This window comes from Macrosteles quadrilineatus, unplaced genomic scaffold (genome assembly GCF_028750875.1).
Source record: "Macrosteles quadrilineatus isolate MER2022 unplaced genomic scaffold, UCM_ALF_1.0 Scaffold_8__2_contigs__length_117827958, whole genome shotgun sequence".
Classification (NCBI taxonomy): Eukaryota; Metazoa; Arthropoda; class Insecta; order Hemiptera; family Cicadellidae; genus Macrosteles; species Macrosteles quadrilineatus.
The window spans coordinates 18204793-18348971 of NW_026542601.1; the positions used below are offsets into that span (position 1 = coordinate 18204793).

The window sequence follows — 144179 nt, forward strand, 5'->3', positions numbered from 1 at the left end:
TCTGTAACACAGGCTAAAAGAATAATAAAAATATATCGTGTAAATACAAACTTTAAATACTTAGTAAATAAAATATTTCATTAATTTATATTATAACTACCATCTAAAGCTAACAACCCACCTCGAATGTTTATTGTATTTGTTCGAGAGTCTGATGATACTTATCAAAAGATAACAATATTTTCTTTCCTGGGCTTCTCAAGTTTGAAATACAATCATGAAAGGGTTTTTTTATATATATTTTACTGTTCACTATAACTATTTCAAAATATATCAGCATTAAAATAATTCTAAACAGTTTGTCCGATGGGAATATATAGAAAGGGTTAGTGCTATGTAAACAACGCTGAAATCCAGAGCACCAACTAGGGAACTGCATTGTTAAAAACAGCCGTTGTTAACAATGGACCACTTTCTAAGTGCATGTAGGCATTGCGACAATACTAACGTTATCCTTACACAGAGGGAATGGGGAATATAAACCTATTTAGATATATAGTACACTAGATGAATATGTGTTAAGTGTAAAGAGTAAGTGCATTATGAACATTTATTTTTAGTCATATTTTGTTTAAACCTTTTTTTTGCAGTAGCATATCCACTGAATCACTATGAGATATACAATAAATGGCTTACATTACCTTTTGTAAAGCCAAGTGGTTATTTTGAAATGGTTTAACTAAGATCTTTTCGAAATCTTAGAAGGTCTTATTTTCTAGTTTAAATAGACATTGACCATATATTTTTTTCTTTAATGTATGCTGTGAATTTTTGTCATGAATTTTTGTGAGGGGTAAGACATACAAAACTATATTCTCGTGTTTTAAAACATGTTTGACAACGAAAGTAGCAGTATTGATTTTTAATATTAAATTTATTCAGTTTCTTAGCTAGTGAATGAATATGTTTGGAAGTTTATTTAAATCCGTAAAGATATGTATTGCATTATTTATTTAGTTTACTGTGTTCTTCCGAATTGTTTTGATGTATTTGATATATCACCCATATAATGTATGTCTTAAATTGAACCAAGGATATTACATTACAAATTACAATCAACACACTTTCGATAAAAATCTGTCAAAAACCTCAAGATTGTTATTATTGTTATTAAGATCCTTTGATGTAGTTAAGTGCCCACCATTCTAGGATTAATAAGGGAGGGGTGAGAGGGTCCTGTGAGAGGCGGTCATCATGCTGACAGCTGCCTAAGAGCTTCCCATTGGATAGGTTGACCTATTTGAATGCCCTATTTAAGATACCCACATTCATGCTATAGTACGTTAAGCAAAATAAGCTATCGTAAAAAAAAGCTATACTTACCGAAATACTTACATCGAATTTAAAACATTTTGTAACTTTGATACCTTATTATGTTGATATAATAAAAGAGTGTAAGGTACAAAGAATGGTCAATATTGATATAACAAATATATCGATATCAATTATAACCATGTTATTTATTATTGTTTTGGATACCAGGTGTTTCAAAAATCTGTTTACCGAGTAAGTGTATTTGTTTGGAGAAAAAATAACTTAATTTTATTAATATTTAATTTGATTGAAACTGAGTTTACACTATACATAGGTTGTTAACTTAAAAGCACTGTTTAAAATGTTTTCCACTAACTTAAATGCATTTTTCATAGCATTTTGTTTTGTTTAAGGCTTTAAATTCTCTTGAATTGTCAATGATTGCAAAACATCTAGCAAAAATCAAAACGGCAAAATAAATATTTTTTTTGATCCTCCAAATTGAAAAGTCCAACCGTGTAAAATCGCAAGACCTTGGGGGCCAATCAATTCCCAATGGAATTTGATACACAAACAACTATAAACATCTATGCAAACGATTTTTACAAGATTAAAAAACTATGTAAAAAATTCATTTAAATTTATAGAAAGCGGGTTTATTTTAAGTTTAAAACTTATGTGTAGTGAAAATTCTGTTTCAATAAAACTATAATATAAATTAAATTAATTTATTATTTGCAAACAAATACATATACTCGGTAAACTTATTTTTGAAACACCCTGTATTCGTATACTACTATTTTCAAAAGTTTCTAAGCTTACGGAGTTGGCTGTGTCGTTCTCTGCTAAAAGCTTTGTCATTATTGTTAAGCCTGGGAAACCGAGCATTTTCAATTAACACCACTTACTGTAGGCAACGACGACCTGACAAAGTTCTTATCTCCTTTTACAACTTAAAGCTTCTGCAAATAAAGTAAATAAAAACAAATATTAAATGTATGGAAAAGTAAGTTTGGATAATGTGGTTTACAGTTGTTTTATGTGCAACTTTTAAGTATATAATTTTTTAAAGTAGAATCAATTTAAGTAATTCTACTTTTTTAAAACAATATTTGTTTAATTAATATATTAATACAATAACTAATAAACAACTATGAGTATTTCCATGCTGTAATTCAAGCGAAGATTACTGAATTACAATAGGGGGTTTTTATACATGTTAACCCTTTCTTTCCAATGATCTAAATTTGAATAATGATTTTAAGTGAGATTCCTGATTTAAAATTTAAATTTAAAAATATCATTTAAAATCTATTAATTTAAATTTAAAATATCATTTAATTTATTTTAAAATTAATTCATTTATTTTATTTTTAGTGTATGTATTTTATTCTGAAATAAAAACATTTTACAAGATTAGATGAATATTTTGGCATAATACCTTACGGTGTCATTCCGTTTCATAGTTTTCCAATGATCTAAGTTTGAATCATGTTTGTAATTTATTTATACAAACATAAAATGAGTCAAAACGTATTTTTCTTCTTATTTACACCAAATTAATATAAAAAAAACTGTGGAACTTTTTTTACGTGTACATATATTCATGGGAAAGAAATGGTTAAGGGACCACTTCGTACCTAAGAGGAGATATGCTGCAAAAGTATATTATTTAAATTTACCCATCAATATCTAGTAAACAGAAAAAATTAACGAAATTAAAAGCCTTTCTCATTTGGTTGTATGGATACCTATTACGTATGAGAATGGATACAAAATAGCAATATTTACTGAACTTAAGTTGTCTGTGATGGTTTTTTGCTGATAATACTATAATAATTTGAATATAAATTCTTCGCTGCCTTACTATACTATACTGCCTCATTAAAGTAAAAGTTAGCAACATATCCATTTCCATACGAAAAAAAGTGTTAGATATCATTATACTTAATGTAATTGCTATGAAGAATATTCCTATTCTAAACAGTGCCAAGTACAAAAGAAATTGAGACAATTTAATTACAAGGGAAAAGTATTTTACTACCCAGTTTCCTCTTTTACCGTTTAATCAAACGGAATAATTATTCAGGACACTCTGTAAACTTCCTTCACGACTTTTGAAATTAATCCTGATTTGTTTAACATCTTGTTTGCTTTACATCTTCCAATGTCATAGAACATGAGTTATTTGTTATGAACGTTTGCATTAAAAGATATTCTGCTATCGGCAAGGTAAATAAAGCCAAAATACGAAGGTTAAGCTAAATTAGAGTTGTTTTATTGAGTGTAATTAGGTTAATAAACCCAATAAAATCAATAAATTTACCATAGCTATGCGTTACATTGAGTAGCTAACCTAATAAGCATGTATAAGTGACCCCCATTTATGTACACAATACTCAATAAAACTAGGTGGTTTAACGAACTTAGATAACATACATGTACTTACTAAATATAGGTAAACAATAAAACTGCGGATTTTTTCTCTCTCTCTAAAGTTTTTCTCTCTGTAAAGTTTACATGAAAGACAGCATACCCTGTAAAAAATTTAATTTATTAATTTTTTTTTTCAATTTCTTTTACTAGTATAAGTTATTAAAATTATAAACATTTCTAAGGAGGTTATTTTATCGAATACCGTACCTAAAGCTTTTGAGATTAGCCTAGCTGATCCGTTTTTCACTTTTTTAAATCGTACTTTTATTAAACTATTACGTTTTAAGTATGATTTTGAAGTTTGTCTTATGTAATAGCACCAATAATGCTGCGACAATAACATTTTTACACCTACCACATCAAGCAAGAGGTGTGTAGGATATAACTTCCAAAGCCACTATTATTTACCCAACTAATAGCAAACAATTTAAAATGGAAACTAATGAAAATGAAAATGTCAAGGCAATAGCTGGTTCAGCGGTTGAAGCAATATTTTATTAGACACAAAAAATTGAGCCTCGTCCAAAAACTCATTGATCTTATCTAGGCTTCGACAATTTAAAACCTATTAATTAGCAGTACGTTTACTTTTTGAGTAAACGGGGAGCGAGCTGGCATAGTGGTTAGAGCGTGGGACTTCAGTCCCTGGGGTCCCGGATTCGATCCCCGCCAAGTCACCAATGGATTTGATCTTAGTGATAATGCCGCAACCCCTAGGTCTAGCCTGAAGTAATGTGAAAAACAATCCCAGGTTCGTTCCTAACGTTCTAGGACAAAAAAAACCTATTGAGTAAAAAAATCAGTCTGTACCAACAGCTAACAACATTTCCCTTTTTTGGAGGTTTCACTCAATTTATCCTGTTTATTTCTAAACAGTAGAGTCAGGTAGACAATTAAGCCTGGAACCTCTTTTTTTTAAATTTTCAAACCATAAAAAAATACAAAAGTTCACGCTTGCTTACTGGTGATAGTAACAAACACATCTGCCTAATTACGAATCGGATAACCCTTTTGGGTGACGATCCACAAGGAGCCAGACAAAATTCTTAAATAGCAGCATAGGTCGAGTTTGGTATCAAATTGTCCGTTGGTAAAATACAATCCCACAAATCCGAACTCAAACGGACAACCAAGTCAAAAGTGGCAGCTACTGAAATATTTCTTTAATCTGCCATTTAAAATTTCTGGACGGCTGCTCTTACCCAGCTAATATTTTGAGCTCAAATTTGCGACATTGTATTAAACTAATAAATACCTTTAATGTGATGTGCATATCGACCTATACCTACGTTTATGATTTTCATTCAACTTCTAGCGGACGCCTCACAAATAAGCATTACAAATTCAAGGAATATTTAAACAGCTGTCATTTCTTACTCCATTGTCCGTTTAATTTAGTGTTTGTGGCATTTTATTTTACTAAGGGAGACCCTTAATTTGGTACCAAATTTGACCTATGCTGCTATTTAAGAATTTTGTCTGACTCCTTGTGAACCGTCACCCAAAGGAGTTATCGGTTCGGCAATTGGAAAGATTCGTGCGTTACTATCACCAGTAAGCACGTGTGAACGTTGGTATTTTTTCTATCCTGTTTAAAAATTAAAAACAAGGTTTCAGACTTAATTGTCACTCTGGAAGATAACAACTTAAAGTTTAGGTATGATTCACTAATAACAGCATCCACTTGATCTATAACCCCACGATTTCAATACCCGCCTTTACTATATTCACATACAAAGGGGAAAAACAAAAAAACTAACCCACCTCAACTATGTAAGCTCAAATTCTTCCTATCATCCTAATTTATTGAAAAAATATATACTTTTATCATATACAGTGTGTAAAAAATGTCTCCCCCCCTATTTATTTTTTTTATTTTTTAAAATAATGAAATATCGTTTGGGGAGTGATAGTAACATAACGTGAAGTTTCTTTTGACATAGTTAAAATTTTTGAATTCCCCCCCTAAATGGGGGGTAAGGGGGGTAACTCAAAATTTTTTAATGTAAACCCCTAGCTTGTGACACCTCATTTGAAAGAGCATTAAAAAACTAGGTAAATGGTGAAAACTAGAAATTTCTATCTAATTTCTAACCGGAATTACAGCCAAAAACGCTCAAAATACGATATTTTTGGGAAACTCAAAAATGTAATTATTGCATACACCCTTTGAGTGATCCCTCATTTGAAAGATAAATAAAAATCAGGCCAATGATAAGGATTAATAATTTCTAACAGGTAATTAGATGGTTTTTTATGATTTTTACAAACAAACTAACCTTAAGTGCGAAATAACAGTAGCGATGTTGTGTTCACCAAATAAATTCACAGCAAATGTTCAAACTGAAGTCCTCCTACTTCCTGACAGTAAAATAAACGAGACGTGAACTCTTCCCTCACGTTATGGAATGTTTCCTCAGTGATTTTTCTGCAGGCTTCAACAATCCTGTGTCTCAAGTCTTCAATATTCTGTACGGGAGTTTTATAAATTGTCGATTTAATAAACCCCCATAGAAAAAAATCCAAAGGTGTTAGATCGGGGGACCGTGCTGGCCATTCTATCCGGCCACGCCTGCCAATCCACTGACCATTCAGTTGTGTATTTAGAAATGCTCGGACCTGTCGATGAAAATGAGGGGGAGCGCCATCCTGCTGGAAGTGAACAATATCTTCATCAAACTCATGTGGATGTTGTGCAATAACTTCCACTATGGCTGGAAAAACCGACTCTTGAAGCATTTGCAAATAATGTTCTCCATTGAGGTTGCCATCGATGAAAAATGGTCCTAGGATATGATTACCCAACATCCCAGCCCATACATTTAATTTTTCTGGGTACTGCGTTGAGGATTCTCGGTAAACATGGGGGTTTGCAGTATCCCAGTATCTGCAGTTATGTTTATTGACAGTTCCATTAACAAAAAAAGTGCATTCGTCTGAAAAAGCTACATTATACACGAAATGTGGATTAGCTTTGATTAGTTCTTCCATTTCTTCGCAAAATTGAAGTCGACGGTCTGGATCATCGTCGTTTAATGCATGGACAAGTTTAAATTTATAAGCGTGAAATTTATTTTTCTTTAAAATATTTCGAACTGTTTGATGGGATAAGTCACACAGTGTAGCAACTGATCGAGTCGACTGCTGAGGATCCTCTACAAATTCTGCCACAACTTCAAATTGTGTTTCTTCGTCTAAAGATGTTCGGCCTGATTTTGGAGCATTAGCTACGGATCCAGTTCGTCTGAACTTGCCAATTAGTTCCCTCAAATATTTTCGACACACTGGTCGATCAGGATGTGCTTCGTTGAATCTCCTTTCTGTCTCGTGGTAGTTTTCATTCGAGGCACCAAAAGTTAAAACCATTTCCACCTTATCGTCTTTGCTTCGAGCCATTATTAAAAATTTCTAATAAACTTTTAACAAAAAACTAACTATTGAATAAAGAAACTAAATTAAAAAACCTGACTAACTAAATAGCAACAAACTAACAATTAATTATTAACCTTAGAGAATTTTAATGAACAAAAAAGTCTTTACAGTTATCAAATAGTTACATAATTGTTATTATTAAATAGAAATTGAATTTATGCTGCAGTACTGACCTAGACCTGTCTGTAACAGCTCATTGACAGAATGAGTTGAGGAAACCCATGCCAGGGCAAACAGGGAAAACCGGCTGAGCAAAGGTCATCTAATGAAACAAACTCATGTTCACGAAAATTTCTTATTGTAATAACCTTAAATTTTTAGTTTGTACTTGCTCTGTTGTGGATAACCAATACATTTCATTTTCACTTTTTTTCAAAAGATGTTATTTTGCACTTTTGCAATAATAAAGAAATAAAAGATTTTATTAAAATAATAATTTATTAGCTGTAGAAATTTTTGGCTGTAGGAAGTAACAGTTTTTTAATTTAATAACATAAGCCTGATTTTTATTGCTCTTTCAAATGAGGGGTCACTCAAAGAGTGTATGCAATAATTACAATTTTGAGTTTCCCAAAAATATTGTAATTTTGAGCGTTTTTGGCTGTAATTCCGGTTAGAAATTAGATAGAAATTTCTAGTTTTCACCATTTACCTAGTTTTTTAATGTTCTTTCAAATGAGGTGTCACAAGCTAGGGGTTTACATTTAAAAATTTTGAGTTACCCCCCTTACCCCCCATTTAGGGGGGGAATTCAAAAATTTTAACTATGTCAAAAGAAACTTCACGTTATGTTACTATCACTCCCCAAACGATATTTCATTATTTTAAAAAATAAAAAAAATAAATAGGGGGGGGGAGACATTTTTTACACACTGTATTTGAAGCAATATAGCAGACATCAAGCAACAGTTAGTGTAGGTGTAGGTGTGGGGTGGGTGGGGGGCTTGCTGCGCCTGTACAGTACACTCACCACAGTGATGACGGCTCAGTGTCGTGCGTGGTGTGGTGTGACGCAGTGCTGTGGTGACGTATTAGTTATGTGATCGTGTCAGCCGTGACTCCATGGTGGACCCGCTCAAGGTCTTATGGGTGTTGACCAACAGCACGTATCTAGGTAAACTTTCATCTGATGATGTGAAGCTATTTTTACAGCATATCTTTGTAATATTAGAAAAGCCAGGAAATAGAACACTAGCAAAGCAACTCCTTTGTATTCCCCCAAAACATAAGGATTTATTACTTTGAAAGTATGAATAGTATTTACTAAATTACTTCGTACGTTAAGATAGTTTTAAAAGTTGTTTACAAAGTTTGGCCAGTTATACATTGACTTTTAACTGAAAAAATATTTTGAAACTCTCTAAAACAATTAAGGAGTAATGTTAAACTTTAAGCAGGTCAAGCAATTGAATTAATTCCTATATTGCATTTCATATGTGCATATTTTATTAGTTATAGCGTAACTAAGGGTTTACTGCTTCCTAGTAAGAAAACCAACAAAAACCTCGTAATTTATTTACCCTCATAAAATTTTTTTTTATTTTTTTTTTATGTAATAATTCAATTCCTTTATAGTTCATGCACTGATAATAAACGTATAGTATCTTAGTTTCAAAGTGGTTAATTAAATGCAACAAAATCTTTATAACAAAGGCCTCACATTCCTTATCACATATTAGACAATGTTTTTATTATCTATTTACACCATATTTCAAGTGTATTTTTACACCATTTATTATGACATCGTTTTAAAATGCATTCAATACATTTAACAACATTATATTTTACTTATATAATACATAGGCAGTAATGAGTAAAAATCGAACAGCGCTTTATATTGGAACACTGAATTGGGAATTCCTGTTGGGTCTGGTAATGAATGAACTTTATTATAAACTAATTTCTTAGTGACATCTTTCATATAAACTCAGATCAAAGCAACAAGATTGTCAATATTGCTTTTGGTAATCATTTGTAAGTATTTCATTAGTAGTCATTTTGGTAGTGGTTGAAGTAGCACTTGTAATATTTTTTGATACTCGAGTTTGAAATTCTGAATAGTATTACTTGTGTTTTCTTGGAGAGGAAACAAATTGATAATAAACAACTCAAGTGTATAACTACGTGTAAGTTTTTTTTACTTAGAAATTTAAATTTAAGAGCACTTAAGAAATAAGAAACGTTTCTGGCTCATATCCATTTGCTTTTAAGGGAATTGGATTGACTTGAAACCAAAGCATCTAATATACTCAAAGGTTTTGACATTTTCTATATCTGCTTTGATATGTTCGACTAAAGCAAAATTACTATGGAGATTAATCAACACTTGTACAACGGTTTAAAAGAATTTTTAAGAATATTTGTATAGAAATAAATTACAACTTTTTATTAATATAACCAAACGGGGTGTACTCTATTCTCTCGTGGTATAATATAGTTTAAAAACGTTGGGTTTTGAAGTTATCTTTGCAAAAATGCTCATAAAAATATAGCTGTTTTACGTAAAGGGGGTATTACAAATATAGCACTAACTTAATGAAAAATCAATTAATACTATCAATACATGCCAAAATAGTCAAATAATACACCCTATTTTTACAAGACACTAAATATATTTACACATTAACAAATCAAATTAATATTTTTTTTATTTATACAATGAAAAGAACGTAAAGAAATTTGTTTGAAAAATCTTTTACTAAGACTGGTATATTCAATATAAAACATGTCAATATTTTATCCTCTTGTCATTTGAAAAAAAGGCAAATTAAAAAACTGTGGTATATTTAAATAATATAGAACCATACAAATGCAATTGATTTAAAAGGTTACCTAGAGCACTATTAGTTTATACTACTTCTTGTTTATGCAGTTACATAAATACAATTATAGTATAGCACAGGATTATTTAAACAATATTATATAACGTGATGCATTAAATGATTTAATATGAATAACATTGTGGAAATAATTATATCCGTAATAGGTAATAGATTATTCCCTGAATTATGGAGTGAATAATGCAAAAAATGTGCTCAATATTGATTGTAGAGTCCTTTGTCCCTGTTAAGATCTGTTCTCAAGTAATAGTTGTTGTTCGGCTGTTGGATTGGTAACGTGTATTCATTTAAATCAGATTAACAAAATGCTAGGTAGATTTAATGAAGTTATCAAATAAAAATTTCATATAAATAATCTTTTTACTTATAATGAGGTAATTATCAGTTATTATTATAATTTATTGCAGCTTATTGTTTTGGTAAACATTTCTTGCATTTATCTGAAGACTTGATGTGATTGTCTTTGTTTAGTTAAGACCATAACAAAATATATATTGTAATAGTTAGAAATAGTTTAAAAAATATATTATTATCTTAGTCAAAAATGTCCCTTTACCTTTTAAAAAAAGATGTGTATAGGGTTTACTCATCCACATATGTAGAGTGGAAATGAAAACCGGGTTAAGTGCCAAAAACATCTTTTTGAGTTATTGCAAAAAATATCAATAAAACCATTACTGTTAATTTTTTTATACCAGATTATTTACAGTAGCTACAACAAAAGATGAGTAATCATAATTTTATGAAACAACTCTTTTTAAAAGTCAATAATAGAATTTATAAATTTTTAAAGTTACACATTTGAGACAAGGGGTATGTCCATAATCATAGTGGTGAAAAGCGAGCTAAGTACATATACTTCAAAACCATAAAACGGGGTATGTGCAGAGTTAGTAAACATAAAAGATTCTAAATATTTTAACATTTCAGACGGGTAAAATATAAATTAAACAAAATAATATTGAAATCAAGTTTTATTATCATAAAACATCATAAAACCCGTAAAAAACATGAAAGGGTAAACGACAAATGTGTTGGTTTTAGGTATAAAAATTTAACAGTTAACTCTCTGTAAAAGTGTTTACATATTCTTCCTTCAGAAATGGTATCATATTCTTAAGTTCATATTTCTTCTCTTTTTTTCATTTTGTTTATAGCATTCAAGGACTTGTGGTAGGTGTTTCAGAGCCTCTAGCTGCACATTTTCTTTAAAACTTTTATTTTTTACATGGCTCCAATGCACTGAATGTTTTTTTAGGACGTCTCTTCTTAGGATTAACTTCTACTAACTCTGTATCACCCATTTTAAGTATAAACTCACGTGAACACCTCTACCAAAACTGCCGGAACATTGCATAGCCTCAAAATGGGTTGTAAAGACGCTTGGCACATAGCCCGGTTTTCATTTCCTCAGCTGATGAAGTTGACCCATGCGCATTCTAGTGGCCACTGTTTAAACGTCTTGGAGCTATTGTTTTGCAGATAACCCGCTTTTTAACGTAGTGGGCTTGGCAGATAGCACACATTTTGACACTTAACTCATTTTTTTATTTTTTGGCACTTAGCCCGGTTTTAATTTCCACTCTACATATATTTATCTTTTCTCCAAACAAACATTGTTTTGTATAAGTTATTAATAATTAGGAGTCAAATTGATTCCGTTACTAATGATAATCCCTTTTTAACTCATGCAAACTCAAGATTTGATAATCAATTAGTAAATTTATCGTTTTTTTTACCACAAACGTATGTTTAAACTTGTATACGTTTTGATAATCTATACATTGACAAGACATTATTTGTTTGAAATTAGTATGTAGTGTTAGTAGTCTATTAAAACGTTTCTGAAAAAGTAGAGCTAAAATAAGAGTTTGTAATTTAAAGTTTGGATTCTAAACTACCTTAAAATAACTTTTTAATTAATCTTTATTCCAAATATTAAATGATATTGACTGACACATTCAACTTGGACAATACCCGCATAAACTACATTCATCGATTTAATAGTTAAAGTTTTTTTCAGAACGAACAGTGAAAAGAGTGATAGACCGTTTTATGGAGTAACTCATCATAATCTATAAACGGTGTCTAGAATTTAATTATTTAAAACTTTTACTTACATGCAAACAAAGTATTAAGTATTCATAATAACATTTTAAATGTATAGATTTTTTAAATATTGATTATTGCACAGGCTCTTTTCAAATTTTTTTTGTATGTATATGCAACCCTTAAGATTAAATTTTGAACCAATAACCTATGGGAATATCAAACATCGCTATATGAAAGGTTGCGATGTCGGCTACTTTATACTCGTCTGATCAAAACAAAGATGTTTCTGACGTGGTTTGGGCAGCAAAATATCTCTTTTGAGGTTTAATAAGGAAATGTCATGTTCTATGAAACAAGCGTGCTGTGTTGTAATATGAAAAGAATGGTATTGTGTAAAAAGGGAACAGTACTACACAAGGATAATCGAAGTTTGTATTCAACAGTGTTCTATAAATATAAGTTGTAAGCTCTCAAACATAACAAACCTATCAAAATAACAAAAATTTATGAGACTATTTGGGGGGGGGGAATTATCAGTAATAGTTTACTGTGTTGTTTTAGTAATTATTTACTATAGTCAGTTTATTTAATAAATTTGTTAGGGAACGGTCAATATTTAATTTTGAGGGGAATTCAATCCACAATAGAATGCATATGAGCTTTTGTAAAGTACATTAATTACATCTGTGATGCATAGTTCTTTAAAGAATAATAAATGAAAGAAATATTAGTTAAATACCACTAGCATTCTTTTACTAACCATATGACATAAACCGAGCCTGAAGAAAAAACTACTAAACAAATTCAAATCTTGTGCAAGAACCCTATTCTTGTAATCTTGACTAGCCTTATACATCATGTTTGTGATGGATTGGTTATTAGTTTCTGGACCAATCGAATTGACTAATAAACATTTTAACCTGGTTATTGTTAACACACACGTGTTATTTTAAAGTATATAGTGTATTTTTACGAATACAGCTGGCTTGTTCACATATTGAGCAAACCAGTTTAGAATGTCAGTTAAGGTCAGCTGAGTTAAAGATTTCTCATGGTGGAGTTCGTTACAAATGTTGAATAGTACGGAATACTTGAAACATTGACACGAAAACAAAAATATAAATAACTACTTCATGCGTAATACGGCGATGGTGGGGGGTTGCAACTGTCAAGTTGGGCGGGCCTTAATTTTACCAACTGACCTGAGTCAGGTATTCGGGAATTCCTGAATTGCGCCAACTACTCCAGGGAGCTACGCGATTCGTTCATTAATTGCACCAAGTGGCGGCCCTCTTTGACTGTATAATTGAGTAGGTCAGGTTAGGTTAGGTCAGGTAAGGTTAGGTTAGGTGAAGATATGTTAGCTTTAGTTAAGTAAAGTTAGGTTAGGATAGGTTAGGATGACACGTTAACAAGGAGATTCCTTCTGCCGTCAACTAACCCCTACTGGCTTGGGCTTGGAGCAACTAGGGAATATTTTTGGGGCCCTTAATTTTAGGGCTTGGAACTATTAAGGAACACTTTTTCGCAATTAATGCATGACCGTCAAGTGTCTGTAGCAATGTACCCAACTCCCACTCTCATAACCCTCATCCGGTCCTTTTCATGACCAGCTTATCATAGATATGATTGGCAGCATTCTAAATTATTATAAACTCAGATGATGATTTATCATTAAATATGTTTGCTACCTTGTAAATTTCGACAAACCAACAGTTTTTATTATATTAAAATTGCACTATTTTAAAATTATTGTGTATTTAAGTATCAGTGGGACGATAAGAGGGGGTAAGCGTAACTTGATTGGGAGTTTCTTTGCCATATGTTCTTTAAAACCAAGCGGAGAATCATCTAGCCTATGCACAAATCTGGACAGTTCCAACATTTTGCACTTTGTTTCAAGAGTAACTAGGTTATTGAAGCATTTTTAGATCCCTTCAATTTGAAATTAACAAATATTTTTACAAAAGTTCTTATATTTTTAAAGTTAAATTGTATTTAGTTTATTTCTGCGGACTACACTTGTTGGAAATAAATTATGATGCTTAGCAATAAGAATGTAAAATCCCTCTTTGTAACCGGTAATGTTCACCCAACAAAGGATAAACAATTCCCTTTTAATATATGCAAAACACAAGATGAAAGGTGAGGTTATTGGGTTTCAGTCGTTTGAGAGGAAATTGCTATAAACCAATTCTGAGCATGGGTGGAAAACCGTAATAACGCTTGGTTCATAAAATATTAGGTTTGTAGAATACTTTTTATACAAAATATAGTCTTATCATTTAGGTAAAAAAATTAATTTAAATTTTTACAAATAATAATGATTGCATTTAAATCCATTAAAGAAGGAGGGTGAAAGTAAATCCACTTTACAAAATAGTCATTTTGAATGTTTTTGCAGATTTAATGAAACATTTGTGTCCACGAGTTTTAAAAGTTGCAAACGTGTTCTCAGTCAGCAATTTCAGATCAGAGGGAACGCTGGTTGACCTCTGGGTTCTGCATTCCTACATTAATTAGGGACTCGAGAGATAAAGGTTAAAGTATGCTGCGTATATTTGATGTGTTTGATAAAAGTTGACGTTTGTATTTTTGTATTCCTTTGAAAAAGTCTACTCGTATATTTTACGTTACATTTAGTTAAAGCTTTACATTCCATGTCGGTTACGGTAAGTCTCTTGGTTTGATAATGTTTGTAAGCATAAAACAAAAACAAAAAATGTTTTCTAAACAGAGTCTAAAATAATAAATAAGTTTCCTGGTATTGAGATACAATTGCTATAAATTCCCTTTTTTTATAAATACTCACGAAGAATAAATTGTGTAATAGTTATTTGATGAAAACGTTTAATACTAGGCGGTATTTATGTTTCTCTTACATTTATTTAATGATAAAAATAAATCTTTTAATTGATGCAAAATATTAGTTTTAGCGGTTACCTATTAACAAAGCCCCTTTTAAAAGGTATCTGTCACATCATTTGTTAAAACGAATCAATGATCTTTCACTATTACCATACATAAAACGTTTTTGAGCGGAGCGAAGCGAAGCAAGCGAAGCTCTTATACTACACTCCTGCTTTTGTTTGCTGAAGTGATCTGCACCAAATTTAGCACCATAGTAACCATAGTACCAATCATAGTAACCTCCCATGGTCGGGAAGGTATAAATCTGAAATGGTACAAAGCGGACTTAAGGGCTTTTCCCTAAGTCAATTAACACTTTTAGAAATTTAACTTGAGCCTTATTGGTTGATTGGTCGTCGTGACATTATTTGTGAGATAATAAAAAGGTAAACAAGAGTCGTAACATAGTCTTAGTCAACGAATCATCAACAAATGCCATGCAGAGAAAAAGGGAAGAACAATCGCATTAATAACGTTGAGCGTAATTTACTACAAAATGAATAACCAATAAATTACAAGTGTCACCGGAATAAGGCTGATGCACCATCGACTTTAATCCAAATAGCCATTCCATTTACGTGAACCAAATATAGGCCTAAAATTGAGTTTGGAACCTGCAAGTAGACATTCCACTGACGTGAACCATACGTACGATTGGCTTTGGATATAGCAATTAGGCACTCCAATTATGTAAATCAAATGAACCATTGCTTTGGGTCCTGCAAAAAGACAATTATATTACGTAAACCAAATGTACCATTGAGTTTGGATACTAAAAATGGGCTTTTTATTTATGTCAAATGTATCATTGACTTTGAATACTGCAAAAAGACGTTCCATTGAAGTAAACCAGAAATAAGCCTACCATTGGCTTTGAAAACTGCAAACAGGTATCTTATTTATGTGAACCAAATGGAACATTGACTTTGGATACCGATACTGCAAGTAGATTTCTCATTGATGTGGAACAGGTGTACCGTTGATATAGGATACTGGAAGAAGACAATTTACGTCAACTAAATGTACTATTAGTTTAGATACTGCAAATACACAATTCGTTTAAGTGAATCAGGCGTATGATTGACTATTGATGCTGCAAATAGGCATTTTATTCATGCGAACCAAATGTATCTAAAATAATGTAATCTACTAAATGTATAACATTTGACACTACAAGTAGACACTTAATTTATGAGAACGAGATGAAGCATAGACTTTGTTTCCGGCAAGTAGACAATTCATTTACCTGAACCAGGCTTATAATTGACTTAGAATACTGAAATTAGTCATTACATTTATGTGAACCGAATATACCATTGACATTGGATACTCCAAGTATATAATCTCATTTAAATGGAACAGATCTACCATTGAATTTAGAAAAGTATTGGATTAATATGCTAGCCCAGCTCAATAATGCAAGCAGACAACTGCATTATGCACCTAGTTATTAGCAAAATGCCCATAGCTATGTCTAACAAAAGAAGTGTCGGAATCACTTAAAATCACTGGCAAATAATAAACTATGTAGATCTTATTTCGGCTGTTAAAATTAAAATATGTAAGTGTTTTATCTGATGTCTTTCTTTCCATCGATGAGAAAGTTTTCTACAACGATATGTAATTATTAACATTTAATCGATCTTCTAATACACAAGGATTAAAAAGGTTGAGTGGAATCAATGTGGTTAACTGTTTACTATTTATAGAAGTATTATACATTTTCAACAAACATTAAATAATAAACAACGAATATAGTGTCGTACAGGATTTATAATACGATTGTCTTAAAAAGGAAACACTTTTTGGACTAGGAGGGTGAGATATAAAGGCTACTCTGAAATATATCTTGTTCAAAGACAGTTTGAAAAGAATTTATAGCCAGTTTTTCTGTTTGTAAAAGATTTGTAGACGAAAAACACGGGTTATATAATACTTTTTGTTCTGGAAAATTTCACGAGGGCTTACATAACATAGATTAAAAAATATAATAGAATAAGTGGATTAAGTATTGTAAATGCAATTTTCTGTTCACAGTCAGCAAGTTCATACGTTTGGGGGCCACCGACAAGAATGAATATGCACCCTATTTCGAAAAAGGAGTCTTTGAGCTCTACATTGAGGAAAATGAGGAAATCAACCACCCCCTGCTTAGTGTCGCCTCCAAAGATCGTAAAGAAGGTAAGTGAGAAACACCAAATAGCTCTTGTTTTATTTTTGTTCGGATTTAAAGATATAAATTAAATGCATTATCTTAATTGATAATGACTACTGTCAACAGAAACATCCATTGTTAATTGTTTCATTTATAATTATCTAACAAAGTTTACTAAAATTGTAAATGTATATAATGAAAATTTGTTTAAGTTATAAGTACCCATTGAAACGCTGACCTTATGAAAGGTTGATAAATTTTCCTGCATGAGTGCTGCTATTCCAACGATAAACCCTGAAGCACAGACTCTGAGCTCTCTTAACTAGTGTTCATTTCACAATATTTGGATATTGCAGCCCATGTGTAATAAGGAATACTAACGAGTCAAATGTAGAATATTACGTATTGGAGCATTGTTAATTAAAAACATATAAATGTTATCAAAAAAAGTAGTAGTAATGGTTTAGAAACCTAGTCAACAAGGTTAGCATTATTAAATAAAGTTGTAATTTACTGGCCAGGCTCAAATCCCTGAACTTTTAGTCTTGGATCATAAATAACTGTTACTATCGGCACTCTAAATAAGCTGATAGCTTATCTGGTTATAATATTAACCACAGTCATATAGTTTTATTGTCACCATTATTTTTAGGCAATCACAATATCCTAACAACAATGCCTTAACACTTAAAGTAAATATATTATAATAACGATGTTCTGTTGTGAGTTAGGCCTACTTGTTTGAATAAGAGTTTTAATAATTAATTCACTGTATACATAATACTGTGATAGGAATATAGACAGTACCACGGGTAAACTATAATGCACGCTTTCTTTACAAGTACTTGACTACGTATTGAAACTTAATTGCTGTACTTGATAAAAGATACCCTTTCTCCTGGTGTGAAACGATGACCAAAGTTTATTACTAGATTTTAAATACAAATATACGTACTTACATTCTGTTATGGCCATTTTATCACATTTGACACTTGACCTTGGCAACACAGTGCCTAAAGATGTCTCTGTACTCAGCATTTTCTTCTTTAATTCCAAAAGATCTCACGTCTCTCTGGACCTAATCCCACCGTTGTGTTTAACAATTTAATATAAATTGTAGGTATTTCTCTGGGTCTTCTTCCCTCCTGTGGAATTCAGGATGATTTTCAGTTTTGATTCTTCTTCTATTTTTATTACGTTTCCAGCCCATCTAAGTTTACTCCCATTATGAGCTTCTTTATCCAACTCTCTTAGGGCCAGGCAAAAAGTTCTTATTAATATCTTTTTTTCTAATGCTTATAGTTCACTTTCTTCTCTTCTTTTCAGTATCCAGGTTTCTGAGCCACGAAGATATGCTGATTGAATTCTGGTTTTGTATAAACGCAGTTTACATGTGTGGGATTATTTACAAAATATATTTTTTATGTGAGATTTGCCATAGTAAATCCTATGTTTCTTTATAGCTACACGTGTTCGATACGAGATCACTGGAGGTAACATAGGGGGAGTGTTCGCTCTCGGTTCCAAAACAGGAGTTCTCCACCTCATTCGACCTCTCGACTATGAGGCCGTCCAAAGGGTGAGTGTCTGAGTTTTGTGTTTGTTTAACAGCTTAAAGTCAATAGTTTTAAAAACTACAAAGGTAATTTTTATTCCAAAAAGGTTTGCCAGTGTTTTTATATTCGACATTAGAAATTGACACAGAAATAGCAAAACCCACAAACACGTACTGCAGATAAATATGAAATTATTCTTCGATTTTGTGAGTAAATCAATTATTGTTGTGGGTAAATCACAGATGTTTGATGTTTTTTTCTTACTTCCTAAACCTGGTTTTATTTCTTTATCCAGCCACCGATATACAAGTACACATTGAAGTACACACATTCAATTGCACAAATTTAACTCAACATAGATAACTTCATTTTGTTTATAACGTGTACTAAATATTTAGTTCTGTAAATTTCATGTGATCCAAAAATAATAAAGTATAAGAAGGTTTGTTTTTACAGTTAAATATAAATTGTAAAAGAGCTATTGCTACGTATCTACACTATTGTAGACAAATGTACGTAAACCTCGACGCTATCCTAAGTAGATTAGTTTGTAGGCTCAAAATAGACTGCGAGATAATCCTTAAACTTGTTCATCCAAGTAGGTAGGCTTACCATCCAAACTGACTCTTAAATGGGCTCAAAACAGATGCAGATTTAGACAATAGACATCCGTCAAAAAATTTTAATTTACTACATCCTAGACATATTTTTTATGTTTTGGAACTAGCCTAGTTTTGATTAACATTGTTTCTACTGAAGTACGAGCTCCGACTCGCGGCGTCTGACAAGAACACTGCCAGTTTCGCCACGGTCATAGTCCATGTTAAGGACGTGAACGACAATCCACCACTCTTTGAAAGACCAACTTACAGGACCCAGATAACCGAGGAGGACGACAGAAACCTACCTAAGAAAGTCCTGCAGGTGATTACCAAGATTTTATGACTCACACTTGCATGCACCAATTACGTTTTCCATATCCAAACATAAATATTTTTTTTTTAAATACACATACAACACCGAATAAGCTTTTCGCAAATTTCTACTCGAATAAAACATGTAATACAATGATTTCAATCTTGAAAAGATAACGCAGAGGTAAACTTGCTAATTAGTTAACGAGGTAACAATGGGAATTGAATACAATTGCAGTGCTTTCCGAGATAAGAGCACTCATATTTAGTAATAGTTTTTTTTTTTTATTTTTTTTTTTTTTTTTTATATTCCTATAATGAAAATTCTCAGAACAAACTAGAAGCTTTTATTCAATTGCAAAATGTTTCATTGCTTGAATTGAATGATTGCTTCAGAGTAAGCCCATTCAACAAATTGTTGTTATTGGTTATAATTCGTAATGTTTCAGACTCTTCTAAAAGTCGAATATTAAATCGAACTTACTAATATAATACATCAACAACTTTTAAAGTCAACCATACAAGGTTTTTATTTATTTTAAAGAGATTAAATACTAGTGTCTGTATGCTAATTATGGATGATAATATATATATATATATTGTAAAAACCCTTAAATTCTGAAAATGTATTATTTAATTGTGAAAGATTTTTCTCGTCTGTGTAGGTGATAGCTTTAGATGCGGACAAAGCCAGACCTGGTGATGTGGTATATTCTTTGACCGGGCAAGGAGTGGACCCAGACAATCCAATCAACAACAAATTCGACATCGGCAAGACCTCTGGGGAGATCTTTGTCCTTAAGGTCAGTATTACTCACCCTTACGGTCAAAACGATCCGATTCACTGCTTCTTTTGTTCCTTGTTATTGGATCTCGTGATATATCTATAGAATAAAGGGAACCCGAGTTCAATTTCACCAGTAGTTTATTGTCTCTTTAAAATTGATATTCGTGCAATAGTTTTAACCAATTTCTTACTTTGCATGAGGTAAAATTGTTGACGATTCTTAGTAAACAATTGTACACAATTTCATAAAAATACACTTTATCGTGATACTATACCAAAGAATAAACTTGTAATTTAACGACATTGAGACGCAAATTGCTTTAACTTAGTACCTTCTCAAAGACCCTTTTTCAAAGAGGTAAATTATTGTTCTTGGTTCACAAACGAATACTTTCTTCTATTGAAGTTTAATTAGTTGAAAAAGCTTCTTATCGGTTTTTGACGTTGCCTTTTTAGTAAGAATTTCAAGAAATGTGTTTGAGTTGATTTTATTATTTTATTATTTTATGTTTACTTTATTTTACTCTTTAAAACACCTACCAATTTTTAAAGAGTTTTTACACCGAATTCAACCTCAAAAGCAATTTGCAGTCAAAGAAATTGCCAAATTAAGATTCTTTGTGAATTTAACATTTTCAAAACGGTACAAAATATTTTTACTTTTCAAAAACATTAGATTTTCCTTAATTTCGTATATCAAACGGAATACTCGTTTAGTTAAGTATAATTTGTGTGTGTATTCATGTTTTACACTCAGTTTTACAATATATTTTGCACTAAACCTCGAGTACTTCTTAAATTAGTTTATAAATAATAATATAATTCTATATTTTCATTACATTAGTTTACGTCCAAGGTTTATATTTACTTTTATATGAGTTTGTTTGAATAAAAATAAAAAAAAAATAAATCTTGGCCATAGGTAGGCTTAAAAATTTAACTATTTATAGTTGAAATAGAACAGTTTTTGTTACATAAATTATGTTTACATGAAATAAATGTACTGTTAGAATATGAATCAGACATGAACTTAAGACTTTCTGATGATCATTTTCCGTGAAGAAGAATTTTTATTCTTTGTATTATAAAATATAAATTAATGTATTTATTTATATCTGCAGCCGTTAGACCGAGACGAGCCCCAGGGTAAGCCTCAGTGGAGGTTTACAGTGTTCGCCCAAGATGAAGGAGGTGAAGGATTAGTGGGGTACGCTGATGTCCAAATAAACCTGAAGGATATAAATGACAACGCTCCAACATTCCTTCAGGGATTATACCATGCGAACGTGACAGAAAACTCCACTGCAGGTCTGTCGCTTATAAGTTTTATAAATTTAGTCATAAATATAGTCATAGGCCTAGTTTTATATATATTGTTTGATATTGCGTATACTCGAGTGGCATTGTATTATTTTTATTATGTTGGTTGAATATTAGTTCAAGGTCAACTGTGATCACTAATGTTTTGTTTTTATACAAGTTGGCCCCTCCTAGATATGATCAATGATCTGCCATTGTAACAACCAACCAAAATAGGAATCATTTGAGACTTGAAAAATATACAAATATTTCCTATCTTAATATTATTAAACGAATCTTACGATTATATATGATTATTGGTGACTATAAGTTGGTATAAATACCTGTAATTATGCGATCCAGTTTGTAGCTGAGTTGTTACCGGGTTTAACTGACATAGGAGTCATCATCTGGCAATTAAAGATGTATCTCGCTTCATTCGGAGGCTATAACTTGATGATAAATAAATAAACAAAACACGAACACGTACACAAACATCAACATGAACATTTAATATTTAAAATACTGAAACTGTAGGCCTATGGGACACGACGTGATCAGGTGGGAGATATCCCCCACTGAGGTATATCTAGGTGTTCGTGGTTTGTTTATTTATTTATTATTAATTGATGACCTTCGAATAAGGTAAGAAGAAATCTTTAATAGCCTAATGATGACTATGTGCGTTGAAACCGGTTGCAACTCAGCTACAAGCTGGATAGCATAATTGCACGTATTTACACCAATTTATGGTATTTAAATGCGATCAGGAGGCAAACATTCAATACAATGATGTTCTAGGTGAGTTAGTAATGACAATGAAAGCAGTGGATTACGATGACCCTGAAGAAGGAGGCAACGCCGACATATTGTACTCAATCGAGAAGAACGTTGTCGAAGAGGGAACTGGTTTGCCAATATTCGAGATCGACCCTCTAAGTGGAGAAGTACGCACTGCCGTGTGTTGTCTGGATCGAGAGAAGACTCCAGACTATGTAATACAGGTCGTAGCTGTAGACGGAGGTGGGCTTAAAGGTAGGTAAATTGTAAAAAAATAAATGTAAAATTTTTTTATATCATTATAATGTTCCCCAAATACTTGTTGCAGTAAAAAAAAGATATTTTAAAAACTCTCGAACCTCAAGTGTGATTTTCACTAATAATTTTATAAAAAAAGTTTTTTTAGATATATATCTCTAAATACAGTAATAACGTAGGCTATACAATAAAATAAGTCTTGTAGTAACTGCAAAATTGGTAATCCCTATTCCCTATACTTTAGTGACCCTTTCAAGATTAACTCCATAAAAGTTCGCAGATATTATATTAAAGTATATATTTTGCCATTCACTGAATTTCTAATACATTAGAGCTACGTCATATTCAGACCGACGACTGTTTGAAACTTGACACTTAAATAGATATTTTTTTAATTCATATTTTTTATTTAAAGTGTATTATATGTTATATTTATTTTTTTTTATTTCATATATTTGAACCCTCTCCTGAAATGTCACAGTTCAAATGTATTAGTGACTGCAGTATTCTGTAAACTATATAGTTTGTATGATTCGGTTTGTATGAAAGCTTAGTTTAAAAGAACAACTACTTTCCCATCGGCTAGTCCTGTAATTGTGTAAGGATATTATTTGATCTAAAGTAAATATAAAACCCGTGTTCCTATTTAATATTTCAAATGTGTATTGATACTCTACTTATAATTTCATCTATAACAACTAATTCATTAGTGCCTTTAAGTGTATTTATAATTGCAGACTACGACAGTGTAATATGGGTTTTGTATACATGTTTTGCTAGTTTATATGAAGTTAAGAAAGTTATAATAACATTATTTTTATGTATACATAATATATTTATTTATTTATTCTACCGGCGGAGCCACTAAAAAAGTAAGACACATACGTTACTACGAGAACTTACTTTGGTATGTTCACTAAAAGAGAGAGTAGCCAAGGTAATATATCAAGGTATTACACACACTGGGGATGAAGAGATATCTGCAGTAATATAGCCTATTACATCAGCCCAGCAATCGAAGATAGTCCGCCTGTTTTATTGGGGATTGGCCAAAAGTTAATCAAGGGTCAGTCTTTGACCTGATTGGGCAGAAATCTGGCAACGGAAATCTTTTAACGTCCGTCGGTCACTTAATTGCACCCTTTCACATACATCAACCTGCATTGCTCCTAAAACATACATTATTTTAATAATAGTTTTAAACCGTAGAATACCACATACATGATTATTTATAACGTAAAATTTACTCTGGGAAGTAACTATTTATTTCGTAAAAGTTGACACCAAAACATTTTACAAAAGGAAAAAAACCACTTGAAATTATTATATAACAACCCGATTTTGCACACTTTGTAGCTCCACTTAATAAGGTCTTCGTAAAAGGAAAAACAAACAAAAAACACCGCCACACTTACAATATACTATAAATATTAATTTAATGATATAACGTTTTTTTAACAGTAACCACATTTTCCCCCTACTCAACTGTAATGGAATAAGTTACCAGTTGCGACAATCATCAGGAATGAACCGAAGAGAGAAAATTATATTGTATTGAGCAATATACTCTAACTTAATAACTCTATAAACAGTTTATATATTTATAAAAAAGCTAACCCATTGTACACACGTGTTCCTGTAACAAATACCTGCATGGATACCAATATTTTCTTTTCTTTTGTTAATCCAGGCACTGGGACAGCTTCCATTAGAGTGGCTGATGTAAACGACATGCCGCCAAGGTTTGTGAAGGACGAGTGGACCACGGAAGTGGACGAGAGCGATGGTGAACATCTACCTGACCATCCTGTCCTGACCGTCACTGTACATGACGACGACGAGAACAACGACTTTTACTACAGGGTCAGCACTAGGGGCTTTTATAAACTTATTTAAGGACTAATTAGATATTAGTGTGTAAAAAGGGTATGGTCAAAGCAACCTCTCTCATGGGTGAATCGTGAATTTTTATTTTAAGAGTACTTAGTGACTGGATGTTCTAACTCATAAAAAAATTGAAATACTACAAAAACAATTTTTATCTCACTAGATATTTAAATAACAATAACTTTTGTATTTGAAAAAAATATTTTGAGAAGGTAAATAAATCATCCGCGAATATTTAAAATCAACAAAACTAGCATTGCTCTTATGGCGGACAAATCCAAGATGGCTGTCAGCTTTCATTGACTGTCACAAGAAAATTGCAAAACTACAAAGATAATTTCTAATTCCACAGTACCCAAGATATTTAAATTATAATCACTTTTGTATTAGAAAAAGTATTTTTGGATGATATTTAACTCTTCAATGGCTGTTATGCAAGATAGCCGGTATCATCCAAGGACTATTATTACATTAATGAAATGTCTTTTATTAGAGAACGTAGTCCTACGGACTAATTTATGTGTTGGCTCGAATAAAATGTAATGGCAATCAAAATGTTAAAGGGGTTTAACATGAAAAATAAAGTGGTTTAAAAAGTGCCTAATGTAAAAGTCAACAATGTAATTTGAACCAGCTCAATTTATAGTTAAGCTCATTAATCGGATGAATAATGAAATAAAAAAAAAAACTATAACTCTCTTATTGTTTACAGCACAATTTCTAAACCAATATCACTGTTTCAGGAGTGTAATACAGTTTATAAACTTACTAAACATCTCTAGGAAGGTGTTTTTTGCAGGTAGTAGACGGCAGTGGCCCTGGAGCAGATAAGTTTAATATGAGTCGCAACCCAGACGGCACGGGAGCCCTAAGGGTGGTGCGACCTCTGGACTACGAGGATCAAGGGAGACACGCTCCCCTCAGGTTCCGGATACAGGTCAAAGATACGGTATGTCTAAAAGAAAGTTATTATGATGCATATGATGACAATTAATTATGTATTGCTCTTTAGGATTATTTTACCACTTCCTCCTGCATTGCGCTTAAAAAAACCTATTCGTAAAAGCAAAATCAATTAGTGTGTAATATATTGTGTACACATATTCATGGGCCACATTCAGAAAGTAGTAAATATATTGGTGGGAGTATCGTAATGATGATACTAGGTACTATATACGATTTTTTAAATCAATATTGTTTGAATATAAGACAAATATCAATTGTGTATTTTGTTTATTTTTTTTAAAGCTGGAATGGTAAAGAATATAAAGAAATTACTATATTTCGCCCAAACCTAGATAACTATACCACGTTATATTTTCGCGATTTTTTTTATAAAATCCTTAGATGTTGCAATTTTCCTTTTCAACAACAAACTAACCATTATTAATCCTAATTATTTTTTGTAAGCAGGCTTATTTTACTGTATGTGTAGTAGCTAACTTAGGTTCTTGTTTGGCTAATGTTATTATATAACTCGTATATCCATGTATAATATATTTATTTTCATAAAAAAGTGTTGGATAAATAATCAACAAAAAACCAATATTTGGCTTTGGATACCGTTTTAATGCGACAAAATTACTTTGAATCAGTTGGTAAAAATTAAAAGCTGGAAAATAATTCTTCTCTAAAAACGCACCATAAGGCATTGCAAAGATTTAAGGCCAGTACAAGTTTAGTTTCCTGTCTACGATATTGATATTTGTCCTCCTAAACCACTACTTCTCTAATCCTATCAAAGTTTATGTAAACAATTCTTCTGTATGGTTTATATTTACATAGGGCCAAGATTCTCCGGATGACCCATATCACTCGGCGTTTGCGTGGATAAACGTTAAACTGCGAGATATCAACGACAACGCCCCTGTGATTGACCGGCTCAACGAAAAAGTGCAGGTATAAAACAGAGTAATACACGTCTTGTAATAGTCAATCACTCATACACCAAAATATTATTTAAATGATCAATTTACAAATAGTTATGAGGATAAAAAACGTGTAACTTGATAAAACGTGATAAAAAAGGTGTATATATTATTCAATTATACATCTATCTGTTTGGGTAATTTTACCATTGAAGTTTTACCATTCACTGTTTCTGTCATATTAAATTACACCTTACAAAAATGTTATACAGCTAAAGAAATCTTTACATCTACATTGACCTTTAGGTGGAGGAGGATGCGAGGGTAAGCACGATTCTAGAGACGTTTAGAGCACGTGATCTCGATCAGCGAGGAAAGAGCAAAGTTGTGTTCACTGTGGATCGATCCTCGGACCCCAGAAGACTGTTTGCTGTGTCTCATGATGGTGTTGTTACCATACAACGACCCCTAGACAGAGAAACCTCCTCCAAACATGTGGTAAGATTTTGAAATTGAAATCGTTAAAATAATGAGGGTGGTTTGGTAAATAATTATTTTCTGAAAAACTTATGATCATCTCATCCGGTTAATTGGAGCAAACTTGCTTGTCTTTTCAGTGTCTATACAGCTTATATTGCAAACAATATCTAGCCTATTGAAGGTAAAAAAGGTTATTTAATGGTTTATAAAGATTTTGTTAGCTGATATATTCCAAGGTTTAAATAATAAAGGTGCCTAGTTCAACTATAAATTAAGTCGATCTAAGGCCTGGACACCTCTCGTCATCGACATATTAAAAACATCTTTTGACAAAAAGTTCGAGACTAGGTATGGCTGGGTTTCTTTAAGAATGTTTTTTAAACAAAAGTTATAGGTACAGGTGTAAATAAAAATTAAATTAAATAAAAATAATTTTATGATGTCTTAAATACTTATACATTTATTTTATTACATATAAAAGTGCAAAAAAGCCATAACTTTGCTATACAATAAAATTATTGAATTTATTTTATTACATATAAAAGTGTAAAAAAACCCATATCTTTGCTATACAATAAAGTTAATTGAGAACTATTAAATCTATTGAACAAAACATAGTTGAACAAAGGTTTTCTGGCTGCTGGAACTGGTGTAGTTGTGTTAAGTGAATGAATTGCCATTCAACTGCTAATGGAAATAAATGGTGTTTACCCGCAGTGCATTGCTTTCCGTCTCATAAGTTTAAACTAGATAATTCTAAAAAAAACAACCACCATTTTCATTTTTGGAAATTTATCATTATTAAGGAATCGCAATGTGCATTTTCTTATTATTTGTATAAAATAACTTTATTTGTTTTGTAGGATTTACAAATCATGGTAATTTTTTTAGTTTTTTTTTGTAGATAAAATACTTATTTGAATATTTGTATTTGTATAACAATATAAAGTTTCAGTAAATGTTGGATAGAAGGTTTGAGTATTTACTTATATATGTGTTTTATAAATGCAATTACAGGTATGTTTAGACTACAGAACAAAATGTGTAATCTTTCTATAGCTTAGGCACTAAAAGACCAGTTATATCCAATTTATCAATGTTTGATATGAAATCCTATCCTATAACGAGTGTACGATTTGAAATATTAGAAATTCGCAGTTTCAAAATATATGACAACCCATTAACATTAATCTAAGGATATGCAAGTTTTTTTAATAATATTTCAAACAAATCTTAAAAAGTAATGTTTATTAGCAATGAATCAAAACTAATAACTATTCATTACAGATAAGATTGATAGCAGTAGACGACGGCGTTCCACCCCTAACATCAACAGCTACCCTAACAGTGATAGTCGTGGATGTCAATGATAACGCTCCTACCCTGGACCTCGACCCGGACTACGCCCCAGTGGTAATGGAGGGCGAAGCTCCAAGGGCTGTGGCTGTGGTTACTGCCGTAGACCGCGACAACTACACGGCAGGGCATGGACCACCCTTCTCCTTCCTGCTGGACCCAGCTGCTCCTGAAATTGTCAAGGCGTCCTTCAAAGTGGATCAGCAGCTTAGTAAGTAACTTACTTAATTAAACGTACAGGAAACTGAATTGTTGTATAAGTAAAGCATTAAGTTATCAGAATGGAATTCCACTTACTACTTCGGTATAGTAGAACTTTGCTCTTTACGAGATTAGAAGTTATTTTTAGACAGAGTGGGATGGAAATAACTAACTACGCATGTTTGTAGTAGTCATAGATGTCATCAACCTATGTTCTAGAAACTATACATCAAACTGTAAACTTAAAAATGTTGTTATATGATAGTGCACAGTGTGTATAACTATGTACATATTTTTTCAATACAAATAGTTAAATACTTATAAAAGCTAAACAATAAAAAATATATGAAATTGGGATTTTAAAATAAATTTTGTATACTGCAGTGTTGAATTGAGGACAGCTAATATAACCCTATTTTTTAAGTAAATTTACAATTTTTTATGCAATAACTTCTCCCAAAGTTTTTTCATCGTACGGATGTGATCGGAAGGAAGCGTTATGTGTATAGTCTACCATTATCATTCTTACAATTTTGATCATATTCAGTTTTGTAAAAAAAAACTAAGAAATATCTACTCTTAAACTTCAATGTATTGTTTGTATAAGGTGGCGTAAACTCATCTGCAATAATAACTTCTCTCCGCACTTTCGATCGTGAGGAGCAGAAGCAGTATCTAGTGCCTATACTTATACAAGACAGCGGTAGTCCACGCCAGACGGGGACATCTACCTTGACGGTCGTCATAGGAGATATCAACGACAACTTTATGTCACCTGGGGAAAAAGATATTCTAGTGTACAACTACATGGTTAGTGAAACATTAAAAACCCTATTTTATCTCTCAATTATGTTATAGAACTTATGAACTTACGTTGAAACGAAAAAAGTACAATAAATTTTTTTTTATGTACAGGATATCCCACGAAGGGGTTTAAACGTTTGATTTTATATTACTTCCCCATTTATGCTTCGAATATTTTGAAACTTTACAAAATTTATACGTACGTTTTAAAAAATATTCTGGGAAAATTTCAGCTCCCTACCACTTGTAAATACAAAATAGTGGCATAGTAAAAAATAATACTTTTAAGTTTTGTAAAATATTTTTATTAGCACATCCTAGGGAAATAAGCCTTTTTCATCAGGAAATTAGAACACAGCCTAATGAAAACCCTAAAAATAGAGTCCAAAACTAACTGTGATCCATCACCAGTTAATACAAAATAATTTATTAATTTATTTTATATAATTATTTAAAAAAAAAATACCATATGCCACCATTTTCTCTCTACAAGGAGCTGAAATTTTCCCAGAATATTTTTAAAACCTACTTTATAATTTGTGTAAAGTTTCAAAATATTCTGTCTATAAATTAGCAAGAAATATAAAATCAAACGATTAAACGTCTTCATGGGGCACCCTGTATATACTCTATATTTATTTATTTGTTTGGTAAAGAAGATATAATATTTTAATCACTATACATATACATTAAACACAAAAAGTTTATTCAAAGCAAATTTTGAAAGAAAAAGAAAATCATAAACTATTTACTAATTTTACACATGCAACAACAAATTATAATTTGTTGGTGCATGTATACTGTGTGTTTTTTACACGAAGGTTTTTACATAATGTTTAATACTTACCCTGATGAAATGTACCTTAAAACCATCATATATAGCCTCAAAAGCATAACTGTGTCAATGACTTATTTAATTTCCAGGGACAGATGCCTGACGCTGAAATCGGAACTGTGTGGGTCAGGGATCAGGACGATTGGGACGCAGCCGATAAGACCGTCTCTTGGGATGGTCCCGAGCACAGAAACTTTCGATTGAAGGAGGAAACAGGCATGCTAACTTTACGCCAAGGTACACCACCTGGGACCTACCTTCTCAAGTTCAAGGTTAGAGAAAAATAAAAGAAAGTTCCACTTTCGAATATCCATTTTTACATTCTGTTAATCATTTTCTAAATATTTTACCTAATATTTATAAATAAAAAGTGAAATGTAATGTATACTGTGTTAAATCTTTCCGTAATAGTTAGTCTTAATAACAATAATATGTTATAAATTTTTGAAGACAGTACAACACTTTTGTTTAATTAAATTTTGTATTTTTTACAAAACTTAAAAAAACATTATAAAACAAACACGTATGTTTTGTGATAAATTGTCTATATCACCTGTAGATTCCCATATACTGTATAATAACAGGTGTAGATTCTTATATTTATTAATAGGTGAATGAAATCATTGTTCCTAACTACTATTTTTAATTATAGCAGTATCGAAATAACAATTAGACTTTGTTTTAGGTTTTTGACCGTAGACACGTACAACGAGACGTGTCCGCCAATGTTACAGTGGAAGTCAGAGAAATCCCACATCAAGCAGTTTCTCAGGCTTCTTCCTTTAGATTATCAGGCATCACGGACCAAGATTTTATCAGAGTTTTCGATCACAATGTAAGCAGTATACATTAGTTTATTATACTTCATTTGGTTTATATTTGTAACATGGATTTACAAACACGGTTATGATCACAAATTTAAACCTTCTTTAAAACTGAACTAGTTGTTTATCCATGGGCTTCACCCTTTCTCTTCATAATTATTATTAAAACTATTGATTGGTTAAGTTAAGTTAAGCTGAAATCAACAAACCAGAATGCAGTAATACAAACAAATAATGACACGTCTAACAAACAAATATGTACAGCTGAGGTATTTTTAAGCATTATGTATATAGCAAGTTCCCTTTAGAAAGCAATCACGACCTTAAAGGGCAATTTATGAAATAGTGGATAGTTTTGCACAAGGTTTCTTGTAATGACCAACGAACTATACTACTGGAACGCGCGCTGGGCCTACAGATCCGAGCCGGAATCTGGGGTTGCGTCTGGGGTCTGCAGGCGCCAACTGGTGGCAAGAACACGGGCCGCGACACGGTATATGCACTACAATATTGCTCTCGCAGCACTTAAAATGCCATGTAGACTCTGAAATAGTCATATTTTATAATATATATTTTTTAAAAAATGTTAATAACGGTTTTAATTAATGGTTTTCCTTTGTCATTTGGTATTCAGAATATTTATACAAAATATATTAAAACTTATAGATGTAACGTAACTGGTAACTTTCATATTGAGTTTGTAATTAGGACTAAGAATGTCTAAATATGTACCAGGTAAAATAATACAACAATTTGTTTTTAATAATTGTATTTTATTTTAAGAATAGCTTTACAACATTGTACAAACATGACGTAGTTAATCTACATGTTAGAAAACAAAATTAATTTTGTCAACTTTTGTCTTATTCCTAACTTGGAATAATTAGTCATGTCCAAAGTTTTCTGTTTTGCTATGTGGTGAGATACAATTTTAAAAAATATTTGAGCCACAGATTTAATCAAAAATAGTTCGTGGCTTCCAGTAAATTCATCATTACTCAAGTGCCCTTTGAAAACAGTACATGTGAAGTTGTTACACACTCTCATGGTTAAATCACTAGTGGTAGCCTTTGTTTCTGTTAATTTGAGTAAATAAGCATATTTTACAATCTTAAATACATCGTCACTTGCCCTAATTAGTTTGCCTTTAGATTTAAAATCAGTAAACCTTGTGTGTGATTTAAGGTCGGAATCACCGGTATGGAGTAGAGAGCTACATTCGTTGCATTTTATGTTCTTTTCTATACGCCTTACAATGACGCCACAAATGTAGTATAAAATTTCATCCTTATAACTAGAATGATCATAACTTTCCATGGCGTACATTGCCTTATCAATTTCACTATCGTCCTCTATGGGCAAATCACACTTGTCATGACCCAACTGTAGAAGGCCGAGGTGTGAGCTTGGGTCAAACTCAACGCAGTTAGCGTTTTCAGAAGCCCTAACACTGTTGCGGAACATAAGTTGCCTAACCGCCCAAGTGAACTGTTTGGTGTTGGGATTGTCGTTATTCCCACCCCTACTTCTAACACAGGAAAAAAATAATTCCAAATGGTCTTGACTTAACTTATAGGCTAACAAATAGCTAAAGTCATCTAAAGCTAACAACCTCTCTCTTAAAATACGTATACTCTTAATGTTACTTAAAAATCCTAGAGCAAATGTCTTTCTAGCATGATCTAAAATTGGCTTATTCTCAATTTCAAGTTTTGACAAGTACTGCTCTGCTTTATTAAGCATTTCATCATCTTTCCCTTGATTTTCCAATTTTATGGGGCCTTTGAACCCTTTTCCGTAAGGATCCCTGCTGTTTAAAAAATCAAAGAGGTCATTTATCACTCTTATAAACTCTACTGTTGGTAAACAGTTTATAAAATCAGGATGTTGATTCACACACAAATATTCTAAAGCGTCCGCTACGCTGGAACTTAATGTTTGTCCTGCAACTTTAACATTCATTTTTCGGTTTCTATAGAAAACATGTTTGTCAGACAATTTGTTACACATTTTTAACCCCAATTTTTTCTGTAAGTTGTTCAGCTCTTCAATATACTTGAAACAAATACTACCCGACTCAGATGTTATAACTTTCATGTCTGCTAGAGCATTTCGGGCAAGTTTTAACATATGTGGAGGATCTAAAATAGCACATATATTATAGGTGATGGGATCAAGTTTAAAAAATGGTGTGTCAGGAAATTTACAGCCTAAATGTTTCAAAGCACTTACGTTTGTGCTTGTTCCGTCAAAGGTCACACTTTGGACATTCACACCAACTTCATTCAGTTTCAGTACTGCCACTTTAATCAGCTGAGACAGTAAAATTGAAGAAGTTTTATTTACAAAAAAATAACCAACAACACACTTAAAATTGCCTCTAAGTGAAACTATTTGGAAAACTAAAGCTTCTGTAGCAATTTCTTCCTCATTATCTATTTTAAACCCTCCAATATCTACATATCCCACGTTTTTCCCCAACTTCTCATCATAAATTATTTGTTTTCTAATGCTCATTGAGTCGAATACTAAACTTACGTTTTGCAAGTGTTTCTGGTCTTTTGCATTATTTTGTAAATAAATAAACACTTCTTCCAAAAACCCAGGTCTACAATTAAACTTTGAGATCCATTTTCTTAGTGAGGCAGGATTAGGTAATATTAAATTGGATGCCCTCAAATATCTGTAAGCCTTGGGCGAATAAAAGTACAGTGTTAGTGCAAACTCTTTTACTTTTTCTGAAAACGTATGTTTATTCTTACTGATATCTTTGTTTTTGAGATTACTTAATAATAATTCAAGAGGAAACCCTGTAAAATTGTTTTCTAAAATTTCAATCAATGTCTCTGGCGCTTTTAATTTATTTTGTAAAACTGAAATTAAACCTTTCATTGACCTTATTTTACATTCCCTTCTTTTTAATTTTTGCTGCAGAATTTTCACTTTTCGGCGTAAGTGCACTTTGGTGGGAGATGGTAATGCGGGTCGGATCAGTTTGTCCTAGAATCAAGGAAAATTCAGTCAATTTAATTATATATTTTGAGTTTTAAGTGCTATGTTCGTTGAAATACAAAACGTCTATGTATATTAACTTACCGGCGTTTGAGGCGATATCTTCTGAGCAGGCGCTTTCGGTGGCGTTGTATAGTTCGTTGGTGGTGTTGGTGGTAATAGGATTATTTCCTGATTGGCCGCATTCAGTGGTGATTGAGAAAGATCTTGTTCCACCGTCGGTGCAATCTGCAAAACAATAATGCATTGTAATTTTTACGGGGAATTATATGCATAAGACCAGGACTTTTTATCTATAAATCAATTAGGCATTAATAAAAATTATAACTGCCTTCAGGCCTTTCAAGACTAAACTCTATTAAATATATATCAACCAACGAACCATACTACTTACCTACTACCTAACAAACTGTAGTACAGTTCGTTGATATCAACAAATCAAACACCATTCAATACATTTAAACCAACGAACTATACTAGATACTGTATACTACTATACTATACAATACTGTATACTATAGTAATAGTATATAGTAACTAATTACTATACTGTAGTATAGTGCGTTGTTTTAAACGAAGGAGGCATTCCATCAATAACTATAGCCTACATTAATTTCAAGTTTCAAAAATGTCTTTCTGTGCTATAAAAATAGTTTGTTTACTTTAAAAACTTACCGATGAAATAGACGTGCCAGGTTTACATTGCAGATCATGGGGTAACTCAACGGGTAATTCCTGTCTGAGTAGTATTCTTCTCTGTTTTGGAGGTCGTTGTTGTAAATAAGATGGAAAATCAAAAACTGTAGGAATTGCTTCATTTTTGAGTCTTCTTAATTTAGTGTTTGGCAAAATTAAATGATAATCAACTTGTGTGAAATGTTTGCTGCATAAAAAGCTATAATTTGTGGGCTTGAAATTTTTCCTCTTTGTCGCAGTTATCCACTTTTTTAGAAGATTTTCATCATGCAATGGGAATCTAAAACAAAAATATACATCACATTAAATACAGGTAGCTTAAAATAACAAAGGTTCAAGCAGGACGTTCATTAGATTATGTTTGTTTAGTTCAGTACTGGTTTGAGTTAATAAAGGATATAAAAAATCATTAACTAGAAGACCAACATCAATAGTTTTGATCATTATGCACTACCTGGCCATGTTTTTATTTCACTCTAAAAATATTAGTTTAAAAAATATGAAATGCAGGCCTAATAATTTTATACCAAGCAAACATTACTTCGTGAAATATTGACTAAATTCGTTGACGTTAACCAAGTTAGCTTATTAACAGGCTGAAGAATTTACGTAGGCTACTTACAACTTTTAGATTATGAGGGCTATACAAATATGTAATAACATTGGTCAAAAGCATACTAATTAGATATTGCTTAATCTGTTAGGGATTCAGCATGCAATACAGTGAGGACTTACCTGTGAAAAGAAATGTCACTGTCTTTGGTCCATCTTGACGTACAATTGTACGCAGCGCAACTTTTAACCATTTTACAAAACAAAACAACATCACAAACAATAAATACTTCTTGTGTTGTATGGAGCAGACGTACAGAACTGAATACGAAGTACAGAGAATAACCTATAACTTTTCCCGCCAATTAGTGTTGCGACGTAAAAAGGCGGGAAGGCAAAAGGCGGGAAAGTAGTCTCGACGTATTCTTGCCACCAGTTAGCGCCTGCGCGGCCCTGGATGCAAACGCAACACACCGCTGCATGCGCTCGGAAACTACAACATGCGGCTTATGGGCAGCGCGCGTTCCAGTAGTATAGTTCGTTGGTAATGACAAACATTTTAAGGATATAGTTTATGGAAGTGTGACTTCAAGTTTTCTCTAAAGTTTTTTTGTGATCAGAACTTTGGGATTTTTAAAAGGATTAGTTTAGTTAAAATTAAATTAATTTATATTAAAATAATATGTAATACTATCGCATGTCTAGACTGAGACTAGAATACGCAGCAAGGCAGATCTTCTTCGTGAGAAACTTGCGGGACTGTTGGGCGTGTCGTCATCAGATGTGTACATCGTGAACGTTCGGCAACGCTCGTCAAGTCCACCAATCACAGACGTCTGGTACTCGGGGCACAACGGTCGCCAACACTACTTTACAGCCATCAGGTTACAAGCGACCGCATTGCTTCATTGGGCTGAGGTGTGTAACTGTTCCTAAACTATAGGTGATAGTTTTGCTGAAACCCCGGTCTGACACGGGAATTTTTACAAACACATGTTGGCAACACTGTTTACGTGGGGAATTCCATTCCCCCAATACCATTCCTCATTTTCCTTCCCTACTTTTCGATATATTGTTTGTTCATTTTGGGTGGGTGCCGTGACCTTGACAGGTTGTCTGGTCACCATGTCTGGTCACATGCCCGTCGTTAGTGTATTTTAAAGGGGGGTCTCACTGGCCCAAGGTTTCAGTTTGTGTGTTTCTATACGGGGTCACATAGACCGGGGGTTTCAGTTAATACAGCCTGGGTAGGGTTTAGGTATTAGTGTTAAAAAGGTCTACAATAATTTTATATAAACATAACTTTTGCTTCATCAATGTACTGTAAGTTCACTTTTAGTGTTTTTCATTCAATATTACGATGATAAAATAGAATAGTCAGTTACTTGATATTGGTTTTTGCGAAAATCTTTCTGAATTATTTATAAGTCCACTTTTCCAGATAGAATCGTACGTTGGTGTAAACATCAGTATGGTTGGAGTAAACGAGTGCATGGACGAAGATAGATGTGATGGTAGTTGTACAACAACGATAAAATACGGACCAGGAACCCACTTAGTGAATGCCAACTGTACTGCACTCTCCGGCGTTCAGGTACGAAAACTGTTAGTTATCTTAATATAGGTGGTTGATTCTACACCCAATATTTTAACCAAATTAAATATAACAATTTTTTAAAGTTTATTTAATTATTGTCTTATTTTATCAGAATCATAGTAAGACCTTTTTACCTTGAAAACGATCTTAAACCGAGGGAGTTTTCTTTGAATGTTTGCACTTCAATGGAATATAATGATATACCCTTTCTAAAATGAACAGATGTTAACATTTTTTTATTTCATAAACCTTTTAAAAACAAATCGATAGCTTAAAAAGGTCTCACAAGTAACAATAGGACGCTTAAAAGACAAAACTTTAACACAAAACTATTGATCATCACAGGTGGAAGTGAAGGCAGAATGTTCATGTGGCGCTAGAAACTTTTCCGTCCCAGTCACATGTGCAGATCGACCTTGCTTCAATGGAGGACACTGTCGTCAAAACAAGTATGGATATAGGTGAGGCAAAATTAATTTATGCTACGTTTATGTGGCTAGGTAAATAGTATACGCGATCATTCGCCAAGGAAAACTTTCTGTCTAAAGCTAGTTAATTGTTTTTTTTATAGTGATTTATTACCGATTAAAAATAGTTTTGTTGTATTTTAATTCAAAATTAATACTACAACATCAAAGAAAAAATAGGTGTCAATATACGAATAGTTTCTAACATAATTCTAAGCCTGTTTTTTATACATTTTATAAAATTATGATTTTTAAACTGACTTTATTTGTTAGGTTTTTAGCTAAATATTTAAAGTTTAATCAAAATTTTTTTTTCAAATCCGAATAGGAATATATAAATTATATAATCGTTTAATATATATTCTAACTGTTTTTTTTCGTAGGAGAAACCATGCTTGTATGAACAAAATATAATTAAACATCTACGTGAATCAGATTTATTTTTTTTTGTGTTAAAGTTTTACCGTATTATAATTTGTGAAATTTTGAGAATAATTTTGACTTAAGAGTCTTCATCAGTGGTAGCCATATTGGATTTTAGTCCCATAAGAACAATGTTAACTTTGTAACAGAATTTCTAAATAACCTGTTGTGATAAAAATAAATAATAATGAGGTGTTCAATCCAATATCCAAAAATCTTAAATCCAATACAGCTACCACTGATGAAGACTCTTAAGAACTGAAGCTGACTCATGATGGTGTTCCATTCCTTGATCAGGTGCAGCTGCAGTAGAGGCTACACAGGTGCCAGGTGTCAGCAGGTGGCTCGTAGCTTCAGGGGTGGAGGCTACGCATGGTTCCCTCCCCTACAAACATGTGATAGCTCCCACCTGAGCCTAGAGTTTGTCACTTTCAACACTGATGGTCAACTGTTGTACAACGGTCCTGTTGTGCCAACAAAACCCGGGGAGCAGCGAGTATCAGGTAGAACTTTTACAAATCATAAAACGTATAAAACAGTGAATTTACAATTTAACATTTCTGTTTGAATCTAAAAAAGATCTAGCTAACAGTTTTCTTTTTGTATTACTGTATGTTGGCTGCTATGAGTGCAAATTGGGTAAATTCGTGTAGGGGTAAGCTATTCCAATATTAAAATGATATATTTACATAAAGCATCTCAAAGTTATATTCAATTACTATTTCAATGATAAGTGGTAACTATATATTTTTTCCCTTAACTACTTTTATTTAATTGATACTACATGTGGTTTGCACGTGGTGGTATTTTTTCCTGATTAATATTATTTTGTTTGCTTTTGCACTAGTTTAGTGAACGTATGCATTTTGTTATTTATTTGTTTGAACAACACGATTTGTTCGATCAGTTTTTTGCTCAAGATAATTAATTTAAAATATATAACTCTAGGTGATGCAAAAGTCCCTGGTAAAAAAAAGCATTAAAACATATTTCAAATTGTAAAAATAGCATGCATCATTTTCCGGATTGGATCCATGATCCATCATTGTCCTGCACGTATACACAACTTAAGTACATAACTCAGGTTTTTAAGTTTTAAAATTAAAATGTTTTTTTATTATATACAGTTTTTAAAATATTATATGCAATTTATCCACATTTATCTAGCGTTGATAACATACTGGTTGGAGAGTTAAATACTAGATTTTATAATTTAGTGTATGATTGTTTTTCAGACTACATATCGCTAGAGCTTACCAAAGGAAATCCTCGTCTCCTTATCGACTTGGGTTCAGGGACCTTGGAGTTAAAAATAAAGACTAAAAAAGGGCTCAACGATGGTGACTGGCATAGACTGGACGTTTTATGGCATAAGCAGGTTAGTAAACCATATGTGTTACCTGAAAATTGTAAAATGTGCACTAAATTGTAAAATGTGTTAGCTTTATTTTAAATTCACCATTTTATATAAACATTTCGAAGACCATGTATATATGGGCTAAGTTTGTGTGAGGCTCAAAAGAGAGTAAAATTTAAAATAAATAACGGTCTTGTTAGAAATGTAAAGATACAAGGATTTTCTTTGACAAGATTCTGACATCAAAGCACCTGTTGATGCCAAACGTCATCTCACATTTACCTCGTCAAGCGTGTCAAGATTCTTTTCACTACTTTACAATTTAAATAAAACTATACTCCTTGTGTTTGGTCAGAGGTTGTTTGCAAACACCAAAGAAAACCCATTTCTAATCCACATTACGCTTTGAAATACCGTTGTAATTTGCAACTTTGAGATTTATGTATCTGGTCCAAGTATTTACCTTAGTGAAACCTAACGTTTAATAACGAATTGTTGTAATTGTTAACACTTTTAACATTTTGAAATGTTAAAGATATGTTTTGTATTTTGTAAATAGAATATTAACATAAATTAATACAGGATTTATAATGTTGCCTTTGATTTTTTTTTTCATACAACTTAAAACACAAGTATAGATAGGGTGCCACTAGTATTGTTTTGCTTGATGTTATATCTAAAAATCAATTACTTAGAACCTAGCAGCAACTTAATAAATGACTTCAATATAGGTACCGAACGAGTAAATTCTACTTTATTGTATATTTTTAAAATTTTCACGTCAAAATTATTTAAACAAGTGGCCAAACATAGTAACATAATTGTACGTACAATATAATATTGTACCTTGTTTCATTTCATAATTATAAAAAAAAATTGTTTCTTAGTTTATGTAAAGTCTCTGATTTTAAATAACAAATAGTATGTAATTATCAAAAGATCAGTTTATAAACTACTTTAGCTTTTACTATTTTCTCTAGGATGTGACCTTGATGGTAGACTTCTGTCGGTCAGCTGATGTGAACGAGACAGACGACGGAGTATCTTCGTCCTACGATGACTCAAGCTGCAGAGTCAGCGGAGTCACCCCTAACTTCAACGAGCGATTGAATCTCGCAACTCCCCTACAACTTGGGGGCCGACTGGTCAGGGAGCTTGACCCCACTCTCTTCCAGTGGAAAGCAGTGCCTTATGGGGTCGGCTTTGACGGCTGCATTAGAAATGTCTTCCATAATAGCATTGTACGTATTATAAAACATAAAACAATTTTTTTATGATTTAAAAGAAATATTTTGATATTTCCTGTAATTTTTTTTAGTTAACCAACATAAGAAAATTACTTTGTTGCAATAAAAAGTATATTTAAGTAATTTTGGTTAGTCAAATTTTTATTTACTTTAGTAATTAAAATACAATGTATCATGAATATTTATAAACTAGTGGCTTGTAGGGGCAATAGCCCCTATATGTATATTTTAGTAACTATTTTGTACAAATTACATGTGGGTTACCTTGAATTATCGTTTAACATTTGTGTATGTTAACACTGGTTTTTTTCTAATAAATGCCAACTTTTGTGAAGGTTTGGCCTTGCACTTTATTCATAATAATAGTGAAAGCTATTTCCAATGGGCATTGAATCCTTGTAAACTTAAACGGCATAATGAAGATCTGTAGATATTAGTTTAATTTTTGGCATGAAAAATATGTCCCCTTTGCCTACTCCAGTAATTACTTCTATCTTTACACTTATTTCAGACATACCTACACAACCAATCGTACTTCATTAACTCCAGACCCTTAAATTTGGGAAAAAGTTTATATCAGCTTTATAAATAGTATCCTACACATATTAAAGTAATGACATTACATACCATATGCTTTAAATAAAGTTAAACCACATGTTTAAAAGTAAACAAAGCAGACATGACCTAGATTCCCATGCTATTTCAATGTGAATTATTCTATTCCGTAGCAACTTTTTGGTGCAAGATTATGAAAAATGAATAATTTTCCCCAAAATTTCATGCCCAGACCTTTAAAATGAGACCTCTCCCAGCTTTCTACGGCCTCCCGTTAGCTCACAATTTCATTGTAAAATTTTGGGCTTACAGAATTAGATATATAGATTTTTATGAATATACATTATACTTTGAACAAAGTGGATTTTAAGGGAGGTTAAAATTAAACATTTTAACTTTATTAATAAGTTCACAATTCTGTCTTTAAGCTTCTATAATATAGTAATTCGTATTTCTCAGAAAACCCTTGAAGCGTGTATGTAATGTTTACACAAACAAATACGCAATTCATCCTGCCACACTTGAGAGGATTACACAACAATGAAAACTCTAAACATTCAAACCATTACTCTCGACTGAAGAACATCTGTAAAGGTAAACTGTTTGGAGGAAGTTTCTTTTCTCGTTGTTACTTTTCTTTTCCCTACATTCAACATCAACATGTAGTAAATATTTAACGTTGTGATAACACAGCATATATTTGTTTCACATGTTCCAGGGAGAAATAAACAATATTATTTTTATAGCCCCTTTCCTTAAACCATTTCCTCCATAGTTTTTATGCAAATATGTGGTATTTTTCACCCATGTTTGAAAACAAATAAAAAAGGTTATTTTTGTTCGCAAGTCTAAAAAAAAAAACTGACTGTGTAGTTAAATAAACCCAAAACAATTATTATGTAGAGGGATTAAATGGGTTTCTTTAGTTTAATTTAGTATCTGCTATTGTAAATAACAAAATTAGGTTCTTGAAATACACTAGAGTTTTAATAATTTATATAAATACTATTTGATTCATCCACGAACTGCATGTTTTAAGCCTGATTTTAAAGTAAATTAAAATTAAAATATTCCAATACCCATATTCTTTTCAAAGATCTAGATCCAAACCGTAAAATATGAAGAGTGGTTTGCCTACCTCAATCAGGTTGCAATCATCATAAAAGAAGCATATTTAACATGCATTACCATAAACGATTTTATCTGTCTGTTGTTTACAATCTGACTCTGTTAAACATTCAATTCCAGGATCAGCTGTTACATTACAATTAATCTTTAAGCCGTTGTAAAGCAAGTTTTTATCAACAATTCATCATCCTTGTAGTGGACTCTATAAACAATATAAACTTAAGGGGGGGGAGGGGGTGAAGCCCTTTAGGAATCGAAACTATTCGTTACCATTCGCAGGTGTTCTGGATCCTATACGCTTTAAAAATACATATCAATCATGATAATCGGTAGGGTAGGGCAGCTGAAAAAGGGTTGTTACAGAGAAACTCTACATACTAAGTATATAGTAAACTCTATTTTTCAGCTGTACGACCTGGGCAGTCCCGGCCTCTCCCGCGGTTCAGTGGCTGGTTGTCCCCAAGCAGAAGTGCGATGTGAACCAGTCTCCTGCGCCTACCAGGGACGCTGTGAGGCGAGTCTGCGCGAGGCGAGGTGCGTCTGCCGCCCTGGCTACACAGGCCCTGCCTGCGCTACGCCCACCATACCTGCGGCCTTCAAACCACACAGCTACGTCAAGTACGCACTCTCCTTCGAGCCTGACCGCTACTCATCACAGGTAAAACATCTCATTTATAATACGGGTGGTGTTGAATACATGTTTAAATTGAATGGACATTTGTATTTGCAGTGGTAAATAAATGTTCTGCTGGATCTAGAACGTCTTTTGCCTATTAACGTGCAAGTTCTAACTCAATCAAAGACAATATATACTCCTAGGGGGAGCGAGCTGGCGTAGTGGCTAGAGCGCGGGACTTCGGTCCGTGAGGTCCCGGGTTCGATCCCCGCCAAGTCACCAATGGATTTTATCTAAGTGATAATGCCGCAACCCCTAGGTCTAGCCTGAAGTAATGTGAAAAACAATCCCAGGCTCGTGCCTAGCGTCCTAGGACAAAAAAAAAAAAAAAAAAATATGTATACTCCTAAAGATATTCATTAATTATTTGTATATTTATAACTAAAATCAAGAGACTGTAGAAAAGTTCATTGGTATGGCATTCGATGACGCATTATTTGTTATTTCTAGTACCAAACAATTCATCTAAGAGTTAAAATATAGATGGCATTAGTATACAAGCGGTGGTTTATAGTAAATAAATTTGAATGTTTACTTTTCAACTTTTCGTGGAGAGTTAAGATTGCGGTGAATCCTTCATTAACTTTGTTACTTAAAGAAGAGGCATACTCGTTTATTGAACCTTTAGTAGTAAGTATGTTCCGTATGTATGTATTTTCAGGTTATATATGTGTCTCTTGTAAGTCGTAAAATTACATTTAAATTATACGTGAATGAAAACCTTGTTTAAAGTCGTTTACTAAACAACTGGTTTCTGTGTATGCGTATTAAAAGTAAATTTACAAAATGAGTATTCAATCCAAACAATAAAAGCGTTTGGTTTTATATAATCAAACTTAATGCAACATTCGCTCAAATTGAAACATGTTTTTATATTTCAGATGCAGTTACGGTTTCGAACTAGGGAGCCTTCAGGCGAGTTATTTCGTACAACTGACCAGCACAACAAGGAATATGCCGTCCTTGAGGTATGAATAAAGTTTTGAAAGATATCAAAGTTACTACAGTAACACATAACTTTATTGATGGCTTACATTATCGTTTAAAATCCAATTCATTGATGGCAGATTGCGGTTTGAATTCGATCTAAACGTTAACCATTACCATCTCTTAGCTGATAAACAAAAATGCGATACTTGCTAGACTAACAGTAAGATATGGTATATAGTACTTCTTCAATGTAGGTCTTTCGAGTATACTTCATATCTAAGTTAAAAGGGTGTGGTTAAAATTTAACTTGAAAAGTGGTTTTAGAGAAGGTTGTGAGCGTGCCAAACTAACAATGAATAATAGCAAAAGTGTGCAGATTGTGAACTCCTATTTTTTTCTTCTTCAGATTATAGGAAGGTTGAAGTTTATAATTTAAACTGTGGAATAACTTTAGAGACGGTTGGTTGTCTGGATTACATGAATGTAGATATGACCGATTACTGTACGTTTCAGATAGTAGATGGCAGGCTGCAGTTCAAATTCAATCTGCATGGTGGTACAACGTCAGAGACCATTGTCAGCTTAGCCAACCTGACAGTGAATGATGGGCAGTGGCACGAAGTCAATGTGAGTTAGAATTCAATATGTATTAGATTTAGTAACGTAATTTGCTTTCTGTATTTGCTCTTAAAAAGCCACAAATAGAGATATGAGGACGGAGTATGTTATTTGATCTGCCTCAAGTTAGTTAAAAAATGAAAGAATCATGGATTTTTCCAATTTAACATAGCGTAGGGTTTGAACCAAAGGCATAGCATGAAATAATGTTTTCATAACAGTATAAATACAGCGGATTTATTAGACGTAACATTTTAAAAGAATAAATAGATGTAGACACTTATTGATAATGCAGATTGAGAACTAAAAAATAACGTCATTCATACTCCTATAAGTGTGTTATTTTACATTGATAAATCGGAATTGTATTGCGTTGCTTACTGTGGGCCCACCATGAGCTGAGAGCAAGTTATTTGATCTTCTAAAATAGGATTAATACAATATAAAACACATTGGATGTTATTCGGCCAAAACGAATTAACCATACAACAGCTAAACTTACTGATAGATAAAATTCCCTAGTTTTTAATGAAGAAGATTTATAAATTAAGTACGTCAAATTGTATTGTTGTCCTTCCAACTCATGTACTGTGATTTTTCCCATGCCATCCAAGGCGTGGAGGCATGGCTGTTCAGCGTCTCTAGCCATTGACGGAGAAGAAGGTCCTCAGTACAACGAGACCCTCCCCACATCCTGTAGTCATCACTGGCTGGTGGTAGACAAGCAGGAGGGAGTGTATGCTGGTGGCAAGGCGGAGTATACAGGGGTGAGAACGTTTGAGGTCCAACACGACTTTCACGATGGTAAGCTATTGAAATATAATAATTAAATTCAAGTAATATAATTAGTTTTAAAGTACAAATTACCAAACATTGATTTGATATGGTTATTTTTGGGACAAGTGTTTATCTATTTACGGTTAGGCTAACAACATTTAGTTCTAATTTATTATATTTATTGAAAATTATTATTCTTCCTTGTAAAACCTCTTGTTTATGATTTTAAACTAAGTCATTACTCTCGAGACCTTGTTTGAATTTAAAATGTAACTACTTATTCCAAATTATCTAGTTCGTATAATATGTAATAGCAGGATATTGAAATCAAGTGGTAAAAACCATTGAAAAGCATAGCAACTCTTGAATTAAAAGTCGACGTAAGCCAGCAGAGCCAGATGTGCACAGCCATATACACATGGAGTATTGTATATGGAGCATATAGCCATATGCACTGTGGATGCAATACTCTCTGATGTGGATTAACCTCCGCACGGGTGAGTACTCCGACTATCCGCAGTACTATCCTGATAATTAGACCAATTCGTATATACCAAGGCATAAATGTGGTTTGGATTCCACTATAAACTGTAGGTCCCTTAGTTGCCATTAGCTGTATGGGCTATTAATTAACAGATGTGTCTAAGGAATATGTCGGCCTTAGTCACTAACAAGACTACAAGATCGCGCCACTACACTCATCTCCATTCATAGTCGGCTTAAAATACCTACTTTATATGGACGCCATTTAAATTAAGAGTATTTAAAAAAGTATTTTAAGTTGGTTTTGAAACAGAAATGATTGATGTCATAGGCTGTCTGGACGATGTGAGACTGGACGGCAGGTTCTTGCCTCTCCCGCCAGCCATGAACGGCACACAATGGGGACAGGCTACGATGGCGCGGAACCTAGACAAGTTTTGTCCATCGAGCAACTCCTGCCACACAGCAGTCTGTCCTGACCCATTCATCTGTGTGGACTTGTGGCATGAGTTTGAATGCTCGTAAGTAGTCCTTAATACTGTATCTTATTGTTTAGATGTAGGATTATATCGTGTTAATATTATTAGTCAAATATTACACTACAATCCATGAAATGTCGTTGGTTTATTTCTAAACAAAATAATTTCTAAAGCTTAATTTATTCTCTTCTAGGATAAAATTGCTTTTGGGGCAAATTTTTGAAAAAGTCCCAACCAACAATCAAACCATATTACTCAAAATAATTGCATTAAATAAGTATTGTTCATTACTAACCACACCACACATGAATGCCGTTAGGTGTGGAGAGGGGCGAGTGCCTACCTCAGACGGCAGAGACTGTGTGGATGAGAACGAGTGTATCGACAGCCCATGCAGGAACGGAGGAGTCTGCGTCAACCAGGAACCACGGCTGCGCTACCGCTGTCTGTGTCCTGCGCCGTTCCTTGGCAAGAACTGTGACGTCGTCCCCGAGAGACAGACCGTCAAACTGGGTCTGCCTGCGCTCATCACCATACTCGCCTCTCTGTTTTTTATACTGAGTAAGCAACTGTTCCTTTTCCTGTGTTACTTTGTATTACTTGTAACAGTATACTGTCAAAATGCTTTTGAATTGTAAAGTATAAATGTTCTGATGGAAACCTTTTTTGAATAAGGAAAAACACAATGCTTGCACTCACCCAGGTACAAATCTGTATATATCACTATTACCAATAAGACCTTTATAAAAAAAAAACAGATAACCTAACTTCACCCGAAATAAAAACCTAATCTTAAATAAAATTAATTTATATTTTTGGAAAATAGCTGCTTACGCATATGTTTTACCAAACCTAAAATTTCTATAGCCGGACGAATAATAAGCGATATATTGTTTCAAATTTTAGAAAGACTTTCCGACAATTACCTGTCAAATATAAACATATATTAGGAATATATTCAATAAATTAATTTGACAAATAACCTACTGATTCTTCATATATTAAATCAAGATTGACTGAATCTACATATTTAAAGCAAGGTAATTATTGTATTAAAGCCAAATAATGTATAAGCGAACAGTTTGTTTGCAATGACTGTATTGATTTATGCTGTTAACAGAGAGAATACGTTATACTGTAATATTTAGCTATTTTAATTGGTTTGTTCCAGTGATTATTTTACTACTCGTTCTGTACAACCGTCGTCGAGAGGCTGTGGTGGTCAAGAAGCCACGACCTGAGGACGACATCAGGGAGAACATCATCAGCTACAACGACGAGGGAGGGGGAGAGGACGACATGACTGCCTTCGACATATCGCCCCTCCAAGTCCCTCTCACTACCAGCTCAACTTCCAAGACTGATATTATTGCTTGTACGTACTAAACTATATCAAAGCTGAGTATTAGAACTCAGACTGTATTTAAGTTGTTAAATACTTGTTTTGCTACATAGAACTCTTCGCAATAACGTCTAACGCTGAACTGACCTCAACAACGTAATTAACCGTTGTCAACTATCAGTATTGGTTGTGGCTATCGGGTTTTGACATCTAAAGCATTTGCAATTATAACCACTACTAGAAGAGTTTGCAAGGTTGTGTGTGCAAAACTAAGCATAATTCATTTTAAAGTATTTAGGATTAAAACTAAATTCAACTTAGCAATTAAATAACGTACATTACACATCTCATAATAGTAGGTTACAATAAAGCAGTGATAAAATTTTGTTCTTACATAGTTAAAATACTTTAAAAGAGTACTTTAAACTATAACATAATTTTAAGGTTACTATAAAAAATATAAGGCTACATCTATGCAGACTACTGATGATAGCATTTCTAGTAGTTTTTATGTCCCTCCTAAAATACACAGTTTGTATAATTTTCCCAAATATATTTCATTGTTGTTATATAAAATCTTGGGTGGTCCATAAATAACGTATGGGTTTTAACATGTAAACGGCAGTTAGTCGTATGTTGTATGCATTTAACAGGTAGATTTTTTGAAAATACTACAACAGATATCATGCAATTAACTATTCATGAATCGTTTGACAGTGCAACATCGTGCATTTGACGTTGAAGCATAAAACAAATTTCTGTAAATTTAACCCAGCGATAATTTCGAAATCATTTCAATGTCTGTCATCAAGGCACGGTTCCCTCTGGGGATCCTATATTCCTAAGGTAGATGTTTAAGTTAAAAACTAATGTTTTCGTCATACCGTTGTGCGTAATTTGGCTAAATAAAAATACAAATATAGCTGTTCTAGTTATTTAAAATGTTCCCCTGTTGTTGACAGTGTCCACGTTCAGCGAGGAGCGAGATTGGGGTCCCTCCCTAGCAGCCTGCAGATGTAGAGCTGACAACGACGTGGGTGCGCCTCCCTTCGATGATCTACGGAACTACGCCTACGAGGGAGGTGATAGTGAGACCGGCTCCCTGTCTTCTCTTTGTTCAGGTGAATTGTTTTTATGACTAATTTTGCAACGCATTTTTTTGCCAATTTCCCATATAGGGAATAAGCTATTACCGTAAGTCGCATGGCAAGACCTGGACACCGATTACGTCTTTTGTTTTGAGGTCTCCAGAAGCCAAAACCCATCATCTGTTCAAATGCATATATATATATATACATTGTGACCATTAGCACGATAACTCGAGCTAAAATGAACCATTTTTCACGAAGTTTGGTATACACGTGTAAACCATCGAAGTATATAACACAACTATATGTTGTGTTATATACTTCGATGGTGTAAACCTACATTGATTCGAACTAGTTCGCGAGCCAACATTATCAGACTAAGGGAAAGGGGGTTTATGCGGTCTTTTATGGGTAAAAATTGGGTTTTTTATTTTCCACTCTAAAAACATAACATTTTGCAGTTTCTTTTAAATCATTTCGTAAATTAAAAACTATCAATAGTATATTGAAGCGTTGTTTTATGCCTAACGGTTACGGAAAAAATGGAAAAAGTGTAAATTTAAAATTACCATGACACTGTTATGGAAAATAAATAAACTGTTTTAGCTACTTTTCTATAGACATATTTAAATTTAAAAAAATCGCTTCATACTAAGCTATCAATGTTTCAATAAGACACACCTTATTGTCTTTCCTGTAGTAGAAAACGTAAGTACTAATTTAAATTAATGATATTTAAATAGAAAATACAAATAACATTTTTAAGGGAATAATTTAGTGAAAATTCCAGCTTAGTCTGCAGGTTTCCTGGGTGGGGGTAATTTCTCTATGTGCAGTATTGGGATGTAATAACAGTGTTCTTGTACATTGTATTTAATGGCCAATAAGCTTCTTGATTCTTGATTCTTTTGTCAGTAGTTAATTAAGAAGAATAGTTGAATATTTGAGGAGTTATGGAAAGCTGTTGAATATCACTAATAAATAATGTGTTGACATTCAACATTGAAACAATTGTTGCAATCATATATTTTCATAAGTAAAACATAATGAATAAGTTATGAATGCTTCTACCAAAAATATAAACACGTATTTAAAAAAGACTCTTTCCTTATTGCAAAACAGTCGTAAAACATATAATTCGGGACCAAAATACTATAAAACATGAAATTTTTATAAAGAAATATTGGTGTAAAAAACCTGTTCTCTTATAATCAAAATTTTATGACGTATGATTGTGACTAGATGTAGCTATTTTCCCTTTTAGAGCTAGAGTGCAGTGTTTAAATGCTAAAAAAATATAATTGGAATCCGTAAGTTATACAATATATTTATATGGGGACATTAAAGATGTATTTTAAATTTCAGAGTCAGATGCTAGTCAGCAACTTGACCAGATCCAGCAATGGGGTCCGAAGTTTGTAAGGCTAGCTGCCTTGTATAAGAAACCAGACAAGTCCAACGGTGACGAAGATGAGGAGAATACCTAGCAGTAACTTGACAAAAGAAAAACTATATTTTGTGATATTATCTACGGAACATTATTGTGCTGTCCTTCAAAACGTGTTTTGTACATAATAGGTTAGGTCTAAATATTTTTACGGATTGTAAATCAAAGATACGTCTAATAACACTTAAAACATATATTTAATTACGATTATACTGTTAACTCACAAGACGGTAAATTTACAGAAAATATAGTGTGTGGTGGTAGATTTTGTTTGGACACCCCAATCATCATCAGACCCAATAGGCGAATGGCAAGAATCTTGAATGGCGTCCCTCCTTACATTCTATTGGCTACCGGAAGCACGGGCCAATACATTTGTATAAGTACAACTGGAGTATATTTACCGTCTTGTGAGTTAATAGTTTAAGCGTAAATATAAGTTTTAAGTTTTATTAGACGTATCTTTTATTTACTCACCGTAAATTTAATAGCACGTACAATGCTAATTAAGAAGTTATTTAAATATGTTTAATATTACTTCTGCTAGGTTCTTGAAATCATGTCTTATATCTGTGATTGTATAAAATTTCTGAAATAAATTTGACGTCCAATAAAAAAAATCATTAAAGTGTAAGTGTAAATCGTTATTAATTTATGATTAATAAAATGTGTGAATAACTATTTTACCTTTTAAATTTAATAATAATAGATGACTTGCATAATTGTGATATTAGATCAACCAAGATTCAGAAAGTAATTTATGAAATGCACAGGAATAGAAAATGTAAATCTGTATATATAAGTTTTATTTTTATTTATTACCGTTATTTGAAGTATATGTATTTATGTAAAAACAAGATTTTGTATTAAATAATTTAAGGTTGTTGTAAATATTGAGAATCAACTTTTAGCTTAAAATTTGTATGTAAATAAATTATCTTTAATTAAGTTTTGTAATAAATTTGATATTTGTCTTTTTAAATGTTTTCTATACCTGGAATGCTTAGTATTATTTAGGACTATATTGTATACTAAGTTATTTTTACTTGAGCTATTGGATGATTTTTATTAGCCTTTATTTTATTTTATTTTATTTTATTTTATTTCATTCCAACGGCAAAACCATTATACATTTCAATACAAGAAAGATGGCTAGGTACTATTTACATACTAAAAAAAATAATGGATACTGAGTGCTAACAAATACATAACATACAAGCAAATAAATAGTAGTAATAACAAACGATGCAACAACAACAACACTGTGGCTAATTAATAAACTATTGACATACCACAAAGAAGAATTTCTAGAAAGCTATCAGGCACACATGGAAGTTCCTTACTAGATAGTATAAATAAATATAACAAACAATATAAATAAATATAACAAACAATATAAATAAATATAACAAATAACAACAAATGACATTAACAACAACAGCAACAATAAGACTTTTCATATATGTTCAATGGTGTGACGGGCTTCGAGAACTCTTCTACGAACAGAGGAAGTATTCTCGTGGAAAAAGTCGACTGTGTGGCAGAATCGATTCCCAAGCCTCATAATTCTTGCAAGTGGGCTGTGAAAGTCGTAACCACGTGCATGATGCCTCCTGCCGAACAGATCCAGAGATCGGGTCACTGATGGAGTGCGGAAGTCCACCTGAGTGAGAAGCATTGGGCAGTCCAACAGGCCATTGATCAGCTTGGCGAGAAATACTACATCTGCCACTTCACGTCTGACTTGAAGATCATGGAGATGGAGGTCAGCCTGGAGATCAGCAAGTGGAACCTCCGTCCAACGAAGCCCCTGTCGTACTCCCACCAACCTTAGGAATTTCCTCTGCACAGCATCAAGCTCGTCAGTCAAACCAACTTGGTAAGGGGGCCAAACTGGGCTGGCATACTCTAGGAGTTGGCGTACAAAGGACGAATAAAGTGTTTTTAAAACAACAGGGCTTGTCATTCCACGAGTAGATCTAAAGATGTATCCCAATAGCCTGTGAGATCGTTTGCAGAGATCATAAACATGTTCATGAAAGGATAGATCAGCACTAAAGGTAACACCCAAATCCTTGATGGAAAACACCCTTTCTAATGGTTGTCCTTCCAATGTGTACTGGAATAGCAGAGGACAGCGTAGACGGCCGAAGGTCATTACAGAGCACTTAGAAAAGTTTAGTTTCATATTGTTTGTTCTACACCAATCCATGATACAATTAATACTAGACTGCAGTCGTAAAAAATCATCTTGGTTGGAGACCATCGTTAAAATTTTTGTAGTTTAGACCAAGGACATAGGCCTATTTTTAACTCAACGTACAATTTTGACGGAAAAACTCACAAGTCAACAAGATTATTTCTACAGCATATACAAAATGTTCAATAGAGAATATAGCGTTGACATGCCTTAAGTTTATTACGGCAATAAAGGATTTTCGTATTTGATACACTCCTGTGAAGGTTTTCAACGTCGACAACCGCGTGTTCAATGGCATTGTTACTTTTAACTTGCACTACCCTTAAGGATATTGGGCACTTTAAATTTACACTGACAATTATAAAATCCTTGTCACCGTATAGAATATTATAAAGACATCAACTCTATTTTTATAACAAATCGTACGACTTAAAATATTTACAAATTATAAAAATAATAATAAGGTATGTTATTTTGTTCACGGTTGTCGTTTTAACTTAAAGGCAACATAACCTGTGCAGTTAAGCATTAAGTTTCCATAAACATCTTAAAAAGTAAAGGGAGGATGTAAGTTATATAGGTTAATAAATATAAGAGTAAACATTTTTTTAAATATCAAGGAATAAAAAAAAACTTAAGTTAAACATATAAAAAATTTTATAAGTGTTTACAACAGGATATGCAATATACTTGCAGTATATGATCTTATCAAGAGTCAGTAATAGAATAATAAAAATTATTATCTTGGAACTTTGAAAACCTGTGGAGCAGAGCTCTAGGTCAACATCGTATCGGGAATACTTACTTCAGAAACAACAAAAGAGTTTTCTAGAACAACCTGACACACCAATATACCCATACATAAGCAGAAAACAAATTTAGGGAATGCAGAAACGTGTTGTACTATGAATATATAATATAATATCGTTAAATATTTATATTCTTAGATTATTAAACTAACTTAAGCGGATCTACATTAGAATTATATTGTAAGAATAAATTCATGAGATAGAGTACTGAATTAACCAGTACTGATTTGAATGGTTGAATTGATATTGGATATTGGCTGGTTCGAAATCACAGTAATCAGCATTCCCTTCGGTCAGCACTGATTATCTTTGGATGAGTTGTTGTTGAGTCAGAAGAATTCATAAAATTCATTGTAACTCATTGTAAAATTCATTGTTATTTTGCTGCCCTGGAACTATAATATACAGGGTGTCCCGGAACTCTCTACCAATATTTTAGGGCATTGATCCTGGGTAAGAAACGTACCTAAATAGCATATTCAAATTGTCCGGAAGTTATTAGTTACTCACACAGCCGCAATTTTGTTTTATTTCAGTTATTATTTTTTTCTAAAGAACGGTTAAACATACGAAATGGAAACTTTGCACAAACATTTATGACAACTAGACAAAGCTACAAAAAAATTATGAAGATTTTTCAAATTCGTAAAACAAAATGGCGGCAATTTAAAATTTTCTTTCTTAAATAACTCAAAAACCATTGATTTTACACAAATTTTAAATGGCCACCATTTTGTTTTATGAATTTGAAAAATCGTGATAATTTTTTTGTAGCTTTGTCTAGTTGTCATAAATGTTTGTGCAAAGTTTCCATTTCGTATGTTTAACTATTCTTTAGAAAAAAAAATAACTGAAAAAAACAAAATGGCGGCTGTGTGAGTAACTAAAGACTTCTGGACAGTTTAAATATGATATTTAGTTATGTTTCTTACCCAGGAGCAATGCCCTAAAATATTGGTAGAGAGTTCCGGGACACCCTGTATATTGAATTGGTTTTACATTACTTTTATCAGTTCCAAGTATTGATCTTCGTTAAGTTGGTACATGTTTACGACGTGACATAACCCCCAAATACGTCCAATTACGAATAAATAATAAAGCACCTGCTGCTCAGAGAATAAAATCTCTAGCACAAAAACTTTGGATAAAAAATGAAATAACATTTCTTTACAAGAAAATGAGTTTGCTTGTTTCATGTACAATAAGTACCTTAAGGTATGTAATTATCCACATCCTACCTAACTAGATGTCGTCTCATGTTGAATGATCTGTGAACTATAGAAAGAAGAAATTGGCGAAAAAAATTATCAACTTATGTAATGCACAGAAACCTAAAGAAAAAAAATTATGAGGAGGATTTGCGTACACTGGATAATGGTCTTAACACAACCTACCTAGAACTGGTCCTTAGAACATTAGACAACCGGTCGCTAAATGATTATTTAGGACTGTTCAAAATCTTAAGTTTGTTTTCTTTTTCTTTGTGAGGTAAGTAGTTACGAACACATGCATACAAAATTAATAAGTGGTGGGCTAGATAGGCCAAAAAATCAATGTCTGACTAATATAGAATTTTCTTTAACCAATGGTCACACTATACTTTAAAATGATCAATATTTCTTTGCTGATTTCGAATAAACTATTTTCAGGAGGAAGAATATTTCAAAAGTAATTTTTTATGCCAAAAACATTGTATTAAAAAGAAACTAATATGGACAATTTTACATTGGGCTTATTAAATTAATTGAGGCCAATAAAATTATTCTAGTGGAAACCACTTAATTTTTTATACTTTTATTGTCTATTTCCGAACGAAACTCTCTTCTACAAGTGTTCGGGACAGTAACCATGCAAACAATACTGTAAATAAAAACCAATATAAAAAAAAACAAGAACAAAATACTACAAACAGACAGTACGTGTTCAATAACAATTTAACTAGTTGGACCTTGTTTAAATTGAAAACTATTGTATTGCAAAAAGAGTTTAGGCGTTTTAGGGTGTAGTACTGAGGTGAAAAACTAAAATAACATTGTTCAACATACGAAATACGAAAATTAAAGTGACTGGGAATATTGTTGCAATACGTCCAGTAGCAATGTTAAACAACCCAAAATATAACATTACCGATTTGAATTATGTGCAGGGTAAGTAAGAGTATAATTAGTAAACTAGCCCAAAAATTTGTGCAAAACCTTTTGCACAAAATATCACTGAGTTGGGTGTAAGTAAAATATTTTAGCGAATTAGAAAAAAAGTAACCATCAATTTTGAAGGACTAATAAGAGTTTAAAAACTTACCTCAACTGGATATAAACTGCTTTTAAAACAAAAGTATTTACGAGACAATATGTTTTTCGAGGTTTTAAAAAGGATCCTATTGTTATTTTGTTAAAACACGTTTGTAGTTATAAAGGAAAAGTAAGCCTGTAAGCGAACATTGCAAATGTAATTATATTATTATACAATCTAAATTCAATACTTTTTTAGTAAAAGTAATTTAAGCTTAAACGTTTAAGATATAGCTATCACTAATATCGATAACTCGTATGGTCAAATGTGAGAAGCTGAAGTCAGTAAAAGTTCCTCTTAGCAATGAGCGTTCACAGGACAAAAGTTATATTGTGCTTCATTACTGTTTAAGAGTCTTAGCCAGTTCTGCAGAGTTTCAAAGCTCTTCAGTCCCGAAGATACTAAGAAACTGTCCTTCTGGAAAGAAGCAATCACACTATAACATTTAATTTAATCTTTCTCCAGAATTGAATGAAAAACACGTCGCATTAAGGTGTTATATTCTTATGAAATGCAGTTGAAAATTTTTATTTGTTGTATTTTATTTTTTAAATCATATAGATAAACGTTTATTGACTTTAAATACTTTTGTTTGCAGTATATTGACAACGGTACGTTAAATATCCACATAAAATACTAATCGACGATTACTTATGTTTGAAAACTTTAAACAGCATTGGATTTTATATGTAATTTAAGGTAGTGGGTCGAATTATAATTGGATTGCCAATTCCAAATCTTAGATATTTACCATACTGTAGTAAACAATATAATCATATAAAATATGTATGTACATCTACAACTAATATTTTTCTGTTAGAATAAATATTATTTTATTACTTTACCGTACCGTAAATACTGTAAGAGGTTTATTTTAAAATAAGTTATTTAGTTCATAAAAGTATTGACTTAAGACTATCTAATGGTAATCACTCAGCGAATATTCAATTCCCCGTGCCCCAACAAGAAAGCCGATATGGAATATTCCCTAATTCCATTTGTTCGTCGTTGTTCTGTTTACTTAATCTACATTTTGCTGCAATCAAGTATTGGCTTCTTTCCAGCTGCAATTGGCCCCTTTAGTTACATTAGCCAATACTGAATCAGGTCATTAATACAAACTATTCAATATTTCTTAGTGTGCATTACCTATTCCGCTAATCAGACTCAACATTTGACTTAATTTTTTAATATTAGAAAATAACTGTAATACTCATATTTATAAAAACTTGCAAGTCCATATTATCAGAATAAAAGCAAGTTTCTCAATATCTAATCTTATATCTAGTATTGTGATTGAAATATCAAACCATGAATTTAACTTATAATATATTTCAATTGTTTTGCAGAAACTTTAGTTTGGACTTTTTTGTGCTTCGGTATCTAATGAGTATATAATCCTAGTTGTGCTATGTGAAATTGTTGTTTCTATTATTTGCATTATTAATCAACGTTCAATAAAAACTGTAATGGGTGTATTAAAGAAAATACTTTTGATTGTCACGATTCAAGATTCAAGATTGTCTTTGAGTTAGCACTGACGAGTAACTTGGGGAATAAATTAATAATACAGGGAAATCTTGGAAGTGTTTGTTAACTCTTAATTTTACGGGGCCCTGTAGTTAGATTTTACCTTTGTTTTTGAACGAGTTCAAGCTGTGATTTATATATTTTTAAATAGTCCAAGTTGATGAACTAGTGATTTTTCACAATTATATTATTAACTTATTAAAATATGACGTCTATTCCTAATTAATCTCAAGTAACATTTTATTTACTGACGAGCTAATAAAAACATAGGTCATTGGAATAACTCACTCTCTTGTACCAGTTTCCTAACATAATAATATTGATTCCATATTAACAATGATGTAATTCTCTGAATGATTCATATATATATATACAGTGTGTAAATTAAGTATTGAAACAATTCTGTATTTTTAAAACCGAAATAGATAGAAATATTCTATTTGTGGCAATAATTGTTAACAATGATTCCGCAATTTTTCACATCAAAAATATTTTTTTACCCCCCTAACGGGGTAGGTGGTAGGGGGTGACTTATTTTTTTCAAATAGCGACTCCTATTGAGTGACCCCTCATTTTGAAGGGTTTGTCAAAAGAAACACAATGACGCAAATCCGAGGTGAATATCTCACTCCTAGCTAAAATGGCGGATATTCCAAAATGGGTGCTTTTTTACAAAAATTAAATTTTTCATTACCCGCCATTTTGGCTAGGGGTGAAATATCTACCTCGGGTTTGCGTCATTCTTTTTCTTTTAACAAACCCTTCAAAATGAGGGGTCACTCAATAGGGGTTGTTGTTGAAAAAAATAAGTCACCCCCACCCTCTACCCTGTTAAGGGGTTGAAAAAATATTGTTAATTTAATAAATTGCGGAACCTATTTCAACAATCAATTCCACAAACAGAATATTTCTATCTATTTCGGTTTTAAAAATACAGATTTCTTTCCATTATTTGTGAAATTGGTGCTTTTCACGTACAGTAAATCAAATTTTGGAATATCCGCCATTTGGGCTAGGAGTGAGATATTCACCTCGAATTTGCGTCATTGTGTTTCTATTGACAAACCCTTCAAAATGAGGGGTCGCTATTTGAAAATATAAGTCACCCCCTACCACCTACCCTGTTAGGGGGGTAAAAAAAAATTTTTGATGTGAAAAATTGCAGAACCTTTGTTAACAATTATTTCCACAAACAGAATATTTCTATCAATTTTGGTTTAAAAAATACAGATTTGTTGCAATACTTAATTTACACACTGTATATTATTGTATTACTTATACATCATATTTGTCATAAAATAATGCAATACAACTTATCTATTTTGTTACTCTCAATGTATGAATTCAGCAGCCGTCATCTTAACAGTTAAAATATATTAAGCATGTTTTTATTTTATAATGTTACTCTTACTCTTACGAATTATATTCAATATTTTAGTGATAAACATTTAATTCCAAATCGGATTTAAAGCAATATGTTAAAACACAACGATCGATTCCCACGAAGTTGGTTCAAAACATATACAGGGTGACAAAAAAGTCAAAACGGCTTAATAACTTTTTAACTAAATCCGTTTGAAAATTCGAACCTTTCACATCAACTTACAAGTATAAAAACTACTTTTTCCAAGTATTTTAATTTTTTTACCTCTACCAGGGGACGACCCCATGAGGAGTAGGTACATAATCTTTAATTTAAGCATAGGTTGATATGAATATCATTTATTGCCGGAAACCGCGTCTCAAAAGGTTCATCCGTTACAAATGGCGGCTGCTCAAAGTTCTTGTGGAATATACCTACACAGGCCTTAGTATTCGTAGATACTCGTATTAAACATAAGCTCGAGATCTGAAATTGTATTTTAAAGTCAACTAGCTCATAGACTAAGTTTATTTAATCTTCAAAACAAATTTTACCGGGTTTTAAGATTTCCCGGCTAATGTTGCCTACGAGTATTTACCAATACTAAGGCCTATGCAGGTATAAATCAAGAACTTTTTACTGCCACCATTTTGTAACGGATGAACCTTATTTGAGTGGTAATGAACTCCACTCGACCAGACCTTTTAAATGATCTGCATATCAACCTATGCTTACATTAAATATCATTTACCTACTCCTCATGGGCCGTCCCCTGGTGAAGGTACAAAAATGGTAATGCTTGCAAAAAGTAGTTTTCATACATATAAGTTGACGTGAAAGATTTGAATTTTCTAACGAATTTAGTAAAATAGATATCAAACTTTTTCCATACTTTTTTTCACCCTGTATAAGAACTCAACATCCAAAATGTGTTCCTTCATTTACAATTACAATCAGCCTATAGCTTTATCCTTTTAACCACATATTATTTTATTGAATGAACCGTAGCAAATATACGTGGAGAAGTAGGCCTATAGGTTGCTCAGTGTGTTCCTTATTAGGTACCTACTTATTTTCAAAAGCCCTAAAATGGTTTTGAGTTTGGAATTATCATAAACAATAGCTTGAGCCATTGACAGTTAGTTTACTGTTAAAGGCAATTGATAAGTGGAATAATAAAAAAAAATCCTTAAGCACTTTATGCATAAATATATATATGTCAAAAATAATTGTCACACAATATATAGGGTGTCCCACGAAGGGGTTTAAACGTTTGATTTTATATTACGCGCCCATTCATGCACCGAACTTTTTGAAACTTTACACAGTTTACAAGGTAGGTTTTAAAAATATTCTGGAAAAATTTCAACTCCCTAACCTTAGTAGAAACAAAATGGCGGCATATTGAAAAAGTTACTTTAAAACTTTAAAAAAGGTATTTTTGGTTTTATAAAATATTTTTATTGTTACTTTCCAGGGCAATATGACTTTAAAACAAGAAAAAATTAGAACATAGCCAAATGGAAAACTAAAAATTAATCAAATAACTAATAAATAATAATAATAAATAAATAACTAATAATAAATCATGAAAGTAGTTTTTATAGAAAGCACATTGGTAAATTTGTCAATAAGCCGCCATTTTGTTTCTACTAAGGTTAGGGAGTTGAAATTTTTCCAGAATATTTTTAAAACCTACTTTGTAAACTGTGTAAAGTTTAAAAAGGTTCGGTGCATGAATTGGCACGTAATATAAAATCAAACGTTTAAACCCCTTCGTGGGACACCCGGTATATTTGCTACGTTAATTGGCTGCTTACCATTATGCGTTTTGCTGGGTAAGAGCTTAACAGAAAGCTGTAAAGGTATGAGTGAAACAATAGGTCTTTGTCCTCAGAACTGTACAAATGGTTGCTCATTCATTTATAATCCTTCGTCAACATGCTTAGAACCTCCACTGTAAAAGTATTGTTATGATGCAAATTTTGGAAAATAGAATATTAGTTACGCTACAATAATCATTAATACAAAGAAATACATTACAATGAAATATTTTTAAAACACCGTTATTAAATGAAATTTCCTAACATATGGATTCCTTTTGTAAATTTTATTGTTTTTAAAATTTTTATTTAAAATTTGTTATATGCTACATATAATTACTCTTGGGCAAGCCGTTGAATGTATTATTCAATGTTGACAATTAAGTCCCTAATTAAGTAATTCATTTAATAAAATTAAGAGTGAATGCATTATTAAATACCCCCGCCGCAGCATACCTGCGAACTAAGCGAATTTCAACTTGTCTGATTACATATTTACTAAAATATATCCAAAAATAAGAAATATTTATTCCCAATTTAAAAAACATTAGATTTAACGAGTGTTAGGTTTGCTGCTACGGGGAAGGTAAACAGTGTTTTTTTGACCAAACGTCAATAGTATAGGATGAAATAAATCCATTTGCTAAATTTGATCAAAATATATCCATAAACAAGACAACAACAACAGTTTTCATTTTCTCCATAAGAATAACATGGGAATTTTAAATTTATTTTTAAAAGACATGTTTTAGGCGAGGTTTATAATACTGTATTGATCAGCTTGTGGGCTTCACTCACCTTATTTATTAATCCAGGACTCGTCAAAATGTAATACACGAAGACACACAACACACCCATACACGCACATAAAAAATCGTCCTTGGATTTTCTCCGACGTTTCGCGGGACCAAAACAACGTCCGCTTCCTCAGGGAATTAAAACTTTATGTTTCTCGCGTACACGAGCTGAACGCCATCCAATATAATTCCCAGAATTAAACGTAAATACTTTCGGACCAATAATGTTGTAGACTGTTAAGGCCTTCGTCTCACACTAAAAAGTTTACTATTTAATATTATGATAATAAATTACAGATAATTATAAGTCAATTTGTTTATATAACGTGAAACAAGTTAAACGTTGTTTCATTTGATTATTATTAACAACTAAAACACTGTTTTCCATAACGCAATACTATAATATTATAATCTTTAGAAATGGTTATATAAGAGAACCTCTTCCGTTACAAAGTTAATAATTTTATTATTTATAAAAATTTACTGTATCAATCAGTTAAGGCTTAACGTGTGATATTGAACAAAAGGTTTTGGACATAAATTAATGTTTTGCGAATATGACAATGTTTAAGGCAAACATTTATGTAAAGGCTATCATAATAGATGAAGTCGTTCATCCTTATATTATCTTAGTTTATCAGTAATTTTAATGATTGAACCTTTATCAACTTGTGGACACTCGTTTAATATAAGTCAAAGTATTATAGAGTAAAAACATGTTACCTACTACGCAAGGAAAACCTGTACGTATTTACAACCTGTACAATTTAATTATTGTCCTAAAACAAAAAGAATCTGGGCTTAAATCAGCTGAAAACACATGCAATATCATCCCAGCATCAGTTTACGTATGTCTTTAAAAATAAAAATCTTAACCTATTTAAATAATGTGTATTCTAAACAAAGATTCTTCCGTCTAGAGTAATTACATTAGGTGTGTGTTATAATATTTATAAATTTGCGACCAAGAACATTTCCTATAGCTCATAATATCTTACAAAAGTAAACGAAATTATGGCACCTATTGTGCAAAAAGAGGAACAAAGCCATACAAAATGCGTTGCCAATACACATGAAACGAGGAATAACAAATGGCTGTGTTTTCCGACGTGTGTTTATTATTTGTTGCCATCGATGCTCAGTGTTCACTCGCCTACATTTACAACATTTTTAAAACATTTACAACTGTTTTAATATAAACTTAATGTTAGATTTGAAACAATAAACATACAGTATGTAATTTATTTTATTAACCTTATATTAGATAAAATATTTCAAACCATATGGGACGGGTGTAGTGAGTGTCATACATACATATTGCATACACAATGCAATATAAAATTGAAGGTTTACCGGATACGAGAGAGAAGATCTGACTAAGCTTCTACGTTCGCTTGTCGATTGTTCGTTTCAGTGTATATATCAATACGGAATATTTATAAAAAAATTGTCACACTAACCATTTTTGTTTTTGTAATACCAACAAATATTTTATGCTTGTATGTAGTTGCAATTACAAGGCCAGGAGTTAACTTTTTCTTTACTACGTTAGCTACTCGAAGCATAATTTGTTTGGTGTAGTTTAGCAAAACTCCTTCTCCCTAACAATGTCCTAATTAGCTTTAAAATTGCAATGGGTCTTTTTGTGAATTCATAAGCTACTCAAGTATGTGACTGAAATATTATTTTCATGGTGATCGTTTGTTAAAAATTTACTTTAACGAACACAAATTGGTAATTGCCTCCTCCTATATCCTGGTCTGCTTGTAGTTTTTATTTCATTTAACATTTGGAAACCAACCATTATACATTGATTACTTAATTAAGAGCCAATTTATTGTATGAAGTATTGTAGGGTATATTATTATAAATTTGAGTTTGACATCAAACTAAAGCACCAATCAGAATAATACTAATCATGGGTTCAATACAATCGTAGCACTCTTATTACTTTCATAATGCGATAAATTACATATAAACAATGAGTGATGGTTTTTCATACTGTATTCGTGTTTAGTTCTGATGTTTACGTACAGTGGATCAGAAAGAGCCTTAATAAACGTTGGCAGAGATTAAAAAGAAAAAAAACTTACAAACAAAGTTGTAAAATGTAGTCTTAGTAGTTCTACTTAGACTTTATGCTACTTAAAGTATTATAAACTAACATAAGCGTATGAAATAACTAGTTTGTGGGAGGCCATCAATTAATTAATGTTCGTATATTTAGGCCAAACATAAACATTGAATTTTGGATATGATAGCCTATCTTGCAGGAACACGCTGTACAAACTCATAACTTTCTATCCCACGTAAGCAAAATGTTGAACACTTATCAAGTGTTTGCTTTGTCGGTTTATCAGTAACCTTAGCATGGAAAAGGTTTTTTCAAACTTGTTGATCTAAAAAAAAATTGAAAGTTACGTTCCTACAGATAACTTTACACAAACAAACCTATTCTAAAATGAGAATTATCTTACTGTAGTAAGTACTTGAAAAATAATAGCAAATAGCAAAATATAGAAAGAAAAAAATATTATTCGTTTAAGTATCTAATACATTGATGATGTTACAAGTGACTTTTATTTATTGTAAATCTGCATAAAGATATGTAATATATTATCGGTGTGTATGTGAACTTTGACGACCTTCGGAAGAAGTGATAATGTCCTTGAAAAACCTGAAGATGGCTCCGTTATGAACCGAAACTAGTTGTTTCACAACCACTTGAGATTGTCGACATTACAGGTATTTAAACCACTTTAATAGGTGTGTATGTGTTATCTTTTTTAAAAAGTCCGTGTAACTTTTTTAAACTAGTTGAATATCCATTAGGAAAGCTTCAAGGGAAGTTAACTAGCTTAAATAATACTAACTTTCAGGAAAGCCTTTTATGTATTCGAAATATTAAACAAAAAAATTAGTTAGAAATTTCTGTACAGGTTTTAAGGGTTTTGCTAAGAGAATTTTTATTTCTGTATAATTTCTTTGCTATACGAAAACTAACTGAACATAAAATACTTTTACAGTTTACACAACTAAAAAAATGCTTTATTTAACTTGTAAACATAATTACAGTATTATCATAGTAAGTTTGTTGCAAAGAAACCTATATGAAAGATTAAGGTTGCCCATTTCCACGATCTTAAAATGCTATAAAATAAAATATTTTAAAGATACAGTAGTAAAAAATTAAATTGGTGCACTAAGTTATAATGTCTTATAATGTATATAAAACATTTTTGTGACCAGACTGAACTGCTTAAGCTAGGGTTTATACTGCCTTTATGTCTTAAAGACACCACATTTTGTTAAAATGTACAGAATATTACGGTCTGGGTTTGAAAGGCATGAAGATTGCCATTGATCAGTTTTGAAACAAATATTCCTTTAATTTTAAGGTTATTTTATTCATACTTGACAAGGTTCTTTGTTTCTCAACAAGGTTAAACGTCACAGGAAAGGAGTGTTCTGCGAAGGAAGTCTACGGGAAGAAAGTGCCGATATTTGGTTTTAAATAAACATATCATTTCACAATTTCAAATAACCGATATAAGAAATTTCAATTAAGATAATAGAAGGATAAGTAAACATATGCAAAAGATTCAATAAAGTAAAAAAATAAAATCACGAATTTTGTCAGTGTTAAACTTGTATGAAAAACCAAACCTGTCGCCTTATGTTTTATATGAGTAAAACACGTGAAGATAAAATTACAGTTGTTAATGTAATTCTAACGTCTCTCGTCCTTGTATCCCTAAATGACAAAGTAAATTTCTGAAAAGCCTTTGAGGCTCTAATTTTAACATTCCTCCAATTTCATTAATTGTAATTTTAACGTAAATACAATCAAACTAAACATATTATAATATAAGAAATTTTTGTTTCAACGGAAACATAAGTAGGCTATACTTATATGTTTTATAGGACGACTATTTAATTTTGAAAAGAAGTACATGGATAAATTCAAAGTATTTAGAGTATTGTTTTGGATCTAAGTTTTAGCTCTATAATTATTAATACCCGAGCAATCTATAGTACATAAAACGTAATACTAAACGAATAAAAAATGTCTTCATATATGGAACAATTGTGCTGCGTTTTGATGTTTGATCTTTTTTTTTTATGAGCTTAATGTATCGTAAAAATGACAAAAGTAAACTTTTAAGCTTTATTATTTCATATTATCTGAATTTTTGAACAATTTTATCAACAAAAACAATATTCAATATAGGCGAGAGACAGCAATCATCAAATATTTCACCTCGTAGTGAGATTGATTGAGTCGGAGTAAATATTATGTTTTCCCTGTATATGTTGTCCGTAGCTGTTGGGACGTGTTGTCGATAGAACACGTTGAGTGCAGTTGAAACAGTTTTTGACTCGAATAAACCTTTGCATTGATGGTTGACATCCGTACAAAAAAAAACGGCTTAAAGCTGCATTTAAAACATTTAATCCCTCTGTTTAAGAGCTCAAAGCAGGTTTAAAATCATGAAAAACTTATTTCATCGTTTAAAACTCGAATTTCAAAAAGCAATACGTTGTGATATGTATGCAACGTTAATTAGCTTGTATTTGACGTTCAATTTAATTTAATCTTATACTTTTGTATTCATACTCCAACAATTTCACATAATACAGCCCAACTTTATTGATTGCAGTATCATTCTGTGTAGAGTGTTGCATTCAAAAATAAATAATCTATATTAAATAATAAAACGTGAGAGGATTTTCTTTTAATTCAAAGACTCTGTACTAACAGCTTGACGAATTGTCATGTTTCCAGGCAAATAAGAATGATATTTAAATAAATGGAATGTGATGATTAAAAGTCAGGGGGTTTGTAGTTAAAAAAATTGGTTTTAAATTAATTCTTTACGTCTAATATTGAGATTTGTTGATGGTTGGGCCAGAAACCTCAAGGTTTCAAAGACCACGGAGGTAAAGTAAGGTAATTAATTGTACACAGCCAATTATATCTAGGAGATCAGTCATTAATCTCCATTCAAGGTCTTTCTTTATCGAAAACGTTGCTGAATTGTTTTAAAATGATTGAGTTTAAAATGCATACCACATAATAATTACACGAAATATATTTGGCCATATGAAATTTTTTACAAGGTGTTTTTCACAGCTGTATCAATTTGCATTTATTCAGGTTATGATAATGTCCACAGGTCTTAGATATTACTACCTGACTCCCGTGCTTAGGATGGACACGATTTAAACACTAAATAAACTTGTATTATAAAAGCTTTAGAAAAATATATTTTGTTTAGTTAATACATTTATCAGGTAATTTTGAATTATTTTATTTTCCATTGTATTTTACTGAAATCATTGCAAATGTTGGTAATGACACACAAGTATTACTGACTAACACATAGCTTTCATTAAACAACAAACCGAGTGCTATTGTCATTAAATTTTTATAAAATCTTTCAAACAACGTCGTAATAGTCATTTAATTTTGGGTCTGTGTAATATGTTAAGTTTAATAAAATATCTAACTACATGATTCTGTTTACAAAGCGGATTAAAATTAATTTCCAAACCTCAAATATAGTTTAGTAAATACCCTGATTTTATAAACACACACAAATCGACTTAAAATTCTGTATAACCTTTCAAACACACACTATTGTTTTAATATGAATTATAATAAAGCCACTGATTAGTTCAAAGGGCTTAAAACTGTTTACCACTGTTTATTTGATTACTTTTAAAGATTATTTGGGTGTATTATTTTTATTCGTTGGTTTGAATATAGGGGAGAAATATACTATATGAGTGGTATTTAAAAGTACCCATTCAGAATTTTAGTTAGATAATACTGTTCTAGAAAAACTAAAAATGTTAAATACAATAAGTGGTAAAAATAAAATAGTAATGCCACAAACTTCTACATTGATTACAAGCTTATAATAAACAAACTTAAAGTTTAAGATAAAGTTAATAATTTTTATATTATAGTTCTTTAAAAACGAATTTATTAATTCTAAAAAACCAATGTGAAGATAGTTTAAGTTTTTAATCTTTAAATAGTTTATGTCTCTGTAGGATAGATATGTTTCAGCTGATGTAAGTTTTAGCTGTAACGACATAAGTTTAGCAGGCTTGTAAATTCTAAGCCCCGGCTGAAAATGTTTAAGACATTTCTAAATGGATCACAAAAATAATTTAAGATGAACACCAAATTTTTTTTATAACCCACCAACTTAGATTTTGAACCTATTTAGATCCTTTAACATTGGAAATTATCTGTGTAATTTGGTTAATTGTAGTAAATAATGTTAATAAAATCAATTTTAGCTGCAAAGTTTCAGTAAATATGGACACGCATAATTGAATAATAACTTATTCCCAATAATACCTGCTTAGAGATATTACCCGGGCTGTAGTAAATGATTGTTAAGGTGTGTATATACATCCAAATTTCGTATAAAACTTTATTTAAGGAATAAAGTTTTATACTTGAAGGATACTTGAATGTAGGTGAGAGAGATATTGCAAAGATAATCGTATGTGGCTTTGAATAACGGAGTCAATTTTCAACAGGCAGTTTATTTACACCCTGAAGAGTGGGAATTCAATTTAAGAACGACATTTAACTTAAATGACCTTTCAAATTAAATGTTCAACACAATTACACTTTAAAATGCTCAACTTTACCTACGTTATTTCAAAACTTGATGACCCGTGCAAACGTTCGCTCCATCAAAAACGTGTTATTTTTCTGGTTTTATTCATTATTCAATTTAATAAACCACGACAACATTATACTCACAATCGACTTTTAGATACGTTTAATGATAGTCAAGTTTAAAACTTTAAAGAGAATCCAATCGACCTAAAATATTTGATAATCTTTTTAAAGTGGGTTATAGCATAACAATTTGAATAACATATTTGGCTCACGTCCTTTAAAACCCTATGCGAGAGTTCATAATTGATGCAAGTTTTTTTATGTATTGGGACCCAAAAAGGCGTCAATAATTATAGTCCAGAAAGGTAAGTAATTTGTCAAATTTATTAACAACAGCCAGACAGTAAAGAGAGTAGGCCTACTTCTAAACTTTATACAAATATTATTTTATTCATATTGCACAAATAATGAAGCTATTTATGTTTAATGATTGATGAAATCTTTTTTAACATTTTTATTTTTATTTAAGGACAGCAATATTTTGTCAATTATTTATTCTTTTTATAACATTTCATATCAGGGAGAATTCTAAATTCATTCAGATTGTTCTTTATTTACATATACACACTGTATCTTCTTCTAAACAGCTGTTTTGAAGGTTCAAACACCCATTAAATGACTGGGAAAAATATATTTTTCGTTATTATAACTGTAGGTATTCATACAATCAAAATAAATAAAACATGTTTTTCAAAAACATTTTCTTGGAAAAGTATAACACCTTAAGCATTGAAAAAGTTAACCTATGAATGTTTTAAATGCAATTTTATATGAATGAAATGTATATAGTTATCTTAAATATTTATTTGTATTCAGTCAAGAGAGATTCAATGTAACTACGTTATGTTGGGCCACAAAGCAAGTTCTGAATCTTATCAACGTTAATGCGTTAGATTAGACTTAATGATAGTTCTCAAGCAACCCAAGTTACTCGGATGTAAGTTGTTTAGTTTATAGTTTGACTCAATTTATCTTAGTTGGATAAAGAAAACAATTACATACGAAATGAGATATGTATTACAATTCATACTATATTTACTATTGTTATGCACATATTTATAACATTTAATTTTTTTATCTGTTTAAGTGTTGTTTTCATCACAATTATAATTGTGAATGTTTATATAAACTTACATAGTAACCTGTAATTATATAGGGATTTGATAACTATAGATCTAGTCCTGGCTACAATACAGTCATCATACTTAAAACGATATGAGCATGGGTTAAGTCTTTTATGTTATTAGAAAAATACTGAAAAAACATTATCAAGATGCTAAAAAATTACTAGTGTTCTTTATGAGAGCTTCATACGGTTAAAAATAACACGAAAAGAAATGCTTCTTTCAGCAAAGAGCCAGTGACCGGATTTCAATGCGTGCATTTGAGTAAATTTAGTGTATGTATACACAAATAAAAACTACTCCAGCAATATTCTCAAAGGCTATCGTACACTCGTAGAGAAAAGGAAAAGGAGATCGTAGAGAAAACGAATCTAAGTCTTAGCGTATATTAAATATGTCCAGTCTAGAAATAACCCTTTTTGAGAAAGGCTTTATTTGTTAAGCCGGGTCTTTCAATAGCCCAGATAACTATCACATTTAACTTTAGTTATAAACATTATAACTATGTTACAAGTGTAAAAGTTTAAAAACAATATATGCATCATATTCCATATTAGTATCTCATTGACTATAATTAATTATTTGCCTGGTACTGGTTTAAATACAGCTGTCATACTTTAAACGATCCAAGTGATGTTGTTCAAAGGTTTATTGCGGACATTTTCCATCATGATTGTAAAAGAAAATGCCATAACCCTTTTAACAACATTAACTCACCATCACCAACAATGAACTTCAAACAAGGAAAGTATCCACGTAAAGTTTCGTGGGTTTTTTTTCAGTAGAAAAAAATAACATCATTATACTAACAAATTATGAATATTTTGGGCAATGTTAATGAAGTCATAGTAATCAAAATATTCTAGAAATAAATACGGTAAAAAATAGAATGCAGTAGATATAGCAAAATTTTTTGATTTGTTTAACAGATTTGAAATATATTTATTGTTTATTTACGAATCATCAATTGTTCTTCATAAATGTTATGCGTAATTGGTATTGTCATGATTGACGAAGGCCTTGTACTGAACACTACAGATGTTTTGCTTTGAATATTTTATGTACTATTATGTACAATGAATTTCAAAATTCGGTCAAATTACAGTAAAGGAGAAACTAAGAATTATTATTGTTCAGTTATTATTTAGTCCATGATTTTTTATTTACAGTGTATATGTCTATTCATAAGTCATGTTAACTTTTAAAAACATATACCACAGCAAAACGTAATTGATATTTCATGGCCTGAAGAAAAACTTCATTTAAATAAATCCCTGTGAGAATACTTATTAGAAAGTGTGTTATGTGCTTGTTATTTTAAACAAAATCCGGCAGATATCACATCGCTTGAAAAGCAATAGTACTCTCTGTTTGAAAAAAAACTTCATTTTCCAAACTAATATTTTCTTACATTTGCATTCTACATTACATAAGCTTTAATACAACCATTACCATAATAGATGCATTATTAAAGAAAGTATAAATTTAGAGAAATTATAATATATAAAACATTCTACCGCAGGGTTATATAAAAACGCATTCGATTTAATTATAGTTGTTAATCATTTATTGATAATAACAAAATTGCAACGATCGCGTTAAGATACTCCTCATGAAAGATGTAGAGATTTCCTTCCAGAAGAACTTCTTTCGAATGTCGTAAAGAATAATAAACGAGTTTAGAACTAATTTAGAAATACTTTAGAAATTGTCAACCTACATTAACTACGATAGGTTTATTGTACGGTTTTACAGTGTTAAATAAAATACAATAATGTTTTATCATTGTTTTGTACTCGGTGGTGATATTCGCGTTTTGACGCGGAGCGTTTTGTGATGCGTGCCAATGAATGATAAATGATTCTAGAACCCGAACAGTTATTTCTCCTCTTCAACTATATGATGTTTAATAAATTTGATATGATAAATATTACTAACATAAGATTGTAAAAAACCATTAGGATTGTTGAATTTTATTGACAAAATTGAAATCTTTTTCTTCTATATTCATTGTGTGCGTTAATTTTTATCATAGCGTTTTAATGACCAGTTTAAGTAACTTAGCGCTGTTATTATTGCAATTCGTTAGTGTGAGAGTTGATTAATATCAAACACTTTTTTTTGCTCCATGGCAGAGAGATATTTTTAACTTTTTAAATAGTAAGAAAAAAATTTTCGTTCAAATACCTGTTCATAATTTAGCTTTTTGTGCGGATATTTTGAAGGTTCGAGTTAATGAAGTAATTATTAACATCCAACTAAGCACCATATGCAGCATACCATAATGATGTTTGCTACATAGGTATGTGTAGTATGTATTATATGCCCGTGTGGTATATAGCAAGATATTGCCTTAGAGTTTAGTATTGTAATAATTTCCATACAAACTTATTGATCAACTAAAAACCATCGCATTAGGAAAACACTTCGTGATATTTCTATGGTTGTGTACAGTGTGAGATGCAACTTGTTTATACTCTAGTGGCCAACATATCACGGATGTTATTGACATGTGACATTCAGACACACGTCTGATAGCAGAATACTGATCATGCAATATGCAAAGCATATCCATCTACTAGTTGTCAAAACCAGTTTTACCACAGACTTGAATACCTTAGCTGCATTATAACATCAACAATCAGAGTTTTCTTAGAATTTAATGTTTAAGGAAACATATACCGGTAATCGTAAAGGTTCAACGTTTGTTGATATTTACATACACTTTCATTTATTCATTGATCCTTTGAAACAATGTATTAGACGAACAAAGTACAAATACATACACAATATTTAGATGCATATAAATCAAAATAGAAATCATATTGATTTCATTCGGACTTAGTTTCAAAAATTTTTTAATACATTGTTCTATAAATATTTTTATAATTATTTTATACATTTTTCTATTGGGAAGTAGCTATTACTTTTTAGGTGGCCCGGTAAGACCTTGAGCCTGACCAAGATATATATTTTGTATTTTGATGTTTTGAGAGGACAAAACACTATTGGCCACATATGCATGTGATAGTGGGTTTGTGTCCGTGAAAGGATAACTCAAGTAATATGTGTGTGATGGAATGTGGCCTAAATGTGTAAGGTGGTAAATGTGAATTAGTTTATGAACGAGCAAGGCTGGGTAAGGGGAACGGGTTGTTATGTGGTTTTAATGTTTTTCTTTTTATATTGTTCTATTTTTTTATAACCTTAAATATGTAATTGCCTAACTTGCATTACGGCCATCGCGTAGTGCTTGACATCCCGATAACTTTGTATACCGAAACATAGTTTTACAATATTACAAAAAACAAAAAACAAAAAAAAACTGTACATTGAAATGCCCATGTTATGCTTATAGAGGAAATGGAAACTAAAGAATTTTGCTTGTTTATAGATGTACGTTAATCAAATTTGGGAAATGTGTTCATTTCATCCTATATTATTGGCATTTGGTCAACGGTTTTTACCTTCCACGTAGCATCAAACCTAAGCACTCGTCAAATCTAATGTTATTGAAATGGTTAAGAAATATGTTTTATTTATTGAAATTTTTGAGTAAAAATCCAATCAGACCAATTAAAATTTGCTCAGACTGCATATTAAATGTGGTGGAGGTATTCTATAAATGATTTGATCACGAACTGTTTTTTTAGTTTCGCTCAATGATTCTTCAGCTAGAAGTAATAGTGTTGTATGAAAAAATACATTGCGTTGTTAAATGTAAAATAGATTCTTAAGAAAATAAGTAAGAGCTTAAATGGACCGTCAAATGTGTATTACCAGAGAAAACAATAAATAGAACACATGTTAGTTAAAATCATTTCAAATACAAATATCAACTCAGAGAAAACAAGTTATTATAAAACTATGGCAAAAAGCATCAAACAAATACCATCGACTACAAGCTTACAATTCAAAAGTACAACGCTTATATTTTATCTAAGTATGGTAAATTCCCATATTTAAATATCAGGTTCGTTAACATATAAGTTTAGGATACTTAAAATTATTGCATAATAGGTTTTTATAAATAGATTTGAAAACTAAACGGTGAATTGGCAACTGTGGTTGAATTAATATTGGATATTGACTGGTTTACAATCACAGTAACAAGCATTAACTTCGGTCAGCACTGATTAACTCTGGATCAGTTATTGTTGAGTCAGAAATACTTAAACTCCAGGGAATTCTAATAAAATATAATAATATATTCTGATAAAGTCTCAATATCCATATCCAATTGGGATTTTAAGACTAACCACTTACTTAAGGACAACTTTAACTAAAAATGCAATTATTATATTTAAGGAACTTTTAAATCATTATAGTATTACTTTACTTCAAATATTTCTAAGTTTTTAAATTCAGTTTTTTTTTTAGACGTAGGTTGCACAATGTATTATAAATTTACGACTCTGTAACATAATATATAATATAAATTTTAGAAAAACCTATCTAAAGAATGGTGGATTTAAATCTAGTTAACTGATTATGGTTTAACTGATTATGGTAAAAAAATGTGTTTATGAAAAGCTATACTTGATTACCTATCCTATTGTTTTGCATAGTTTGTAATGTTTTTGGAACTTCTCATTCAATGTTTTTAAGTGCTCTTTTATTTGTTTAAACATCATTTTACAGGAAACAATATAGTAAAATATAAATGCCTCAGTACTATCCAAGATAATAGTACTCACTCAATTTAAATATAAACAGTTCTTTAACATATAAAACATTTTAGGAATTTATTGTTTATAAGTTATAGGGTTTATTAGTATATAACAAAGAAATTTAAAATGTTGCGACATTTTTATAATAGCCTTCTTTTGAATTTACTAAAGCGACAATTAGAATCAAGAATATTTGTTGTCATGAACATATAATTCGGTGTATTGAAAGTCGTCACAACTTAAATGTAAAACAAAAAACTATACAAGGTTGTAAATGATATACATTTACGTATAAATATATATTTACGTTATGTTGATTCAGTTTTAAACGTGTATACAGTATTCGGCGTACTGTTAAATGATTGGTTATTTGTATTTTTTTTTTCTGTTAGCCAACTTTCAATACAAATTGTAGTCACTCCATTGAAGAAAATAGTCTTCATTATTCAAGTAGTCAAGATTGCCTTTGAAGCAGCACTGCGGAGTAACTTTGAGATTCAATTACTACAGAGGAATCTCGGCAATGTTTCTTAACTCGTAAACGTACGCAGCTCTCTAATCAGCTGTCTTTGGACACTTATTTAAAAACCAGTCTTATCTATAGCTTATATTATGATGACAGGGTGTTAGTATATAAATGTTACATAGGTATAATATGACTTAATTACCTAAAGAAATTTTGATTGCTACCATTTAACAAAAAAGAACATGTTAACGAATTCAACTTACCGTCCTACTATACAAAAAAACTTTAAAATATAATTTATTGATTGACAAGATAAATTGTACAGTTTAATAATTTGAGATTATGCTCTTATGCTGTACAAGAAAAACATAGATTATATATAAATAACAAAAACAAGTGAACGAGAAAAACGTTTGAATGTATTTACAGGAAAGTGTATATCTTATACGTATTGTTTAAAAAAAAAAAAAAATTGAAAATATTATTTAGCTGTCTTGCACTAACATGCCTTAAACAATGTTCCGACAACTTTATCAACAAACTATTGAAAACTCCCCTTAGCAAGAAGCTGGTATCTGACCTATGCAAACATAATTCTTGTTCACGTGCACGGAAAATAGTAATGGAGGGGTTTAACAAAGTACTGTAGGAGTTTTCCTGTTATAGCACGGTAGTTTATGGATTTTGTAATGAACAGTGTTTAATTAGAATTGAAAAAAAAACTTTTCTATCATAATTTTTAAGTTACACAATTGTCACTACAATTGTAATTGCAGTTGAAACTAATTTCACATAAATATACACGAGCGATTCTCTTTGAGCATAAAACTATTATCGACCAAACAATGACTAATCCTTATACACTTACCATTCACACTCTAATTGTGGTCATCAATTTAAATATACATAAAATAATGTTTAATTAATTGTAAACCCACCCAAAGACAGCTATGCTGGCCTGAAAGCAAAACAAAACTTCTTAAGCCAATTCCATAGGCCAAACCCATCTAAGTTTATTGTTAACACAAATATCAAATATATGTATAAGACGTATTTAATATCCAGTATATATGATAAAAACGCGTTTCATTTATTTTCTACCAAAATAGCTTATCTATTTTAATGGATTGCCTTGATAGTTATATTTTTTCATGTAAGTAAATATTATTAATATTTACAGCAATGAAAAAAGAATTAGGAATTGGGAATTAGGAATAGTAACAAGAATAGGTTTTATAACAAGAAGGAATTCAATATTCAATCAAACTTCAACGTACATCTAATTTTCAAGCCAGGATATAAGGCATTTTCATGTTAACAGAAATACATAGTTCACAAAAAATCGTTTTGTAAGCTACAATGTTATCAATACAAATTATGACAAGGTTTTAATTGTATCTCCTCGTGTGATTTCATTATTTGCAAACAAATCAATAAAGCACTTAAGTTATCCTGTTAGTACAACACAAAGGTAATGCCTTTATCTCTGAACATCATTAGCCTAAGTGTTCTCCTAGCTAACTTGTCTTCATATAAATTGATGTATTGTTATTGTTACTTTGTAATTATCTATGTAAAATCGATGTAACGTGTTTTTTATGTACATTAATTTAATTTAATTTCTTAATAACTAATTATTGTATTGTAAATATAATACATAAATGTACTCATTGGTTTTATAGCAAAAAAAAAAAAAATAAAAATTAAAAGCCTTAATATTTTAGACGGGTAAAATTCTTTAGCATATAAACAAAATGTAGTATCTAATTGAAAACTTACTTTCCAACAAACGAAAAAGCTCCAAAAAAATAAAACACATCTGACTCCACATTCGATATTAAATATCGTAGATTAATTATGGCGCTAAAAATGTTTAATAGCACACAAAAAAGTATTGACCATAAACAGACAAATATAAGAAGCTTGGAATGGAACGCACAATCCATTATAAAATGTTGAGATATATCAAACATCGTTTTCAAACGTATACCGTACAGATCCTTTCGTTATTTAACTAGATGTATGTGGTCACGCTAAAATGGGGGTTTTGTCTTAATGTGACATTTCAACGTATACATTGAGTTTATTGTACTACCACTGCCTTGCATATTCATACCTTTTACGAAAAAAATATTTTTGATAATGTAAAAAACTAGATTTATGCTTTAGACACTATTTCCTCATTACAACTGGGATTTTATAACCGACGGATTGTGCAAGCATGTGTAATGGATTTTTATTTTTGGAACGATACACTTTGAGTTCATAATTAATTTCCAGTCAAAGACCTTTATTTGACTACATGGATCTAATGCGAAAATATATTTCAAACTGGGAGTTGTGTGATTGGTTCTAATATACAAAAGGCAAAGTAGATCTAATATTTGATTCAACGTATTAAATTTAAAATATAGGTAGTTAATTAAATAATTTAAATAATTTTATTATAACAACAGTTTTTAGAAAGATTCACTTCGCCATTTAAATGTTAAACACAGTTTAACAATTATTTAATAAATCTTCGTATCAGTTCCAAATAAACTATGTTTTTCCGGTATACATTTTTTTTACTCAGCAATTAATGTGGCTAAAATCTTCATTTCTCACAATAATAATCTCTTTTACTTTGTTATTTGTTAGATAATGTGAACAGAGATATTTGAAGGAGTATGATGGAAACAATACGATGTCTTTGTTCTTAGAACTGAATAAATTGTTGCCCGTTCGTGTATAAAATAACTTGTAACCTATATAAAGGCATGCTTACAACTGCCACTGTCAAAAGTATTCTTAGAGGTGCATGCTACAATGGTGATTGAACAAAAAATTATTCCTAAAATAGTATATCTTAATTTGGGGAACCATTGGAATAGGACATCATTAAATAGCACGTAAGAATAAAATGAGACCACGTGCTGGAGTTCCCTTAACAGTTAACGTTTTAATCAACTAACATTTTTATCCATTTTTAGCAAACTTTGTAAGCAGCTTTACTATAGTAAATAAAGGGACACAGTACTAGGGACTATAGTAGTAGGTGGGGATAAAGAGGTGGGTTTATAAATGCATGGGAGATTACTAACCGTAAAAATTTGAAATGAAAAAGAAATAGCATGCTTAGATAATGGAACACGAAATAAATTAATTACGGAAAAATCGCTCGAGCTAAAATGTCAATGACTTAGCTTCAACGGGTCGTCGGGTTTTCGACGATATTTCGTAATTTGTCAGTTTATCCAACCGAGCAGCGTTTATTCATGTATAACAATGGAGAAAAGCTTTTACTATGTGTTTATAAATATTTTAGTAAGTTATAACCTAAGATTAAATTAAAATATGTATAGATTATTATATTTCCATATGTGCCTTAATTTTATTTATTTTTTATATTCCTACGAAGATAATTTTTTATTATTTTAAAGTTCACTGTTCTGTTAGTTTTTTGGTTAAAAGATGAATAAATAATTTTAAACTATCTGAAAGATGCTTCACAAACAGTTTATCTAATAGGGACAAGTAGCTAATGTCTTTGTCTTATCTGGTTGTTAAGTATATAGTTACATTCTTGTTGTCCCATTATTGATATGCACGTAATATAACATAAAAAAGACAAATGGGCGCATTGACGATGATCCTAATCATAGGTTATCCCATAAAATTGTCTATCTTGATAACGCAATCACCGTGTATTAATATCAAAATATATTTCCGATTTAATCAATCATTTGAGTTATGTAATTTATCAAAAAAATTTAATATAAACAGGAAGGCCAACAAAAATAATATCATTGTACAAACATATAAAAAATTATCATACAATACATAATCAATAAGCATAACATATAATATTACAAATTACCATTTTTTTTTCTTTGTCAACGAATCCAAGTGAAATTATTTAGAACAATCCAAATCATGACATTTTGAAATATAACCGTCTAACCAAACCTTACCTGTTTTCAGTTAATTATACAATAAGTGAGGTTTATATCTTGTTGTTTGCATAATGGATTGGGACAAGTTGTAAAGAGGGGTTTTCCACTTCTACAGTGATTAACTTGAAGTAGAGTGTCATATCATGCAAGATTATTACTAAATAGGTCAAGAATTAGGTCAAACGATTGGCAGGAGTTGCCAAACAGATGCAGGATTCAAGATTATTTGTAATAAATTATAGTTTTTATGTGAATTGAAACAATTTAAACCGTTAACTTTGCGTACGATGAATCTAATAAATTGGTGCGATAAATTAATTCTTGTGTATTTAGGCAACCCGTAAGCAATGTGTTTTGTGTATCATACACCTATCTTCCTGGTAACGTTGTGCAAAGCCATAACTTTCCTTCTCATGTAAGCAAAAGGTTAACAGTTTTCAAATGTTTGGTTAGTTGATGTATCGTTAAACTTTTACCAGTTCCATAAAGACTTTTAACGCTGAACATGTGTAATGTGACTATCCTAATTATTATAACTTCACTTACACAAAAGTACAAAATAATAATTCTGAATCAGGAAAAAACGGAATTTACGGTAATGTATTCCACTAAAGGCAGAAATCGTTATAAAACAGCTTTAATTGAGTGCAAAGTTTATAATATAAAATATTATAAATTAATAAATACAAATTAAAATTAAATGTTTTAAATAACTAGAAACTTTTTCTTTCGTAACAGGTTTCTATAATTTTTTTACGATATATTAAGGAAAATAGAGGTTGGCATGACTTTTTATGACCGCTTTTACATTGAAAATTTTAAAACTTAAAACCCAAATAATATTTGTAATATAATTTTAATTTTACAATATTATAGACTAATAACATCTCGCTATAATTTCTGAGTATTAATAATGCATGTTTAGTTTCATTAATTTGAAACCACATTCTTTAGAATCATAGAACATATACTGTATAATATATTTCGTTCTATTTCATAAGGTAAATCACTCTAAAGGTAGGTAAGACGATAGTTTTTTATGCTGACAAACCGCTTTGATTTTAACATCGTGCTATGCGCGTGACATTTTAATTAAGTTTTATAGGTAACGCGACGATAGTGTTGTTGTTTTACTTTGAGTTCTTTGTGACCAGGATTCAATAGACTGTTTGACCTCAGGATACTATTTAGAAATTGGATCGAAACAACATTCCAAACCTCAAATATATAATACATAAATAACTCTGGCGTTACATTCACACACTAAAATGTTTACAAAAATTCATGTAATAACTCAAAACAAAATTTGAAGTTTAATAAGCAGTCATTGGAATACTTTTGGACATTGGATTGGACCTGGTAGTAATTTAAAACACATGCTATCTTTGTTAATTGGATTGATGTTTACAACCATGTGTTAGTAATTTTACCACTGGATATATCTTTTCCAGCTTAAAGTATAATATCCCCATTTTCTTGTCTAAGTTACAACAAATATCTGCACTTATAGAACTTGATTTTAAATTATAAAAATTTCATGTTTTGCTTCAATAAAACATGAATTAAGTAAAGCGAACTAAAGCGGCGAAAAGTAAATGTGAAAAAACAAACATTTGAAACTGAATTTATGTCATTTTAAGTAGGATTACCTCGTAATTGTATACTTTAGTTGTGAGAATATATGTTTAACAATATTAAAAAATAAGTCATAACTGATGAATTGTTTAGTGTTTAAGCATGAACCGTAATCGTACACGTAAAAAATATATATTTATTGATGAAGTCTTCAATACAATATGACATCTAATGTGTTTTGAAATCGTGGCAATATAAAATCACCTGTTAATTTTCTGGATGATTAGGCTATTTGCTGAAATACTATAAAAACATTATCATTGAGTATATGTTTATACTCAATGACATTATCAACTTTTATATTGTATTATATTATAATAATTGTTGTTTTTGTTTTACAAATATGTTTTTAAAAATCCATTACCTTATACAATCCAACGATTTAAAATAAAAGTAATGTTTTCAGCTAATATTAACATTTTTAGCAAATCTTAATGTGTCATATAATAAGTGTTTTAATAATAGAAGTGTATTTAAAAGCTTTATAAATTATTTAAATTAACAGTAGTGTTTCCAGTATCTAATGGAAAATCCCATTTACTTGTTCTTTTGGTGGACGCTTGTATTCACTAAAATGTTTTATCAAGATTTTTCGTGATTTGAGTACTAATTTACTATGTTAATTTTAGATTTGAATCATAATTTTATTTACTATATGTACCCTAACAAAAGAGTTTAGAAGTAAAGTATTTTTATAATAATATTAATAAAAACGGAACATACTTAAGTAAAATAAAAAAATAAAAAATAAGTTTGGTAATATTTTCTAGAGTAACCTTTTCATACATTTTTATAAAACAGTTTTGTGTGAGCTTCAATTTTGAATGTTTAATGCTTTAGTATGATAGAGCTGTCTTAGCCGAAGTAAGTTTTAGCTGTAATGACACAAGTTAAGCTCATAACTTCCAATCCTCAGCCAAATAAGTCAAGTTCTAAGATAGTGCTGAATAATCTTATTCAGTATTCATCTCACATGTTTCAACACTATTTAACCTTAATGATTTTTGTTTTTTGAATAATTATGATTCGCATATCTGATTTTAATAAGCTAGAATATTATCACAAGGCAATACAAACAAATAAACCTTGAAGCTTCTTGACAATAATTTAGAGCTTCTAAAAATCATGCTTGCTATATTTTTAACGTTTATGGATTACAATTAATAAAATTTGGTGAATAAGGTATTCTTGAATATAATGGAATGATATATTGCAAAGGTTATCAGATGTAGCTTTGAATAATTGACTCTATTTCCAGGAGATTTCCTTTTACATCCTGAGGAGTAAAACATTTACTATTTTAAAAGTCTAATAATTGATTGCCACACTTAGTTTTAGTTAGTTTTAATCATAACTTTCAAGAATTTTTTTTACATTTTATTTTAAGCCAGACTATACAAATATACAACAATTGCGTTTTAAAACTATTAATGAGAATAGATTAAGACAGTTCCATGCAACTGATTAATTTGTAACAATAGTATATAGCCTACTTAAAGAGTTATGTATTCGTTGACTAACTAAGCACCACTAGTATTACAGGTAAGAACAAAAGTATTTAAAATAATTAATTTTATGACAAAATACTAACTAAAATAGTTTTTCTAAACAAAAGCAAGGCTCCTGTTTGCTTACATCGGATGACAGATGCTTGCTTGACATCGGATTGATTTAGTGGAATAAGATTTTGTTTAAGTTTAAGTTTTAATAAGTGCAATCGAAGTTTAATTATTAATGTTACGAAATATTGAACAAGGATATAAATATATATTTTAGGAAGTTATTCTTAATCTTTAGTGAAATGTGTTATTAATTTGTATTACAACTTTGTCTGAACAGTAAAGGATTTCTTTTCTTTTACTGGACTTAAAAGGAAGTAGTACAAAGTGCAAAGTGTGCTTTTAAAGTTATGTTATCCGATATCAGTTTGGTAATAAAGACCGAAGACAGTTTAATATAGAAAAAGATTACTTGAATCTGCCATTTTGAATCTTTGAACGACTGCCATTTTTTACTCAGCCGTTCTTTGAGCTTGAATTTACGGCATTGTAATCTACTAGTGAAGACCTTTAATTTGATGTGCATATCGATCTATGCTTACGTTAAAAATTTTCTTCCGGTTCCTAGGGCTGTGCCCCCTGAGGAGAAGGCGTATAATAGCAATGCAAATTAAATGAATCTTTGAACAACTGTCATTCTTGGCTCGGTTGTCCGTTTGAGTTCAAATTTGCGGCATTATATTTTGCTAGTATAGACCTTTAATGTACTTGTCAACCTATGCTTATATTTAAGATTTCCTTTTGACTCCTTGCAGGACGTCCCCATGATATGACAGAAAATTGACATTTCCTAAAAAAGTAGATTTTTAGGTTTGGTGTTGATGTACCAAATCTTATTGATTTATCTGTTGTCGTTTGGAAAATATTTAACTGTCTTCGGACTTTATTACCACTCTGTATAGGAACCATATAAATTTTTCAAATAAATTGGACAAATTACCTTCAATTTTATAACAGTGCAGGTTTTTAACGCATCGGTCCATTACGAAATGTGATACATTTTAGGAAGGTAATTTGGTTTGAAAATCTAAAATTAAATTAATGCTTTCGTAATTAAGATATACTACTAATAGGTCTAGATCATCTAGAGCTAAAAAACTAAGTGGAAAATATCGGAGAAATTTGACTTATTTAGCCAAAAGCCACACTGAAAGTAACATAGATGCGTTAGGCCACAAAGCAAGTTTTATCTTATCAACTTTAACAAGTTAGATTTGACTTAATGATAGTTTCCAAGCAAACTTTAGTTATTTGAATACAAGTTGCTAGAATTATGGTTTAACCCAATTTCTCCTGTTTGCATGTACCGAATGACTAGCATGCATAGTTAAGACGAAATATGAATTACTGTTCATAGTTACTAACCAAACAAACAATTCACTATATGCACTCTTATTATAAACATATTTCTCATTCGTAACACGATTTCTTTTTTAAATTTGATAATGTATAAAACTGTATTTGCCACCAACTGTATGGTATACTATAAATTGCAATGTATTTCGTGAATACAAACATTTAATGACGTAATATGCCAGACCCTTTCGGTGCTAGACATTTTTTTGAATTTTGTTTGAAAAGTGCTAGCATTTTTTACAAGAATTATCTGAAAAGTGCTAGGGTAAAAATTGCGTTTTTGCAGACTTTTGCTAAAATAACCATATTTTGCTTGTTATATAAGATAATGACTTGGAATTTGTTTTATTTTGTTAAGTATAAAATTATCTATTACAATATGTATGTTTATGGATATTACAAAAAAAAATTATTATCTATGTATGTATGTAGTTAAAAAAAAAAAAAAAAAAAATTATAAAAAATCAAATTTCAAACTTGAAAACATTATTGAAAACCAAAACTGTTGATATCAAATGCATTTTTTCCTAAAAATATACTTTATAATGAAGTAATCCTGAAAATTTCATATACATTAGTTTATTTTTACAAGAGTTATAAAAATAATTTGAAAATCATTACCTGAACGTACAAAAGCCTGGCGAGTGAGACGCTGGCTGCTTTGCTGTCGGTCACAAAAAATAACACAAACATTCTGTCTTACTAAGTCTATGAAGGCTCTAGGCCTAGAAACTCATTATTTGAAAAACATATTTACACTATTTACAGGGTTTTTTCATGTCTTATTGACAAACATGGGACACAAGGCATTCTGCATGTACCCCCGCCTCACAACGCACACACACGGTCCGGGATCTCCTTTTTTTCCCCTCTGGATTGTTGGTTCCTGAGCAATGTTTACAGATCTTTTCTTTCTTCTCAGGAAGTTTTCTGAGTCCAAAAACATTCTGTGGGCCATCTCCGTCACCCCCGATGGTCGCAGGAACACATTTTGTCGCTAACCACTCGTTCGATAGGTCTTCAACGACTTCCCTCATGAAGTCCGCTCTTTCCTTTCTGCCATTTGTTGTGTTTAGTTTGTAAAGGATATATGCATTCAATATCATACGGCCAATGACGTTGAAGATAACTTTTTTTACATGCTTCATAGTTCTTCGCTCATCTAAATACACGTAGGGCATTTGATCTGTCGAGTCTATTCCACCCATGCCTCTATTGTACTGAAATTGAAGTTTTGTTTTATTTTTTACAATCAATCTACCACATCTTCTTATTGAGTATCTTACTGTTGTTGCATGACTATCAGTGGATAAAAGAATGAATTGTGAAGCATTAGTGGGTTTTTCTCTGAAAGCCATCATTAGCAGAGGCCCTTTCCTAACGTACTTCTTCTGGCCTACAGCATATCTCCCTAAAAGCTGTCTAGGGATACCCACCCTGTCTTTTCTTATTGTACCAGTAAGCCATGTCTGGTTCTCATACAGGGTTTTAGCAAGGGAAATGAAAGTAAAAAAATTGTCTAAGTAAAGATGGTGCCCTTTGTTCAGACATCCCGCCATTCTCATCAATGTCATTACGACGTTAGAGGCTAAACCTGTTTCCACAACTCTTTCATTTTCTTCGTTTCTCTGTGCTCCTTTATAAGGGTAAAACTGAACACAATATTTGGTGACTGAGTCGCAAAGAACCCACAACTTTATTCCCCATTTGTGGTGCTTCTTTTTGGGGAGGTATTGAGTCAAGGAAACACGTTTTTTTGTACCCACCAGGGATTCGTCGACAGATAATGCCTGAGAAGGGTAGTAATATAGTTTGAAAAGTCTGTTAGCGTGGTCAATTATTGGCTGAAACCTGCTACAAGGGTCATACCCAGGCTCCCCTAATTTAGGTAAGTTACGAACATCCACAATATGAAAAAATTTTAAAATCAATTGGAAACGATCACGGGGCATCATTTTTGAAAAAAAAGGTGTGGCTTGGCTGAAATGAGTGTCCCAGTAACTCTTGATACTAGGCTTACGTATCAGTCCCATATTTATAATAATGGCCAAAAAGGCTTTCATCTCGACAACGGTAACATTTACCCACCTACTTATTCGGCTGAATGGGGACAAACCATGCTGCTCCCTTGCAATGTAGTCTGCGGCATATTGATTGGTTGCACGGACAAATGTTTCGAGTAAGGTGGTAGTAAAAAACAAACTAAAATAGGAAAGGGGCCTAGAGTTTACTGGTGGACAATGTTTGGGCCCACAAATTTCGGAAAACTGAAATGGGTGGTTATACGGCTCATCACTGCCTTCTTCTACTTCATCCCAAGAGTTATCGTCATTTTCAGGATCTTGTCCAGGTGTATTTATAGGGACATTCCTACCTCTACCTCTATTTCCTCTAGGCCTGCTGCCCCTAGACCCTCTATTGCCCCTAGATTCTCTTCTATTAGATCCTGAGCCTCTTGCCGGCATAGGCCTAGTCGGTTGTAAAGGCTCATCTGCCTCAGACTCGGAACTATCATGAGCTGGAATTCTGCTTTCAAACAAAGGCGAACGTGTGTTACCTCTAGGCCTATATGATGTGCAAGGTTGAGGGTCATCTGGGTTGAACGAAGGATCCTCGTCGGTATCATCAACCACAGAAGCACTAGAGTCAGAGTCCAAACTACTAACATCGTAGTTGTTTTCTTCGTCACTTTCATCAAAATCAATATTTAGTCCCGCTTCCCTAGCAAAACTTGCGAGCGTATTTTCACTAACAGGTGAATTAGATCGTAAATTACTCATAATTTATTACATAAAAGCATAAAACAATAATTCACATAACCGAATAATAATAAACATCAACAGAAAACCGAACTGAGTCAGAAACAATAATAACAAACAGAGTAACTAACAACAACAACAGCTGTCCTCTGCTACGGCGTAGTAGTCAACAGACGTCGCGGCGGCCACGGCCCTCTGTATTTCAAAGCTGTAAATATGACACTTGTACTATATAAAGTGTCAAAATGTATACTATATTCTGAAAGGATATTTATTTACCTTGAATTTAATGCAACTTGCGTTTCGATATTTAAAAAAACAGCGCTACAATAAAGAAAGTTCTGAACAACGATATATCGTTCCTTAGCACTTTTCGGGAATTAGACGAGGAACGATATATCGTTCCTTAGCACTTTTCGGGAATTAGACGAGGAACGATATATCGTTCCATAGCACCGAAAGGGTAATGCTCATTTCAGAAATAAACCAGTATACTAGGAATTTTAAACTGAACAATAATCAATAAATAACATTTATAAACAAATGAATACTCTATGCTAACGCCATTCCCAAAAGTGTTCGTGAACAAAGAGAAAATTATTACTGAGGTGAACATTAAAATATGCTCAGTCTGGAAAGAAACCTTTTTGAGAAAGGGTGTGTTTGTTAAGCCGGGGTTTTAGTAATCCAGGGAGTTACGTTCCGTGTGTGCAAATGTATAAAGAATATTTTTTCCTTATTTAACATCAGTAAATGTAGTTGAATAAAAGGCCTGATGGTAAACTGTGGTAAACGGTGTGTGTGTGTGGTAACTTGTCTGTGTGTGTTATGTATAGTTTACAGTGTCATGGGTGGTCTAAATGATTGGGGTAGGTCTGTATACCAATGGCTTATTATTTTCGTTTAATGTAAAAAACATTTAATTATGTGAAATTTGTTATAATTTTGTTAAATAAAATCTACAATTAAGGAAAGTATGAATTCATTTATTTTTAGTTAAGATTCCAACAATGATTTTTTTCCTATGTAAATAAGTATATCTTTGAATCTATAATAACTGTATTTTTGTGTTGTTTGTTCAAATAACGAAGGTGGTTAGAGATGGAACCTACCTTAAGCCAATAAATACAAAACTAATTCATTGGCCTCAAAAAGATACAAACCCCAATGGCCTTTGTTATTTGAACAAACTGTAGGTTTTTATTATTGACTTACCTTTTGCAAAATTTGAAGTAATTTTGCAATGTTAATTGTTTCGAGAGTTTGTTTAAACCAAAAATATTCGGCATATAATTTCATATTAAAAGAGAGAGTTTACCATATGTTTTTTTATAAAATGGTAGCCTATTAAAAAATCATTTACCAACATTTCAGCCTTATATTGTTGTTTATAGAAATGTACTTGAAATGTGTCATACTAGTATATAATAAAAAACTCATAATATGCACAAGAATTAATACTCGGTCTGGATATATATGCGTATTGCTGTAGAATTAATTTTTGATGCTTAACAATGAATAACAAAAACGGCATTTTCTCTTCCTCTACTATATTCTGTATTGTTATTTTGACTGAATATGAAATTATTCTTTTTATAGTTTGAATCCTTGATCATCATAATTGTATGATTGCATAATACTACAATATATAACAAATATGTAACTAGCAGTTTGGGTTAAGCACTAAGTCGATTAAACTTATAAAGACTGGTTGTTATAAGGTTTTGGTCTTCATATTTGTAGCTTACTAAATCGAATGTGAATATTTCTTTCAAACACATATTTTAGCTTAACGGAGAACGGAGGATAGTGTATACTTTTTCTACCATTAAAACTTCAATTGAATATCACTATACAGAAGATATCTTGCAATTAAAGGTTTTTCTCCTTGAACTTCTTGCGTATGCTTGATTTCTTCTTGAGGTTCTTTAACTTGTACAGCTTAAAGTTCTTGAACTTGTAAACCTCTTAAAATTCTTAAGTTCTTAAAGTTTTCCATCAAAGAATGTTGAAATTTTGGTATTAATATACCACATGATGGTATACTACATTGGCAAATATTATATAGAATGTCGCAGTACCATATCTCTATAGTTTATTATTGCAATTATTCAAGTACCAATTTATTTACAGTAGTTACAAACTAGAATAGTAATAGTTTCAATACATATTATTTGATTCAAAACAAAATGTAAACTAACTATTATTCTCTGAGGGACTCAAATATTACGTTAGCTATTGATACGTGATTTTTTAAATTCCAGAAACAAACATATAATAGCAGAATACTGATCATGCAATTTTAGTAATGCAAGCAGCGTTGTGATATCCATGCAGTGTTTTCATTTGCATCACAATATACTAAGAATTGAAACCTCTGCTGAATTACGTTTCATCATCAATAAAAGCTTAGGTATCATAAATTGTTGCCCTAAATTGAGATGGATTTTTAATAATAACATGATTTACTATTGTCTGTAAAGCGTACAATACACAAAGCCAGTTCCAGTTCTTAAAACTTATAACTTTATTGAATATATACGTTTCTACAAAACTTAATTTTCTAAGTAAAAATTGTTCTTTTTCCTGTTTCAATAAGGAAAGGTAGTTTCAATTCTCTGAATCTACATAGTGCTGCAATCAAGTATTGGCTTCCCTCCAGTAGCACCTAGCCTCCACCCCGAACCCTATACTAGCTAAAGCTTTGGATCAGACCATAAATACAGATTATTCAAAATTACTAAGTGTTCATTAGGCTACCTTTCTGCCTTAGATTACCTTTACACAATATTTGAATAAATATAATATTATCATTAGGAGGATTTTATCAAGAAATTAAACCTTAATATAATTGTTACAATTGAATCCAAATTAGAGATAATAAACATAATTTTTCATTATGTTAATAATCATAGCCTATACTCTGTCATAAATTTATTATGTGAGTTGAATTTGTATGTACTTAGTGTATGTGGAATATATTAACTGCAGATCAAGACTTAGAATGCATAACAGACAAACTAATTATTTAAATATGTACATTAAGACAATAATAAAATACCATAAAAATATCATCCTGAAATGCATCGTTAGATTTGTGTCTCTATACGTTTTTTTAATGTATATTTTGATTTTAATTACTGTAATTATCAAATTAAATCTCATACATGTGTGTTGAAAGTTCACAATTTAAACACTGATAAGACGATGCGTAAATTGTTAAGATTGATTCGTGGAATACTTAGATGGTTTATTTTTCACTTTGCAATTTAATGTCGATATTTGGTAACTCATTAAACACAACAATGGATCAAAATTCAAACTTAAAATCCATACTAAGACCAACCAGAGACCAACCAGATTGAAAATATTTTAGTTCTTTATGGAAAGGTTTTAACCAATTCGAGATTGAGACACTTAAATTCACGAAAACTATAGGTACTGATATAATACGATTTGATTAAATCCCTCTATGGTACGATATTTAATAGACAAAAGTTAAAAAAAATACCATTAGCTGTTTAGTAAAAATAGATTTATTATACCATAATTAGGTATAATTTGTCACCATACATATACGAAAGGGGGTTAACCACTACTATCCTTATTTATAATACGTGAAAGCGATTTCTACGAAACACTACTCCTCCGTTAATAATAGACGTATTTTTACGAATGACGTGTCAAAATAAAGTATATTTTTATGTAGACGCCCATTTTACCAATTCCTGTTATACAAATCCTCGGGCTTTGCCACACAGGCCATCAAAGTTGGAGTTTCTTATAAGATTAACATGGGGGAATCTAAATATTTAATTGGGAACTTTGTCCCCACTAATTTGAGAGAACGACTGGGCGTAGAACTTGGTAGAGGTGTCCAAAGAATGGTCGTGGTCTGTAGATGAGTTAGCAAAAGAAAAACTAAGCAAAATCCCTTAGGACTCACCCCAGAAGGCTTTAAAAATCCATCCACAAAGTTGTTTACATTTTGGCCATGTGAATAATACTTTTTATGAAACAGCTGTTCATTTTTAAATTGTATTTCAAACAACACACATTTTATTGGGAGTTACTGAATTCTACCAATTAAGAATTTGCAATGTTATTTTCTGATTTAAAAATTGATGTTATTCCTTATCATGTTATGTTTTGCAATATAACGTTCTATTACGAAATCAGTGGAAAATCCTTTTATCACAGCAATTATTAAATTATTTCTTATTGAACTACCTTATATCTACTACCTTATGTTGTACGGGTTTGATGTCTGCCTTTTTCACCTCTTTTGCCTTCATTTTATCATATTATTCTACACATATGAAATATTTATGTAGAAGCATCTGCTCTTATCGTTTCTAATGAAATCCAAACATAGAAACCTTGCCTAAAATGGTATCCATTTTGACAAATTATTTGCACCTGCCTATACATTATTACGAACATTGGCGCACTGGTTTGGTAACATTATTGAAAATAACACGACATTTTGGCTATAAAAATGGTACAAATATAAAATACTATTTAAGCAGCTACTGTCATGACAGAAAGGTCATATTCCTTTTAAACTAGATCAAATAATCATTTATAAGATACGTTGATTAACAATATGTTATCGTCAATACATACTTAACAGCCAATTTACAGTATTTTTTTCTTTTTGGAAATGTCCCATCTGCATTATTTGTTGCCAATGAAGCCTCAAGACCATATAAACTAGGATGCCCCTAACAGTTCAAGAATAAAAACCAACTTCACTTACGTAAATCAGGGCTTAGGATATTATTTATTAAAACAGATGATTGATTCTGTTAAAAAGGCAGCTTTTAGTATTAACGTAAGTCACTAGTGATATAAAAATGTTTCATTTAATTTTTTTTACTACTTTTTACTAAGTTTATACGAAGATACTGCGTTTTCTTTTGCTTGCAACAATTCCATTTTACAGCCTGGAACGTGTTGCACAGACGTTCATACTAGCATTCAAAAATTTTCATGATAATTAATTCAAGAATGTCTCTTTGGCGAGCACTGCAGAGTTACTTTGAGATTCAATTACTTCAAAGGAACCTTAGTCTTTATGAATTAGTAACTTTACCTAGCTCTCTACAAACTTTCTTGAAATAGGTTAGGTTCCACTCTTGATATATAATACGGTTTATTTTATATATTATTTTTATTATTTTATTTATTTATTTATTATTATTTTTGATATATTAGTTATTTTATCGACCAAAATTTACTTGGAAAGTTTTTACACAGATTTGTATATTTAAAATTGTGGTATTTTGGCAAGTCATAACAAAATTACTTTGCATTTACAAGATGAAGAGTATAAGTTTATTACGTGATAATGGATAGCCTATGCGTATAGTGTTAAAAAAATGCATTTAAAACTAAGAGCTGCCCTTACGGCTAGAAACACTGTTGGGGCACGGTCCAACTTTTGACTTTTAGGCAATTATTTAGGCGTTGAGATTGAAATATTCTTATTCAATAACGTTGTATATACCAGTTTCCATATTATTTTACACTATTAAACTATTATGTGGCTTAAAATTGGATATTCTGTACGTAATCTTTAGTTACATGATTTGTAGTGGGGTTTTCATCAAATTCTAAGAGTGTTCTACCAATTGTAAGAATGATTCACTATGACAGATCTTACTAACAAGTAAGTTTTTTAATCAAAAACCTGAATCGATTCCTCAATTTTGAGATTGAGATTGTTACATTATGATGAGTCTAATTATCGAAAACCACCTGCGTAAAATCAACGTTATTTAAAAAACATTAATATACGTCATTTTCCAATCTATATGTTAGTATTTCCTAAAGACATTATTTTAATTGTGAGAAACACATTTTTTGTACATTTAAAACAGTTCATATGCAAGTTTTGGTGATTTTATTATACCATTACACCATTTGCATACTGAAATCTTCCTTTGTTATAACGTCGACGTGGGTGGTCTCACTGATGTCATGTATGTTTTTAATTTAATCAAAATAAGTTCAAGTTATTATCGGTAAAGAAAATTTAACTAAAAAAACCTTTTTTTAAATTGTAATTGAAAACAGACTGGTTCGTCCTAACAATTTTGGTTATACCCTTAATTTGTATAATTTCTATTTTTTTTTATTTGGTACATGCGTTTACAATAAACAATTATGGTTACTGAATCACTATTATTTAGATTTTAAACAATACTACATTACCAATGTTATATGTTAAAAAATGTCTAATACACAAATGATTGCTCAACCAAACACAACAGGTATACATCCCAAGTAAGGTAGATAAAAAAAAATGGGTACTATCCTGTTAAAGGGAACATTCATTATTATCGATGATTTCTTTCGATTCATCGATATTCTATTTTTTGATCCGATATAACGATATTAATGAACGAGATGTCAGCTGGCCACTACGATATGTTAATATTGTTCAGTATCAACAAACAATTTAACAATATTATATTGAAATGAAACTGTTCTAAACTAACCTTACCTAACCAACCAAACTTACTGTAACATTTCCAAATCCCTTTTCATATTACTTATATGAATTTTCTGTTATCAAACGAAATTTTGAAATGGTAGCCCTACAGCAAGTTTGTTTAGTTATGTAAGGTTAGTTTAGAACAGTTTTACGTATTTCTGGATCCACATAATATACTATTTTTGCCTAAACAAGATCAGTTGTCAATTTGTAATTTAAATATGTTTAAAGATATTAAAACAGAAGGCATGGACCGTAAAGGAAAACAAAAATATCGATCGATATATCGACGGAAATCAGATCGATAATAATGAATGTTCCCTTTAACAGGAAAGTACCAAAAAATGTTTCATTCGACTTAGTTACTCTCCTTCAGATGTGAAGATAAAATTTAATTGTAAACCAACAGACGACAGCGAAACATTTATAGAAGCAATATTAACATTGACAGCCTCTGTGGCTTTCCTTTAAATGCAAATATTTTTTTACCAATACATGTTCTTAAAAGCAATAAAAACAAGGAAAACTGATAGGGCACAAGATATATATAATTTAACAGACTACGTTTTTAACTTAATAACTTGAATTCATCTGTGTAAGCAAACAAAGAAAACCAGGTCACTGGTGATAAATTACAATCACATTTTGTAGCTCAGTCTGCTAAGTATACTTTATAGGCCTAATTATGAGCACGAAACGTAGAAATGTCACGAAAAATCTTGTTTACTTGCTGTTGTTGCTTTCCCTACATTCCCCTCATATTTTATACTTTACATACACTCTAGGTATATTAAAGTAACTTGTAAAAGGGATGATGGTAATGGGACTAAATAATGTGGGTTCAACTAATATAGTTTTTTCCAAATTAATACATGCTTTTTTTACTAAACACCGTTTAAAAGGAAGCTTCAAACAAGCAATGTGTCCAAATATTTAATAATTACAATAATCAATTGCAAAATGAAAATGAAATATCGTAAAACATAAAATATAACTTTGATATTTTTTTAATGATGGTTATTTTCCAAGAACTCCATTTTTTTACAGATATATAATAAAGGTAAAGCTAAATAACCCGAACTACTAATTACCAATATATTTAAAATAATTTACATTCATTACATTTCTGTATAGTTCATAAAACTTATTAAATTGAATGCATATTATATTGATCACAGTGTATGCAATTAACTTTTGTATTATTTATAACTGTTAACAGAACATTCACCCTTTTTACATGATAATAATTACAAGTGAAGCTTATTTATAAGATTAAATATTGGTCCTGCAAACATTAAAATCTCGCATTGTAGAAACATGACGAAACCAGATATTCATTATTAAATGTGGTATTTCGTAGGATTCATCCCTTTGCCACATCAAAAGCATTCCATTGAATCCACATAAAACTAACTTTAACTCAGAAACAATCAACAATTTTAATCGTGTACTATGTGTAACGTTAAAAATAAAAATAAAATACCTGATTTTATTAGTAAGGGCATTATAAAATGCATTATGCTTATTCATAGGTGATGTTCTAACAATTGTTATAATAATTTATTATATTTTGAAAATACTTTTATATTGAGTTTGTTAAAGAAAAATACAATAACGAAGTTAAGTAAATTATTATGGTTAATTTAGACGAGCATTTATAAACAATGATTTTGAATATCTACAGTTGAGGCTATAATTATCATTATCATTTAAGATTTAGAAATCATCACATTGTTATTTTGAACTGTTGATGGAACGCTCTAAACGACCAATGAAGCAATGGTCCTCTCCCAAGACTTTAAAAATGGTTCCTCATTCTTTAGATCATACATTCATACTTTAGATCTTTGCTATAGAATTTACACGCTGAAAAACTCTACTGTAAAATCAAATATCAAAGAAGATCGCATTGCAAGAAATAACATTAGATGGATTCATAGTCACTAATTGATTTATGGTAACTAGGGTTCATATTAATGGGCCGTACCAGATTAACCTCAATTCTTGAAATTGTTCGATATTAAATAAGTTTCAACAACTTTCGTTACCTTTATGCACAAACTGGACTGCAGCCGTATCCTACCTTGAAGTCACCTAATGCATTGTTACAAATTCTTACACATCAATGCAACATCACCAGATTATTTTAATATTTATTATACGTAGAAAGCGATGTTTTTTTATATTGCAAATCGTGTTTTTGTTATAGGTTTTAAACACTAACTAAATTCATTTTGCATGTTAAAAAAGTTTTAAATTAGATACTGATATGGATTTGGTCATAATCGATTACGTAATGATGAGATTCACTCGTGCTTAAATGACAATGACTTAGATTCATCGGATCGCCGGGTTTCACCATGATGTGTCGTAGTTTGTCAGTTCATCCATCTGTGAAATGTATATTCATTTGTTTCAGCAGACAACGTCGATGGATTTAAATATTTTAATATTCTACTGTTTATGAATCAAGAAACATTGTTTTGTGAGATTAACAAGATAATTTAATCGTATGTATAAATTTGATGTTTCCTTGTGAAATTGCAATTGTTAATTTGTATAGCAACATAGCAATCATGAGATGAAAAAATTAAGGCATTACTAGATAATTTGCTTTTAAAGTGTTATGGCCAATGTACTGAATTAATCAATAAGCTAAACTATACTGTCTATATATCACTGCACAATAAATCGCAATGCACAATAAAGACAAACCAATAAACCATTCATTTACTTATTTAACGCAAGGCATTGATTCCACACATTAGTCCATAAGTAATTTTCTTTGCTTGAATAAGCTGAATAAATTCAGTTGGGTCTTTTATTGTAATGTGGTAAAATATTTTAAATTTATAACTAGGGTTTGAACCAAATTACAACAGTTACCTAATTTCAACCTTAGCTTAATTTATACTTGAACAAAACCAAATTTGTTTTCAGTCCAAGAGCAATAACTGGTGGTCTCATAAATATGTTATAAAGATGTGAAGATTTTCCATACCCTCGTATCACAACTTATCCTTCTTCAATGTCAAATTAATTATCAGCAATAGTAATCAATATTAAGTTTTTTATGTAACAATTAAATTGTTGTCATACGTGTACGATTCTAAAAGAACGATGTGTACGATGTGTATTTAAAAGAATTGGTAAAATATATCTTCTTTGGAAAAGTGTGAAGCAAAGTGAAGGAATACAATTTGAATAATGTTTAATGATTGAGTATGTATTTTATTTCAGGACAAGTGACGTCATATATATATATAATAATGGTGAACCTTTTTTTGGATTGATGCAACAATCATCACCGGTTGTAAGCAGCTTTACCTTTAAAAAAGATTCTGTTACTGTCAGATAAAACTAAATTACTAAAAAACATTCTCGTTCTGCATTATACTGTGATTTGATATTGGGTTTAGCAAATCAGACACTCTACATGTAAGAAAACTTAATGTCTTTCATCACTGATGAAGTATCCCCTGAACATCCATTATAATATTACACATTACGGTAGTACACTCTGAACAGAATTAGAGGCTTGATTTGTTTGTTATTAATCGTGGCGAGAATTATGTTTTGGTACGTCTTCATTGGTGATATATAAAAACGTAAATTTTGTAAATGTTCTTTTATTAAGAATATCTTGAAAGTATTTTGAGGAGTCTATAAAGATAAAAGAAACTGTATTTTTTCCATCACTAAGTGAATGGTGGTCAACCTAGTGGAAAGAGCATTCAGTAAGAGAAGCCTTTAGAAAGGAAATACATTTCCGGATTGTGAATCCTAATCAGTCTGGGTAGAGCTCTACTCCTGATTAATGTAGTCTAAGCCAAACCCTCTCACTCTCGGCTTTTTCTAACTTACTTTAGGTTATGTAGTCTCCTAAATAATAATCCAAATCTGTTACACACTGAACTGTTATTTATTTGAAATTAGTATATTTATTTATTTATTTATTGCTCTTGACAACTTTTACATTTTGTAGCATATAATAGTTGTTCTTATATAGCTTTTAATAGAGGTTATTTTATAAAATTACCCATTAAATTAAATTTAACTTTAAACAAATAAATCAATACATTAAGGAAATGGAGGAAAACTAAAAAAACATTTTACATTTATTAAGAAAGCGGTAAAATATTTAACTCATAACGCCTGGGGAATATAATACTGTGGCCCTTAACTCCAACGGTGTGCAGTGAACTCATCAACCGAATAGAACGCCTGATTTTTCAAGTCACGCCTCAGTTTTGTTTCGAATCACCTTTTATATGAATCACTTTTAAAGTTGTATCCATTTGTCAATAAATAAATCTGATAAAAAGATCAACGGTAATCATGAATTTTCGTTTTATAAAATGAAATGAAATTTCCAAATTATTATGTACATCAGTACATTGTATTTTTACTCATAAAAATACAGCAAATATTACTATCTTGATAAAATAATATACTGTATACTGTATAAATAAAGTGAACAAAGATTTAAAAGAAAATGCCTTCTATAACAAAGGAAAAAGTCTAAATAGGCAGGCCCTGTGCTAAATTCGAGATGTGATAAAGTTAATTTAAATGGGAGGTAAAAGATTTATAGGAAAATAAAAAATATTTGTATAGTTTTTACATTTTTTAAATTTTTCTTGCTAAAATAAAAATTTAATAAGATGATGATTTTTTACAAGACAACACAGTAAAATAGTTGTAGGACATTCGGAAAAGGTTTTGTTTCACATTAATTTTTTTTTTTATAGCATCTGTTTCAACACTATTTTACGCAAATACAATATTAGAATACATAAAGCTGCCTCTACACCAGTGTGCTTGTTAAAGAACATTTTAAATTCACATTCCTTGTCTCATTTTTTTTCATTTGAAACATGCACTTTGGATATTTTTTGAACAATTATTTTTAAATCACCTTAAAATTTTTATTAATACCTTATGTTATTTGATTGTCTTCTAATGAAATAATAACAGGAAGTTGTGGGGAAACATAATAGATAAGAGCATTTTTCAATCTTAGAGAGCAATCTTAAACATGGTTAAACAACAACATCAAAATTACTGTTGATTGGATTTCCAGTTATTTAAAATGCATAAAAATGAAAAATAAAATAATTTAAATAAGTGATACTCGTTTTATATTATCTTATGATCAAACCGGAAGTAATATTTCTTATAAACACACTATGCTAAGCAGCTTAATTAACTTGTTTTGTATGTAAATATAAAATAATCAATAGACCCATACATTTAAATTATGTTTTATCTATTTATCCACTGTAACGCGATACAAAGACTACATGTGTCTCCATAGCTTCGTCCCGAAGGAAATGATATAAACGACAACTGCCACAAAAATTATTCAAATAAAGCCAGACTGCACAACGTTTAAAAATGTTGTCCGTTTTTCATTATTTGCAAATATAAAAATCGAGGGTTTTTGTTTAAAGTGGATTTAAAGCTAATCGAACGTTATTATTTAACTAATGCAATTAAAAATTGCATTGAGTTTCTTTTTTTTATGAATTTGTGTGTTAATTAACCAAACCATTCTTTTGGACGGTAGGCAAAGTTAAAGTATATAATAAATAGCTAGGCACATTTATTAAATCATAAAGTGAAAGGAACTATAGTACAAAATTAAATAAAAAATATAGGTTTTCGTTCCTTGTGATACTTATTCTTATGCACATTAATAATACCATATCAATCCTGTAACTATGCAACGAACTTTTATAATATGCATTTTAATTTAAAAAAATAAAACACTTCAAAATTATTATTTTTTCCCAAACGATATTAGTGATACATAATGAGCTAAAACTATTTACATACTTAGTGATCTCTAAGACTAAAGAACAACCAAAATATGAAGGTGCAACCAGGAAGTAAATCCACTGAAGCTTTAGGGGTGCGAGAAGGTGGAATGAGATCAACTTTTGCTTTTAGTATAATCATACAGTTGAAAGTGGAAATTAAAGTTTCCACGATATCTAAGACACCAAAGATCAGTAGCAGTTAGTATAGATTTATTTTCATCATTAAAATAAAAATACAATTTTGTAAATTTGTTTAAATCACCTCCAACCATTGAATGAAAAAAGTTTTTGAAAAATTGTATTCAGCGACGTACTCTAATTATAAGAATTTACTCTATGTGTTGCTTTATGTCTTTTCAATCTCCTTGTAAAGTTTACACTCATTACTAAGGTTTTTTTTAACCGTTAAAGAAATGGCAAATATTAAAAGTGGACTTTAAATCAAATTTTCTTCATTTTCTTTCATCTACAATAGCGAATTTGAATTGGTCCAAAATATTTTATAGAAAATGACACCTTAGCCCTGAAATAAATTAACATTCAAGAGATAAAATATTATTGAAAGTGCAGGGTAACCCTGATCTTACCTCATTGAAACGGTTATGCTAAAAAACCTTTTAGGACGAGAACGTATCTGCAGAGTAAAACATTTTGATTTTTGCCATAAATCCCGGATAGTTTTGAAATTATTTACAGGAAGAAAATGTCGTCTTACACAACACTGAAGACCCTTACGAAAACTTGAAAACTGGGACCTGCAAAATCTTTGCGCTAAGAATTAAAACACTTGATCTTCCAAGGAAACGACATTTGTTTAATTATTGTTTCTAGATATGTTTATAATTTCTAGAAGCTGAAATTATTCCATTAAGATAACAAAAAAAAATTTATAAAATGTTTATGCAAAGCCTTTCTGCAATAATAATCCGTGCAAAATCATTCTATACTAACTACTAATTGTTGTTAAATCATGTTATACAAGGTGACTACAACTGACTACCAGTCCTGTAGTTGTTTTGATGGACCAAACCAACACACCCCATTGATATTGCCATTGGTGAATCACAACAATCCTCATACACAATCCATATGCTAATTTGAGGATGCATTCAACAAGTAACAAACATCCTTGTTGTATATAACAACCACTGCCATTCAGTGCTATCAATGCCGTGTTTAATGTTGAGAAATAATAATTGTTTTAAAGTGAACTATAATAAAACCAAGAGTAAGTTTATTTTATATAGATTTGACTTTCTTAATAAAAAATAGCAAACATTGTAATTTGTGTTTGATTATTAGTCGGCATTTAATAAATTGTTGTGTTTCATAACCATTCAGACAATTGTAAACTTCCGTAAATCTTCAGTTTGTTAGGTTCATTATAATTTCGCACAATTATAAAAATTACAACTTATTGCGCTATGTATTCCCATCAACAAGCTTCGTCTTCCAGCAGACCATAAATTAAATACAGAGTACAATTGCGGCGATGAAATAACCAGTCACACTTATGCCTATGTGTGTCATGTTAACGAGCAATTTATTACTTTTAATAATAAGGAATAATAAGTAGCATGATGACATTCTTAAATTTAATAGGATTTGCGTGGTAAAGTCCGCTTACATTACGTTCTGCGTCGGGCTCTTTATCACCTTGTTTCAGTTGACTATCACCTTAAAACCATTGTAACCATAATTAATTCATAGGCCTACTTCGAAAAAAATGTTGTACTGTACCTTAACTGTAACTCGAAAAAAGTATGAATTCCCCCTAGTATAGCCCTAATTACTAGTAATAATAAAAGAAAACTTCTACAATATAAAACATGTAAAACAGTTCAATAAAAGACAATTTATTTAATTATATGCAAAATACATTTTGTATTTGAATTTATAGTTAAATACTAAGTTTACAAGGGTTTCTTTTGATCAGAGTTTTTTTATACATTAAATACATATAGGTAGGGAATGTTTTATTCAATTAGTGCTATTACAATTATAATCACGCCCCAATAGAAAGGAACTTTTTTAAGATGAAAATGACAACTTTTATAATAAACGAGCACGGGGTAACCGGAGATGTGTATGCTTAATAAAAAGGTTTATATTCAATTTCATAGTGAGTCTTATGCGTCAAAACAAAGCTTAACCTTTTCATATCCGGTGGGAGAAGGTTCTCGAAATAAAACAGCGAATCTTTGCCCAGGTGTTTTACCAAGCATTATTAAAGCCGTCTGAATGTAGGGTATTCATAATAATTAATTCGTAAAGTAAAAATAAACAGTTAAATATTATATGTTTCCGTTAAAATGCGTTGCATTAATGTTTAACAATATTTACTAAGGGATAAGTATATTAAACCAATACAAACCTGCATCATGAGTTTTTTTGGATATAAAGTGATTAAAGCAAAACCGTTACAGATTACAGTTTTCAATGTTCGTTTTGGGTGTCAGCATGATTTTAATCACTAACTTTCTCTGAATAAAAACTACTTGACACTAACGAGATGTACTTGTACTTTTTAATTACTGTAAAATATTTGTATAATTTCTATATCTAGTTAAAATTTATTTTTGACATAATATACAATCTATTTTTAAATCTAATTAATAAATAAAAAATATTTGTAACAGTATCAATTGTATACCTTTATTTTAGTGTCAATCTACATGCCATACGATTAGTAACCATAACGTTCATTTTATCCATTGCTTTTTATAACGGATACAGGACTATTCCAAAATTAGGCCTTTTTAATTGTATAACAATTTGCAAATCAAATTAATACTAACTTAAAAAGTTGCTAACAATTAAACGGCGATTTTTATATTATTATACCTAATGTTTAAAGTTGTAATGCTTCAAACAATAGTTTTAGCTTTCCAATCTCACTATTTGTTCAAGTTTCTCACTCTATAAATTCACTTTTCAATTAACGTAACAATACAAAGTCTAAACAATGTTTTCAGGGTTATAAACAGCTTCTAGTTTAAGTCATTGTAGCTGACGAAAAACGCTTTTATACATTCCACTGCAAAAATACAAGTCTGCATGTTAATACTGTTTAAAGTTTTTTAATTTATGTAAATGTTTGAGTATTTATCCCATATAAAAAACTGTTCTTCTATACAAAAAGATAATTTAAGATAATAAGTCAAGTGTTCCTAATGTATTCTTAGTGCGTTATAAGGAGCAAAGACTACACCCCCAAAGGCAACTACTTCATCAGTTTAAGTGGTCGTCAACATAAGTTGATGAAACATGCCGATAAAATTACGTAGGAACACAAAAGCCATTACTTACAACCATTAAAAAGGAAATATTTCATAATAAAATATTGGGTACGGACATTTGTCAGCTTAAATTATAACTAAGTATCAGGGGACCAAGCCTAGCTTGATTGTGGTTAACTGGGCTTAAGAGATGAAAACTATATTATAAATAGAAACATTTTAGAATATACAAAATTTATGTTATAACAATTCAGAAAAATGTAATCAATGAAATAATATGAACTTGATAATGAAAAAATATGTAACGAAACGATATTTAGAGAATTATACAGGGTGATTGAAAAGTCTGGGTACGGCTTAATATTTTAAAATATAATGCAGATTGAGCTACAATACTTGGTACAAAGTTACAGGGCATAAAACTCTATTTTAACACATATTCAGTGATCCAATAACTCTTCAAGGGGACGGCCCACAAGGAGTTGGAAGAAAATCTTAAAAGGAAGCATAGGTCAATATGCACATCAAATTAAAGGTATTTTTTAGTAAAATACAATTCCGCAAACCGTACTTCAAAAAGTTGATCCTGCGCAAAATGGCAGATGTTCAAAGATTTCTTGAATCCGCCATTTTGAATCTTTGAACGACTGTCATTTTTTACTCAGGCATTCTTTTGAGCTTGAATTTACGGCATCGTAATATACTAATGAAGACCTTTAATTTGATGTGCATATCGACCTATGCTTACGTTAACAATTTTCTTCCGATTCCTAGGGCTGTGCCCCCTGAGGAGTAAGCGTATAATAGCAATGTAAATTAAATGAATCTTTGAACAACTGTCATTTTTCGCAGGATCAACTTTTTGAAGTACGGTTTGCGGCATTGTATTCTACTAAAAAAGACCTTTAATTTGATGTGCATATTGACCTAAGATTTTCTTCCTACTCCTTGTGGGCCGTCCCCTTGAAGAGTTATTGGATCACTGAATATGTGTTAAAATAGAGTGTTATGCCCTGTAACTTTGTACCAAGTATTGTAGCTCAATCTGCATTATATTTTAAAATATTAAGCCGTACCCAGACTTTTCAATCACCCTGTATAATCTTCAAGAAGAGCTGTTTATATTGGAATTAATCTATTATATTATTAAAGTGATACAATCAAATTTTATGTAAACGGTTAAGGCTATTTACCAAATAACAATATAGGCATATGGCACATACAAATGAAGCTTAGAGTGTGTAGATTTGCCGAAACGTATTGATATGGACGAATTTCCTAAGGGCTCTGCCCCACAGGCTGATTTCCAAAGGGCTACGCCTGCCATGCTTCCTAAGTTTACATGATTTATTTTAATTTAGTTAATGAAACAGCTGGTCAGTACAATGAATGGTGTTTGTTTATTTACTCGAAAAAGATGTTTGTGAAGCTTTATGTAGATTTAGGAGGCTTATGTTTGGTTTTAAAGAAAGTTTGTACCGTATACGTTTTGTATAGAATTGCGCAAAGTTTCATTTTGTAATTTATATAGTAAGCTAAATATAAAATGTAAAGAGGCTTGACTAAAGTTGAAGAATTATGGTAAAACATGTCATTCGTGAAGCATCAATATGAAGCAATTTATGTTATTGCTACACTAAGGTATGTTGTCGTATTCTTTTGGATCTATTAACAAAAAAGTAGGGGTTTGAAAGTAAGCAGGTTTACACTTTTAAATCAGAGTTTATATTTTCAAACTAAATCATAAAGTTGCCGTATTTTAAAACACACATCAGGATTACTTTAATAGCTCTCTAGGTCACATTTTCTTCCCGTTGCAAAGCACGGGTATAGCAGCTTGTACTAATTTAAAATAATAACTTCGCCAATATATCTGAATATATTCAGATATATTGGCGAAGTTATTATTTTAAATTAGTATACCCTGTATAATATTTACTTAATATATTTATTTACAAATAAATATATTAAATACTATTACGTACTTAATATACATTATAAGTTAAAAATCTCTTTTAACTATGTTCCCTATAGTGTTGGTCCACCAATACATTTGGTAAATCCTAAGTTTTTTACTCTACTTTTTTATGAAACCCACAAACAACAATACATAACTCATCAAAGCATGAGACACGAGGGGTGGGGGGGGGGGGTTAGTCGTTAGTTTAATGTAAAGGTTGTGTTTGCTCAAAACATAGGTATTATTAAATCAAAACCAGCAATAAGTTAAACGTTGTTGTGTCGAATAAAATATTTTGTTTCTTTAGAGGGAGTGATGTAAAAAAATACAATTATTTCTGTAATTAAGGAGTGTGGTTTGTTTGCAAAGTGCTAAATAAAACCTTTCTTTTGCACATTCTTTTTACATAAAAAAGTAAAACACGAATGTACGTAAAATTAAGAAAGTAAAATTCAGTATAAGCCTACTCTCGTATGACACTGTTTTATAACACTTTCGCCAATAATAACCTGTGCTACATTCCCCTTACGCACTAATTGTTTGTTGGTTCAAGTTATACAGGGCAACTACAACTGACATCTAGCCGTGTTGTTGTTTTGATACAGCTTACACACAACACACCCTACGTATTGCCACTGGTAATTCAAATAGTACTCATAGCAAGGAACACAATCCAAATGCAAATTGAGGATGCATTTAACAAGCAACAAGCAGCCCGTATAACAATCACCGGCCATCAGTGATATCCATGCAATTTCAAACCATAAATGTCGAATCGATTATGAATGTTTTTGAAACTATTTCTAACATCACCAAGCGCATGTATATTTTCTGTAGTTTTAACCTTATTGTGATTAAATAAGTAAAATTTGTTAAATTTCTTTAATTTGTATTATAGATTTTACTTCTAAAAGTGCAATAACTAGTGCTCAGTATGCAGAAAATTGAATAAACCCGTAAATATTCAGTCAATAGGGTTGATTATTTGACATAAGGTATATTATTGGCCCAATAATAGATATATTGTGCTAACTAATCCAACGAACCCACACAATCATCCAGCAGTAAGGATTTATTGAAGTAAAACTTACTTTCATATTGATTGATGTTAGCCTCCGGATTACTGTATAGTACTTAAAGTGGTTTAATACCTGCATTTAAGTAATCCAATTCGTTGCTTATGTTAAAACCGGTTTCAACTCCGTGGAGTCATCTTCAGGCGTCCAAGGATATTAGCCGACTCCAGTCGGCCGCAGTTTTCACACCACCACCACATGGTGTTGTTTTTAAGATAATTATAATTGAAAGTCACTACCCGAGAAGAGGATCAAGCACAAAAAGAAGAATTTCAAAAAATGCTTCATGAATGGCAAAATCATCTTGACTATATCCAGAAACATGAAAATCTTAAGTAAATATGCATTACATAACCTGCATTGCATAGCCTGATGTCTGAAGTAATAATTAACATAACATTCAAACATGTTTTCCTATGACGACCTTCAAATGAAGTGATAACTTATATCCTTGGACGCCTGAAGATGACTCCACGGAGTTGAAACCGGTTGGAACATATGCAACGAATTGAATTACTTAAATACAGGTAATTAAACCACTTTAAAAACTTACTTGGTTGAAAAATAAACTTATTCAATAATATCGTTTTGTAGTATAGTATTTTTTCAAGGAATAATAGTGAGCATTGTTTAGAAGAATCAGTAAGAAAAGGAAATACATACATAAATGGAACTATAAAATTTGTGTAGTTAAATCCGCTTCTATATTGTTCTGCATAATGTTATATTAGCTGTTAGTTATTTGAGTTGGATATCTCCCTAAACAATTTTGCCACCATAATGTAAACAATATAGTAATGTGTCCTTAATTAGGGGAGTTTTAATGGAATTTCTACGTACAGTATTATCAATAGTATTTTTTTTTTATTTAAATCATTACCATGTTTTTAGAGAACAAGATTTATTCCTTGGTAAACAAAATATTTTGACCTAAATGTTCTAATTGAATCCAATCTTTGAATTCCTAATGTTTATCCTCATCTTTGTTGATTGAATAATTAAGGAGTTTCAAAAGTAAGGTGTTATTTAATTGCCAATGTTAGATAAAGCAGTCACAATAAAATATCATAGTATCCAAACAAATACACTTGTTAAGTTGATAAGAAAAAATACTTTAATCAAATAGTAAATGGTTGAAAGAGAAAATTAGGTTGAAATGCAAATTTTAGGTCATTCTTTTATGTCAAAACAAATCTTAACATTTTCATATTCGGCAGGTGTTTTAAGAACTTCATGAAAGAGGACAAGAAATCTTAGCAAACAAATTATAAAGTTATTTTGAAATAAATGTACCCTGGTAAAATATTGTTTTTGTTATAACAATTTTTTATTGAGTATTTTAATTCAAATAATATGTATCTCTCAATATATCGTACCTTTTAGAAATAGATTACCGATAAAATAAATTTTAAATGTCATTTCTTTACGATATACTTTTTTAAGTGCTTCAGATGCAAAATTATGCATAATGTAGCAAAATTCACAGTTTATACCATTCAGTATTTATAGGCTAATGATGGCAGTCTACAACCATAGATGAAGTAATATAATACCTAATACTAATAAAATAATACGTTTGTTTCGGATATCGTCACAACCTTCATCAGTCAATACGCATTTTAAACCTTTTTTAACATATGATGTTGCTGACAGGTAAAATTATAGTTTGCCCACTAATTAACCACTTGTTACAGATCCAAGCAAATTTCAAATTTCAAGCATACTACAGTAGTTTTGATCCTATAAAACTTAGTGTATTTTAAAGTCTGTACTAAGTAAGTTCAGTTTCTACCGAATTAACAATGCAAAGTCCAAGATAGATTTTCAGGGTCATAAGCATCTTAAGTTTAAATAATTGTGGCTTCGCCTAAAATTTGCTTAGAGATTCAAAGACAAAACAGGAATCTAAGCTGTAAGCATTGATCTTTGTTATAAATTCACTTCTGTTGGTTAACTTTTGGTAAAGGTACCAAAAAGTACCTTACCCAAGTACCCAAGTAAGGTCTTTGCAAAAGACTTGTTAAGGCAAACATTTCAATCAAGGGTCCTTAAATGTGTTCTTAAGCGTTTGTAGGAGCAAAGACTACTTCCCTAAAGTAAACTACTTCATCAGCTTAAGTGGCTTTCAAGGTACGTTGTTACAATATGTCAATACCATGCATTAACGTTTGATTAAAAACGCAAAGATGAAATTATATAACATATGTGAATAAGTACGTTTTGTTGCACCAACTTTAAATGTTACCACAACCACGTAGTCTGTAAATTGTAAATAAACATTTATTGAAAAGGAAAATTTGACAAACAGTTCTAGATGGATATCATTAGTGGAATTACAAGTGTTATTAGACATATATAAATTTTGCTTTTTGCTTTTTTCAGATAATTTAATTACACTTACGATGCTGATCAAGAAGTTATTCATGGAACTAAAAATACTATTCATACTTATATTTTCATAATAATATTTAATAGTACACTAGACTTGCGTATGCAATGTATATTGGATATGTTTAACATATATAGTAATGAAGGTTGAAAAACATTTTTACATTAGTTGTTTAACCGCCAAAAATAGTCTGTCTAATTTTTTTTTATTTATATATTTTCTGTAATATGATATACTTTCTGTTCTTTTATCTAGCATTTGAAACAATCCCAACGATGTGGAAGTATTTAATTCACCTGATGGCAGGTAGTTTGCCTGAAGTGACAGGTCAAGCGTTTTAGTTCTATCCGAAATTTTAAAAAGAAATAGATTTAAATAAATAGCAATTATTTACTTTTCTATTCAGATAATTATTATAATACTATATATATATATATATTTTTTATGGAGAGGAGGGAAAATGCTTTTACGCACACAGGTAGCCAGCCTGTAGTGTGAGACTCCTGAAAATTATCAGACTACTCACTAAAAAACCCCCTCTACTCTGTTGGACGGACCTGGAATTGTTTGTCACATTACTTCAAGTCAGGCCAACATGTGACCTAAGCCCTCAGGGCTCGAACCGTTTCTGGCATTTAGATTCTTAATGACCTACACCGCATCCCGGTCAAGGTCGATCTTCTTGGCGCGGAGAATACCCTGGATGTAATGTGACACACAGGTCCAATTGTCCTCACCCTCCGTCATCATCGGTATGACCATGTCCACCGACAGCAGTCCTACTAACTGTTGAGCCTCCAGGCGGAGCCTTTCCCAGCGCTGGCAGTGGAAAAATGTTATATAATACTATATTGAAACTAAGAATATCAATAATAATTTGCCTTAATTGAATATTCTTAACCAAAAGTTACAGTTTGAATCTTAGATGTTAACGTGATGGCCTGAGACAAGGATAGCAATTCCGTAGGTTTAAATCCCTGACCGGGTACAGTTATAAATAAACCGGTGGAGATAATTATCGATAAAACATGTCTACCACTTATTTTGTTTACACATGTGGTGAAATTCACACTCAAGCATGAGTCCTATAAGGTTTGTCAAATTCAGTGTTAAATTGTAAAGACAACATTCGAAATGAAAAAAACCGAGAATAGCAATATTATAGGTTCGAATTTATACTTACATACATACTTATTACTTAAATTTTCCCTAGATAGGGTGTAATAAGTGTAAATGCCAAAAATAAATAAATAAGTATAACTACCATTTTTAGGTAGTTATAGGTATAACTACCTATAACAACTTTTCCATTACATTTTTCACTAGTGTTTTGTATTTAGCATGATTGCCTTTGAATTTTGTTTTTTTGAATATTTACCAGTATTTCTCATATTCAAACTCATAATATTTACCTGAAAATATGTTCAAAAATTGTTGAATTGTTTGTGTTGTTTATTACATTTATAGGATAATGCATGAAATATCCTATTAGCTGTATTAACAAATGTATTAAATATAAACAAAGTATGTGAATTATATTTATATTACTTAAACAAAGTTTAATAAATAGATTAATATAATGGTTTGTCAAAAATAGGCTTAAATGTACCCTCAACATTATTATAGTAAAATATTAGTTCAACGAGTTTTATAAAGTACGACAGAGTTCAAGAGTTCATTCTTAGTAAAAATGATTTATAGGAGTATAATAATAGTTTTAACTATACCTCTGAGGGTAGTATATTGACTTAAGAAGTCATAAAGAAAATGTACCAGGCAAAATATATTGGGGTTTCAAGAACCAATTACTCGATATCAATAGAATCTAGAGGACTCCAAGCATCTTGTGGGGATTTTTAAGCATACGAATATTGTATAGAAAGCTAAATAACAAGGACATCTCCAATTTTTAGGAAATATTAATACATGTTATGCCTACTAATAATACGTAATTTTTTGTAAATATTCGTATATAACTCACCCTTAAAACTTTCTTAATAGAATCACACTTTTGTTTACTAACAATCACTATTTTTAAAGAAATCCTATAGAGTTCCCTATGAAACAAAGTGTATTTATTATTCCCCCATGAAATTTCCGTTAAATATTAATTGTGTGACATAAAGAGGACAGAAGAATAGAATTTACATGAGTTTTTAAGGAATATCACAGACTAAATTATTTTCACTTAATTACTCATGATTATAATAATTAATTATCATAATACATAGCATAATAACGTTTTTACAAAATAATTTCAAAAATGTAAACATTTTTTATCCGATGATCTGTAGTTATAAGGTATTCTCTGTATAATCAGCTTAATCTATAAGACATTGCGCAATATACATTAAAACATAAACTAATTAATTGTTCTCATAAAATTTAGAAAATTGGTGTACTGTGGCCAATAAAAGAAAAATATTTTTCCATAAGAGTTAACAAATAATCAAAGTAGGCTATCTAATTCGTAAGTTTCGCCGTATACTACCAGACCCTTATTATCAACATCAACATAAGTTCTTGTAGACGACCATGATGTACGAGTTTGCTCTCTAGGATTTAACATATTGGAGGAAGAGCTAAATTATGATCCAGCGATAATCTTGATTTATGTCCTACATCAGAATTGTATCACACATTATTGGCAAGTAAAATTACATTGAGAGTAAATAATTTTAACCAGAAATATATTAATTAGTTTGCCCGGGTTTTATTATTCAAAACTATTATTTAAACTTATTTACTAGTAGCCTAATGAACACAAAAAAATCGTTATATTAAGAAAATAATTAAGAAACATATATAATTAACTATTGCTTGAAAAAACTAGTATTTTGATCATACAGCTTCTTTTGACGTATCAATAGTTTATTAAGATAGTATTTGGAGTATAATTAAATACTAGCTAGTAAAAAATAATTTCGCCGCAAAATAAAATTAATTAAGTTGATTCTTCTTGTTGACTAACTTAGGTTTTCTATCACTTCCAATAAGTTTACAATTGTAGAAATTCCTAAGACGATCGTTATACCACTTCAACGGTTTGCATCTAAAAACAAGCAGATAACTCGACACTCCATTTTTAACTTAATTCACCTCCCTTAACTGGAAGTAATAGGCTACAATAAAGGTTAAAAATTATGCAAAAAGAAATGTTTATTGCAGTACCTGCATAATATTTGGGGGCGTCGGTTATTGTAATATTGGATAACATATTTAATCGTCTTTCCCTTATTGTCTTGTTGAAAGCATGTGGTTTATGTTTTTGTTGTGATTATGTGTTTTGGTATAAAAAATGTTCTTTTTCCAACTAGTTTGTTTAATTTTTCGTAAACATTCTATAGTTATGTTTCAAAGAAATGTAGAATATTATGATCGGACTAATTGTATCGATTGGATGGGAACCATCTAGAAGAAATAAGAATGGAATAAGGAAAAGGAAGTTTACTACATAATTGATCTAGTGTGCTTAGCTGTGACTGAGGAATTGGTGCAGAGCAGATCTTAATTTAAGGTAAATCTTCGTATTTTAATTAAAGACTAAAACAGCACTTAAGTTGATTATCGTATAGTATTTTTTTTATATACGATTTGTAATTATTATTTTTGATATACTATGCTTACTTAAAAAAGTATATTTCTTTCGTTATTGCACAAAGAACACACACTACAGATGCAATCAGATTCAGTTACTAAAAATGTTTATGACAAATAGCTGGTTAAAGAAAAACATTAAAAGTGTATGAAGTTTGAAAGGATTAAAGTGGGTTCTAAGAAATGTAAACATCAAAACAAATGTCTTCAAGAAGGGTATGAGGAAATATATCTTCCTTGACGTTAAACCCAACTGATATAAAGTGACCTTTCCCCCTTATATTGGTGCTTTTAGGTCACAGAAAAATTTCAATGAGCTTTACTTTCTATATAAGTAATCTATAACTTTAATTTGTATTTTATATCAATACTAACTACAGTTATGTCAACTTTATTCCACATCATGTTGAGTAAATTATTTTATAATATAAGTCAACAATGATGTTCAATTTGCACCTTAAGTTCTGTCACCGTCAATAGTCGCCGATCTTTGTTTGTAGAGAAATCGGAACAGACCCCTTTAAAAATGTTCAAAAAACGTAATGGAGATCAAAACTTGTTATCCACATGATATTTTAGTCGTGATTTTAGTAGTATTCAAATGTTATAATCTGTTTAAGTTAGAACACATGATTATGAGTCGTTTGATTAAATAATTGTTTAAATTTGTATTTATTTATGGCCTATTATGTTTTGTAAACAAGTGAAAACAAAGCACTAGAAGGAAATGCTTATTTGATGAAAAAAAAACTCAATCATAGTAATAATAATACATTTAGTGTAAGTTATAAACTTAATTCAACACAACATGGCATTTCACAAATGTATCAATTTATTTAATTATGTTATTACATATTGTGCACAGTATTTTTTATTAGACGACAACTTCGTTCGATCACAATACAAGTTGTGGTTATTATAAATTAAATAATTTAACTAACGAACCTATTGAAACTATGTAAACTGGGTTCACAATATATATTAACGTAAACGAAGAGTATTAAAAATGCTGTAAGAAAATTACTAAATAGATTTTTTTCTTTCAAAAAATTCGATTCCTTTTCTTGTAGAAAACACGGTTCTTTCACACTTAGCATTTGACTGCACTTTCTTTTTCAATATATTTGATGCATAATAAATTAATTATCATTTGTTTTACGAATCACAAATTTACGATAACAAGAAAGAGTCATGACTTTTTGACGTTTTTAGTTAGGCGCCCATTAATCATATCGGCTATCAATCAAAACTTTTGATCTTTTGTGTATGCCTTTCGACGAGCATAAAAACGTATATAAACAGATTAGTAAAATATACACCCTGCATAAAAATGAATTTAAAAAAAATTTCAAATATTAAGCTTATTTATACTGCAGAACTGTTTATATTATGGTCCTTTTGTCTATAAAAGTAAATACTGATTTTAATATAACATTTTATGATTTCAAGAATACATCTGTTACTCAACATATTAAATTATTTGATAAGTGTAATTGTTTTGATATTTTTAATTTCAGTAAAGTAATTTTTTTATACTTCTATTTAAAATTATTGTAAATTCAAGCCTGAGTTACATATTTGAGGTAAAATGTATTTAATTTATTAAACTGTATGAATGGAAAAAAATAAATACTTCTCCGATATATATCCTCTTGGATATCGTACATAGATTCGAACAAAGATTTTTATGAAGTTTATTAAGTATAGTAATATAGTAACGCCAAGCTAATAATTTTTAATGACGGTACTAACTCCAAACACGACTTTTTATATCCAAATATACATATAAATGTATTATGGAATATCTATATATTTGTCTCTATTACTTATAATAAACAGCAAATGCTAAGACAAATTAATAAACTGAAAGGTTAAGTATTAATTTTCGTATCACTACTTCTATATGTCGGCATATAACATGCATGTTTAGACGATTAATTTTACTGACTGTATATGAAACAGTTGTCCAACAAATATGTTTGAATGCTGTAAAAAGACGTGAAAGTTATTCTTGTTATTTTCAAAGGGTTGTTTATTATTTTTTCTAAAATTTAATCTATTTCAATTTCGAAGCTTGTATTCAAAACACGTTTAATATTCCACAGCATCATTAAAGCATTATACTGGTTTGCCGAATCTGTATATTTATAAAACTTTTTTCCCCTAGGCATTTATTTAAAGGTACCATGTATATTATATGATAAAAATGACGTATGAAATATGTGTAAGCTAAAGTACAAGATGAATTTGTTTAAGTAAAATACTTCTTAAGACCTAATATGAGTTGTATCCAACAATCTGAAGGAGTACAATTTATTAGCAAAACAGGACGACAAATGAACTGTAAATCCAAAAACCAAGGGCATTAGTTAATGATCTGGCATTGGTTTGCCAAACGAAACGATCATTGAATAAAGGGGCCTTTAATAGAATAGTTGTCTACTCAAGGACTTCAATCAAGTTTGTCAAAGGTTGTTTCAGGACTTAGTCTCTGTTTAATCTATGTTTAGTTTGTTGAGTGAATCGTTCTACGAATTTAAGCCAGTGTTGTAAGCAGTTTTGTTTGGAATTACATCTTATGTTATCAATTCGGCCTAACTTACGTAAAACACAAGACTAAAACTCATCAGTTAAATAGCATCAGTAAAACAACCCTTCTAGTTATTTTCCGTACTTAGTATTGGTGATTAGGATAATTAGAAGCTATTAGTGCACTGATACGCTATTGAAATAAAATAATAGATTCAAGGAACTCTCCCGTTTCAAAGTACTTCACACTGGTTACTTACAATTTTTGAGACTACACGTTTAACTAAACTATTTCTGAAAACAATATTCATGAATGAAACGTTATCACAATACATTCTGTATTGAGTTTTATCTTTAGGGTTCGAAATAAATTAAAATAGTTTTAGTGACAGTTTTAAGCAAACACATGGGGTGGTAATTTATGTCACTAATAACTGTACAAACAAATAGCTATAAAAACTTCAAAATGTAATTGACTAACAAATCAATTGACACATTTTAGTAATAAAATATAAAACGTAAATTATAAAATAATCAACAACGATTACCAAGCCAAAATTTTAAACATACCAAAGAAAACTAAAATCGGAAATTAAGTGGAATAGGAGGCAATAGTAGGGAAGAAAAGAAAAATGTGTTACCTTTTTACATTATATTCCATTAATTATTAAAAAAAATTTTTTTTTCTTATAAAAAACTTTCTTTACTATTTTTTCTTATTAAAAAATAAATATTACTTGTATTGATATATTCGGTTATGATAATTATGTTGAATTATGTAAAAAGCATTTTTTATGTTCTGCTTGTTTACCTTTAATTAATGTTTCTTGCTATAAAAAAGGAAAAAAACTCTGTCAAAGTCTTAATATTTTTTCCCATGATAATTTTATAAAAGAGGATAAAATATTACTCATTTCTTAGCATGTACCTCAAATATTTCCTTACATGCAAATCTAGAATCATAATTACAACTTATAACATATTGGTTGGACCCAGAAGGGTGAAATCTACTGTGGTAATCCCCCTCTATTTATACTTGGCATAAAATGCACACCATTGCCTGCTTAAAATTGAATAAATAGCAGTAGATCATAAACTAATGTAAGGAGATTAGATAGGGTATCCTATTTATCCGGGAATATTTTGTTGATGATGAAACATACAGTAATATCGATCATAAGTTTTATGAAAATTAGAAAAGAAGGTTAAAACTTTGAATTACTACATTTTGTACAGAACGCTCAACATGTAATTTATATCGAAATAATCTGGTTGTTAGTTCCATAGGAGATCCAGAAACTTGCGCTCACAGTATCAGACTTGGACTTTGGAGTAAACAAAGATATAAAAATCGACGCGCCACCTGACCCGAAGTCGCTGCGTCAACAACTCTGTCCAGACCTTCACGTAGACATTGTTGTTTGACCTTGTACAAGGTTAAACATTGTCAATTCTTTTGACTATTGTAATTTGTAATCGTGTAAATGATTGACCTTCTTAAGCATATTAGCTAACTTAGCTAAATTAGCTATTATTTTAAAGTAATAACCGAAGATCTGGTCAGTAAAAATTTAAATCAAATAAGTAAATATTTAAATATATTTGTACTATATTTACTGTTTGAACTAGGATTTGTCTTGCACATTGTGTAACTTAATGCCCGGTTTCTTATACCTGCGTTCAACTAGTAATCTCGCATCCATACTCTTTGACAAGATGGACTCTATGTATTTCCCAAACAACCAATTAATGTTCTATGTTTTATAAAGTAAAGAAGAAGAAAGTCCACTTATATGAATATTTGAGATAGCCATAGGTAGTTATAACTAAATATACTAATTTTACAAAGGTAATCAACTTTTGCTATAATAATAAATAAACATTCGTTTTATTTTTTTTATACGAAGCTAGAAACTATAGTAAAACTAGCATAAAACCTTAAAATCTGTGTTCCCTTTAAAAGTTTTTGAATTTTAATCGAGAGAATGATTTTATCTTGTATAACACAATTATATAATTTCACACGAATGATGTATAAAGTATTATTTCAATTAAATTTAATGTTGACAAACAATTAAACTTGCTTAGCTCTCATAGCTTTATCACCATAATAAAGCTTTATGTGTAAGTCTTAAATGGCTCATAATATTAATGTTACATTTTAGGGAGTTTGGTTGTGTCATAATGGTAAATATTGGTTCAATCAAATTAAAGTATAGATAAATAATTAATTGTTAACTTAATTTTTTTTTTTTTACTTTTGTTTGTATATTATCTTTTCACTCTTTCTTTACATTAGCTTAACATAAATATTAAAGTTTAATATTAAAGTTTGGATAACTCATGAGACCTAAACTTGAAACAAAACTATTCTTGTACAAGACTTTATGATTTTTTGAATTTTTTGCTCAATCACCCTCGTTTTAAATGGATAATGGAAAAATGTTATTTATAGAAAAATGTTCACAAATAAACTACAATATGTTTCCTTAGGCATAAAAGGCTTTATAGTTATTTGCTGTTGAAACCATTTATAGCTAATAACCGAATAGTACTAAACATATTATACCGATGGCCATTACCATTGTGATTGATTTTATTGATAAACGCAAAGGTTTTGGCGTGGTTGTTCAAAACACAAAATAGTGTTTACTGTTAAAAAACGAGGGTTTTGTTGAACAGTTTAATTTTTTTAATAAACATATTTCTTAATATATTGCTGTTAATTTTAAGGTATTTTTTTGAATTTTTTTTTATAAATTGTAGTCATAATCTTGTGTGTTAAAAACAACTGACCAGTTTCAATGTTAAAAAGATAGTTCAAAAATGTGTTATCAAATAATATTGGCAATCGTTTGTCTCATGTACGTTATTTGTTCTTTATTTCTTACAATAGGTGATTTAAAAAAAAACCCAATCAATGTATGGTAAAATAGATTCAAGTTTTTTTTTATTGCAATCAATGTATAAAAAAATGAAATTGTTTTTGGATGTTACAGCCAATAACTGAAGGAAAAAAACTATGAACAATTAATAAATAGTTTTTATTTCATTTCAAAAAAGTATGTACCCTATTCATAGTGGCCATTTAGGGCATTTCACAAAGACAACTGTTTACTAAACAGGTTTCACAACATGCTAGGGTTAAGGAGAAGCCTTTCACAAAGATGAACTCTGCATTATTGATAGAACCGAACCAGTGGTCTTAGCTTAAACACATTGTTTGACTTCAAGTGAACAAATTTCCGAGACCTTTTACGTTGTAAGTATGTACCTAAAATTCAGTTTAGATCACAGAGTTAAGCCCATTTAGTTTCATATTATACCAAATAGAAAACAATTAGAGGATATGTTTTTACTATTACTTTCCTCCTGACTTAGAACATTAAAACATTTGGCGATTTGACTTTGCATTTTCTCTTTAATTATTACATATTACATGTTTCTCAGTTTTATACAAGCTGCTGACTAAAGTTGAGAGTTCAATGTAGTAGAATAAAAAAAATCGGTTTGGGAATCTACAGAGATTGTAGGAGTTATTCACGATCAATGATACGTAACAAGCACTGAAAGAATTTTTTGAGTTACCAAGGTTTTTTATATGACTTGGTCTTAAAATACTCCCAAAAATAAACGTTCTCATTTGAGGTATAGATAGTTTAAATTATTTAAGTTAAAGATATTGTACTATGCAATCAAAAACATATTTAAGCGCTGCAAAGCAGCAAAGGATCCTCTAGTAAGTATAAAATATACATACACAAATGAAACATTATTTGTTGTATAATAAACCTTGACAAAGTACGAATACCAAATAAAAGTTTATTTACAGGTTTATAACATGCGAAATATGAGCAGGTTTCATAAATGTATAATATTTTGCTTGATATTTCCACTGCTACATTGAAAAATAATTATGTTTCCTAATGTGTTGGCAAAATAGAAATTATAAAAAAATTATCTGTGAAAGATTGTAAAATCATAAATACGACAGACAAGCAGGAAATTAAAGTCCATCTCCTGGCTATCGTCACCCGCTCACCAGCATCTCAAAAGTTACTGTTTCCGGCCACAAAATTCACGGATTAGGACCTTATAACCTAACTGTAGTTTTTTTTTTCAGGATATAAACCAATAATTATGTAAAAATATGATATCATGACACGTTCCTACCTTTTATTTTTATTAGTATAAAAGAACATTTATTTCCTTTTTTGTGATATAAAATCAATTTCATTTTATAAAATAAAAATTTTCTACAAATATGAAAGTTTGTTCTTTTTATGCATAAAGGCATAAATAACGCACACGACTTTGTTTGTAATAAGCCACTCTTTTTTTCTAAGAAATACAAATTTTGGAAACATGATAAGCTCAAAATTAGTCTATTTTATCTATTCGAGGGAAACAACTTTGGTACTGCAAAAATATATAAAAAAGGAGAAAATACTATAATAATAAAGGTATAAAGCTTGGAATATAGATTTCAGGGATTCAGGGATGAACTTCCCAGGAGGCGTCCTTATAGAAGTGATAAGAACATCTAAAATATATTTATGTGTGTATGGAATTAAAATAAAGGTATTTTTTTTTTTTTTTTTTTTTTTTGTATTTCAATGTAAGTAAAAATTTCTGAACCCAAACTTGAGGTTTTTGGATAACCTCGGATACATGACAGCTTCTAAGAATTTAAAATTTTAAATTATTAGGTGAAATTAATGCATAGGGTTAAAAGAGATAGTTGTTTATGGCCAAATGGTGGGGACTCACCTTCAGAAATTTATTCTGTATCTTCAAAAGGAAACATTTTATCCTAGTCAGTTATTTATGTGACTTATGTGTAGTATGTATCCGCTTATAGATGATGTGAAAGGAGAGTTGCAATTAAATAGGCCGGACGTTTGCCAGACGTGACTCTTTTTTCCAACGAAACTTTAAGAACAGGGCCTATGAAACGAAACCAGCCAATTGGTAACATATGTTTCCGACATAGAGAAGCTAACATTCTCGTTAGCTTTAGGAATGAAACTTTTTTTAACATTGCAAATCGTTGATTTTATGAGCAATATTTTTAAGTGTGAATAATCATGAAAATGTACAGTTATATTATTTACACATTTTATTTGCAAAAAGTATGGAAACAAACATGTTAGTATTGCATTTTTTTACTGTGGATTTGAGATATTTAAGGGAAGAAACTAAACGCCGGATTAGAGAAAGTAATAAATATAATGCTTAGACTTTGTCAAAGTCAAGAAAGTTGGAAGATCCTGTTTTTACATTAACGCAGAACTTTATAGTGAAGTGCCATGCTATCTGTCTTGATGAACGGTTTATTGTCAAACTTAATTCTCTCAACTTAAATGTATATGAAAAACCATTACAACTTGCTTTTCATTGACGAATTTATTTTATTAGGCTTTGAAATAGGTAAAACAATGTGACAAACTAGAACAAATTACAACATGGAAAATTATAAAATCGATAAAATCACAATCTTTTGCTTCCAAAATAATAAGGTACGTATGTAAAAATAGCCTCGAAAAAAATATAAATACATATAAAAAAGGTAGTTCAAAGAATCTTTCATCAGTACTAAACTACTCCGAATGTCCCAAGGTAAATAATGCTCTCATTTCCTGTCACTAACGGTTGATCTTTGAAAACTAAAAGGTTCAGTGGTCAACGAAATGGACCGGGATTTTCCCGTTAGATCCAAGTGAGTTCCCTGAATACAAATACATCTACCCACTGTTATTTGTGGCAGCCATATATATCGTCATATCATTTTTCTTTGTATCAAGAACTACGTATTACTTAATGGTTCAACAACAATTATAAGAAAAATGTTGGTTTATATTACTTTCCAGATAAGCTAAATCCTTGTTTAACTTTTCAGTTGTAGACATTTGACGTTAATAACGGGGAATAATTACATATGCAGTATTGTGTACCTGTACAATGTATATAACAAATAAATGTCCGTTATGAAGAATCATTGAAAATTTCATGAATTACTGGTTTTGTTTATGATGAAATTTATATTTTAATATTCTAAAAACCAATATGGTAAATTGATCGAGCCACTAGAATGACAGAGATGTCTGTATTGAAGATTGAATACCTTATGCGAAGGTATTCAATTCCAATTACTTTAAAAACTTCAATATCCAGTTTTCATAAACTCTTTTTTTATAAATAAGGAAAAATAAAATTTCTCATTAAATACGATGCTATGTTATACCTGTTTGTGTCTTTAAATCATTAAATTCAAGGAAAATAATCTTAGAAATTAGTATACAATTTTATATTAGCATTCAAGAACTTGTAACCACCCTTTCTCATTTTGTAAATTAATTTCCAATGAAAGCGGCTTTTCCTTGTTAGTGGTTGTTTCTAAGGGCAACACAAAGACGTACAAGGAATAGTTTTGTCTGCAAAGGTTGAACAAAGTATTACGCAAACCTAACATTCAGGATTTATTTTTTTTTTTTTAATTTTCTAAATAAAATAAAATACGTGCCAGAGTATGGATTTAAAAATATTTAAAAAGAAAAGAGATCCCATACGCGTTGGTTAGCATGTAATTATACGTTTGCATCCATTCAATATCGTAAATGTTTTTTTTGTTTTTTTAAGTGGGCATTTCACTATATAATGTGTTGTATAACGAATTGTGTAAGTAACAAAACTTATTAAATCTTAATTTTTTTTTAATTTTTCTTAAAGTTTGTATTTATGGCTGTAATAATTAATAAATAACATTTAAGTGCTTGCATTCACAAAAAGTCGTATTGTAAGTTGACAACATTTTATTACAGTTTTGCAAGAAACTTAAATACTTTCAATCTCTTTATGTTTCTGTTTGAAGCTACTGATTTATGACTTTGAAAGGTGTACTTTTAATGATTGCTTTATAGTTGAAGAAAACAAAAATAATGATTAATATATGTTTAAAACCCGACTCCAATATATGAATATCCTCAATAACCCTCGATGGCTCGTTATGATATCACGAGCAGGGGCTTTCTAATTAGTGTAATAGCTGAGGGGGATTTTATAGAAGATGTTAATTGGTTGTGTCGAACAATCGATGTGCTCTTCACTTTATATCCCTTGGTTTTTTTCTTACCCTTGTTAATATCAAAAAATTTCATCAATCAGGCTTGTTTACGATAACAAAGCCAAAAAAATAAAAAAATTTAAGATATTATTTAGAAAAAAAAAATATATATTTTTGTTATAATGTCTTAGGATATTTGACATATTCTAAAATCTTAGCTAAGATTATTAAAATTGTATCGTCAAATTCTATTATGGTCCTATGCATGGTTTGCACTGTATGATATGCTACTTATTTTATAATCTAAGTATTTTGACGATTGCAATGCATGTTATATGATGTTAAAAGCAATAAAGACATTTCATTTCATTTCATTATAACTTAATCATATCAAATGTGTTACGTTCATAAAAATACCTTCCAACCTGGACCTCTATAAATTTAATACGCAAATAATGGTAATTTAAAAACAGATACCTACCACATAATTAACAATAGTTATTAGTAAAATTAATAGGACTATGTGACATTACTATTTCGGGAATTGATGCTATGTCACAGGAATGAGTTTTTGGTATTTTATAATAAATAACTTTGATATTTTATAATAAATCATCAGACCATGTAGGCGAAATCGATCACCATTTAACATCTTTTTTGTACATTTACAGTCTTGTGAGTAACAGTATATGTGTTATAAGACGGTTCTTTTATTTAATTTTTGCTAGTACTATACAAAAAGTATGTTTATGTTTTATAAAGCAGATACATTTCATTTTTGAAGAGAAAAACTAAGCATCCTTCATGAAGCAGGTGTTTCCACATAAAGGTTAAGCTTGGTGTTACTCTAATCCGAGGTAACATTTTACAATTAATTCCACAAGCGTTTTCGTAAGCAGCTGCGGAATTAATAAATTTATAATAAATCCGATAGTATTTTTGTGGAAATATTTAGATCCGTTTTGCACATTCTACAATTGCTTATTTAATTGAAAAAAAAAAAACTTTAAAGGAATAGAAACCTGTGTTTAAGTTTCGGAATTTATTCTATTTTATTTAGAATTAAAGCATGACAAATCAACATGAAGAGCTGGAGTTTTCAGACAAATTCTTTGTATAGGAACGTTTTGTGTATTGGTTACTACCACTAGTATATAAATCGGCCGATCGTGAAAATATCTACATTATTGAGTCTATTTATGCAGTTCAGTCACTTTTATTATTAAAATATACTTCAACGTTTGTTCATTTGTGCTTAAATTCCCTGTACTATTGTTAAACTTCAGTTACGGAATAGTATTTGAATAATTCAACACCTAAGATTTCATGCGTAGTTTGTAAGTAAGTTGATTTGACAAAACAATAAACTGTCAATTAAATGGGGAAAAGGTGAATTTATAATTTTATTTGACTATCTCCAATTTATAAAGTTGTTTTCTTTAAACATTCGCCCACCTTTATTAATGATTTATAATATTGATTTATATATGATAGGTATTTTTAGTTTACCCAACTAACATGAAACCATAGACCAAACTTCTAATTTGTATCTGAAACCAAATTTAAACGAATTAATGAGTTTGCTATACTTACACATGTTATTTCAATAGCCAAAAATCAGAGTTGTATAACTGTATTGTGGACTTAACAGTTTATTGTATTGTGTTTTAGAAAAATCAAATGCAAGTCTAACAGATTGCCAATGCCATTGTTCTTTCCACTGAAATATCTTCACTGTAACGAGTATTGTTTCGAAGTTAAGTCGTTAATAAACTGTCAATTCAGACTCTTGTATTAATGCATTTTCGATTTACTTTCTTGAAGATTTCAAATATTGAGATTGTTAAAATCAACTCATATACAACTCCTCATTTTTGGTATATATTACACAAAATGCAGAATGTTTTCTTACACATATCTTTATAACCTGCAAAATAAATATTTGAGAACATGTACATTGAGTTAAAAAGCAACTTGGTCTGGAATATAATTTTCAAACTCATCAATTCAGAATGTTTCAGTTTTAATATTTTACTTGTAATATGTGTAAAATGGGTTTTTGCCATGTTAAGGATTTTTCAATATAAATAAACTCTAACCAAAAGTTTTACGACTAAGTATCCAAATAGTAACTCATGTACTTATGATCTAATTAAACGATTTACAAAAATGTTTGCCAGATACATTAACATGTTCTGCAGACTGAGTTCCTTGATCGCGCCATTGACTATTTATTTGTATAATACTAAAAACTATAGGTGTGGATATGTTTTAGTTCAAAGATTTCGATTTGAATAAAGTAAAAAATTATTGTGTACACAATTGTTTTAATTTTTTACAACGGCTACAGTCCTGTTTGATTATATAAAACCATTATTCACTATCTAAATTAACAACGCACAAAACCAAACATAGTGATCGCATTCTATAATTCAATTTATATTTATATTCTATTGCATTCGAGGGCGCAAAGTGATACAGATTATAAAAAATATATTGTTTGTTCTAAATTGTATCACTGAAAAAGGTATCTTATAAATAATTGGTTGACAAACTTGCCCTCAATCAAATTTACTATTGTTGTGTCTTTATGAAAATAAATATCATATTAGTAGTGGCGAACTAGCGGTATGACATCACTTGGGGCGTTTTTTCCCATAAGAATAACATGGGATCATTTGTTGGCCACCAAAACCCAAAATCCTGATCTTTGTCTAAATATTCCTATATAATTGTCAAACCTTATTTCTTACTTATTCCCCATAAATATATTCGATATTAAGCTAAAAAAGCTATTTCTTATATTTATTGACCCTTACAAGTGTAAATGTAGAGTAGAGGCAATATACGGGTTTAACGCCACTTTAGGCACGTTTTCCCCATGGTGAGCTTTTTTTGACCACTTTTTTAAAAATCCAGCTCTCGGCCTATACATACAAGCCTATATAAATGTTCAATACCATTGTACAACTCCATTACTATTTCAAATCCACATGCATTCACATGTATATTCTCAAAATCATCAACTTGACAGTGCGAGGTTTGTATGCGAACTTGGACGCGCTCCCGGTCATGCTCCGGGCTCCCGCTCCCGACTCATGGTCGGTTTTCTCGTCTCTAGTGGTCTAGTCCTAGTTGGGAGACCTCCTGTTGAAGTAATTTCTAGTTAAATTGTTTAAAATTTTTTAATTTCTAGCCAAAAATTTGGAAAATTTCACAATTTCTGGTTAAAAAATTTTGAAATTTTTGAAAAGTCTATAAATAGAAGTGACATTCGGGTGATATTTCATTCTGGACCATGAGGCCCACCTGTCAACACTGCTCCGTGTCGCTCTCCACCAAAAGTAACCTGATTCGCCACTACAAGGTAATTCATCAAATGAAGGTAAAACTGTGCAAAGTTTGCAATTTAATCTGTGATAGTAATGTGGCTTTAAAATCACATATATTACAAAATCATAAGACTTGTAATTTCTGTAAAACGAATGTTGTTGGACATTTTAAAAGACATGCCAATTCTTGCATCAAATGTCCATATACAATGATTAAATTTGTCGGTGAATCGATTAGAGCTGACCTTAAAAATACTCTTCAGTCTTGTCCTCTTCCAATAAAATGGACGTTAGTTAGGAGAATTAAATTTATGAAATATTCAATGGATCAAAATGGAAAATTAGTCAATGAAAAAGAATGTATTGCAGATTTTAGAAGCCTTACTACCTTAACTATTGAGAAGAGAGATTTAAAGCCTCAAATTGAAAATTCACTTTTAAAGATTGATGCATCCATACACAAATATCAAGCCCAAGGCAGTGGATGGATATATGACCATACTAAATATTGGCAGCTGCATGTTTACAAGTATAAGCCCCTAACTCCAAAGTCATATATCCCCACACCAGAAAGTATTAAATTGACAAAGGCAGTTCTAAATATAAAAAATGCTGATAATAAATGCTTCCTTTGGTCGATATTAGCAGCTTTATATCCAAGGAACTCTAATGAAAATGCTAATAGAGTCTCCAATTATGTACCACATGAAAGTCAGCTGAATATGACAAACATAAAGTATCCCGTAAAAATATCTGATATAGATAAATTTGAAACACAAAATAATATAAGTGTTAATGTATTTGGAGTTGAAGACCAGAAATGCATATATCCATTAAGAACAACCAAACTAAATAGAAATACTCACATCGATTTATTATTATTACAAGAAGGTCGTAAATCACATTACTGTTTAATTCGTGATTTTAATATGTTAATGTTCCACTCTACAAAATATGACCATAAGAAGCATTTTTGCAAGTTGTGTTTGCAACATTTTTACACTAATGATATATTAGAACGTCACGCAACATATTGTAAAAACTTTGATGCCCAACGAGTGGAAATGTCTAAACAAGATACATTACAATTTAAAAATTATAAATATCAACTTAAAGCCCCATATGTAATTTATGCAGATTTTGAATGCTTCATAAACTCTAATATACATACACCATCGGGATTTGCATTTGTCGTAGTAAAAGATTCAAAATGTATTTCTGAAGAGTTGTACAGTGGTACAAATGTTATGGATGTGTTTTTTGAAAGATTATTTGAGACTTATGACTTCATTAAAAGTCAAATGGCGATATATATTCCCCTTGTAATGACTCCAGAGCAAGAGGCGTCTTTCCAAAACTCAACACATTGTCATATTTGTGAAAAGCCCCTATATTTTGATAGGGTGAGAGATCATTGCCATTCCTCTGGGCAATACCGTGGAGCTGCCCACAATGATTGTAATTTAAACTATAAAGTAACAAAGAAAATACCAGTATTCTTCCATAACTTGAAAAATTACGATGGGCATTTAATAATGCAACACTTGGGAAAGTTTAATCGTAAATTAAATTGCATAGCTAAAGATATGGAAAAATATATATCATTCTCTGTAGATGATTTAGTATTTTTAGATTCATACAATATTCTGTCCCTTCCATTATATAAATTGGCTTCCAATTTAAACACATTTAGATTCATACAAAATCCACTACTACAACGTAAAGGTGTATATCCCTATGAATATATGACGGGACCAGATAAGTTTGCAGAGTCTCTACCTCCAAAAGAAGCATTTTACAGTACTCTTACTAAAGAACATATCTCTCCCAATGAATATGAACATGCTAAAAATGTATGGTCCCTTTTTAATATAAATAATTTACAAGAATATCATGATTTATATCTTAAAACAGATGTATTGCTGTTGGCTGATGTGTTTGAGACATTTAGAGACCTGTGTTTAAAAGATTACAAACTTGACCCCGTACATATGTATTCACTTCCAGGACTAACATGGGAGGCCTGTCTTAGAATGACTGGTATAAAATTACAATTATTTCAAGATATTGACATGCATTTGTTCATAGAAAGTGCAATCAGAGGAGGAGTCAGTATGATTTCTACACGTTACGCTAAAGCCAATAATAGATATATGGGCGAACATTATGATCCCAATCAAGAGAGTGTGTATTTAATATATTTAGATTGTAACTCGCTATACTCCACAGCTATGTGCGAGCCACTGCCTGTGGACGAATTCCGTTGGACTAATGAGATAGACTACAAATATAATCAAAATGATGAGTTTGGATACATTTTAGAAGTTGATTTAAAATATGATAAAAGCTTACATGATTTACATAATGACTATCCATTAGCACCTGAGAAAATGAATGGCAAATTAATACCTAATTTAAATGACAAAACTAAATATATTTTACATTATAAAGCATTACAAAAATATGAGAAATTAGGTTTGGTTGTTACAAAATACCATAGAATTTTAAAATTTAGACAATCAAAATGGCTTGCACCCTATATTAATTTTAATATTGAAAAACGAAAATGGGCTAAAAATGATTTTGAAAAAGACTTTTACAAATTGCTAAATAATAGTCTCTTTGGTCGAACAATTATGAATCAACGAAAGTTTCGTGATATATATCTCAAGGATGAGTCACTATTAACAAAATATGTCACTAATCCAAGGTTCGACTGTAGCAAAAAGTTCGATAACAATTTACATGCTATACATTTAAATAAATTAGTTGTAAAGTTTAATAAGCCGATATATTTGGGAATGACCATTTTGGATATTAGTAAAGTAATAATGTATGATTTCCACTATAATTATATGTCAAAATTTAAGAACAAAAGATTTCTTATGACTGATACAGATTCTTTAATGTATTCTATAGTTACAGAGGACTTTTACAAGGAAATAGAATGTGATTTGCACTATTTTGATACCTCTGGATATAGTAAAGACCATTTCTTATACTCTGATAAAAATAAAAAAGTCACAGGTAAGTTTAAAGACGAATTAGATGGTCATATTATGTATGAATATTGTGGTTTAAGACCAAAGTTATATTCTTACATTCCTCTAAAATGGTTATATGAAGAAGACAAGCAAGCTTTAGAGGTGAAGAAAGCTAAAGGAGCTGATGGTGCTACAGTTAAACATCTCCTTAGACATCAACATTATTTGAACTGTCTTGCAACTGGGCAAGATTACTATGAGAATGTTACAAGAATTAAATCTACAAATCATCATCTTCAAACCTTAACCATGAACAAGAAAGTACTATCATTTGATGATGACAAGAGGTTTATTCTGGAAGATGGCATCAATACGCTTGCGCTTGGTCACTATAAAATTGATCAAACCTAAATTGTATGTGTAGATATATAATAAATGCAAATGTTAAAAAAAGTCTTTTATTTATTTACCCTTACCATCCTCTTGATAGAATTGGTCAAACATAAATCTACATTTGCCATTATTCTTTGACCTTTCTTTGTCTATCACGAAAAAGCCATATTTAGTTTTATCCCAACATTGATGACAGAGATTTTTAAATTGGTTAAATGAAAAGTCATTACCAACATGATTGTTATATACATGTTTTAAATTTAAATCATCTTGTTTAAATAATATTAGGAAATTTACATTATCACGTAAATGTTTGTGTACTTTGCTGTAAGATTGACACAAGTAAAAACAGTTAATATTTTTATGTCGACCCATTGAGAAAAATTGTGTAATATTTTGACTATTTATGTCATCAAATACAACAACTGACTGTGATTTTACATCATTTGGTGTGATTTCACAGTCAGTAAACGTGTGTAATTTCACTTCATCACACAAACTAAATATTTCAATTATTTTTTTATATTTTTCTTGTTCTAAAGATTTAGATATTAAATATAAGTTAGTAAATTTTAATCCTTCCTTTCTTACAATTAAATTGTAAATTACAACCGTCTTCCCACTTCCACTTGGACCGCAAATAACACATCGAATATTGGTAGGAAATAGACCCAACTTCTTTGGTATATTTTCCTTAGTATGTACTATTTTAAATTTATGTTTTTGTTGAATAAAAGACATTTTTTATATAATAAAAATGGTAAAAAATGATAATAAGAATACATGTAAAAAGGGCAAAGGTTTATTCCTAAAGCCTTACAAGGGTCGAGGGTTATTGAATACTCTTATAAATAACCTTCCATTTCCACTTCACATACCATCTTATCAGTACTGTGGACCTGGGACGAATGTACGTGAGAATTTAGCTAAAAATGTACCTCCAAAAAATAAACTAGACTCTTATTGTAAAGAGCATGACATATTCTACATGAATAATCCTGATACCGCTGCTCGGAACAAAGCAGACATGAGATTAGCAGACTTAGCTTGGACTAGAGTAACGGCCAAGGACGCAAATCTTGCTGAAAGAGCAGCTGCTTATGCCGTGACAAATTTGATGAAGGCAAAAGCAAAAATGGGAATGGGATTAAAATTTAATAAAAAAGATGGACAACTACCAGCTGTTAGAGGCCGCAAAAGACGTGCCTCACTTCAGGGGGGTGTACCTAAAAAACGAGCTAAAAAATCTAAAACCAAGAGTAAAAGAGTGCGGAATAGTTAATTTAGATAGCTCATCTGGTACACATTGGACAGCATATCGTAAAAATAAAGATATTGTAATTTATTTTGACCCATTTGGAATCCAACCTCCAAAAGAAGTAATTAAATATTTTGAGGGATATAAAATCTTCTATACAACCGATCAAATACAAGATTTAAATAGTTCCATTTGTGGAATTTTATGTTTATCATTCATAAAAAATATTTCTTTATAAAAATGGATTCATTTACTATAACATTTTCGGGTACAGAGCCAGAGTTAAAGTCAGTGTTCTTTCCTCCCATAGAATTAAATGATGATTATGTAATTGGATTAGTAGATTTTCAAAGTTATAATTCTATATTTAATGTTAAAAAACCTCTAAATACTTTAACATATTACAAAGTAGAGAAAAAAACATTACCAAAGGGAGAGATCTCAGTTGATGATTTAAACCAGTTATTAAATGGTAAACTTAAAGTTATAATAGATAAAAATGGAGAAGCATTAATTAATACTAAATCCAAACTTTTATTCAAAGGGCTTATTCCAAAATTAAATCAACTTAAAGGCAACAAATTAACCATTGGAGAAGGTGATGATGTTTTCTATTATGATCACAATGCTCCAGTTACAATAGAAATTTCTGAAGGAACATATGAGGTGGTTGAGCTTGCAAAGGAAATTCAAAAGCAAATCCCAGACTTTTTCCTTACAGCTAATAATAAAACTATGAAAGCGACATTACTTTCTAGCCATGTGTTTGATTTTACAAAACCATGTTTAGGGTCTGTCTTATTGGGATTTAAAGGTGTTTCTACTCCTGGTGTTCAGTTTGAATCTACAAATAAAATAAACATTAATAATGTAAATGTGATTAGAGTAAAATGTAATATTGCAAACGGGTCCTATTTAAATGGCAACAAATCGCACACCATACATAGCTTTTATCCAGAAGCTCCTCCCGGCTACAAAATTATTGAAGTTCCAAGAAATATTATATATTTTCCTGTAAATAAGAGAAGTTTAGATGTTGTCAGTATTACATTTGCCGATCAACACGACAAGGCAATTGACTTTAACGGAGAAGAAACTACAATTACTTGTCATATAAAAAAGATATGAGAATTTATAAGAATTTATCTATAAGTGTACAAAATGCTAGGTTCCTAAAGTCAATAGGACTAAAGTTAAAATTTTCTATTAATAAAAATGGAAGATTTTCTAGACGTTACAGGGAAATCCCAATTCGACGATAGTGTGGTTAAAATTACAAATCACTCCTATGTTCCCCACAACACTTTGGCAATAAATAATTCTGATGAAATTCGAATATGTATTAATAATCAAGATTTGCTAACTCTCCCATGTAGGAGTTATCTGTATATTAAGGGAGAAATTGAAAATCATGATAAAGGTCATTTTATAAATAATGCATTTGCGTTCTTATTTGATGAAATTAGATACGAAGTTGCAGGTAAAGAAATAGACATTGTAAGAAACCCAGGAATTTCTAGTCTTATGAAAATATTGAGCTCTTACAATAAAACTACTAAATTGTCAAATGTAGCATTTGATTCTGACACGAATTTAAAAGAGTTCCATAAAGGTGGCAAGTTCAGTACTTGTTTGCCATTAGAGTTGTTAATGGGAGTATTTGAGGATTTTAATAAGGTTTTAGTAAATGTCAAACAAGAATTGGTGTTGAAAAGATCCAAAAATGATTTGAATTGTATATTAACAACCACTAGTGCTCCAGCCAGTGGCACTGTTGATATGATTCCCAAAATAACACTTAACTCTATTTAATGGGTTATGCCACATGTAATACCATCAGATGGGGAGAAGTTACAATTACAAAAGATGTTATTGCAAAATAAAAATTTGCAAATTGCATTTAGAAGTTTAGAGCTGCATGAACTTCCATCATATCCCAATACCACAAGACATACATGGTCAGTAAAGACATCTTCAAGTTTAGAGAAGCCTAGGTATATTATATTTGGTTTCCAAACAGCTAGGGATAATAGTGCACGAAAAAGAACTGACGAATTTGATCACTGTAAATTAAAAAATCTCAAAGTATTTCTAAACTCTGAATATTATCCTTATAGTGATTTAAATCTTGACTTTGAAAATGGAGATGTCTCTAAAGCTTATGAGATGTTTATGAGGTTTAGAGAGACTTACTATAATACTATCCCAGATCCTATGATTAGTAGGGCTGAGTTTATGAAGAAATATCCACTAATTATAATAGACTGTTCTAGACAGAATGAAACAGTGAAGGAAGGAATTGTTGATATTAAATTAGAGATTGAAACTGCAGAAAATGTACCAGCAAATACATCTGCATATTGTTTAATAATACATGATAAAGTGTTTGAGTACAATCCTTTGTCAAATGAGATAAATAAAATGTAAATAAAAGATGAAAAACATTCAACAAGAATTGGTTGACTCTGCAAATCAAATACGAGAGAAATATAGAGCTTTAAAACGTGGCAAGTTTCTAGAGGCTGAAGAGAGGTTCCAAACATTCCAACCTTTAATAGAGCCATTACAAGAATTAAAAAAAATCACAGCTATTGGCAAAACAGAGAGGCCTCAAATGGAGATACTCCCAATGACTCCATCTAGAATATCAATGATACCAAGATTACAACCATTACAACCATTACAGCAATCCACTCCACAGAAATTAGATTTTGGTCTTTTAGCATCAGACTATTTAGGAAATTACCTCAGTAAAAGTAGTATGACAGACACTACATATGGTATTAGACGAGAAGCAAATAAATTTTTTATTGGAAATAAGGAAGTTGATATTGCCAATGATGATGTCACAGTTGCAAATAAAACCTACAAGGGGACAAAAGGCTTGTGGCAGTTGTAAACTTTAAAAGAACCTGAGGATTATACTCAGGTTGATTTGCAAAATTATAAAGAGATTTTGGAAGCCACAAATGGACATTTAAAGAGTTACAAAGATGGTGCACCAATTTCAAGTAATAGACATACTAAATATCTTAATATAATTAAACCTCTTTTTAAATCTGTTGGTGAAGGTTTGAGACAAGTGACTGGTAATAAAATAGACTATATTTATTAGGATGATCCTAATGAGCTTGTAGATAGGTTAAGACTTCTTTGGCTAAGTCGCCAAGCCGGTAACTCAGGAGTGGATAATGAAATAGATTCCATTATTGAGGAATTAAGAGAAAGTGGAATTATTTATTAAATAAAAATATGTTTATAGATAAATTTTATCGTTTATATAATCCATATAATAAGCCTACAGAACCCAGGGCTAGTAATGAACCTACTTTAAATTTACAAGACGATAGTTGGAATTGTTTAAACCGTAAAATTGGTAATGTTAAAGATGGGGAGTTTGTAGACGATGTATCGACTTTGGGTCAGACATTAACTAGAAAAGGTGATGTATTTTTACAAGGTAATACTAAATATGAGTTTTTAGAATCTAAGAATAAAAATTGGAATGCTAAAAAACAGAAAATTACTAATGTGGAAAAGGGTGAAAGTTTAGATGATGTGCCCACTTTACAACAGACTTTAATACGAACAGATGGTGGTACATTTGTACAAGACAATAAAAATTATGAATTTTTAGAATCAGAGAATGGTGTTTGGAATGCTAAAAAACAGAAAATTACTAATGTAGAAAAGGGTGAAATTTTAAATGATGTGCCCACTTTACAACAGACTTTAATACGAAAAGAAGATGGTAAATTTGTACAAGACGATAATAATTATGAATTTTTAGAATCAGAGAATGGTGTTTGGAATGCTAAGAAACAGAAACTTAGCAATTTGATAGAAGGTACAGATAGTAAGGATGCTGTGAATGTTTCACAAGTTCCAAAAATGGAAGCAGGCTATTGGGATTTTAATAATAAAAGGTTAGTACGTGTTAAACCTGCCGTTGATGACACTGACTGTGTTACAAAAGAACAGACTATAACTTTTGATAAAAAAGAAAAATGTTGGGATGCCAAAAAACAATATATAAGAAATCTGCCAATGGGGGAATATTTAGATGATATTTGTTTAATGTCACAAGCATGTTCATGTTTTGTATTATGATGGATCAAAATTTGTATATGGAGGAAGAAAATTTAATTTGATGGAATACAATCCTGATTTATTAGTTGCCGACCCCACATCTTTGAGTGGATTTAAGTATATAGATAATAGACCATATATACCAGAAAACTATGTATTTAAAAGAATGGAAGATAATCTATTGATTGGGGCTAATGGTAATATATTTACAGTACAAGGAAAGAGTGATGTTATAAAAAATGAATGAAATTGCATACGAACTTCATAAGCCTACGAGAAAGAATTTCATTAGAAGGTCTTTTAAAGTTTTAGGTATAAACGAAACTGTACAAATATATTTAATTGATATGCAAAACTATGCTAGAGAGAATTCTGGCAATAAATATATTTTAACTTTAATAGATACATTTTCTAAAAAAGCTTATGCTGCTCCGCTAAAGAATAAGACGGGTTTGGTGGTTACAGAAGCCATTAAAACCATTCTACCAAAGGGGGTTAAAAACATTCAATCTGACAATGGAAAAGAATTTTTTAATCAATATTTTAGCAAACTAATGAAACAATTAAATAATAATCACTATCACACTTTTTCTACAACTAAGGCTGCAATTGTGGAGAGGTTTCAGAGAACTTTAAAAAATTGGTTATATAGGGAATTTAGTGCTCAGGGAAGTTATAAATGGTTGGATTTACTTCCAAAGTTAATTCGAAAATATAATAATAAGGTGCATAGATCTATAGGAATGAAGCCTAACCAAGTGAATATTAAGAATAGTAAATATGTGCATGAGAGGTTGACTTCTAAAGTAGTGCAAGTTAAAAAGTCAAGATAAGGTGGGTGATAGTGTGAGGATTTCCAAGTATAAACATGTTTTTAGTAAAGGATATACTCCAAATTGGACAGGTGAGCTATTTACAATAGCAGAAGTTAAGAATACAAAGCCTGTGACTTATATCTTGAAAGATGAAAATGGTAATATAATCAGGGGAGGCTTCTATACAGAGGAGTTGTTAAAGACCAAGTATAAAGACATGTATTTGGTAGAGAAGGTAATTAGGAGGAAGGGTGATTTATTGTATGTCAAATGGCTTGGGTTCCCAAGTAGCCAGAACTCGTGGATTTCCACTAAGGATGTCCAAGGGAGCACGCCATGAGCCGGGAGCACGCCCGAGTTCGCGTACAAACCTCGCACTATCAAGTTGATGATTTTGAGAATATACATGTGAATAGATATGGATTTGAAATAGTAATAGTGTTATACAATGGTATTGAACATTTATATAGGCTTGTATAGGCCGAGAGCTGGATTTTTAAAAAAGTGGTCAAAAAAAGCTCACCATGTTATTCTTATGGGGAAAACGTGCCTAAAGTGGCGTTAAACCCGTATATTGCCTCTACTCTACATTTACACTTGTAAGGGTCAATAAATATAAGAAATAGCTTTTTTAGCTTAATATCGAATATATTTATGGGGAATAAGTAAGAAATAAGGTTTGACAATTATATAGGAATATTTAGACAAAGATCAGGATTTTGGGTTTTGGTGGCCAACAAATGATCCCATGTTATTCTTATGGGAAAAAACGCCCCAAGTGATGTCATACCGCTAGTTCGCCACTACTCATATTGGCATCAACTTGTAGCATGTAATAGAAAAACTGAAAAATAAAATTAATGTATGGTTAAAATTAATAATGAACCAGTATGAAACAGAATATATAATTTTCTCCAAAGGCATAATTATATGATAGATTCGATCCTTAAACGGCATTACAAAACCACAGTGTTTTATAACAGCATGGGTCATATGTTTCGAAGATTGGTAAACAGCTCAAACCTATATAGTTTTGTCTCCTGATTTTTAGCAGATAAAACAGCTGAGGAGATTTATAGCTCTAGTTTCAACAAAGACAGATTTTTCAACCCCTCTAGGTAATTCATAGGACTTGTAAAGTTTTGCTTGGAATACGTCCAATCCTGAGAGCTACTCAACTTAAGAAACGTTCAGGTTTTGGCCTTGATATTAAAATTTTAGATTTTCCTGAACAGCGTTTCCGCAACGAATTGATAATAATCTGAAACACCCTTGCAACAGCAAATCTGCAGACTAAGTGAATTGTCTTTAATCTGATTGTATTTTCAATTAAATCTATTTGAATTACATTAGGCCTAATAAGTACCTAGTAGTGCTGCTACAGCGAGTGTAATTACGTGTGTCTTAGTAATATATTAATGGCTTAGTATAAAATAAATTAATTTGCTAAGTTTGATCTAAATAACTGCATTAACAAGTAATTTTAAACAGTTTACTTATTCTCTATAAGAATAACATAGGATTTTGTTCCTACAAATAACCGTAACAAAAATACGTGATACAAAATATTTTTAAGCAAAGAGAAATTTTAAACATTTATGTTTTGAGGGTAAACAAACAAAAAAAAACCATTTACTCACATAAACCCCACATAAAACCCTGTTCTTATGGTTGTATGGTTATAAAATTGATTGAAATTCATCAAAATTACATACATACATATCAAACGCTATTGCTTTCCACTCACTCCAAAAAACTTTGATTATTCAAGTGGATCTTTTAACGTAAATGATCTGTTGATCTTAAACAGTCGGTAAAATATCGATAAATCAGAAAATATGATTACCATATTTCACTAAAGTATAACTAAAGGTGTCTGTTAATTACAATGGATTAAAGTTAAAGCTACACGACTATCGCTATAATCATATTAAGATATGATGAATTAAGACACGTCACAATTAATTTAAATTGTAGCCCTAGTATCTAAATAGTAGGTCATTTTTAATAAGGTTAATGATAAAATACAATCAATATGCAATTCGAACCGTTATACAATGGATTGATTCAACGCTTGTGCAACGTGAGATGCGTACAGATTATTGTTATGCGTCAATTGCTCTTTAATTAGATTCACTGTGTTACAGTTACTAGTTTATCTGTAAACAATATTATTGGTTTAGTAAAATAATATGTAAACATCATTATTTTGATTTGGCCAGTAAAAGCAAAGCTTTCATTTGTAGCCTTACCAACTATTGAAAAAATACGTTACATATTAAAAGCCATTAACTAAAAATTATTTTTCATTTATTCATTTTTACATTATTTGGTTGGTAGCCTTGATATATTCTACAGCATTGTAAACAATAAACAACCAAACGCAAACAATATACCTCACATACCATAACCGTATATCTTGGACCTGATGTTGTGATAAAGCAAATTTGATTATTCTCAACCATATATTATTCGTAGCTTATCGTTTGTACATCTTCCTCCTGGTCGTCATTATTCCTACATATAGTGTTATCAATATGATATCATAATTTACATTCTATACACAGTATTTTGTTGTTATTGCCTGAAGTAATGTGAAAACAGCAACGAGATAGAGCTTGATGTTCTAGTATATGCAGGTGGGGAAGGTAAAACGTTAAAAAATGAATGACTTAAGCCATCAACTAACATATAAACCCTTAATATAATTTTTTTCTTAAATTGATTGAAAGTTAAAGATTTCCCAAAAAATATTTTTTGTAATTAGAAGTATAATTGACGCATAATTGTTTATCTCCAATATTAATAATGATATATTAGCAATTTGGCAATTCTGCTGTTCATTCTGCGGTGTGTGTTTTTTTTTTTTTTTTTTTTTTTTTTTTTGAAAACATAATTGCTTTACATTGTAATGTTTGTGGAAAAAATGCATACATGCGATTTACTGTTCCTTAACTATATTTTCGTTGAAACATGTTATCGTAAATATTATCTAAAAAATAAATGCATGATCTCTATGATCGAATGTAGTTAGTAGACTGGAAACGTGATTTGCTAAGTACAGAAATCTTATACAACTTTAATCATGTATATCGTTTGAGGCTGTCTATGTTTGGCAAACTTAGAACCTGGTAAAGAGGAAATATCTCTGGGAAAGCTGAAAGGTTGTTTTGTCACGTGTGTGACTCTTTAATTCCACGTAAACATTTGAGTGACATTTACAAAAGACGCGAGTTCAACCTGACAAAGTAAATACCAAACAGCCCAAACTCTTTTTTGCCTCTTGACAGAATGTTCTTTGAAGTTTGTTGATGCAAACGTATCTTTCACAAACCATGTCCTTCCCAGAACTGTGGAGATTGTATACAAGGTTTGTGCTTAATATTTAATTAAATTATTCTATAATCCTTTTTAAAACCTACATTATAAAGATACAAGCTTCCATCATATATACTAAGTTTAGTTTGTTGTACAAGTAAATTATACAGGTATTTAACTTTAAATGTTTATTTTATTGCAAAAACAGAATTCGTTGTATTCAACCTAAGTTTAAAGCGAAACTTTGTCATAACCTTGATTCTAGCAAAATCTGCCATGGTATTACAAACTTATATAGTCCTGGCTATAAGCTTTAAGGTAATAAAAGCCCAATTTGTCAATATTTAATGTGTTTAGAGTGAGGTTCTGATTATTTTATGTACTGTAATAACTCTGCTTTAAAGCCTGCACCTTATTGGGTGGTTTGAAAAATGAACTATTAATGATTTTATCATGACTATCATTACATTGTTTATGTGACATAGTTTTATTTGATACAAGAATCTAATAGGAATACTGTAACTAGTAATATTTGTAATAACCATATGCGAAAAAATGTTATTCGTTTTACTTATTGGACATTATTAGCTGCTTGTTTGTGTTATACGTTATCAGCTAGGCGTACTTTGAAACATTCATTTGGGCTGATTTTTCTTATAATAAAATAAGACTGGCTATAAAATACCCATGGAATGTTTTATCATTTTAAACAATCCCACAAAACATTCTTAAGCGTAAAAAATAAATTTTGATTACACTGGACCTAATTTTTATATACTGGATTTGTGTTAAGAAGTCATGTTGACAACATCTTTCAGATAATCATTTTAACTAGTTTATATGCATGCATGATAAGAAATAGCTAAAAAACAATGAGTCTCTTTGTTATCTATAGCCGAGGGATTATAGTGCTCGCCTAACAATCAAAAAGTCACCAGTTTGACAGTTAAAAAGTCAGTAGCTTTTTGATGATTCGAAACTGAACCCAGCTGTTCCTTATCATTGGGCTTTGAATAATTTTGGCGAGTCGGTGGCTCAGTTTGTAGCGTCACGGGTTTCGGGCCCAAGACAGCGGTTTCGTGGGTTTTGGTCATGGTAACTGCCACCCACATTTTTGAAAGTACAGCTCACCCCTTGTTGCTGGATACGTTCCTGCAGGTAGTCTATGTGAACGGGCAAGTACAGAGTTAAGAGAGGCCCCAACCCTTCAAGAAAAAGAAATTGATCCTGGCTAATGAAACTGATGATCCTATTCAGTAACAAAGCTGTATATATTATCTCACACCATTATACATTCATCATTCACTCAAATATGGATTAAAATATGCAATTAGGTGGAATTCTAATCTCAATGTTTGATAATTTTAATTATTTATTTTAGATACCACTATTAATAGCTATAAACATATAAACGTGCCTCAAAAATACATTAAAAGTTAATTTGTATTCTTTAATCAAACAAAAAATGTTGGTAGAAACCAAGTTTAAATATCAATAGGAGTATGTCATGTTTTTTTCTCGCAAAGCAAAAGCTGTTTGCGACGAGTTTGCGAATAGTGAATTCCAATTATTCTTTGTTTTAAAAGAATGTCAACAAGTATCACCGTTCCAATAAAAGAGTTCTTGTCACACTTTATGACTTTGTTATTAATCTTCACCGTATTCTTAAAATGTTCTAGTGTCATCTCGTGTAACTCTTCTTTTGACTTTTGTTCTACGGGGTCTGTAATACCAAGTGTCTCTAGTTTCCAGAACATTGAAATATCCTCAGAAGGATCACTAAAAGGAAACATACTTACACATGATGTATTGCATTCTGTCTTACTGTTATTAGTTTCCACAACAAAAGATAAGTGACCCATTAATAGAAAAGTCCAGCCTAGAAAAGTTTCCAACACTTCCCTACCGGGCCACCACAATTGCGAGGGCTACTTCAACTACCCTTGCCCACGGGGCCACCCCGATTGGCCCGGGCACCCTGGAGAACCCTTCCACAACTGGCAGACCCTTTGGCCAGGGCCAATTTTCTACACCCGGACAAAGCCCACTGGGCCCGGTAGGGCTGGATTAGCCACAACGGCCCGGGCCATGTCACCAACCCGTCAGCCATGGGCGAATTGTGGATAACATGTAGAAGAAATAACAACGTTGCAGGTATTTATATGCCAGAAATAACAATAATAACAGGATAACCTTTAGATAAGAAAAAAAATAAATAACTGGAAAACTTAGTTTTTAAACTAAATATATAACTCATATGTATTGGTAAACGTACGTAGCGGGAGCGGGGAGCGGGGAGCTCAGAGACCGATGAGGTGGAGAACGCGCAACGAGGACTTTTGACGACTACTACTCACAAACATGGCTAAATAAAAAAAAAAGTCATTATCCTTGAAAGTAATTTTTGTGTGTATATTTCTAGATTTTGAAACCTAAAATATTATAATTGTACCTTCACAACTCATTGAATTTTCTCCAAGAGAAATCAAAGATAAATAATATCATTTAAATATTCTATGATCTAAGGTAGACAATTATTTGATGGTATTTTGACTGTGAAATTTGTGTGGTTAATTTTGTTTTAGGTACATTTTACGGTGTTTGGAATATCATCGAAATTAAATACGTTGGCTTGTGCCAATAAAAAACAATAACAAATGTATTTTTAAATAATTAATTTACATTTGCTTAATATTTCTGGGATATGTTAAAGTACGTAACCAGGGAACATTGAACATATAGCATAATTAGTTATAAAAGCAGTAACAAGTAAAACTAACGAAGAACATGTTGAAAAGTTTCTTAAGCGCTAAAGCAAACATAATGTTTTAAACTGCTTTTATTCCTTAAAATGTTTAATATTCCTAGAATATATCTTGGATGATGTTAAAAATAGAAGATCAATATAATGCACTAGCAAAACTTTCTTTTAACTGTAAAACCAAAGTATTTATCTGCTATGTCCATATATCTAGGGATAACCTTTGAATACGAAAAGAATTTAACTATACAAAGGTAGTTTTTAAACGAAATATATAACTCAAATGTTCTAATACTCTGACGAATATTATGTTTACCCCGTTATCCTAAATGAGGAAAGTTTGACTGAATATACTCAACAGATGGTTGATATCAAGAGCTGACCGCTGGCCCTTTAGTGATGTTTGGTCTAAACTTAGTTGTTTAACTATAACAATCTAACAATGGATGAATTTTGAGTGGAGAATAAAACTAAAGATTACTGAAATTATTATAATCCCAATTACTTGTTGTAGGCATTTTGAATAGCTTGTTTGTAAACTAGATTTAAGTAGATGTTTAATAGTACTTTAATGGTTTTCTTATGTCTTTATGATGTGTGGGGCTTTGAAGAGTTTATTAGTAAAATATTCAAAGTATGTCTTTGTTTTTCTAGCTAAATATGTATTTGAAGGATTGTCTATAATAAGGACTCTTGGTTGATGTATAGGGTTTGGACGACAATGATATGGAGTTATGGTCCAAATTATTACTTAGTGCTGCTTTCTCATGTTTTAAACTTGTTATAAAAGTAAACATAATATTTAATTCTATATCCACTACAATAAAGATTTGGCATGGGGAGTACGTGAGAGTGAACTCGAGTAATATTTGCATTTATGGCTTAAGACGCATCTATGCTTCAGTCAAAAGGCTCCTGGCTTACATTCTAGGGGGAAAAGTTGTGATCAAACTCAAAACGGGCTGTTTTCCGAGTGAAGTAATTTTGCCATTGCTGTAGAACATTGTGGTATACGGTTTTCTCTCTGGATTACCCAGAAAGAGAGGGTTACGCGTGTGACGTAATCTTCACTGTACAAGAAATATTCATCGACACTTTATCTGACGTGTACTTTCAACATTCCAAAGTACAAATGATATAGTGTCTCAGAGAGAGACTCAACATGAATCCCACAAAGACGATCGTAGACCCTTTCATGTATGAAAACAATGAGGTTTTCTCTCAACTTTGGAAATTGGCACTACTATGCTAGTAGTGTCATGTAGGGAAAAGAAATTATGACTGACACTTGACTTAAAGCCTATATTAAAAAACAATCTGAACACCGTGATGCGAGGCCAAACGGGCACTCATGAAGTTTAGGATATGTTTCAATAACCACTTGGGTAATACAACTATAAATGACAATCTGACTATAGGCTGTAGATAAAACCTTATATTTCCCATGGTCGTGCGTATCAATGATAAGAGTGATAATTGTCGAAGTCAAATTAGAAAATCACCTTTAGCACCTTTATTAACAGTCTATCAACGACTCTATAAGTCACTGCTACATATTATCAAACTGCACCTTTATCAAAACGGAATCCCTAAAGGCAACTTATTATCTGAAGTGTTTACACCTGTGGAGACTTGGGGAACTTTTGCTTGTTTGGGGAATTCCACTACACCATTGCCTAAGCTGTGGTTACTTGTCCTGTGCTTTACATGACCTCAAATGTTCTGGACATTCCCTTGACAAGAAGCTTCTCTCAGAACCAAGCAATTTCTTTCACTGCTGGCTAATTTGGAGAGAGGACCGGTCAAGCAGGTACTTACCCATCACTTCATTTAAGAAAAAACCTTCACACTCTCGGAATCCCAATGACAACCAGGAACGTTGACAACAACCATTCCGATGATAATCAAAAGTACATCATTCTGGGGGCTAAAATATGGGCGCTGTGCAGTCAAAAGCAGCCAGATAATGAACCAGAAGCTGAAATTGGGCAACATCTCATAGGCCTGATCAAGGACATGGGTATTGACTTTCCTTGTCAGTGGCAAGATAGAAATAAAAAACATCATTTGACGTGCGGGTACCTTGGGTCCTGCACATTACAATACAATACAATATGTTATAACAAGTATAATGCAGTGAAACAATTTGATAAATTTAATGTATCGATTAAAATGTTATTCTATAATTTACTAGAGCGTCAATCTTCACAAATAAAAGGCAGTAGCAGGCAATTGGAATGATTACGTTAAAAAGGACTAAAAACCATTTTACCACAGTAAAGGTTTTTCAAATAATATCTTATGGCTGCAATGTGAATATTTAAAACATGACAAAATCATATACGTACGTCTACAGATTTGTTTACTGAGCCAAGACTGTGATAGACATGGAATGCCTTTCACATAAATTATTCAGGCTGGCTTCCCCAAATGGATTCCTAATACTATACCCGACCCAAGTCATATTGCACCTTTAAGGTAGTTGTCTTACAACTTATTAAATATCTCAGTGTAGGATAAGGAAAACAACCAATAATTCAACAGAAACATAATTCATTCATTTTAAACGTACACTGTACATTTCAAACATTGTTCCAGCTTTCTAAAATATATGAGAGATCGGACATATTGCTTGATTGGTACTTCGATTTTAATGATTTTGCTGGTAATATTTTACACTTAATTTATATGTACGTGTATTACGTTCATTTGAAACATCTCGGGAAAATCCGGACATAACATTACATAACATTAAACGTTTAATACTATGCATTTTCAATGGTTGTGCTGTAAGTAACATACGTATGAGTTAAGTTGTATCTGCAAACACTCAAATAGTACTGTTAAAAGAAGGAATATATATACTTATGATTATTTTTTGCCATATATACCTCTGTCTTTTTTCTATCATTATCCTAATATCTCAAAAACTTTCAAAATGTATTGACATTGATCTAGTTTTTATTTGTTGTAATTTATTTACACTATAATTTGTCAAAGGACTTAGTGGCTGAGGCCTTTGGATTAAAATTAAATAATCAACCTAAAACTGAGCTATAAACGATGTTTAATAATATTGGATTTCATTTGAAGCCTTTAGTATAAAAGTTAGTAGAAAATTTCATTTTGTTAAAAATTTATTTCCCAATCCGGGAAGTTATTTCTTCTGATAAAAACTCAATTCTAGATAGAAGCAATTCAAACCCACAACACGAGTTCAGTCTGCTTACATCGGTGTTTGTATTTTATAATTATTTTTCAAGAAATAAATTACTTTGCGGCAAATTAAGAAGAACGGACCAAACGTAGGGACAAAAATAAAGTGAACAAGTCTATTTCAAGTTTGTCCTGATTTATATTTCAAACTTTGTAGGATTCAAAAGAACGATTCAAGTTTATCAGAGCTGATCCATGTGATTTATTGAACAGCTAAGTATATAAAGCTTATAAAAGATGGCGGGCTCTACATCTGACAATTCTAAAAATATATTATTGTTACTAACCTTCCACTCATAGTTTTAATTGTTATTCATGAGGAATAAGATAAAGTACGAACAGCCAACTGGACTATGATAAATTTATAATAATACACAGCAAATATCCAAGCCTTACTCCATATGATCAACCATATCATTATTATTGCTTAATCTAAGCTCAATACGTAAAATGAGTATGACTATTGAGAATAAGAATATTATGTAAAAAGACTATGCTAATTAGATAGGACATATATCCATATGTAATAAAACTGCCAATAATTGTTTACTTTTTGTTTGTAAATATTTACCCATCCAACGTCCTCCTCGCATTGGCAGCGGTGAAACATAACCCAAGTTAGGAACACAATCCCCATGCAAATCGAGGGTACATTCAACAAGCAGCTCGTTTTATATAACAACCACTTAATGTACTTGGTAACCACTTCACTGAATGTTATTAATCCTATTTGATTGGTCAAGGTACAAATTCGGAACGAAATTATGGAATTCGTAGATGTTCAATAGTGTATCCGTCTATTGGTTTTGGTATCGGAAATATCCTAAGCTACTCAAATATTTATTTGTTTGGACTATGATTTGTATATATTGTTACAACCAGTATGATCCATTTCATTAAAATAGTTCTCAAACTATTTGGTATGCCTACTTTAGTTGATTTTGAAAAAAGTAGAAATGTATTGCTAAATGCCCAATATAATTATCCATTTACATAGTTTTTTTATGTAGTGATTTGTATATACGTTCTATTATGCTATATTTTATTTTATTTAAATGGTTTTGCGCCCTTGTCAATCCACTTTCACTCTAGAAATACATCATCAACCTATGGAGTCATTGTGCGGTGGACATACTATATCCAGGATACCTACCGCTATGGTTTTTTTAGGTTGACCGATACTATTATGGTGAAGCAAACCATTAGGCTAAATAAAGCATAAAAGTTTATTCAATTCCGTTTTGCTAGCTTATTAATTTTTTTTAGTTTACCTGACATCGTGTCTTTTATTTAGCTGGTTGAGAAATAAAACCATTTTTTTATTTATTTTAAGATGCATTGAGCTTTGACAAAATTTATTGTCACTTAATCCTTGATTTCCTAAATGCACTTTAGTTACTGGCACCAATTCATCATCAAAAATCTAAATAATTCAACTTTTATAAGAAAAAAGAAACAATAGCCTATATAATTTTTCATAATCTTTGTGAGAAATAACATGTTTAACTTGCCAAACAAGAGAAATTTCCACCGGTTAAAAGAAAAATGTGTTATGATCGTAAATTTTGACGTATATATGAATATAACCTTAAGCCTTTGTTTTTTTTGTAGTTTTAGGTATTTGAGGTAGGATCTGCAAAGCATTGACTTGATTTTTGACCGTTTCCTCTTTGTATTAAAATATCCTGATTTGTTTGCATTTTACTGATTTCAAATTCATTAAATAAGTTTTACTTACATTTTTTCATCACTATTACATCTAGATTAAATTAACCACTTGAACACTTAAATCTACATTCTGATTAGTCACGTATAATGAAGGTCACCTGACTTTGTTGAGCCACAAGGAAACGTGATTAGTTCAGTTGAGTAACAAGTGATTTTGTCACCCTTGTCACTCGAATGGAAGAGATATGAAACATATTGCGAAACAAGAAAGCATCCAATTATTAGATTATGAATGTAACATATTTATCAAAACCGTTATGAATTCGTTAGTTATAACTTTAGTTTACGGTTGAATAAATATTGTAGCGTGTTACATATTATTAAGATGAATTAATAAAAGGACAATGTTCTCGGATAAAAAGTTTCATTGTTTCCACCTTTAACCTCAAGGGAAATCTGTTGGGTTTTGAAGGTTCCGTAAACTTCCTTTAGGTTGAAATAAACTGATCTTTGTTTTATCATTTGTTTTATAAAACCTAAGAAATCGTTTACAAGATTTTTTTTATCACGTTGTGGGTATTTCGTACGTAATTAACTTACATAAATTTAAATCATATTGAACTATAAAATGTTTTTCTAACTAATGTGGAATCGAAATTTGTTCAAAACCTAACTAAGCTAACTAACCTAACTAAAACCTAACATAATGTTATTTGCATTATAGGTTATATATTCTTAGACCTCATTAATTACAAAAAAATCCAAGATTTTCAATAATCAAGGGTGATTCTAACTAGACCCAGAGACTATTTGTTTGTCATTAAATTATCAAATAATGATTCTATCTGACAAAAGGTCGACTTAGGATCGTAACAAGATCAGCGTTTGAACCATTTAACTAACAACTTTAAAATTATACAACCATAGACATGCATATAAAAATTAAAAGACCGCCACACTTACCAACCTTAGTATTTATTTAAAGTAAGTCGAATTATCATACCATTATTTCTACTTCCACATTATCAAAACTTGCTTCATCTAATAGTAGAAGGCTAATCTCTCTAATAATCTAATAGGTAATCTAATAATCTAATAGGCTCTATCTAATAGGTAGAGGCTGTATTTTGAAAATGAAAAAAATAAACTTCAATGACATAAAACTATTCTTTAAGCAGCATGAATTTAATCTACTGGTTATATTTAAATTTTATTTTCGTTTTATGTATAATCTAGAAAACTTATCTTACGTAATCCTGCCTCTGGGAACTGTTATTGAGATTGCAGCTACCATGCACTCTGCTATTACATAGTTTAAGTAACTTTGTTATTTTGAAGCGCACAG

General features: G+C 30.9%; 2 protein-coding genes across 2 annotated transcripts; one reads left to right on the forward strand and one right to left on the reverse strand.

The window, feature by feature from the left end:
- Positions 1–8122: 8122 nt before the first annotated feature.
- On the forward strand, positions 8123–50290 carry LOC128999298 (neural-cadherin-like). Its single transcript, XM_054425715.1, has 30 exons — positions 8123–8236; positions 16962–17105; positions 18543–18658; positions 19395–19559; positions 20215–20352; positions 21458–21644; positions 22437–22670; positions 24364–24536; positions 25360–25509; positions 26346–26459; positions 26735–26926; positions 28196–28475; positions 29073–29275; positions 30194–30376; positions 30790–30939; positions 35894–36106; positions 36630–36782; positions 37131–37246; positions 37973–38178; positions 38911–39053; positions 40013–40273; positions 42369–42620; positions 43520–43606; positions 44082–44195; positions 44801–44990; positions 45778–45967; positions 46245–46486; positions 47097–47300; positions 48230–48388; positions 49721–50290. The coding sequence occupies exons 1-30, from the start codon at positions 8185–8187 to the stop codon at positions 49840–49842; spliced, it is 5133 nt and encodes a 1710-aa protein (XP_054281690.1). The 5' UTR covers positions 8123–8184; the 3' UTR covers positions 49843–50290.
- A 968-nt stretch (positions 50291–51258) lies between these two features.
- Positions 51259–51960, reverse strand: LOC129000230 (uncharacterized). Its single transcript, XM_054427185.1, has one exon. It carries the CDS (start codon positions 51958–51960, stop codon positions 51259–51261), a length of 702 nt encoding a protein of 233 aa, XP_054283160.1.
- Between the last annotated feature and the right edge of the window lie 92219 nt (positions 51961–144179).

What these genes read in the sequence shown, in the direction of transcription:
- LOC129000230 (XM_054427185.1), bottom strand. Translation starts at nt 51,960, where the DNA reads ATGACCTTCGGCCGTCTACGCTGTCCTCTGCTATTCCAGTACACATTG.
- LOC128999298 (XM_054425715.1), top strand. Translation starts at nt 8,185, where the DNA reads ATGGTGGACCCGCTCAAGGTCTTATGGGTGTTGACCAACAGCACGTAT. An exon ending in CAAAACAAGTATGGATATAG is followed by an intron (nt 37,247 to 37,972) that starts GTGAGGCAAAAT and finishes TTCCTTGATCAG; the next exon opens with GTGCAGCTGCAGTAGAGGCT. An exon ending in ATGTCTTCCATAATAGCATT is followed by an intron (nt 40,274 to 42,368) that starts GTACGTATTATA and finishes TCTATTTTTCAG; the next exon opens with CTGTACGACCTGGGCAGTCC.